Source organism: Podarcis gaigeae, assembly GCF_964106915.1.
Source record: "Podarcis gaigeae genome assembly, chromosome: 16".
NCBI lineage: Eukaryota > Metazoa > Chordata > Lepidosauria > Squamata > Lacertidae > Podarcis > Podarcis gaigeae.
Window position 1 is genome coordinate 18253453 of NC_139693.1, and position 140347 is coordinate 18393799.

The following is a 140347-nucleotide window of genomic DNA, read 5'->3' on the forward strand; positions in this document are numbered from 1 at the left end:
AGGAAGAACCAGAGATCTGTTCAAGAAAATTGGAGATATGAAAGGAACATTTCGTACAAAGATTTCCATAATAAAGGACAAAAGTGGAAAGGACCTAACAGAAGCAGAAGACATCAAGAAGAGGTGGCAAGAATACACAGAGGAATTATACCAGAAAGAAATGGATGTCTCGTATACCCCAGGTAGTGTAGTTGCTGACCTTGAGCCAGACATCCTGGAGAGTGAAGTCAAATGGGCCTTAGAAAGCACTGCAAATAACAAGGCCAGTGGAAGTAATGGTATTCCAGCTGAACTATTTAAAATTTTAAAAGATGATGCTGTTAAGGTGCTACACTCAATATGCCAGCAAGTTTGGAAAACTCAGCAGTGGCCAGAAGATTGGAGAAGATCAGTCTACATCCCAATCCCAAAGAAGGGCAGTGCCAAAGAATGCTCCAACTACCGCACAATTGCACTCATTTCACACGCTAGCAAGGTTATGCGTAAAATTCTACAAGGAAGGCTCAAGCAGTATGTGGACCGAGAACTGCCAGAAGTGCAAGCTGGATTTAGAAGAGGCAGAGGAACCAGAGACCAAATTGCAAACATGCGCTGGATTATGGAGAAAGCTAGAGAGTTCCAGAAAGACATCTACTTCTGCTTCATTGACTATGCAAAAGCCTTTGACTGTGTCGACCACGGCAAACTATGGCAAGTTCTTAAAGAAATGGGAGTGCCAGATCACCTCATCTGTCTCCTGAGAAATCTCTATGTGGGACAAGAAGCTACAGTTAGAACTGGATATGGAACAACTGATTGGTTCAAAATTGGGAAAGGAGTATGACAAGGCTGTATTTTGTCTCCCTGCTTATTTAACTTATATGCAGAATTCATCATGCGAAAGGCTGGGCTGGATGAATCCCTAGCCGGAATTAAGATTACCGGAATATCAACAACCTCAGATATGCAGATGACAACCTTGATGGCAGAAAGTGAGGAGGAATTAAAGAACCTTTTAATGAGGGTGAAAGAGGAGAGCGCAAAATATGGTCTGAAGCTCAACATCAAAAAAACGAAGATCATGGCCACTGGTCCCATCACCTCCTGGCAAATAGAAGGGGAAGAAATGGAGGTAGTGCGAGATTTTACTTTCTTGGGCTCAATGATCACTGCAGATGGTGACAGCAGCCACGATATTAAGACGCCTGCTTCTTGGGAGAAGGGCAATGACAGGCCTAGACAGCATCCTGAGAAGTAGAAAGGTTCGTATAGTTAAAGCTATGGTTTTCCCAGTAGTGATGTATGGAAGTGAGAGCTGGACCATAAAGAAGGCTGATCGCCGAAGAATTGATGCTTTTGTATTATGGTGCTGGAGGAGACTCTTGAGAGTCCCATGGACTGCAAGAAGATCAAACCTCTCCATACTGAAGGAAATCAACCCTGAGTGCTCACTGGAAGGACAGATTGTAAAGCTGAGGCTCCAGTACTTTGGCCACCTCATGAGAAGACTCCCTGGAGAAGACCCTGATGCTGGGAAAGATGGAGGGCACAAGGAGAAGGGGGCGACAGAGGACGAGATGGTTGGATAGTGTTTTCGAGGTTACCAGCATGAGTTTGACCAAACTGCGGGAGGCAGTGGAGGACAGAGGTGCCTGACGTTCTCTGGTCCATGGGGTCATGAAGAGTCGGACACGACTAAACAACTAAACAACAACAACAACAGGTTCTCCTGAATCAGCTTTAGTAGTTGAACCTGATCCAATATCTCTTTGAGAACTTTTAAGAGTAGAGGCTTTGGCTGCAATTGCCCCCCCCCCCCAAGGAGGCATCTCATTAAGGCAAGGCAAAATAAGCTAAGAACTCCTTTACCCATATATTATGATCAAAAAATGAAGTGTTCCAGAAATTATCCCACACCATGCTACTGCCACGGTAAGCTTGATAAGTAAGCTTCCTGTTTTTTTCAATGGATTTCTTTTGGGGGGAGATTAACACAGGTAGCTCTCTTGTTGATTAAATTAAGCTATGCCTTGGAATTGCAGCGAATTCACAGCTGCACTTCATCTTGTTTCCAGAGCCACCATGGGCATTTCTGGCACCCAGTTGCCATTGAAAGAATACAGCACGCAATGGCTGTTCGCAGTTGCGTGCCTGTGGAGGTGGAATGCAAAATGCGAAGACGTTCCAATCTCTGGCACTTCCAATTAGACCTCCTCACTAGAGACCTGCCCCTTTCCAACTCCTCACGCAGAATCACTTCCAGTGATTTTGCAACTCCCACTCACCCCGAAACAAAGCAGACCTTAGGATCTGTGAGCAGGATACAGTCCAGTAGTTCAGCACCATCCTCCTCCTTCATCTCCATACACTTAGCCAATTCTTCTTTTGGCTTGGCAACAAATGCTGTAAAATTAATTACCATATTTTTTGCTCTATAAGACACTTTTTCTCTTCTAAAAAGTAAGGAGAAATGTGTGTGCATCTTATGGAGCGAATGCAGGCTGCGCAGCTATCCCAGAAGCCAGAACAGTAAGAGGGGTTGCTGCTTTCACTGCGCAGCGATCCCTCTTGCTGTCCTGGCTTCTGAGATTCAAAATGTTTTTTTTCTTGTTTTCCTCCTCCAAAAACTAGGTGCGTCTTATAGAGCGAAAAATATGGTATCTGGTCTGTTAAACTCCAAATCCCTTTTGCCTGCCGTGAATAATTGAGTAACCTGTTTTAGCATGATGAAAGAAGCATTTCTATCCCCATTAAACCTCTTGCCGTATCAGTCCTCAGCTACCTTTTGTTCTAAACTAAAAAGCCACCTGGTAGTTTCGTTGGTTAGTGTGTGGTGCTGATAATGCCACGGTTGCAGGTTCAGTCCCCATATGGGACAGTGGCATATTCCTGCGCTGCAGGGGGTTGGACGAGATGGTCCTCAGGGTCCCTTCCAGCTCTACAATTCAACATGTTCTATTGTATCACCCCTATAGAAATGCAGCAAATGGGCCTGTGGTGCAAATCACAAGAGAATCCTACCCACCCACCAAATGTGGTCTGCCATATATGATAGAATCATAGAAGTGTAGAATTGGAAGGGACCTCGAGGGTCCTAAATTGTGGACTAAAGCTTCAGCATCCAAGCTCTGCTTTAAAACCTGCAGTGCTTTAAAACCTGCAGGGAGACTGTTCCACTGTCAAACAGTTTCTACTGTTCTTCCTAATGTTCAGTTGGAATCTCCTTTCTTGTAACTTGAATCCATTGGAATGAGCTCTACCTTCCAGCGCGGGAGGAAAACAAGCTTGCTCCATCTTCCATGTGATATCCCTTTCGGTATCTGAGGATGGCCATCATTATCTCCCCCCAGTCTCCTCTTCGCTGAACATACTCAACTCCCCCCCCCCCAATAGTTCCTCTTCTTGACCCTTGGTCATCGTGACTGCCCTCCTCTGCACACATTCCATCTTATCAATATCCTTCTTAAATAGCAGTGCCCAGAACTGGACAGAGTTTTTCAGGTGCGGTCTGAGCACAGCAGAATAGAGTAGGACTATTACTTCCCTTGACCAGGACACTATAATTCTCTTGATGCAGCCTAGAACAGCATTAGCTATTAGCTAGTGGGAAAGGGATTAAAAATAAAAAAGGGAACCCATACGAAGTCACTGTGGCACAGTACTCTGATCTTTTAAACAATACGCTGGACAGGCACAAAGGCAGGAAAGCGATAGGTAGGTCTTGCCTCGAAGCAGAGTGAGATTATCCACATCATCCGCTGATCTCCCTGCCAAGCACAAGGGAGAACTGGCTCTGTTCAGCCAAGTGGGGAATGCCATGGCAGGCTGCATGCCTACAGAGAATAAATGAACTCCCCACACATACACAAAGAGAAAGGGGGTGGGGAGAAAAGACAGATGCTTTGTGCATTTTATTCCTGGATAAGAACTTGTAATTTCTGTTGCAGATTACACTGCCCTCAAGAGCCTCTTTAGCAACCAGATTTTTAAACACTCTGAACTAAAACGGGGGGAGGGGGGGAGAAAGGGAATAAAAAGGGGGGGAGAACTATCAATAGCATCCCACAGATGTGAAGGGATTCCCCAACCTCCCTTCTTTGCCCTTGTTCTTTCAAAAAGCATGCAACACAGAGACCACTCCACCAAAGTCTGCTGCATCAAAGCACCTTTGACTGGAGGACCAATGGCAAGTACTGGGAGTTGTGGCCGGGGAGAAGAGGGTGGAGAAAAATAGCAAGACATGTTTTTGGATGCATCAAGGAGGCAGCTCACATTCCAAAGGAGGGAGGCTGATAACAAAACATTATTCCAACCCAAGAGCCACCACACCTTATGAGCAGGACAGCTCAGCACCTCTTTTCAATGGCAAATGCTCTCAGGTAATCTCAGCCGCCCACCCCAACTCCACATCTTGACATCCCATAACCACTAAAGATAAAAGCAGGAAGGCAGCGTGATGCTCAAGTCCATCCAGGTTTGAGGCGCTGGAGTCACTGTGCAAAAGGACCACTCCTTTTTTTCTGCCTACTGGAATTTCCAAATCGTGTGCCTTTCTTATTGATGAGAAAAAGTCTTTTGAGTTGGCGGGAGCAGATATTCCCTTCATATTTTGCTTTTGGTCGGAAGGCAGGTGGGCGGGGGAGAAAAGAAATAAAGCTTTTATATGATTTTAAAAGCGAGCTAATCCAACACAATTATTTGGGTTATCTAGAAGTTACACTTTGACCAGTTAGAGTAGGAGCCTCATTTTGGGGGGAACAGGGTGTGGGTGGAGAGGGAAGCAGGGGAGAAACATGTCTCAAAATGGCCGTTTTTCAAGAACTGGAATCATCCATGCACAAGGCAGTTTTTGAAGCATTTCAGAGGAAAACATAGAACGGGATGCACTGAACTGAAGGGGGGAGTTATTGTTCCAGTTTTTAAATTCATGGACAGCTGTCGGAGGGCCTGACAATGACAATCCTCGAGAGGTCTGTGTTTTGATATGTCGCAGACTGGAGGGGCCTACGATGTTAGGAAGGCTGGGAGCCCAAGAGTCTCTCGATGGCGGCATTGATGTCTCCCCCAGTGGCAATGAGCGCCTGAAGGTTTGCCTCACGGTTGATGAAGCCCATTGCATTGAGCTGCTCAAGCTGCTGCTGGAACCGGACCTCTGGACTCTGCGCCTGCCATGAGGGGGGGGAGGAGAGAGAGAGAGAGAGAGAGAGAGAGAGAGAGAGAGAGAGAGAGTGTGTGTGAGCTGTACAGCAAGCATGGCTCAAGGCAGGTAATCTGGCACAGACCAAGCGGCCTACCCAAACCCCTCATGCACCCATGGCTTCCAGCAGCCCTTTCACACCCAGAAGATCACTGTAGTGTGTGAGATGCTCTCTTCTGCAACTAAGACAGTATGGTCATTCCTGGATTGCGATAGCTTGACTAGTGGTCCATGCATTGGTAACCTCATGGTTAGATTACTGCAACATGATCTATGGAGGGGCTACCCTTGGGGTTTATCCAGAGGCTGCAGCTGGTGTAAACTCAGCAACTTGGTTCCATGTGGGGACCAACTAACACCAGCAAATAACACCTCACTTGTGGGCTTTGCCCTGGCTGCCCATTTGCTACCTGGCTAAGTTCAAGGTGCTGGTACTAACATGCAAGTCCCTATACAGCTTGGGACCACGGCCCTTGAGATGGCACTTTGTTTTTTATACACCCAGTAGCAGAGTTGAGAAAGGCTGTGCCAGACAGGAATAGAAAGTGCTGGGCTGTACAATGAAACATCAGATTCATATGTCTGCCTGAGACTGCACTGCACCCCAACCAAAAGGGGTCAAGGGGAGAAGAGACAAAGATTCAGGAGAGAAATGCACCACTACCTACTTGAGAATTTGCACCGGCCAGTAGCTGGATCATGTGCTGCATGAGCTGCTGGTGGGGGTTGCTGTCCCCAGCTGGAGAGGCACTAGCAGGTGTAGAAGCTGAGGAGATGGGGGTCTCAGGGATTGTGCTTCCTCCGGCAGAGGGTGGAGGGACGCGAGGGGCTCCAAAAGTCCCAAGGCTGCAAGATGAGACAGGGGGAAGCTACTTAGCGCAAGGCAGCAAATCCCTGAGGGAAGGCGGCCGACTTTAGGGACCTGAATCAAGTCTTAATAAGTAACGTAACAAAAAGCCAGAAACAGTATTGTCTTTACCCTGTCGTATTACACAGAATTTCTAGGAACAGACTTGCCACATATATTGTTGACGCAAACAATATGCATCGTGTTGTTCCCAGGACGCCCACAGAAAGGACTTCTATGTTGATCTTAGTAGTTGAAAGCGGGAGGAGCAAGAACCTCCTGCTGCTTTGCTGCCCTTCTTCAGAGGCTGAAACCTGCTGTAGTGCCCCCAAGGCCTGAGTCAGCTCCTATGTTACCTGGAAACCAGTCCCGGGGCCTCCGTTTGCAGCGTTTGGAGTCCCTGCTGGATCTGCAGCAGGGCCTGCATGGCACGAGGGTTGGTCAGGATCGAGAGAGAATCAGGGTTCTGCATCTGGGGTGGGGGCGACAAAAAGCACAAGTGAGCCACCCACCAGTTTCAAGGGAACATCTCTTGGATGTCTTCTACTCTGGTCCTTTAGTCATAAAGAAAGCTTAAGATTTGGGATACAATTCAATCACATCTTTAACGCATTTAACTAGTGCAATTCCAACCTTGCACGGTTGAAGGCCAGCTGGTTGAAACTGCACAAATGAAATGCACACCAGTTTTTTCCGGTGTGAAAAAGCTCTCTGCCTTGTACACCAGGCAAGAAGGTCCTCTTGGCACACCAGCTCTGAAAGCCTGGAAATGGTCACATGAGATCTCTGATAGGCCTGTGCTATCTTGCATCCCAGAGCCGGCGTGCTGAGCAGGCCTTGCTCAGTAAGCAAAGCAGAGAGCTCAAAAGTTCTAAGCTTTTGCTTACAGCTCAAGGCCCACTCAGCTCACTGACTCCTGAAGGCGAGGTATGCTTCTGTGGGGGACGTTCCAAGGGTTTGAGTAGATGCATTTTACCCCTGTGTAAAATTTGCCGGTACTGTATTGGCTACCGGAAGGGTTTGATACTACTGCCAGTACTGTGAAACTGCTAGATTGTCACTGAACGGCCATCACTGTGTTTCTCTAGCAGGGGTGCTTAGCCCACAGCCCAAATCTGGCCTTCTTTCACACGTCCCCACACAATTTGTCTTGTTACTATTGCTTTAACAGTTTTACTAACGGCTACCGCTGTGATTTGATTATGCCAAAAGGCTTTTATGCCCCCTCCACCATGGGTCAAATGCAGCCCTCAGCCTGAAAAAGGTCAGCTGTCGACCTCTAATCCTATAGATTACCATTGTTCACTTATAACGTAGCTCTTGGTAAAATTCAAAACAAGCAGTTTTTCAATGTTAACTGAGCTTTCAGATGAGAGCTTAGGGATTCTGTCTCATAGCTATTCTAAACAATCCTATACCTAAAATATGACTATTTTATTAAAATACGATGGTTTCCATCCTGCATTTTATTCAAATACTCAATTGCATTTTTTTGCCATCTGGTGATATTCAACCTTTGGGGGGTTTTCACTGGCACTGGGCAACCTCCTTTTTCATTTTTGTCCAGTCACTGGATACACTAGATTTTAGTATCAGTTCAACTGCCACCAAGGCATGCCGCTCCCTGTGTCTGTCAACTGCAGTTACTGCAGACCCACTCACAGCGGTAGAGCACACTATTTGAATACAAAAGGTCCCAGATTCAATCTCTGGTATCTAAAATTAACAACAGAGTATTATAATTATCAATATGAGGCACCCAAAGTGGCTCACGATAGGATCAATTTTTTAAAAAACAACAACCACAAATCAATAAATCTACAAATAAAATGGCAGCAGCAATAAACTCAAACAGAGAATGTAAACTAAATAATAGCAAGGGAACCAGACAAAAAGTCAGGAATGGAAAGGCTGCCTTCAAACAAGTTTTGCTTTGCTTTTCAACTAACCACAGTTTCTTTTTATACTTGAGCCCAACTGAACTGTGGTTAGCCTTAAGTATGGCATGTTGAAAACTGAAGCAAAAGCTTCCAATATCTAACACGCGTGGCTGCGTCAAGAGTCGGAGTGGGGACCACACCAGCCCAATGCGGATGAACGTAATACTGAGTTTAGCATTCCATCCAAACCCCAACATCCAACTGGCCAAAGGGGTGCCTAGAAGGAAAAAAGATATTATGATCCATCAGCAGGTAATGAGAAAGACTTTTCTCCACCCAAAACAATGGTGAACCAGTCCCAGTCAGAGTAGACAATACTGATAGATCTCTGCGGCTTCATAGGGCTGCCACAAATAAATACGTTGAACAAGGACTCCCCAAATCCCCACAGCAGGGAGACTGCAGACCTGAAAATTATTATTGTGACATGATCACTAAAAGGGCCTGGCCAGTCCATTATGGATTTTTGTTCCTCAGCCTCTACACAAAGCTTCTTTGAAGTCCAGCCCTGAGTAAACTATTACTCCCGAAATCAAGGACAACACTGTTTATGCCGCACCTGCTGTAGAAAGGCAGGTAGCTGGAGTCGCAGGTGCTCCTGAAGCGGGGGGTTGCCGGCGAAGAGGGGAACATTCACCATCATCTGCAAAGAAGAGCAAAGGCAGCTCAGGAAGGCGGAAGTTGCTATTCCTAGCACATGTCCCAGGCAGCTAGGCAACAGCCGCATATTCTGATGCCACCAAAAGCACACAAATATAGGACCTTTTTAGTCTATTCCTGCTCCCTTTTTGGAAGATTCAGGACAGATGACAGAAAGTCTTTCTTCATGCAGGACATAGTTAATGTATGGAACTCATTCCCCCAAGAGGCAGCAATTGCCACCAATTTACATGGCTTGAAAGGAGGATCAGACCATCTCATAGGAGGCTACTGATCCACAGGTGGAGGCAGCAATGCTTCTGGATACCAGCTGCTGGAAACCAAAGGAGGGGAGAGGGCTCCTGTACTCAGGTCCCGCTTGCTGCTTTCCACAGGCATCTAGTTGGCCACTTTGAGGGCCAGGATGCGGGCCACTGGACTGATCCAGCTGCAGGGCTCTTCTTCTGGTAGTTTTTAATTCCACATCTAGTAATCAATTCACATCAAGGGGCCCATTCTGCAAACAGCACACACTGCAACTTGACTTATAAAAAGCAAACATGAGAGTGCAGGAGTCATGAGAGTCTGCTGCAGCTTTGTCAGTTACAGATAAGAAATCGCTTTTGCTAAGGTAAGAGTGCTGCACTGCTCAACATCACACCAAAAGGAGGCTTCCTGGCTAACAGACCCCCCCCCCTTCACGTATTGGGCCCTATGAAGGCAGATTGGGCTGTACTCACCTGTGCTGCAATGTCAGGGTACTGGCCTAGCGTCTGCAACATTGTACGCATGTAAGGGGCAGAGATCACGTTCTGCATGAGCTGGGGATTCTCTGAGATCTGCTGCAGAAGACCTTGCATCTCAGGGCTGCTGAACATTCCTGTAACAAAGGGGAGAGAGTTGAAAAATTAACAGCCAACAAACATATAGCTCTGCCAACCTAGATGGGGCGAGATGCCTGAAGCTGCTTCCTGATCACACTCCAGCAACAAAACCAGGGATCTCAAAACAAAGTCCCAAAATTGGGTTAAGTTCATTGAATTAAAAGGTCACTGGAAGCCCAGCCAACCCCCTTTCTGATTTTAACCCTTTGGCAGAATCCTGTTGGCTTTTGGTTTTTTACTGCAGTCACATGGATGTATTTTTAAAAACTTTAATTTCAAAAAGGTATCTTTTTTTTACTGTAGCAATGAACAATATAATGAGATCCCTGCTCTTTCCCCAACGGATACAAACCACTAAAACCCCCACAAAGCCTTTCCTAATTCAAAAAGTGTCATGACAGAGATAAACAGTTGTTTTGTGGGAATGATGGGCCAAATCAATGTACATTTTTTCACTTAATGCACATGCATGAAATACACAGAACGTGATTAACAAAACCTGATTTTCCCCTCCCTGTTGAGCCACCTATTGGATCCTTCCAGAAAAAAGGACCACCACAAGCTCAGAGAATGCATCCATAACAGGTTAAGTATGTTAAAGAGTTGACTTTACCTATGTGAGTTACTTAATACCAGTATGCCATTGCATTAGCTGGTAGAAAACAGTAACGAGACTTTTTTACTTACTGTTTCTTTATCCCACCTTTGTCTCCAAGGCGCTCAATGTGGCGTACATGGTTCTCCTCCTCACTTCATCCCCACAACAGCCTTGTGAGGTAGGTTAGGTTGAGCAGCACTGACTCCCCATAGCCAAGTGGGGATTTGAACCCTGATCTCTCAGGTCCTAGTCCAACACTCCAACCACTATGCCAAACTGGCTCTCACTGGCTCAGCAACCAGATTGTGAGGTTGGGGGTGACAATGTTTTTTCCTTGTCACCCATGAGAGCCTCACACTAAAGTAAAAGGGTTTTTCCATTCAATTGAGCAATAATCCCGGTTCTTAAACTGTCACTGTGGCAGAGTGTAAATGTCAACCGATTCTCATCTCTCCGGAACAGTCAAAAATCTTCAGGTTAAACAACCACAGAACTACCACACTTCGAAATGAAGAGCAGTTCTGTGATCTAGAAAGGCCAGCTCTGAGTGCAAACGCGCAGCTGCCAGGATCACCTACCGCCCCTCGGACACCACGCTAGTTATGTACGTACCAGATCCTAGGTTAGTTGCGTTGATCCCCAAAGGGTTGGAGACGGTGGGTGTGCTTTGGCTTGTCACCGAGACGGTGCTCCCTTCGCCGCTTGGCGCCTGGCCTTGAGAGGCAGGCGTGGGGCTCCAAGGGTTGGGCAGCGGTTCTCGGTTTTCCGTCCGCAGGGGCTGCGAGTTCGAGGTGTCGGAACTCCCGGCCAAGGCAGAGAAGGGATTATTGCCAAACTAGACAGAGAAGATTTGGCTCAATGAGTGACTCTGCAAACTCTCAGACGAATTGTGCTTCACGGGATTAGCAAGAAAATGAAATGAAGGTGTGCTGGGATTACAAAACAGAGCTTTGATTTAAACTGCAGGTTTCACCAAATACGTGTTTACCATCTGCTACATTATTTACTGTAAGCAGCCCTGAGTCTCTGACTCTATTCAGACAGCACACAAACCACACGTAAGGAGCATACCTATGATTTGGTGTGATGCCTGAACTGACAGACCATGGTTAAACCCGTCAAACAACATGGTTTAAACAAACTCTGGTTTGCAGACCAGCAACAGCTTGATGTGATCTTTGGAACTGACAAACTATAGCTTTTGCCCTGTCACCACAGAAACAAAGAGAGAAAATGAAAACAACCATCACTAAAACTTGGATGCTTGCACACTTGTAACCACAGGGCTGTATCTTATCCTAGTCCTACTCAAAGCAGACTCATTGAAGTTTATGAATGTGACTAACTTAATTTTGAGGACTTGATTTGCATACTAATCTTTGAAAAGTACAAACAGTTTTTGCCATTCACCTCCTAAACTGATCTTTGTACAAAAATTCCAGAGTGAATTACCTAATAAAACTCTTAACCAATTTGGCAGGATTCATATCAAAACCACAGAACATTAAAGTACTGCTGTGCTCATGAAGGCTAGGGAGGTAACCAGTCACAGACATTTATCAACGTGTCTGAGGAATTTGCAATAAACCTGGTGAATCTTGTGAAATCTTAATTAAATGAGTGTTATGTTCTGCTTAGAGGATACAGTCAGACCTAGCCTACCTGTTCCCTGGCAGCACTGAACATGGGCTCCTGAATATCTGTGTACATCCGCCGCAGGGCATTGTACCCTCCAGGGATGCTCTCCAAATTGCTCAGGGCTCGGTCCTGGTTGCGCATCATCTCTTGCATCATGGCAGGGTTACGTGCCAACTCCATGGTCTGAGAAGAGAAGGGCAAACAGAAAACCATGAGCGGAAATATGACAAAAGCAAACAATAATGGTTTGGGCTCTGAACTATGGTTAGTGCAAACCCTGGTTTGGTGCGATGCCTGAAACAAAGTTCAAAGACTGCCTCAAGCCACAAGCAGGGAAACAACAGCCCACCTGGCGCATAAGCTCAGGGTTGTTCAGCATGTGGCTAATCTCTGGGTTGCGCTCCATCAGCTGTTGCATCTGGGGGTTGGCCATGATCATCTGCCGCATGAAGTCTGGGTTGGACATCATGTTCTGGACCAGAGGGTTCTCCATGATCTGGGAGAGCATCTCTGGGTTGGACATCAGCTGCCGTTGCATCTGCTGCTGAAGCTCCATGAAGTTTGCAGAGCCCATCCCCAGGTGACCGAGTCCAGCAATGCCGCCAAAGCCAGCTGACAGAAGACAGAAAGAAAGGAAGCATGAATGAGAAAGGTCTGCCTGGGGCTGAATGGCTAAAACCTAAGGCCCATCTCCCTTTTGCTCCTTCTACTACCAACACAGAGCCATTGGTGTAGCCAAATCAATCAAAATCAGAGGTTCTCCCTCCCCCCCAATAAAAGCCAACAAAAATCCTGGCTACACTCATGCACAGAGCTTACTGAAGAGGCAGGATGAGATATAACAACCACAGCTCTTGCTCTCTGGGATCTTGCTGTGCATCAGACCCAGCAGCTCAACAACCCTTAGAGGCAGGCTCAAAAGACCCATAAGGATTAGAGCATGGGTAGGCAAACTAAGGCCCGGGGGCTGGATCCGGCCCAATCGCCTTCTAAATCTGGCCCGTGGACGGTCCGGGAATCAGCGTGTTTTTACATGAGTAGAATGTGTCCTTTTATTTAAAATGCATCTCTGGGTTATTTTTGGGGCATAGGAATTTGTTCATTCCCCCCCGGAAAATATAGTCCGGCCCCCTACAAAGACTGAGGGACAAAGCTACTGAAAAGGTTTGCTGACCCCTGGATACAAGTGTGAAAAGACAAAGCTGGGGCTCCTGCAAGTGGCCAATTTTCACATGAATCATGTGATTAGGAAGGTTTTCCCTTCAGTATTTCTCTTAAGCTTTTAAAACTAAAGAGTCCATTTATAAACCAACTAATCCATCTGGTCACACAAGCCACCCCATTTTTTTTATTCTTCAATTTTCTTTCTGACATGTTCGCACTTTTGTTTGTTTTGTTAACAAATCAATAAAGCAGAACTGCCTGCCTTGAGATCCTCAGACCCTGGAACTCTGCTCTCACGCCTGCTGGGGTGGGAGCAAAGACCCCAAAATGTCCCACTGGTGCCCAAGAAGACAGGAAAGCCAAAGGCTAACCCGAGCAGAAGAAACTCAGCAACGCTCACACAAGATGGAGGTGGCTCCGCCAGGAGTCCCATCTGCTGCCGGGCCTGGCGTGGCTCCCAATCCGCTGCTCCTCCGGCTGCTGCTCCCTGCATCAGAGAGCGTGTTGCTGGATGTTGAAGGCTGAGGTGGGGCTGCAGGGGAAGCAGGGGCTGCCGAGGGAGTAGCAGCAGCAACAGAAGTAGCAGTAGCAGCAGCAGGAGGAGGGGAAGCAGCAGGCGCCACTGAAGGGTCTTGAGTCCTGCAAATAAAGGAAAGTGACAGGTGATGACACAACTGTTATGTGAACATATAGCACTCCAGTAGCCACCCAGCTAACCACCAAATGCAGGGGCACCCAGAGGAATCCAGATCTTATTCAGTGGTCAGCTTCACAGAGGAGACAGCAGCCCTTTAGGATACCTAGGCCCTAGGAGAACATGTTATTTACTTTTGAAAGTATTTCTTGCTGACACCACCATAGCATTCCAGGTTTTCCCCTGGATATTTATGCTTGTTATTTAAATCTGCTTGTCACCTACTAAAGCCATACTGCATTGTTCTCTTTTACTATGAATTCAATATGGTGTTTTTATCTATGTTTTGCATGTTTCACTTTGTATATGAACAAAGAGGCAAAGAGGAGCTACTTAAAGTAATTCTTATTCAGAAGGATTTGAGCCAGTCTTTTGAGGAGGGGAAGCTGTCACTTACTAAGTTACATATCTGCAATATAAACTAAAGCTGACTGAATGGGCCTGCTTTTCAGAGGGAAGCTCTTACTTCTGTGGAGTTTTGATCACCAGATGCACCGTCAGTCCATCCTTGATCCCGTGCTGATTCAAGGTATCCCCATCTTTCAGAATTTTCCCGGCAAAGATCAGAACCAGCTGATCCTGTTTGGCTTTAAACCGACGGGAAATCTCTTCTTTAAACTGGAAAAAAGACATTTTAGAAGGTTAGGCTTTCCACAAACATTCTTGGAGTGATCAAGAAGGCAAAGCGGTGGCAACCCTCATCCCCCACAGGTCCATTTAGTCTTCCTGCCTCCTGGCTTCACCTTACCAAACACTGTTTCTTCATCCACACAGCACTCTGTCTGCTTTCTCCGCCCTTTCCCTTTTCATCCTAACCTGACCTCCACCTACATCCAGGCAGATTCCTGTGATGCAGAAGCTCCACAGGTCAAGTCTCACCCCTGCTATGAACACATAAGCTCCTCTAGTTACTCGGTCTCTTAGTCTCCCTCCCACCCTGCAATATGGGGAAACTAATACTGCCCTTCCCATCATGATTATGTGAAGAACTTCAAACATTCAGCGAAGTTATTACATAAATCAGCATTGTCCAACCAGGTATCCTGTGGATGTCTGCAGTATAAAACATTCGGAGGGCACCAGAATATCTTTATTACTCTCTGCCACCACCCCTCCAAGCCCCAGGCTTCAACCCAACCAAATTTCCCCCCTCTTTCAATGCATCATACACCCCAGAAAGATGTGCAACAAACTCCTGGATCCACTCAGCTGTTGTCTATCTTCCCCACAAGGTGGCACTCTCATCTTCATTTCTTCTCTTTCTGCCCTCATTATCCCGCCTCAACCACTCCAGATTGTTCACATTCTCTTCTCCAGGCTTTACCCATTCTTCCTTTCCCCATTCTCTCCCCTCTCAGACAAATCCTCAAGCCTGATCTGCTTCATCGCTATTTCTCCCTCTATGTTGCAGGAAAGAAAAGCCTGCTTGCTTCCTTGCCCAACCACTTTGCCTTGCCCAACCCACCCTCCTTTTCTTTCACTCTGATCGACCCCATTCACCACCACCCATAACCTGGGTGCTTATGTTTTATCTCTGCTCCTCTTCCACCTGCTTCTCTTCAGGAACCCATCCGACCGCCTTGTCCTGAGACCAGCATGTCTTGGCGGAGGAAGCGGGGAGGAAACGGGAGCCTCTAGCTTCCCTTGCCCGGCGAGGCCAGGGGGCCTCCTGAACCCACTCCTCCCCTTTTGCGGGGAGGCTCGGGCGGGGGGTGTCTTGCTGCCTCCCCGCGACCCTCGTGCCCTGGAGATGGTGCAGCTGAGGATGCTGTTCCGCGCGCGAAGCATCCTTGTATATAGGCAGCCCCAAGCGGCTCCTTCCCCAAATCCCACCCATCGGCGCCTTTTCTGTTGCGCGGGGCGACCGCGGACCCTCCCCCAAAACAGCCCACCCCTCACTTCAGCTCCGGAAGGGGTGGGTGGGCGCTCCACCACGTGACTCCGTGCCGCGCGGGCTGAGAGGTGGGGGTCCCCTCCCCCCCAATCCTTCCAGCGCCTCAGAGCCCGCCTCGCCCCTTTGTTCCTCGCCGCCGCCGGACAGTAACGAAAAGGGGAAGGAGGGAGGGCAGACAAGCGACACTCCCCGCCGCCTCCCGCCCCTTCCCTGGCCTCCGCCCGCAGAGGCTGAGGGGTCCCGGCGAGAGCTTCCCCGGCCCCGGCTGACCTCCTTGACGGAGACGCGCTCGCCGGTGAGGATCTCCTCCTTGTCTTTCGGGGTCTTCACCGTCACGCGGATGAGGAGCCCCCCCGGGCCCGACTCGGGGCCGCCGCCACCGCCTTCTCCGCTGTCGCCGCCGCCTCCGCCGCCACCGGCCGAGCCGGGCCCGCCGCCGCTCAGCTCCGCCATCTTGGCCGACCGCCCACCTGCCACCGAGCAGGTAGGGCCAGAGAGGCGCCGCTGCCTGCTGCTACCATAGAGACGCGGGAACTATCATTTCCGGTTACTTGAAGAACACTTCCGGCGAAGCAAATTTTTCCCCCAAACTCGACTCAGGATTAGGATTGAAGAGCCGTACAAAATACGGGTAGGAACTCGGCGCCTCCGTGGGAAAGGCCGCCGCCGCAGCCGCCATTCTGCGGTTCTCTCACAGATTTCGTGGACGTTCGGACGCGGCGCCGCATTTGCCATCTTCGTGGTGCAAACAGCCCTCCCTAGTGTCACCGGAAGTGCGTGTTGGGAAACCGATTTTCACGTTCGTGGGCTAACAGAGATAGGAAAAGTTGAGAGTCACACACAGGCTGCCACTTTTGGGTTTTTAAAGGGATCTCTGGCCTTGGCTGTTATTCTCCGCTCATAGCGAAGAGAGAATTCAGCAGGAGGAGACCAGAGAGGGCGGATAGAGCGGCCCTCCGCAACGTACCTCCTAGCGACAAGTTGGTGAAGCCTCTCCACGGGGGACAGGGGAAAACCGGAAGTGATGTTGAGATGGGGAAGACTACAATTCCCAACATGCCCCGGAGTTATTTCCTTGTTGGGTCAGCTGATGCGAGGCTTCGCCCTGCTTTGCGAGGGGAGCGTCTGGCTGGAAGGTTGTGATGCTGCGCCCCAAGGCCCTCACGCAGGTGCTGAGCCAGGCGAACACGGGAGGAGTCCAGAGCACCCTGTGAGTACTTGGGCAAGCAGAGCTGGTGGGGCTTACTCGCGAGTCGCAATGCAGAGGGTTGCACTGCAACTTATGGAACTCACTGCCTTAAGGTGTATTTGGCTAGCTTTAATGATAATAACCACTTAGAGGGAATCTAGGAGGGGAGCTTTATTTTGCTGCACATAATGAAGCATTTGAAAAGGCTAGCAAAAGCAGAATAAAGGTAAAGGGACCCCTGACCATTAGGTCCAGTTGTGACCGACTCAGGGGTTGCATGCTCATCTCGCTCTATAAGCTGAGGGAGCAGGTGTTTGTCCGCAGACAGCTTCTGGGTCATGTGACCAGCATGACTAAGCCGCTTCTGGCGAACCAGAGCAGCACACGGAAACGCCGTTTACCTTCCCGCTGGAGTGGTACCTATTTATCTACTTCCACTTTGACGTGCTTTTGAACTACTAGGTTGGCAGGAGCAGGGACCGAACAACGGGAGCTCACCCCATTGCGGGGATTTGACCTGCCAACCTTCTGATCAGCAAGTCCTAGGCTCTGTGGTTTAACCCACAGCGCCACCCGCCTCCCTTACAAAAGCAGTACTCTAAAATGCATGAAGCTTTTAACATGCCATTTGAGGGTATCGTTTATCCCAAACGAAGATTGAGACTGATCCATGCAAACACCAGTACAATTCCAGCTGCCGTATTCATTTCAGCCTTGTAGTCTTTTCTTCAGTAGCATAAATGTTGTAAATCATGGTTTAACTACTCTAGAACTTCAGGCTTGAATTGGTCAAGAGAGTGTGTTTTCTGTCTCTTTCTGTGTGTGCAGCTGTGCGTATATAATTTTATATAGCATTTCGTTTCTTTTTTAGCAATTCATACTAGCAGTGTGTTTATGTGTGTGTACTGGACTGCTACACCTCAGGCTGCAGAGGCTCAATTAAAGCAGTACGTTGCAAATAGTTAGGTGCAGGTCTGTAAACATGACTGTGCAAAATGTCAGTTGCGCATGCTGTTTTAATTTGCTGCATGGACATTACCCTCCTATGAGCGCCCATGAGGTTACAAATAAAAGTATCTGTTAATCTCTTTCAAAATCACTTTTAGACATAGACACAATTCTCTAGGACTATTTAATCCTCTTTGCTGTTCCTCTTTAGCCTTCTGAACAATGAGGGCTCTCTCCTTGCATATTCTGGTTACGGAGACACAGATGCCAGAGTCACAGCTGCCATCGCCAGCAATATCTGGGTGGCTTATGACAAGAATGGGCACCAAGCGTTCAACGAGGATAACCTGAAGTTCATCCTAATGGACTGTATGGTACGTATCATGAGGTGTTGAATATCCTGGCAACCTCTGCTGCTGCTGGTTCACTGGGATGCCTTGGTCACCGGGAACATCCATTTCAGGGATAGGACAAAACCTCAAATCCCCAGGTGTGGCTGGAGGCACACCTTTGTGGCAGCATGTTTTTCCATGCACGATGAAATGGCACATCTGGAAATCTTTGAGGAGTGATATTGGAAGGATGGAACATAGTGGTTGTGGGATACCCTATATGCAGCCTGGCCTCTGTTAGCTTTGGGCTGGAGATCGACAAGAGGCTAGAAGATACAGCTAGAGTCAGCACGTGGCTTCATAACCACATTTGCTGGCTTAAGAGTGGCTCCACTACAAGGGAGCACTTGCCTGAAGAGGTTTCCAGCAGCTTCTCCACCAGCCTGCAGAGAAAAGCTTGGGGGGTGAAGGTGGGAAAGTCGGCCCATGCTGTGCACTGAAGCCCTGGCAATCTGCTGATTTAATGGCGCATGCAAAGCTCTCTGCACAGAGTTTTGCCCAGGGATTTGCAGGTGTTGCTGATCAGCCCCTGTGGGGTTTGCCCTTCTGGATGTCATGGCAACAAGGAGGCAAACTTGCCAGCCACTGTTTTGCATGGTGACTTAATTCATGGAATTGTAGAGTTGGAAGGGACCCAATGGTCCTGGAGTCCAACCTCCTGTAATACAGGGAATTGAGTCTGCATGTCTGTTGAGGGGGCCACTTGAGGTCCTCAGCTGCCCAAATTGCTACCTGGTGAGTGCGACATGTAGTTGGGCTGTGCATCAGCCAACAGCCACAATAGGTTGGATGTATTCATCTCATGGTGGTGAAACAAGCCCTGTAGGCATCATGCAGCCTGGAGCTGCTCCAGCAGGCACCAGAGGAGACCTGTGATGGGGACACACAAGCTTCTGCTTTAAGGAATTCATTTATTACACTGATATCCCAGCTTTCTTGCAAGGAGCTCAAAGCGGCATACATACATCTCCCTCTCCCCTTTTTATCCTCACAACAGATCAAGGAGGTAGATTAGGCTGAGAGGCAGTGACTGGTCCAAGGTCACCCAGGAGCTTCATGGTGGAGTGGTGGCAAGAGCCCCAGTCCACTACAACCTCACTGGTAGAGGAAGGTAGGGGGTCCAGAATCTCCCTTCATTGTGGGACACTTTCTTCAGAGCTCTTAAGGGGGGGGGCTTGCCCATAGGCTATATCTAGCATTCCCAAATGGCTTTGTGGCCCCAGGTCCACCTTTTTAAAAATATTATTATTTCAGAGGATTACCAATGAACGACTATTACTATTTCAATAGCGTAGAAGAGCTGGTGGGCAAGCCTTCTGGAAAGCAACCTTCCTTGAGAGGAGTGGTTTTCGCCACTCCCATTTTTCTGCACATTGGCCACGACCAGTTTGCCACACAGCCCTCAGAGGATGAACATGGCCCTTGGCCCAGAAAAGGTGTGCTGTCCCCGTATTAAAAGTGGCAGAAAGCTTGTCTGAATTTGAATAGGGCAACACCACTGTAGGGTGAGAAACCTGAATGCCCTGCAGTCTGTGAATATTGTGCACTCATATTCTCTGTCCTCTCTACCCTGCCCTCTACAATGCATAAAACGACCCAAGGAGGGCCGTGTTGCCATCACCCGCGTTGCCAATCTGCTCCTGTGCATGTACGCGAAAGAGACGGTGGGATTTGGCATGCTGAAAGCCAAGGTAAGGGGTCAACCTGCTCCTGGTTTTATTGCTTTTATTCTTGTGAGGCAGCCCATCTTGAAAGGTGACACAAGTAAAATAACTACTTCCAGAGAGTGTCTCCCTGTAAGAGATGCAGCAACACATCCAGCCACAACCTTTGGTGCTTCCTCAAGGCAGCTTATTGGGGACTCTTCTCTTCCTCCATCCCACTCATAGCATTTTATTGCAGGCATTAAGGTCTCTGGGGTCTAATTCATACACATACACCATTTGACGGTTTTACATTTGATTTCTATACACTTAGGTATGGTCCATACGTGTCTGTACATCATTCGGTTACTATACTGTTCATAGAATTGTAGAGTGGGAAGGGACCACGAGAGCCATCTAGTCCAACCCCCTGCAATGCAGGAATCTTTTGTCCAACGTGGGGCTTGAACCCACAGCCCTGAGATTGAGTCTCATGCTCTACCGACTTGAGCTACAATTAGCAACTGAGTCACCTCAGCTCCACATTTCATGTCATGGCCTTGTTTTTACGTACCCCAAACTGGTGTTACAAGTATGTGAAGCGGTGAGATTTGGGCTTGTGGATGCTTTCTGCCTCCTCCCCAGCCAGCACATGGCCACAAGGAGTTAGGAAGCTTCTGCTTTTCAACAACTACAGTGGTACCTCTAGTTACAAACTTAATTCGTTTCGGAGGTCCTTTCTTAACCTGAAACTGTTCTTAACTAGAGGCGTGCTTTTGCTGCTGCTGGCACACGATTTCCGTTCTCATCCTGGGGCAAAGTTCTCAATTCGAGGTAACTCTTCCAGGTTAGCGGAGTTTCTAACCTGAAGCGTTTGTAACCTGAGGTGTTTGTAACTCGCGGTACCACTGTACTCTTGTTGAGGGCGATGCCTGAGCCAGTGCCCAAGTTTGCTTTACCTGAATTTTGCAGAGGAGGTGGGCACACAGCCAACCAATTCTTTCAACCCTATGGGGAGGGCTATAGCTCAGTGATCCCCAGCATCTGCAGATAGTGCTGGGAGAGAACCCTGCCGAGCCTTTGTCAATCAGTGTAGGTAATACTGAGCTCGGTGCACCATTGGGCTGACTCTGTATATAAGGCAGATTCCCAAGTTCCTAAACCGCCTGTCCTTGTGTTTTCCCAGGCTCAAGCTCTGGTCCAGTACCTCGAAGACCCGCTCACCCAGGTGGCTGCCTCCTGAGCAGGTGATGGAGCCCAAAGGCGAGGCCGACCTGCTGCACCCGTCTCCTGTCGGGAGCGAGTTTCAGAACAAGCTCTTGCACCGAGGTGACCCTGTGGACTCTTACTTCTCTGCAGCCTTGATGAGCACTGGGCGCAGGCACTTGAGTGTGTTTCAGGAAAAGGGAAATGGCAGTGGGAGGGGGAAATAAAAAAGCGTGTTCTTAGCCATTTGAGTCCGGTCTCTCTTTTGAGGAAAGAGGGGGAAGTTGCTCCTCTGCATTGGCAGAAACATCCGCCTACCATCCTGTACATATTTGACCTGGAAATAAATCCCGTAGAACGCAGTGGGGCTCGCTTACAAATTAACCCACACAGCTGCTCAAGTGTTCCAGACTCTGAACCTGAAAAGTTTGGAGAAGAACTGATCTGGACCCAGGCTTTCTGGAAGCATTTTCCTGCTGTTAAGCAAGGGGATTCAGTACTGAAGGGGAACCACCTGGTGGCAGCAGAGGAGCAAAAGACATTTCCATTCCTTTCATATTTTACTTTTAATTGGCCAATTCCAGTAATCCCTTTCCACAGCTGGTGCTGGGTTAGTTTCAAGGCCAGTGACACCTTCCTATGTCTGCCTTTGCTGTGCTAATGCTGTTGAGAGGAGACAGGTGGTGTTGAAAGACTTGGTAGCTGGGTGGGGTGCGTGCCTTCATTGAACTCTTCCTAGAAGTGCCAGTTCTCTTCTTAAAACAGAAAGGTGGACTCATTTCTTGCTTAGGGCTAAGTTGACAGATGGGGGAAATCATTCAGTAGGGGTTGTAACCAATGCAGCACTAATGACTTTGCAAAAAATAAATAAATTCCTCACTCTTTCCTTCCCACCCTGTACACCCCTAAGTCTGTCCTGGGGTTTCCCCCAACCCTCCAAAGTGGATGCAGGGGCGCACCAGGGAAGAAGGTCCATTGCACAAGCGTAAATTCTTGCACTGATGGGACATATTAGTTGGATACAGCGCTGTGTGTGTGTAAAAGTAACCTCACACACACTCCCCAAAACTATATTTTCTGTCTCCTCCTGTCCACCCTTTCACATCAACATTTTGGTCATAATTGTACACTAAAGTGATACTTGTCTGTGCAGATCTCCTGGGAACATGCATCCTGCCTGCCTGTCTGGGCAGGGTGCCAAATGAGCCTGTCCTTTGTCAACTCTGTCTCTTACATGTGCACCAGGAGAAGCCGATTTGTCTTTCGGATGCTTAGTGTGCCAAAGATGCTTTCAGCCTAACACGGCTGGCTGGCGTGCTTGCTTCTGCAGCCTCTTCCATTTTGTCATCTTGTACATCAGGATTGCAATGGTGCATACTTGGGAAGGAGCCCCCTTGCATCTGTGGGGCTGACCCAAGTGGCCAGGTTGGTGAAGACTGCTTTATGGAATTCCTTCTGCAGATGGAACTATCAGAGATGAACTGGTCTGGTCAGTCTTCCATCAAAAGGTTAAGAGGTGCCCTTGTTTCTGGCAGCTGTATGCTGCAAGTTTCTTGCCCCAAAGCTTAGTTAACATTTGAACAAGAGCAATTTTCAGCCTTGCTGGGTGTTTCCCCCGCAGATTGCAGCAGCCTGCGTGTGTGGTTTTGTGCTAATCTCCTAGTTGTTTCATTTTGCATCTTCTCATCCTGTCCAGAATGAATCTTTTTAACTGCGTGGAAAGAGGGATTTGGGTGTCTACCTTCCCAAACGCCAGGAGAATTTCTGGAACAATTGATTCCTGAGCTGGTGTCTCCTTCCTGTCCGTTTGGTTATCAACTTAAGCTTTACGACACTGTTTCATTTCACAATGCAGAATAATCTGCTTTCCCCCCATTCGTGCTGCTGCTTGTCGCCTGAACCTAAAGCAGATCTGGAGGTGGCTATTACATGGCTAGATGAGAGTTCAGGGACCCAGCCAAAGGGGATCCAAGCTTGATGTGATACAAATAACCAAAGCAATGCATTTTTGATGTGCAAAGCTGGAACCTTCAGTGATTTCAAAATGCTGCTTTGTCACATTTTTTGGCCTTTCTGGTAACTTGTCACTCAAAATCCTGATTCTGGACTAGGGGATTAAAATGTATATCTATTAAAACAATAGAAACTTATGGGACTCCCTTGTGAGGAAATTTGACACTGGTTGGGAGTTTTTAGTTTAAATAAGAGGTGACATAAAATAATTTTATAAAACTTTCAGGACAGAAAAAAAGAAGGCACTTCTTCATACAGTGCATAGGTGAACTATGGAACTCTCTGCCACAGGAGACATTGATGGTCACCAACCTGGATGGCTTTAAAAGAGGATTGGGCATATTCATGGAGGAGAAGGCTATCAAAGGCTACTAACCATGATGGCTATGCTCTGTCTCCACAGTCAGAGGCAATTAATGCTTCTGAATCCCAGTTGCTGGAAAACACAGGGAAGAAGAAGAAGAAGAATTTATTATTTATACCCCGCCCTTCTGGCTGGGTTTCCCCAGCCACTCTGGGCAGCTTACAACAAAACACTAAAATACAATAAGAAGAATGCTCTTGTGAACAGGTCCTACTTGCCAGTTTCCCACGGGCATCTGGTTGGTCCCTGTGAGAACAGGACGCTAGACTTGATGTGCCATTGGCCAGATCTAGCAGGTTCTTCTTGTGTTCTTAACTTAAATTTCACTGACATCCTTAGGCTCTTGAATCCACAGTTCAGAGGGGCCACATCTGAAGCATGGTTTGAACCTGGTTTGGCCCTCATGCTTTCCCCAAAACTATTTGGCAAAGTGGGCTTTTGCAAAGGCGTCCCTCTGCTCCCCACCTTTTTCATGCTGCTCCAAGGTCAGCTGAGGCTGTGAAAAAAAACGGTTTCTGCTGGGGCATTAGAAAGCAGTGTGGGGTCACTCTCCAGGTAGGATGGAGAAACACCTGCCTAGAGAGCTCCTGCCTTTAACTTCAGTAACTACAAACCCTGAAATTTGGGGTCTCCTCCAAACCTGTGTCAAAAGTTTTGCAGTGTTCAGTGTTGAGTTTGATGTGTCAATTACTCAGATTGGGAGAGGGGCACTGCAAAAAGCAGGGTTATCACTGCAACATGCTGCAAGAGTTTGACACAGGTTTGGAGAGAATCCTACACTTTGGAGTTCATAGCTAATGAAGTTCCTGTTCATCGCTGTAGACCAGGCTTGGGCTCCATGATCTGACTCTTGTTTGCATGTGGTTCAGTCCGGAATGGTCAATTATGGTTCTTGAAATGTTGCTGCCAGGAGCTTTTAACATTCACCATCACCAAGAAAGCCAATTACTCCGCCTGTGACCATTCTGTTTTTTCTGGTTTGGATGTGGTTTATTTTTCACTTGCAAATAACGTTACCTTGAAACTTTTTGAAATCGTAGATTCTCTGAAGTGGAGGCTTCTCTCCCCCACCCCCACCCCCACCCCTGCCCCACCCCACCCCACCCCAGAAGCCTGCAAACACGAAGTATTGAGCCTTCTGGACCTTCTCAGTTTTACCACTCCTCACCTCCCCTCAGGTCATAATTCCAACTCCTTATATCTCTTAGGCTTCTCCCTCTTCAACATTCCACCCTTCTGGTCTGGTCTAACAGGATTAGTTTTTCAGGTTTATGGTGGAGAGCCTAGGAATGAAGCCCGACTACAGCTGCATGGCTGACAACAACAGATATACTGGTGTATCTGAAGAAGTGTGCAAACTTAGTTGGTCTATAAGGTGCTACTGGACATTTTATTATTTTATTTTTATTTCAACTGCATCAGACCAACACGGCTACCTACTGAATCTGACAACAACATGCAGGCTTCTCATCCCCAGCCGTTGCTACTTCCCTATTACAGTATTGGAATGAGGAACCAAGTTGCTAGCTCTCAAGATTGTGAGGAAATGCCTGAAGGCACATCAGCAGTTTTTGTTAATTCTGACCCTCAATGAAACTATTAAGTGTTAGCATGATGTACAGTGTTAATCATACTTGAAGTAAGCCATTGAAGTCTTGCGGCAAGTCCATTAGAGTCGCAGAGTTTTTGAATACAGCGATCTGTATTAAATCACGTAGGCCAGAGACACACGTACACGGTTAAGCATTATAATTCTGTGGTTTTTAAGTTGTATCGGTGTGTGTTTTTCATTAATGTTACTGTCAATTGTTATAAAATGTTTAAATGGTCTGTTGACAGCAAATGAGAGCCCCTCCCTTTATTTGCAATATATGTCAGTCATAAACAGTGATTCATAAATGCTTCTTTGAAACGTATGTTTTTACTGTGTCCCACACTCACTAAGTTTTGGGAGAAAGTGCTGGACTATATAAACAAGACACTATAAGGAAAAAATTAAGATTTTCAGAGGGGAATTTGCTCTTGAACTATATACCCACTGTATGGAAATTGACAACAAGACAGCAAAAATGGATTCTACGTGCTCTAATGGTGACCAAGAGACTGATAAACTGGAAGAATTCCTCTTAATCAATGGCTTGACAATATTGGCAACATAAGAACAGACAGCTTATAGACACAGACTTTATTCGGATAAAAACAACAATATTTGGAATGAGTTTACACAGACTATATTAGGTTATTGACAAGTTTTTGTGTATTAGGATAATAAGAATATGCACTCCTGAATATTAATGTATGGTAATATAACAGTATTTTTTCTTTTTTTTCATTCTCACTCACTTTTTTTACTTTTTTCCTCAGTCGTATCTTTTTATAAATGAAATTCTTCTAATAAAATATTAATAATAAAAAACAGTGATTCATAAACAACTACTTTTTTTACAGTCACTGCCCCCCAGCACCAAATGCCTATTTAATGAGTCATTTCATTCCACAAGTTGTCATGTTTTCTGAGAGCCCTATAACCACATTGCACATGTAATAAACCTATGCCAGGCTGATAGAAAAGCAGTTAATTTCCTGGTCTGTTCGACTCTCTCGGGCATGGGTTGCCAAGTGATAGTAAGTCCCAACTGTTTGATAAACAAACATGCAGAATAAAAAAAAATACATATCTGGGTCATTTGCCTAAGCAAAGCTTTTTCTTTTGGCAGGCATCAAACCCAGGTTGATCACTGCGCTTGATTTCAGAAACCAGTAAATAAGTGTCAGTTTGGAAGCTGCCTCGCCATCGTTTTCCTCAACTGGAAGAGAAAATACGGTCTATGGATGGATGTCTCGGCTAAAGGCCCAAGCTGCTGTCTGGGGAAACGGGCAGTGGCCCCTCCTAACCCCTCCCCCTCCCCTCCCCCTGACCTTACCACGAGCCCAGGTGAAGCGGGCGAGGAGTCCCTCCGCTCAGGTGACACCCGCCCAGGTGAGGTGCCGCGGAGGGGCTGGGCTCAGCCCTTACCTGTTCAACCTGCGCGGCGGCAGAGTCCACGCCCCACTGAGTCAGGCAAAGCTGCACCTTTAACCTGCCCTGACTGGGTGGCACGGTTTCTCCCTCCTCCTCCCGCCCTGCCACCCCCTTGTTCAAAGGGTCCCCCACCCATCCGCCCTCATTCCAAACAAGAGCCTCTCTTTGCACAGGTGATCTCGCTCCTCTCCGCCCCTCCCTCCCTCCTTCCCTCTACGCTCTTTCTGCTTTAAACTTGGGGTTTCTCTGCAAAAGAAAACAAAAACCCCAGCAGCCTAGCCTTTCCCTCCTTCCTGGTTTGTTGGAGAAGGGCAGAGAAGGGACCCCTTTGCTCCAGCTGAAGTGGGCCCTGGAGGGCAGCAAGCCATGGGGACCTCAGAGGAAGATTATAACTTCGTCTTTAAAGGTAAGTGTCTTGTTTTTGCCTCATTCTCTCTCCCCACCTCCCAATTCCTTTTCTTCAAAACTGTTGGCTGGGTTTTCTGGACTGCCCTGAAAGCTGTGTGTTGACCCAAGATGCCCCCCCCTTTTTTAAAAAGCCATGGGAGGATTTATAGAATTGTGCAATTGTAACACTGGAAGGGATCCCAACGGTCATCTAGTCCAACCCCTCTGCATTGCAGGGATCCCAGTGAAGTCCGTCCCACAGCTTTCACCGTGGGAGAGTTCTTCCTGAAATTGGGTCCGAATGTGCTTTCTTTTAAATGGAATCTACCGGTTAATACACTAGAATACCTCAGCTGGCAGATCATGAGGCTCTTAATTTCAGGGTTGCGGGTTCGAGCCCCACACTGAGCAAAAGATTCCTCCATTGCAGGGGGGTTGGACTAGATGACCCACGTGGTCCTATGATTCGGGTCCTACCCTCTGGAGCAGCAGCAAAACACGCTTGCTCCATCTTCCATGTGACACCCCTTCAGGTATTTGAAGTCCACTCTAAATTCCTAAGGTGGGGCAATGACTTGAAGGGGCTGTCGCTCTGCGGTCAAGCCCTTTCTTTGCTCTCTTCTTCCAGCCTTGCCACCCGCAGCTAGGAAAGGATCAGGGGTGATGGTGAGAAACCACTGGTCCAGCTCAGTACTGCAGACACTGGCTGGCAGCAGCTCTCCAGGGTTTCAGACGGGATATTTTCAATCCTACCTGGGGATCCCAGCAGGGATTGAACTTGGGACTTTTTGCATGCAAACAGGTGCCTGCCTCTCCCGCTGAGCCACAGTCCCTCCCCCAGTCAGTGCAGACAATAGTGAACAAATAGGCTCACACCTTTGGGCTGCAGCTGAGTATCCTTTGTCAAGCACCCATATGGCGCTTGAAGAGTGCCTGTCTTAAAGAATCAAGGCTGATTAAGTCTGTTTGCGTTAGTTGATTAAACTTTGCACACATTTAAAGCTTAATAAACTGAAAGACAAAATGTGCAGTTGTGTACACACTGTACCTTTTATGCTTTTTAAAATTTCGATTCAACATCTGTAAAATGATACTCATAATGTTACAACAGGTTGAAGGCAGCGTAAATTTGAACATTTTCATTAGAGTAAATGTACCAAAACTTTACAAAAATTACGAATTTTTCCAGAAATCTGTTAGGCTGATTTGTATGTATTCTTTTATAATAAGTTACGGTAACTTAATTTTTTGTTACTATGATTTTTCGCCCAATATATTTGCGTGTACCCCCCCCCCCATTTTTTAGCTGTCACAATCGTAGCAGCAGTTATAAGATGGAACACTATCTCTTGATGCTTTAGACCAAGTAGAAATATTTTAGGTTCTAAGGGTATATGAGATCCTAACATATCAGACAGATTATCCTGAACAGATTTGCAAAATATTTGTATTTGAAAGCAGTTCCGAAGGATGGTGCACATTACAGTATATAGCTCTAAAGCACACCATACAGTGCCTCAAAGAATTCTGGGCACTGTAGTTTGTTAAACGTTGCTGGGAATTGTAACTCCATGAGGGATAAACTAAAGTGCCCATAATGCTTTGAGGAAAATAATGTGCTTTGAAGGTATAGCATGTATGCAACTACCTCATTGCGTAAGAGAAGCAGGAATGCGTCTTCTAAGATAGCAGTCGCTGCACACCCTAACCCTAAATAATTTAAGCATGTAAAATTGCCAGGAGGTTGGGCCACCAACTTGAGGTTTGTATTCATTTTAATGCAACTCATCAGCTGGCCAAACTTTGCGTTCCTAGTGACTATTGTTGGTAGTGATAGGATCAGTTTCCTCCCTGCAGCTTGATTATTTGCTTTTCTCTTTCCTTGTTTCCTGGTACTTCAAAGCATGTGACTCTTTGCTTTCCCCATCAACCACAGGAGGAGAGCTGAGTTAGTTGCAAAGCCATGCACCTCTACCCCTTTCAATAGAAACCTTGTCATATCTCGCCTGCTCAGTGAGGCAGGAGCATCTTGCAAGAGTTCAGCCGCTTTGCAAGCTGAGCTTTGCAAGAGTTCATCTGCAGGTTGTGTGCAGTGCCATTTTTCTAGAAAATTAGGTGCTGAAGTTAGCATGAATGTGCATGAATGTACGAATGTGCTGGAACTGAATTCCTGCTGGGAAAAGAAGCCCTGAAACTAGCCTACTTTGCAAAGGTAGAATTTGCATTTGTTGCCACATCCACTTTTGCCTCTGGCCCTGCCCACCATTGGCATGTGGTCATCATAAGGTTGACAAGAAGAGAACGTTGCCTTCAAGGCTAAAAAGTATTCCTTGTCCCTGTTATAACAGTTCCCACTAACTACCTAGCTTCCTCGTGCCAGATGTTTTCCCCTAGTGCCTGGAGCGTTTTTGAGGGACAACAACACACCGATTTGGTGTTCTGGGTATCCAGAAGCCAGAAACCAGCCTTGATCTGATCACTGTTTGTGCTAATCTGGACTCTGAAGCACCAGAGCTGCAGGCATTAGGAAAAACAAGCAGAGTGAAGCCAACTGTCAAGTTTCTAGCTCTCTAACAACTCCCATCTAGGCAGTAAAAACATACAGACAACAGCATATGGGATGGCGGCTTTCTCAGAAACCAAAACAAATATTTGGCCTTCATAAACCTACACCTCTCGGTAAAGGAGCAAACATGATCCCTGAGACGGTGGCGTTCAAATTCCAGCTTGGAGGACACAGATTCAGTGGTACTTGGCAGATAAATAACTCGCCCCCTTTTCTCCAGCCTCAGACCCCATCTCTGTCTGCAGAAGGCTCAATTCACACCATGCATTTTAAGCGTTATTATACCACTTTAAACAGTCATGGCTTCCCCTCCAAAGAATCCTGTTTAACAGACTGTCCCTCTTCCCAGGAAACTCTGAAAACCCAGGGCTTTTTTCCAGCAAGAACTCACCAGAACTCAATTTGGGCACCTCTCAGGTGGGCGCCGTTGCCATTATAAAGAGAGGCATTCATGGTGACTTCTGGTACCTCTTTTTCTAGAAAAATAGCACTGGCAAGTTTCCTCACACTCACCCACCCTTCTCCGTCCTCCACACAGGCAAATGAGTCATTATCACAGTTCAAGGACACATTCCAGCCAGAAGAAAGCAGTCTAGGAGGGTGTGAAGCAAGACCAGTGAGGCATGTGGTCTGGAGGAGAGTTCAGAGGGCCAGGCGGAGAGAGTTAGGGGGCCACATTCAGGCCTGAGTTCCTGTCCCCTGCCAGTGATAGGCTCTGAGGTGCAGAGGAATCCACGTGAAAAACTACAGTATTTTTCCGTGTATAAGACTATATTTTTTCCTAAATTTTTGAAGTTTAAAATAAGGGGTCATCTTGTACACAGATAGTGCATAGTGCATTTTCTTAATTTTGAGCCCCCCAAAATAGGGGGCGTCTTATACACGGGGGCGTCTTATAGATGGAAAAATATGGTAAATGCAAAAGTAGAAAAGGGACCTCTGTAGTATTGCCTTGGTTGGGGAGAGTTGATTTGGGATTCTTGCTCGTAGGAGTTGTGATTTGAGGTTTCCGAAGAGCTGACACGGACACAAAGTGTTAAATGGGAATCATAGAACTGTATAGTTGGAGGGAGCCCGAGGGTCATCTAGTCCAAGCCCCTGCAATGCAGGAATCCTGCCCACAGCTGCTCCTCAGAGGGCTCAAGACACCAACCTTCTGGTTAACAGCTGGACGCTCTGATCCATCCCATGCAACTGGCGGAAGAGTCACTGAGGCCCAGCTGTTTAGCAACACGGAAAAATAATTCCATAGTAAAGATACCGGCTGGCTTTTCTAGCACATATTATGGCTGCCACAGTACATGTTAGCCTGTCTGATAAGCCTGATAAATTGAGAGGCAGTGCGGTGTAGCGGTTAGAGGGTTGGATTAGGACCTGGGAGACCAGGGTTCAAATCCCCATTCAGCCTTGGGTGACCTTGGGCTCTTAGCCGAACCAACCTCATAGGGTTGTTGAAAGGATAAAATAAAATGGGGAGAAGGAGGAACTAGGTACACCACCTTGAGCTCGAATATAAATGTAATGAATAAATAAATAATTTGGGCCCTGATCGGGAGGATCTCAATCCCCGTCATCATCCTAACAAACAAATGAACAGCACAGGGACAAGTGCAGGTAGTCCGGCAACCTTTCCACATCCCTCTGAATGGAGGTTTCAGGCCACCAGCAGCCCTCAGATCATTCTGAGAAGCCAAACATAGTTATTCTACAATTGTCGAAGCTAGCTTTCCCCAGCCTTCAAAGGCAGCGACACCTACCAGGTTTGGGTTTCCTGGTGGAGCTGCAGGACCCTGTACCTTGCGTGAATTATGGCCTGTTGTATTTGCCCTTGCTGTAGCAATCGGAAATGTGTTGTGTTAATTGTTGCAAAGTCTTCGGGGCGTGAAATCACAGCTATAAATACAGTAAAGGGATTCAGGAGCACTTGGCAGGGGGAGGAAGGAACAGACACACTGGTGTTCCTGGCAGCAGCCTTCAAAATAATGCAAGCGAATTGGGTGAGTGGCCAGTGGCCAGGAGAGCATCACATCACTAGCGAAGGGCAAGGCATGGGACCCTCTCAGGCAAAGAAGGGCACCTTTACAGAGCCCCAGTTCTTGTCCCAAGGAGGGCTGCCAGAGCCACTCCATCCCATGATGCATTGCAAAAGGCTCAGCTCTATGGTCACATTCACACCATACATCTAAGCACTGTGGTACCATCTTAAACAGTCATGGCTTCCGCCAAAGAATCCTGGGAGCTGTAGTTCACTAAGGGTGCTAAGAGTTGTTTGAAGACTCTCCTCCATTCACCTCACAGAACTAAAATTCCCAGAGTTCCCTGTGAAGAGGCATTGTAGCTGTGTGAGGGGAACAGGGGGTCTCCAAACAACTCTCAGAACCCTTAACAAACTACAGCTCCCAGGATTCTTTGGGGGAAGAAGCTATGGCTGTTTAAAGTGGTATAGCATAGTGCTTTGAATGTATGGTGTGGATACCGGTTGTTGGAAACCGCAGGAGTGAAGAGTCCTCTTGCGATTGAATCCTGCTTGCCGTTTTCCCTCAGGCACCTGGTTAGCCACTGTGAGAATAGGATGCTGGGCTAGATCATGGACCAGCCCACACATGAGGCAAGGTGAGGCGGTTGCCTCAGATGGCAGGATCCACAGGGGCAGCGCATTGCACTGTAGATTTTTATTCCCCACTTGTTTGGGGTAGATCTTCCTCACTCTTCCTTCCCTAGTGGGGGGGGGAGCGGTGTGCTATTTTGTGTTTTACCTCTGGTGCCAAACTGCCTTGGGCCAGCTGTTTACGTCAAGATTTTAATCCTGTTCTGTGTCCATACTGGCTTTGAATTTATTATATATGAAATAGCTTTTCTTCTAGAAAAAAGGGTGCTGGTACTGCGTACTCTTGAGCACCACCAGAAGAAAAGCACTGGCTTCATATATGTTTTTTTGTTGGTGATGCTTATTGCTACATCGATTCAATTGTGTGTTGTTGTTTTTAATAGGAAGCGATTCATAAGGTGAATAAATGCATTTGTACCTAGACTTTTTAATGAATGCAATGCATTCACTCCTTCCTTCCCTCTCTCTTAGTGGTCCTGATTGGAGAATCAGGAGTCGGGAAGACCAACCTGCTCTCCCGGTTTACCCGCAATGAGTTCAACCACGACAGCCGCACTACAATTGGGGTGGAGTTCTCCACTCGTACCATCCTGGTGGGAGATGCCTTGGTGAAAGCACAGATCTGGGACACGGCTGGCCTGGAGCGCTACCGGGCCATTACTTCGGCGTAAGTACAGGTGGGGCAGAAGTTATTGGGAGGGATTTGGCTGCAGACTGGGAAGCACCCCCTTCTCCCTTAGTGTTAACTTGTGGGTGAACATAGCAGACGACACAGCGATTCTTCAAACAGCTCTTCTTTATTCAGATGTCAGAACAGAACTAAGCTGAGGGGCTCAGTCAGCCTGCTTATATAGAGCTCCAGAACAATTGTAACTGTTGCCATTTTCTAAAACTATCCAATCACTGAACGTCACTTTTCGATCCTTCATTTGCATACAAAACTATCCAATCACTGAACTTCACTTTTCGATCCTTCATTTGCATAACTATCTACAGTATCCCCCGCTGGCCCAGGGTGAGAACTTCAGTACATAACACTTAGCATCTCGCCACATCCACACTGACCTGATCCGCAGCCTTAGAATCATAGAATAGAATCATAGAATCATAGAGTTGGAAGAGACCACAAGGGCCATCGAGTCCAACCCCCTGCCAAGCAGGAAACACCATCAGAGCACTCCTGACATATGGTTGTCAAGCCTCTGCTTAAAGACCTCCAAAGAAGGAGACTCCACCACACTCCTTGGCAGCAAATTCCACTGTTTAACAGCTCTTACTGTCAGGAAGTTCTTCCTAATGTTTAGGTGGAATCTTCTTTCTTGTAGTTTGGATGCATTGCTCCGTGTCCGCTTCTCTGGAGCAGCAGAAAACAACCTTTCTCCCTCCTCTATGTGACATCCTTTTATATATTTGAACATGGCTATCATATCACCCCTTAACCTCCTCTTCTCCAGGCTAAACATGCCCAGCTCCCTTAGCCATTCCTCATAAGGCATCGTTTCCAGACCTTTGACCATTTTGGTTGCCCTCCTCTGGACACGTTCCAGTTTGTCAGTGTCCTTCTTAAACTGTGGTGCCCGGAACTGGACACAGTACTCCAGGTGAGGTCTGACCAGAGCAGAATACAGTGGCACTATTACTTCCCTTGATCTAGATGCTATACTCCTATTGATGCAGCCCTATTGAACAAGCCTCAGCTCTCCCGTCTGCAGTATTGGGATAACAACATCGGGTCATCTTGCAGGACCGTTGTAAAGGGAAATGCTTTGCATGCTCATTCAGCCCCCGATCCTGTGCATGTTTATGCTAAAGCAGGGGTTGATGTTGTTAGTTGCTTTTTACACCAAAGCATCTCCAATATTTTCCAGAATAAAAATATAAATTAATTCTATTAATTTTATTAAGTGGCTACACCTCATAATTGTAAAATCAAAAACAAAACTTCAGAGAAGTTTAATCAATAATATTATCAATAAGAAAAATGAACAACCTTTTAAAACCTTCAAAAAGTTAAAATGACAACAGGCTAAAAACAGGTTAAGAAACAAGAAGCATTAAAACGGCAATGAAAGAAGACCTAGTGCTCATCTAAAAATATATAAAAGTATCCCCAAATGATGTTCCTCTTGAGATAACATATAATTTGTAAAAAAATACTTGTGAACATAACACAGGTACCACAGGAGCAACAGTTCCTAAACACACAAGCACAGCACCGTATTAAAACACCCAAGAGGAAACCTCTTGAGATTTGTCTGCTATAATAGCAGAGTTGAGGTCCTGGTGGATGCAAGTGTTTTATCCTCAAAATGCTCTCAGACATGTCTCACTGGGCTCCACCACGTCCTCTGAGCCAACCCTCCAGGGGCCACATGGCTGTAGTGAGTTTTGCCATCTCTCTCTCTCTCTCTCTCTCTCTCTCTCTCTCTCTCTCTCTCTCACACACACACACACACACACACACACACACACAAACACACACACCTAAAAAGAGGGGAAAGGACTGGGAGGGAGGAGGACAAAGCAAGCTTAAGTTACACGTGACATCAGTGGCATTTTCTGTGTTTTTTACCATCACTGGAAGCGCTCTTCTTTCCACCCACTCCCCAGTTCAGGGCTGGTGACCGTGTCCAGACCAGAAGGACAGGGCAGCTCCTGACACACCCCAAATATTATCTATATTGTTGCACCCCGCCCTGCAACCTGTTTTGATGAAGGGCAAGCACAGAAGCTTTTAAAATAAATGAATATGAATGCAGTCCAATGCCACTGTATTAAAATGCTAAAAACCACAGAAAGGACTTGTGCCACCCTGAAGATAATAAGATCAATGTGAGCCAACCGGTCACGGACCCAGCCCTGTGTCATCAGATGCACCTGACGAAAGTGTGCTCTGGAAGAGCAACTCTTAAAAGTGATCAGCCTCTTAAGATGCCAAGGTAATACAGGATTAGTGTGTTGTAATGAAGACAATGAACATGGCTACACCCTTGGAAGTTATAATTGCTAAGCATTATTACTTATTTGAAATTTGCATGTTTTGTTTTTTTCTTTTTAATTAGTAGACTGCAGAGATTCTCTAATCGGGTTAGAAAGCTAAGCTCATGACTTTGCAGCATTGAGTGAGGCCGCTTAAGTTTCTAGATCCTATGGCCTCCTCCTGTTGTGCTATGGATGTCCGCCTCCCTTTGTCAACAGCAATCTGTTGCTGCGGTAAACTGAGAATAATGCTTGGAGGACGTCCAAACTACTTCTAGGTAGCAAACAAAATCTGAGTGCAGACAGCAGTGAACAGGAGCCTTCCTGCCTGCATGAGAGTCTGTTCTTACCTCTGTGGAGGAAGGGTAGGGTGTGCATGTCAATGCAACTCTGAAGTAAAGACATTTCAATAGGACTTGTGAACAAGGCCTTTCTGATGATTCCTGCATTGCAGTGGGTTGGACTAGATGATCCTTGTAGTCCCTTCGAGCTCTGTGAGTCTATGGGCCTCACGGTCCCTTCAAACTCTGTGATTCTGAGTTTCTATGTGGCCCTCCAGGCACCTCTGTTCGGCCCTTGGTACCCTCACCAGCCCTGCTCATCACCTTCCTCATGTTCTTGCCTGGCTGTCCAGTCCAAGGCTGGCTTAAAAAATAAGGGACCATAAAAAAAGGATGCAGGAGCTTTGAATTACTTTTCAGTGGTTAGCAGACTAGGCAAACCCACCACTCACCCTCCATCCTCTCCACTATAGGGAGGTGTTCTGTATCTCTGTTTAAAGTATAGCAATTATTTGTAAGCTTTCATCCATAGATATAAATGCCCACATACAGTTTTTATGCAAATTGTTGACTTCTTTCATCTTATTTCTTTTCCTTTTTTGGGGGGGGGGCAATGCATAACTGGTCACCTTATGTTGGGTGCAAATTAATTAATACTGTGATTTGAAAAGTGAGATCTAAGGTGGAAGATCTGGAAGGTGGAAGATCCGCAAAGAAGAACCAACATAGGCCACCTTCACACCATTTAAAGCACTGTGATACCCCTTTAAACCGTCATGGCTTCCCCCAAAGAATTCTGGGAGTTGTAGTTTGCACAGGGCACTGTGCGTTGGTAGGAGGCCCCATTCACAGACCTACAATTCTCAAAGTGGTTCAGTAGTCCAGTGTTTCCCAACCTTGTGCCTCCAGATGTTTTTGGCCTACAACTCCCATCATCCCTAGCTAGCAAGACCAGTGGTCAGGGATGATGGGAGTTGTAGGCCAAAAACATCTGGAGGCACAAGGTTGGGAAACACTGCGAGTAGTCGATCCCTCTTCCCAGGGAACTCTGGGAGTTGTAGTCACAACACTCAGTACCCTTAGCAAACTGCAGCTCCCAGGATTCATTGGGGCAGAAGAAGCCACGGCTGTTTAAAGTGACACTGTACCGCTTTAAATGTATGTTGTAATCAAAGGCCTCGTTTAAGAAATAATGTGGAGACTTCCAAAGAAAAGAGAAGGAATCGTGGGACACCCATGCTTCCTTGTTGTTGTTGTTGTTGCTGCTGCTAGTTCTTCATATGCCCTTCTCTTAACCCTTGTCCTGATCTCTCAGTTATTACAGAGGCGCAGTGGGAGCCCTCTTGGTTTTTGACATCACCAAGCACCAGACGTACGACGTGGTGGAGCGCTGGCTGAAGGAGCTGTATGACCACGCAGAGGCCACCATCATTGTGATGCTGGTGGGCAACAAAACAGATCTGACCCAAGCCCGGGAGGTCCCAATGGAGGAGGCCAAGATGTATGCAGGTAGGGGACAGCTCTGTGGCTTCGTACATCGGGCTCCGAGAAGTATCTGTGCTCCACCGCAGGGAAGGACTGTGGCTCAGTGGTAGAGCATCTGCCTTGCATGCATAATGTCCCAGGTTCAACCCCACAGTTTCTCCAGCTGGGGCTGGGAGTGTCTCCTGCCTTAAACCCTGGAGAGCTTCTGCAAATCTCTACAAACGGTAACTGAGCTAGATGGGCCAATGGTCTGACTCAGTGTAAGGCAACATCCCATATACCTTCTCGGCACTTGTGTGAAGAGTTAGAAGCTTTAAGACGGAGTGCCTCTTTTAAAATAGTTCCTGCCATCTGTACTGGCATACTTTTATAATGTGTTTTATTACTAAACAAGCAATGCCACTATATAAAAATGAAATCTACAGCCTGATCGATCACAGACACTTTTAACAATTGATTAATCCACTGGATTAAATTGGCTACACACTGTGTTATTGTCTGTACAGTGGTACCTTGGTTCTTGAACTCAATCCATTCTGGAAGTCCGTTCAGCTTCCAAAACGTTTGCAAGCCAAGGTGTGTTTTCTAGTTGGCTGATTGGCCCCAGAAACAATGCCGACAGCCAAAACGGACTTTCGGCTTCTGAAAAACGTTCACAAACTGGCACACTTCCTTCCAGGTTTGAGGCATTAGGGAGCCAATTTGTTCATCAGCCAAGCCATTCAGGAACCAAGATACCACTGTGTTATATTCTCTTTCTGTCCACTGTTTCAGTATTCTCTGAATGCATTTTATAAATTATGAAATAAAAAAAGACAGCATGACTACCAATCCCAGTTTTAAATTGGTGATCTTATCTTCTCTATTAATGGAGGTCTGATAGGGTCTCACTGCTTCTCTCTTCTTGCAGAAAACAACGGTCTGCTCTTTATGGAAACCTCTGCGCTGGACTCCACAAATGTTGAATTGGCTTTTGAAACTATCTTGAGAGGTGAGTCATCAGTTGGTGGTACCAGTGGCAAAGCTGCATGCTCCACTACCAGGGGCAGAGAGCAATCGGGGGCGTGGCTAGCACTCCCCAGAGGGCATGATGGCATCCGGGGACATGACACGCCGCCTGGCACGCAGCGTGTGTCCAGGGGGGCCCACCTCAATGGCATCCTACCGGAATAGTGGTGCCGGGGGTGGTCCACTCCCTTTGCACCCCCGTTCCTCCGCCAGCGGTTGGTACCCAAACTCACAGTGGCCTAGCCAGGGCTGAGAAGGAGGGTGGTCTTCCTTGCTGTCACTTGTTCTTTACTCCAGTAAGGGGCTGCAGCCTATGGAGAAGGGTTTGTTTTAAGCCCCCACTCCCCGTGTGTGTGTGTGTACCCAGAAACCTTTATCCTTTTTACGCATGGAGATAAAAAGTAAATCATGCAGTCTGAAAAAACAAAAAATTCAGGTTTTCCCCAGATGGTAGCTTATTGGTGCTGATGATGCACACAAGTTAGCACTATGGTGCAATGGTGGGTGGGATTGGCAAAGGTTTTTTCCTGGACATCCTCCCCATTTTTGCCCCCTTTAATATATTGCACAAGCTAAATGTGCATACATTGTGAGTTACCTGTACAAATAAAACCATCTGTCCTAAAGACACATTCATTCCAAGGAAAGTGAGCCCCTGGGGCACTCCTGGAATTTATCGCTGCTCAGAGATTGGGGTGGGTTCGTAACCATCTTTATTTATTCCTTCCTGTCTCCTAGACATTTTCAACAAAGTGCAGAAACAGAAGCAGAAAAGCCCCCTGGACAACACCGTTTCGCTCTCTGCTGAACACACTGATGCAGCCTCCACCTCTCAAGCTGTGGAAGGGAAGCGAGCTTGTTGCTTGAACCTCTGAAGCGAGGGTTGCACATGAGGAACATCAGCCGTGTTGAGGAAGCCAACGTTTGGTGGGTGGGAGAGGATTCCACACTCTGGATGATGATTTATGGCCGAGATGTCCGCCTCACTGTAGCCTCTGTGGTCTGGGGGTTAGTTATGGAAACTTTTTGGATCAGGCTTGCCTACCTAAATCTAGGGAGCACAATAGTGTGTTTGGGGGTGACAAAGCATCTTGAATCAAGAATTCTGTGTTTGTGGGTCAGTACTTGTACAAAAAAACTACCCGCAACCCTGCAATGTCCCAGCCTTGTCTTCCAATACAGATACGAATCTATAGTGAATGCAACAGTAGCCACAATCCTGCCAAAGTTAATCACAACTAGCCGTCCTGTACCCTCTTAGCTGGGAGTGAAGTGCTTTGAACTCTGGTAGGGCTTCTTCATCCAAATAGGCCTAGGATTGCAGTGCAAGTTCCATTGCAGGTTATTGTGACTAAGGCCACAATCGCACTGTACATTTGATAGCACTTTAAACCGTCACAGCTTCCCCAAAAGGATTCTTATTAAGCTTGCTGACAGTTGTTAGGAGGTCCCTATTCCCCTCACAGAGCTACAATTCCCTTCACAAGGAACTTTGGGAATTGTAGCTCTGGGAGGGAAATAGGTGCATCCTGACAAATCTCAACGCCTTTAACAAACTACAGCTCCCAGAATTCTTTGGAGAGGGAAAGTCACAACCATTTAAAGTGGTGCCATTGCACTTTAAATGTATGGTGTTAACATGTGCTAACTTAAATCCTGTTGGCTTTCTGTGAGGCTTACCATGTGTACGCAGGAGTAATCCCTGTTGAATTCAGTGGCTTTTACTTCATGGTAACAGGGCTTCGCTGCATGTGATATCTGCTGCTTCAAACTTTAAAAAAATTATACTTCTATCCCCACAACCTCCCTCTAAGGAGACGAGGTCAGTGCAAATTTGTGGATGATCTTGAGTCTCCCTCATCCAAGTCCAACTCTCTGTCCCAGCCATTGCCAACATGGTGCCCTCCAGATGTTTTGGGCTATGGCCATAACTGGGAGTTGTAGTCTAAAACTCCCAGAGGGTGCCAGGTTGAGAGAGGCTGCTAGAGAGCTCAGCTTTCCTCATACACTGGCTGGGGCTGATGGGAATGGTAGCCCAAAACAGCCAGAGGGTGCGCAATTGACAAGGCTTGCTGCTGCTCTTGTAGGGCCAATAAATCTGCGCCAGAATTTCCACACAGTGCCCTGGGCATGGTGCCAATGTGGCTGAATGACTAGGTAGGTAAGAAGAAGGGCATTTTGCAGGGCAGGAAATTCGGGTATTATGAAGACTCCCCTGACACTTCCTAGACTCAATACCGGAAATCCCCCAACAAAATGATTAACTGACAGAACTGGAAGCCAAAAGGAGGAGGTGATGGGTGATGGCTTGAAAAGGGGATTATACAACTTCATGGAGGAGAACTCCATCAGTGGCTATTATCAGTGGCTAAATTGAGCCTCCATAGGCAGAGGCAATCCACCTGTCAATACAGGTTGCTGGGGGGAAGAAGCAGGAGGAAGACCTGATTGGGGGGGGGGGGGCTTCCAGCTTGGCTAGTGTGTCAAGGAGTCTGCAAGGATCCCTGATGGGGGTCTTTTAAAATTCTTTTGTTATATTCCAAAGTCCCTGTCAGCTCAATGTCTTTATTAGGCAAACCAAAATATCATGGAATAGTTTGCAAGCTTTTTGAGTTCTCCTTATCTCTTCATCTGGCTCAATGAAGAGTTCTGTGAAACTTAAAAACTTGCACATTAATTTGTGACATTTTGGTTGGCCTAATAAGGGCACTGCCCTAGTAGGGAATTCAGATCCCACCCCACCCCCTATACTTGTTATTTCTTTTGTTACACGTTCACAATGCACTTGGACTCCCTGCTTAGACTTCTTTCTGTGGCTGTGACTCCTTTTGTGTTCAGCCTCCATACCAAAACTTGAATGTCTGGATCACCAAGCTGAGATCCTTCGAAATTTACCCCAGCCAAAAGACACAGCCAGGCCTTTGTGGAAATGGAAATTCGTCAGTATATTGTGTGTGTACATTTATACATATATATATTGTGTGTATATATAGCAAGAGACACAAAGAATATATTTTGTAAATAAATCGCTATGGACTGGGCATTTTTTAATTTATTACTGTGCTTAATGTAGCGAAACAAGTAGGGGTGTATGCACTGGGAAACATGACATAAATAAAAGAAACAAAGTGCTTATTTCAGAGACACCTAAGATTCCTGTTGTGCATCGTGAACAAACTCCAGTTTCCAGAATTCTTTGGGGGAAGCCATGATGGTTTAAAGTGGTATCATAGCAGATTAATGTTGTGAATGCAGCCCTATTAAACTAAAAGAGGAGGGATTTGACACCAAGCATAATTCTTTTTCATAGGGGAAGGGCTGTAGCTCAAGGGAGGGGAGCACCACCTTTGCATGCAGAAGGTCACAGGTTCAATCCCTGCCGGCATCTCTAGTTAGGGCTGGACTAAGACTCCATGTCTCGAACCCTGGGTAGCCACTGCCAGTCACCGTCAACAGTACTGGATTAGATGGGTCAGCGGTCTGGATTCTTAGTCAACAGGAAGCAGTTGCTCGCAACCTCAAATCTCTTAACTGCAGATCTCTTCCTGTTAGAAATTTGCTCAGGGTTGGGCTTTGGTGAGTCTCCAACAGATCTCTGTGATTGGAATGGAGTACGGGAGAGGAGAGATGGTCTCTCGAGTGGGTCTAAATCATTTAGAATCAGAACTGTAGAGTTGGAAGGGATCCCAAGGGCCATTAGTCTCAACCCCCTGCAATGCAGGAATCTCAACTAGAGTCACTGACTGACAGCCATCCAAGCTTTGCTTAAAAACATCCCAAGAAAGAGTCCACAACCTCCCGAGGAGCACCCTGTGCTAACATGCACAGCAGCATATAGCAACATATCCTATGCACACAGCAACATCTGTGCTCTACCATGATATGGCATGGTTTTTTATTTATACACCACCCAAAGCCCCCCAAAGTGTGAGCCACATTAATACATGTGAATATGAAATAAATACACAATAAAGGTACCATGCATACAATAAATAAATAATATAAAATGAGTACCGGTATGTCGTATCCAAGCATGCACAGGAATGCATAACCTACCGCACAGGGTGGTTGTGAGGATAAAATGGGGAGGAGGAGAGCCACATATGTCACTTGAGCTCCTTGCTTCATGCAACTTGGGCTGTTCATGGTAGAGCAGAGATTTGAACCACGGCTTTCCTAATTCCTCCCCCACATCTCTTAATCTTGTCACACTTATTTAGCAAGCACCTTGCAGGCAGAGATCTGTTGTTTTCCGATCTGGTATAGCCAAGTGATTTAAAATAAAAGTGTTAAGGAAGTTTCTCCTTCAAATGCAGCTTCAGCCATGACATAGGGGGCATCCTTGCCTCGTCCCCTTCTATATCTTACATCTTACATTTTTGCTGCAATGGCATTATTTACAATCAGGTTTGCAGTTTGATCTGTATAAATTGCCTTAATCCCTTTTATGAATATGACTCCTAATTCCATTTTTTTCTAATAACAATCATAAATGACCAAAAACAAAAATAAATTCAATAGGGACTAATCTTAGGTTTTGCAGTTCGGCAGAAAGAACCAGCTGCACCAATATAACATGAGGGATACCTGGTTTGCTAGTAGTACATGGGAAAAGGATCAAGGGGTCTTAGTGGACCACAAGCTTAACATGAGTCTACCTGAGAGTGATGCAGCAGCAAAAAATGCTAATGCTATTTTAGGCTTCAACAACAGAAGTGTCCAGATCAATGGAAGACAATAACACAATGAAATTCAAAACAGTAACAATTTATTGCACATTTATTCAAAATCCATTAAAAAATATTTAGTTTAAGTAATGCAAGAAAATCGACCAGCTTGAGCCAGTGACACCAGAGAGGGCCATTTTCAAATACAGTGGTACCTTGTGTTGTGTAACCTTCAGGTTACGGAATCTTCAGGTTACGGCTGCAGCAAACCCAGAAGTGTATATTTCCAGGTTTCGCCACATGCATGTGCAGAAACGCTCTATGACGCTGCGCATGTGCACAAAAGTGGCGCCTCTAGTTATGGATTTTTCAGGGTGCACACAGCACCCCGAAACAAATTAAATCCATAACCAGAGGTACCACTGTAACTCAATGGCTGTCACATGGAAGATGCAGCAAGCTTTTTTCTCCTGCTCTGGACGGTAGGACTCGAACCAATGGCTTCAGAAACAACAAAAGAGATTCCGACTAAACATTGTTCAACAGAGGAATGGAACTCCCCTGGAAGGTGATGGACTCTCCTTCCTTGCAGGTTTTAAAGCTGATATTAGATGACCATCTGTCATGGATCCTTCCTTCCTTCCTTGTTCTGCCCAATTTCAGTCCATATTTCATGGCTGGTTAAATCATCTATCCCCCTCCTGATTCTCAGCGCCTCTTCTTCTGCCAGTCTTTGGCCAATTGGGATGTCCAAATAGAGCCAGCAATTCCTTCAGGGAGGAAAATCATAACTCTTCAATGATGTCATCATCTGGATGGTAGATGTTATGTATTGGGTTTAACACAAGGTGCGTTCTAACCAATCACGTAAGTGCTGGTAGACGAACGTTCTAATGGCAAGTAAGCGCATGGACTTTCAACTGTCAACGGTCAGTTCATGCTCAGCATTATTATTGTGTTGTCCAGTCAGTTTGGTTCTTGTTTTCCTATGAGTGAGCTGTTGTCACTAACAAATGTTGTATAAACGTAGGGCTTCTGACTTTTTCTGAACACTGGTGACAAGGATGGGGTTGATGAACTACCGCTGCCTGCCGCCTCGCAGTAAGCGCGACCTCACCGCCACGCTAGACTTAGCAAATAGTCCCAGAAACGAGACTGCGCCTGCCACATCTTCGCAACCACCCACAATCGCACAAGCAACTGCTGCAGGTTCAAGGATGGCCACCAGTCATAGTTGGCCACCACCGGACTTGGATATGAGCCATCCTGCAGAATAGCCGCAGTGGCTCCGCCGAATAAGGAGCTATGTCCAACTACAAGGCTTCACAAGGGAGGCAGACAAGGTGGATGTGCTACTGACGGTGCTGGGAAGTTCCGCCATCACTCTGCTGGAAGGTCTGATGGCACCCAGGGACATAGAGGCATGCACTTTTGATGAGCTGACACAGGCTATGACAAGATAGGAAAGGCCTGCCAGGCAGGGAGCAGGTCCTGCAGGACTCCCAGCAGGAAGACCTGGGAGGTGTGTCTTGGGCAAACAAGGGACAAGGGAATTTGCTGTCCTCAAGGTGTGGGGCTTACCTTCTTTCAGATTTTTCCAGAAACAAGCCAGCTCTGGGCGAATTACTGTGTTCTGCAGAGGAAAGAAAAATCTGGGTCAGATGACACTACGAACCCCACCCTGGATGGGTGCAAAAGAGCACAGAAGCAGCCCCACGCCAGGAAGGATGGGTCTCCCTATGGCTTGGGCCCAATCCCTTGCCCCAGAGGACCTCCTTGGACCCCGCAGCCTCCTAGGCAGAGGTGGAAGGGCAGCACCAGGAAAGGGGGCAGAAATACCCTCTGGCCTCATCCTGGCACCCAGGGACACACACCACATCTTCTGCATTAAAGGTTGCTGGGGGATGTCTCTTGGGGGGATGGAAGCAACCAAAGAAATGAATACAGGAAGGCAAGATACTTACTCTGAGGTGGGGGAATCTTCGTGAAATGGCCAGCAGCAGAGAAATGCTGCTGGCCGCTAGTTTCCTTTCCGCCTCACTTCCCCAAAGGGCGTAAAATTGGAGGTCCTGCGGGAGGAAAGAGCGTCTCAGAGTCAGGGGCCAGTCTGGGCCAAAGTGGCCCTCCGCTGCCCCCATCACGGAGTCTCTGGCACTCCTGAACCATGAGGGTTGCCACTTTTGGTCTTGGGCCAAATTGGGGGACAACCGGGACAGGGGACTCTGTGCCCCAGAAATGGGACAGTCTGTTGGGCAAGGGACAGGGGGCAACCCAAAACCCACTCCTGATGCCATCAGGACACTTACAGTGAGCAGCTGGAGGAGGGTGCCAGCATTGGGGGCCTCCAGAAGGAGACCCCCCAGTAGGCTCAGGAAGTGCCTCTTCCGTTCCTGCGGGAAAAGAGAGAAGAGAGGTTGAGTGCTGGGTTAAATCTTGCAAGGGTGTGAGAAGAAGAGAGAGATGTGCAAAGGGAAGTCAAAGCAGAGGACATACCTCTTTATCCTCCTCCTTTTCTGCGCCCCCAAGAACAGCCTCCATTGTCCTATGCAGGATAGCACTGACCATATCACAGCTGAAATGGGGTCTCATGAAGGTGGAGAGATAAAGGAGAGGGGTTAGACGCTGCCTCCTTCCTTGCCCCCTTCTGCCTGCTCTTGCCCACCTGGCGCTCCCCCTGGAGTTCTGCCCCCCACCCCACAACCCCACCCACCCCAGCTGGAGGTGATCCCTGAAGTGCTCCAAGTGGCCAAAGATGTGCTGGAAGAGAGCAGAGGAGGAAAATAGGCTCCTTCCAGGGGGTCACCGGAGGACGGCTCTGACCCCAATGCCAGGCTTGTCTTTCCAGGGGATTGGCAGCCCCATGCCCTAAGCCAGAAAGGTCCTCCTCTCCGGCAAATGCACAAGCCCCTCCCCAAAGCCCCTCTCTGCCCCTCCCTCCCCATGGGGGTCCCTCATGCCACCCCTCACTCACCATAATGGCTTTGGCCGTCTCCTGCTTGGAGCACTTCAGGGTTCAGAGCCCCCTGAGCCAAGCTGCCTGGCAGTTCTGGAAGGTGGTATAGCTGATCTTCCTCAAGCAGCTGAAATGTCCTCCAGCAGCTGAAAAGTCATGCTGTGAGTTCCTTGCAGGGGTTCCTCTGCATCTGAGAATGCAGAGTGGGGGGCAAAGAGCCCAGGCAGCATGGGCAGGGCCGGATTTAGATGAACAGAGGCTCTAGGCTACTCCACTTGTGAGGCCCCGGCCAATCCCCCACCCTCACTAGAAGAAAAAATGCAAAGTGAACTGTACAAAATTGCACAAGAACTCAATAAAGGTCTGATTTCTAAAGGGCTTTGTTGACCTTGTGAAAATGACCTTGTGCACGGGTCCAAAAATGCAGCATAAACACAAATTCCAGTTCTTCCATTTTCTGCAAAAGATTGTTAGCTTGGAGCCTGGTTTCCCTTTCCCATTAACATCAGAGTACAAATGACTGAGGGTATCAGTGACAGCACTATAACTTTCCAAAATAGCTTCTGTGACTTTTGCATGTGCAGTGCGTCCCACCTAGTGTCTGACAAATATTTAGGCACTTTAGACTGAGGTGGCAAAAATGATTTTAGAACTGCCCATCTCTTTGTGGAAGATGAAAAGAAGGAATAAATTTCATTGATAATGCCAAAACAGTTCACTGCATCAAGGCAGCAATCCACAGCTGAATGACCCATCAGGTTTATAGTGACCTGCTGGCTCTTGTTGCTTCAATGAGTGGTTGATGCATGAAAGCAGTGACTGGTCTTAACTTCATTATCATAGCATTTTTGAGACTCCGTCTCTTGTGCTTGCTAGCACCACTTTCAAATCTTTTATTCATGCTTAGATTATAATCTAAAAACAAAAATAAAAATTACTCTTCAACTGGATAAACTTGGGCTTCTGTCACTCTTCAGTAGCTGCCACCACTTGCTGACTTCCCTATGTCTTTCTTGAGGGGCCGAGAGACCCCTCTGGCTGACTCCTGGGGTTTGGAGATGAAAACCCCTAACTTTGGGTTTCTCCTGGAGGGTTGACACCTGCACATTTTGGGGCTTTTTCCTTCCCAGGACCCTTCTTAAGGCACTGGTAGTGGGCAGAGCGGGGAGACTCTGTGGTCAGAGCACTAGACTGGGCTTTTAAACAAAGAACAAATATTTTCTTGACTATCTGCAAGTAGCAGGATTTTAAACACAAAAGGCCCTTTAAATTAAACATAGAAAAGGAAAACACCACCGGGCACAAATAAAATAGGACAAAACGCAGTTCCTCCAACCCTATACTTATTTTCCCTCAGGATGAGGTCCAGTTACCAACCTGCAGCCTAGCCTCCTGCCTTCTACAGGTAGTTCTGGATCCCTCTGAGGATCCCTTCCCACTGCTGGCTTCCCTGATCCCCAAGGCCTCTCTCTGCCTGTGGGCAATCTGCAGTGCATGCTGCAGGTACCAACAGGGCTCTGTGAAGTGTGAAAGATAGAGCTTGCTTGCCTGGTCTATCTGCCTCAGCTGGCCCCCCACTTGTACTCTCCCACTGATTAAAGTGCAGCACGTATCACTACTGACCTGACCCTTGAGCTGGGGAAGGTTGTTGACTCTGGGCCTACGGGCTCTGGATTCTGAGATGGAAAATTCTGGGAGGCGAGGACACTCAACAGCCCAGCTCGTCGGGGTGCAAGTCCCTGCAGGTCTCTGCGGTTAGCAGAAGAAGAGAGTTCCAGCCAAATACAGTACAGGAGCAAAACAGGGGTCAATAGACCACAATCTTTATTGTTGTGCAACAGGTCCCCACACAGAGTAAGAACCCCGAACATGGGTTACAAGCTCTTTGAAAACCTTCCCTCCCTACCAGAATACATGTCCAGAACCATCATTGAGACATCACTGATACATCATCATCATGTCACCAGGAAGGAGGGGAGTCGTGAGGTTACCCAAGTTCATCAACTTGCCCCGTGTCATGAATGAGCCAGCCGCCAGGGAAGGTTTGCAGGCAGCTCCCAGTGAAGGAAGTAGCCAGGAAGCAAGAGAGTTAACTGCCAGACAAGATGAGCATAGCCCAGTGCCAACTCTCCCACCCTTAGGACTGGCAGTTGATAAGAGAAGGACGTAGGCCTGGCCAGGATGAAGAAGGCCTGGTCTGGATGCTGAAGGCCTGGCCAAGATGAAGAAGGCCTGGCCAGGATGTAGAAGGCCTGGTCTGGACACCGAAAGCCTGGTCAGGACAAAGAAGTCCTGGCCAGGACAAAGAAGGCCTGGTCTGGATGCTGAAGGCCTGGCCAAGATGAAGAAGGCCTGGCCAGGACGTAGAAGGCCTGGTCAGGACACTGAAAGCCTGGTCAGGACGAAGAAGGCCTGCTCTGGATGTAGAAGGCCTGATCTGGACGTAGAAGGCCTGGTCTGGACACCGAAAGCCTGGTCAGGACAAAGAGGTCCTGGCCAGGACGAAGAAGGCCTGGTCTGGATGCTGAAGGCCTGGCCAGGACGTAGAAGGCCTGGTCAGGACGAAGAAGGCCTGGTCTGGATGCTGAAGGCCTGGCCAGGATGAAGGCCTGGTGAGGCCCCCTAGATTTAGAGGCCCTAAGCTTCAGACTACTTAGCCTATACATAAATCCAGCACTGAGCAGGGAGGCAAGTCTGAGGGATCCACTCCCTGCTCTCGTTTTATCCAATACTCACCGCCAGCACATCTGCAAAGAGAAGGACATGGGGACAGGTGAGTTCGTCCCTGAGCCCCTGGCAAGGCTATTCCAAGAGTTTTCTCCTGGATTCCAAGTTCTACTACAGGGGAGGGACACCCCAGGCCTTGGGGGCCAATCCTGGCCTCCTGCCCCCAGAACATGGCTCCCCAGGGAAGGCGTCCCTCTCGCTGACAACTGCCCCCCCCTGCCTTGCCCCGCAGCCCAGCCCCCTGCTTCCTCCATTGGACCCCACAAAATGGGGTGGTCGCTGGCAGGGTTGGGTTTCCAGACACTGGCTCAGATGGACCTTGGGTTGGATCCAGCCATCTGGCTCTGTGTATCTTTTGACTAGCTGCCCCCCTAGCCCATTCCTGCCCACCTCTGTCCCAAAAAGGAGGGACTCTTGCTCACCTGACGCCATGGGCTGCTTCGGGCCTTGCAGGGCTGTTGCTGCGGCTGATCAGGCATCTTAAGCACCTTAACTTAGAAGAGAGGAGCAGAGAGAGCGACTCAGAAGCTGGCAGCCCCAATTCTTGGGGGGTGTTTGTGTGTGAGGAGGGGGCATCTGGCCCAATTCCTTCCATCTCTCTGCAGTTCAGTGACCTGAAAGGGCATCGCCAGAGCTGGAAAGAGGCAGCCCAGAGCATGAAGGGCTGGCAGAGAGACAAAGGAGGCCCCAAGTGCTATGGGTTCAAGAGCTCCAGCCCAATGGAAAGACAAGCATTGCCAACTGTTAAAAGGGCTGCTCTGCCTCGTCTTAGGACAGCCCTGCCCTTCCTGGAGAGGGAGGAGACCCCTAGGAGGATCCTCCAAGCATCAAGGTGTCCCAGAAGAGGAGCAGAACATGAGGAAGTCGGTGGAATCTTCCATGGAGCCAGAGAGACCCCCAGGAAGGGGGAGAAGTCCGATGTCGTAGGGCAGTTGGAGAGATGCAAAATGGAGCCAGGCAGAGGTGTAGCGATTGGAGGGCTGGACTAGGAGGACCTGGGAGAGCAGGGTTCGAATCCCCACTCAGCCATGAAGCTCCCTGGTGGACCTTGGGCCAGCCTAGCCTACTTTGCAGGGCTGCTGTGAAGATAACAATTGGTGGCAGGGAGAACCATGAAGGCCACCTTGAGCTCCTGGGAGGAAAGTGGGCTATGAATGTCCTAGTAAATGTAAATGATGAGAGGGGAGAGAAAAGGGGAAGGCAGGGAAAGAGTGTGGAGGAGCTGAAAACCAGGCCTGATGAGGAACAGTTGAGGCAGCTGGGTATGTTTAGCCTGGAGAAGAGGAGACTGAGAGGAGAGAGGAGAGCCATCTTTCAATATCTGTGGGCTGCAAGAGGGAGCAAGCTTGTTTTCTGCTGCTCCAGAGAGGAGGGCAGGAGAGGAGATTCGGACTAAACTTTCTGATGGTAAGACTCTCTGGGCGGTGGTGGACTCTCTTTCCTTGGAGGCTTTGAAGCAGAGGTTGGATGCCAATCTGTGAGGGATTCAGCTGCAATTTGGGGAGTGAATAGCACTTTACAGGGTTGTTGTAACCACACAGGGTTGCTGAGCACCCAAAAGTTCCTGACAAATGTTGAGCCTTCCATTTCATTGTAGGGAACGGCTGCAGCGCATCAGGAGGCGTCCCTCAACTTCCGTTTCTTCTCTCTCCTGCAGCCTAAGGGGCCGGGCTGGATTACCAAATAGGCAAAGTAGGCACTGGCCTATGGGCCCCACACTTTTTAGGGGTCCCACAACAATGGATCAAAATAATATTGATCTGATCTTGAAAGAAAACGACAATCAAGCTTTCTTAGTTCAATATTATTCCAGCGTGCGCACAAAGCCTGCCACCGCCCAGATTTTGACTGCCAAGGGGCCTCCACAGGGTTTAATCCATCACTCCCCCCCCCCCCAAGATGTTGCTGGACTCTCAAGTCCCACCAGCTAAAAACAGCAAGGTTGGGAATAATGGAAGATGTGGATCAATAACATAGAGGGCTGTAGATATAGAGTGCAGGGTTCTCAAGCTCCCTCAGTGGAATCTAGAGACTACCTGGAATCCAGGGCAAGAGGAATGTTTGGCTGATCAGGGAGCAAACAGGTCCAGCTAGTCCTGGACATCTTAAATTAGTGGACAGAAGATATACCGTATGCTAGGTCAGGGTGTTGTTACATTGATCCCACCTGATAAGAGACTTGGGACAGGCCAGAGAGATCTTGAAAGCAGATCTTCTCTGCAAGAGCTTCCAAAAGTGTGTATGTTAAACTTTATTTAAAATATGTCTTCTGCCTTTCCCTGTAAGTGTTCTTATAAATAAGAACTGCGAAATACAATACAATCAACTCCCCTCTCACAACAAAAATAGCAAACCATACAAGTATCCCTCCCCAACCTGGTGCCCTTCAGGCGTGTTGGGATTACAACTCCCACCAGTCACAGCCAGCAAGACTATACAGTGGTACCTTGGTTTAAGAACAGCTTAGTTTATGAACAACTTGGATTAAGAACGCTGCAAACCTGGAAGTAGGTGTTTTGGTTCGTGAACTTTGCCTTGGAAGCAGAACATGTTTCGCTTCCTTTTGAGGGTAATTTGAGTCCCTCACTGCTATGGGAAAGCACGCCTTGGTTTAAGAACGCTTGGGTTTAAGAATGGACTTCCAGAATTAAGTTCGTAAACCAAGGTACCACTGTATTAAAGTGACTGATACATATCCCACATGTATGATGCCTGGGCTGATGGAACCTGCAGTCTCAAATGGCCACGCTAGCTGGAGATGATGCCAGTTACAGTCCAAAACATCCAGAGGGCACCAGGTTGGAAAAGACTGCATACAAAGTTCTTCCCAAGACAGGCATTCTCCAGTCCCCTTTCCCCACTGTGCAAATAAATAGGTTGTGTGTGTGCATTTTTGTGCATCACAGATTGCAATGCACAAGTGTGGAGTTGGCCTTGGGGAAGGAATCCAGCAGGTTGGCCTGCCTTTGATAAAAATAAGAGAGGTGATAATAGGGTCACTAAATTGTATGTCTTTGGTGGGGAATAAGCAAATCTTGTGAGGATGGTCTCCAAATTGTGATGAGCCATGAGAGCTGTGTGTAGAGCCTAATTGTTCAGGAGCAGTCTACCCCCTGGTTAGCAGATGCTGGAGACAAACAACAAAGAATGGCTACTGTCTCCAAGCCTTGTCAATTGGGCTTGCCAAAAACATCTAGCTGGTTGGGGAGAGAGTTCAAGGTTAGCTGGATCTTTGGTCTAATCCAGCAATACCAATTTTAAAGTTTCTATGGCTGCGGAGATAAGGCTATCAATGGCTGCTGACCTACAGCTGTAGGCAGTAATGCTTCTAGATATCACCTGCTGGGATGCGCAGGTAGTGAGAGCATTGTCACACTCAGGTTCTGTTTTAGGTAAAGTTGCCAGATTTTTTTCAATGAATCCGGGGACACTTTTCAACTTCAATGGATTGTGTATGGGGATTGATCTGTAAATCCAGGGATTGTCCCCAGGAAACTGGGACGTCTGGTAACCTTAGTTTTAGGGCTTCCCAAAGGCATTTGGTTGTCCTCTGTAAGAAATGGGTAAGAAAGGATGTTTAGAATAGTCTTCTCCCAAAAGCCTAAAGCGTTTCTTTTGGAAATAAAAGGGACAGGGGTCCCTCCAAAGAGTTGGTTAAAACTGTTTATGTTCGCTACCACTGCAGACAGAATTATGTACGCACAGAAATTGAAGGAAAAAGAAGTTCCAACAGAAGAGGAGTGGACTTTGAAATTATTGGACTATGGCAAAGAATCCAAAAATATTGGACTACGGCAAAAATGACAGCAAAATAAGAGACCAAAATGAAGAAACGCTTGTAGAAGAATGGAGATCCTTTTCGGATTATCTGAGAAAATATTAAAGTCAAATGAAATAGCAGGCAGGACTTGAAAGGAATGAAAACGATAAAGCAATGTGTGTTTTAATGAAATATTACATTAATGGCAATAGATGAATTATTTGAATAGAAGCATTGTGGAAGCAAGGATGGAAAGTCAAAATTTTAAGGGAATATTGTATTAAAATTGAGTTGAATTGGTTAAATGGCTTGAAAACTAATAAAAATGTATGGGGGGGGGGGAGAGAATGTAAGAAAAGCCCTACAGGATCAAACCAATAGTGTATCTCAGAGGTTTTTGACCTCAGCCGCCTCCCCTCTCCTTGCAAATCCTCAGGCAGCCGCAGCCCCTGGTCTCTGAACTGCCCCATCCACCCCATAGAGCGTGCATCCTTACATTGCCCCACAGGGGCCTGGGAAGCATCCCCTGGCCAGCCCCAAAGGCACCATTCGCCTGCAGAGCTTGTAGCCAGGGCTCCTGCAACAAACAGCTGTGAAAGCTTTTGGGAGGAAGACGCAAGAGGGGATCAGAGGAGGGAGGGGAGGAAAGAGGGACAGAGGCCAGTGTTGCCCGCAGCACCCCTGGCTATCATTTAATGCACCCGAGGGTCCCACAGCACACTAGTTGAAAACCACTGGCCTATCTAGTTCAGCCTTTACTGGGAAGCCCATAAGCAGAACCTGAACACAACTCTCACTGCTTGCAAATTTCAGCACATGCAGGCACTGGTGGCCAGTGGTGTGATCCAGCCAGCTCTTTCTGCTCTTATGGAAGGGCGTGGAGGGGAAAGCAGGGAGAGAAGCTGATTTATGGCATTAGTGTTTCAAATAAGTCCTTCCCTTCACCTTTCACAACTCCCATTTAACAGAAGTAGGTTTGCAAATAAGTGCTTTTCATTTGCATGATTCAGCCAGTTTATAGAATCTGGGTTTTGAGGCAGCATAGTTTGGGTTAAAAAAAAAAAAAAAAAACTTTTCCTCCTGATGCCTGTGCAATATATTCAAATTAAGATGAATCATCCTGTTTGTTGAAAACCACCAACACACACTCCCTTGCTCACCTTGCCTGGGTGGGGTCAGCCAGGAAGCAGAGCATTCAGGTTACAAATTGGCAGAAATTAACGTTTTAAGCTCCACCCGTGGTTTTTGGCTTTTCTAAATTGGAAATGTGTTCTAGCCCTTTAAATTTTTTTCTGGTTAAAGATATATGCCCCACCCACCTACCTGGGCCAGGTGTACTCCTTGACAGCCAGTCCATAGTGAGTACATATCCAAACCCCAAACTGGGCCAATCAGAACGAAGAGAGAGAGCAGCAGAGCAACCAATGGCAGAGTGGGAATGGCTTCCTAAGGCTGTGCTACCTGACTGCTGTACCTGAAGCTGGTTAAACCCAGGAAATCGCAGAGTAGTGAGATCACCTGCTTCTTTTGGACCCAGAGGAAAGAGGCACAGGTGTGTCCTCACCTGCTTTCTTGTGGGGTACCTGAACTCCTCAGGAGCTTGAAGTCACTATGCGGGCCAAGGATGATGAATATGATTACCTCTTCAAAAGTAAGTTTTTTTCTCTTTTTTAAATTTCCTGGCCTTCCTAAGAGTTGCTCTTATTCTTTTGTTTTTTAGGGCATGGGGGGTGTTAACAGGAGAAAAGCTTCTGTCCAAACACCATCATTACTTAGCTGCTGATGTGTGCTGTTTTAAAACTCTTATATTGCTCCACTCTTCTTTTAAAAAGTGTATTTTGTATTCAAAAGGCAGATTTTATGTATTTGCTTCTACCCTAAGAGAGAGCAGACCCTACAACTTGCCTATGGAATGTCTCACATACAGTAATGTAGAACCTATGTAAAACTCTGCCCCATGCATGAAAAGTTGTTGGGTAACTCCAGCCACCTCTGATTCTCCCCCCCCCCCCCCCATAGGCCCTGTGCTGCGGCCCCACAAACATCCAATGTTTCCTCATTTTTTTATTTACACCCATCTAAACTTAGGTGTCTAAGAGAGACATCAAGTTTAAATGGACCTCAGTAAAAATGGGAAAAGATTGGGCTTTTGTGGGTCTACCCTGCAGGGCTGTGGGGAAGAAACAAAGGTGGCTGTTCCATATTTCAGCCCAGTTTCTTTCCTCCCCTCCCTGCAACCAGGATTCATACAACAGCTGACAATTCTTTGCCCCAACTGTGGGTCTCTCTGCTGCTCCCTGTTCTAAATTTTATTATTTAACTTACTTTAGGAATAATGTCCCAAGGTGTTAATGGGACTCTGTTTTGGGGCCAGGTGTTCTCTGCTGATAATTTAGGCCCTCCAGATGTTTTAAGTAATCATTTGTGGTACATTTTGTTTGAAGAAATTACGGAGAACTTTGCTTTTGGTTTTTCACCTTCCTATTCTGCCCTTCCTCCTAAAGGAGCCCAGGGTGGCAGCTTAGCCAAATATTGGGGAAATGTGACACTGGGGGGAACTAAGGGCCTGAGTTACATTCTGCTCCACGCCCTTTAAAATTGATGCTAAAACTGTAGCTTAAGTGTTCTCTTTTTTTTAATGATGCAAAAGGGACCTGACACACGTCTGGGGAAATGGCAGGACGTGGTGAAATTCAGGTTTGGCAAGGCTTGTGCTGTGTCCATGAATCTCAACAAAACACCTGAGATCTCTCTTCCCTGGGTTTTAAAAACCCAGGAATTTGAACTGAGGGTTGCAGAGGTGTCTAATGAAACTGAAAAACCAAATTGGCCCATAGAACTGTACTTTATTGGTTTGTTTAAGTCTTATTTTTCGAAACAAGTTTGGAAAGTTTCTCTGGCCCTGCTGCTAGATAGCCCTGTCTGGCTTTGAAAGCTGGTTTGTTTAATTTTTGGTGGGACGCAGGTGGCGCTGTGGGTTAAAGCCTCAGCGCCTAGGACTTGCCGATCAAAAGGTCGGCGGTTCGAATCCCTGCGGCGGGGTGCGCTCCCGCTGCTCGGTCCCAGCGCCTGCCAACCTAGCAGTTCGAAAGCACCTCCGGGTGCAAGTAGATAAATAGGGACCGCTTACCAGCGGGAAGGTAAACGGCGTTTCCGTGTGCGGCTCTGGCTCGCCAGATGCAGCGATGTCACGCTGGCCACGTGACCCGGAAGTGTCTCCGGACAGCGCTGGCCCCTGGCCTCTTAAGTGAGATGGGCGCACAACCCCAGAGTCTGTCAAGACTGGCCCGTACGGGCAGGGGTACCTTTACCTTTACCTTACCTTGTTTAATTTTACATTGTCTTGACCTTCAACTCTCCCTCTTCCTCCCAGGGGCCAGCTCTACCATTAGGCAAAATCAGGCAAGGTGTCTCAGGCAAGAGATGCAGAGAGCAGGGAGGGGCCTGGCAGAAGCCCCTCATCCCGTGCTCCCATTCCTCCTGAGTCTCCTAAGTTAACAAGCTCTGTGGCCCCTGCTGCCCTGAGGTATAGCACAGGACCATCGCTGAAATAAGATTGAACCTCAGTCCAGTCAGATTCTGTACATCAAGTGTGTGTGTGTGTGTGTGTGTGTGTGTGTGTGTGTGTGTGTGGTGTGAGCATCCTATAGTTTCTGTACTGGCCTACTTTATAGGGCTGTTGTAAAGATTAGGGAGGGACCAAAGATGAAACACTTCCAGCCCCCTCTGCTGCACAAGCCCAAGCATCATCATGATCTACCTTGGGAATATTAAACCCAGAAGCTCAGAAATGCCACTTTCCAGATGTCTGAATAACAATACATGTCTCTTTGCTTGGTATTATGAAAGCCATTCTTCCAGAGGCAGGTTCCTTAGTAACTCTTGAGCGTTGGAAATGAGGTTATCCGAAGAGGGAGGGAGAGAGAGTGACGGATGTTCCTGGTGTTTGGGCTGACTCGAGTTGTTATCTGCCACAGAGGACAATATGGTGTCTGTTCATTTGGTTCTTACTTCAACACTGAAGTCTTCTAGAGCAGTGGTTCCCAATTTGGGGGTCCATGGCACCATTCACATAACCAAAACTAGCATAGAGATATCATATTTTTTTCAAAAGTCAATGGCTTGGCTTTTGAAAAACAGGAGGTCTGCAGCACTTAGCTAATTGGCAATGACTGATCTAGCTCACCTGGAGTCAGCAAGCTATTTTAGCAGCTGTGGCACTATGGCTTTGATCTCCAACAAAGGGGAATAGCAAGAGGTTCAGGAAGAATGGCATGGGTTTTGTTTGTGTTTGTTTTTGCTACCACTGCCTCCCCTGGATCTACCGCCTGAGGCAATTGTCCCTCCCTGTCTAATGGTAGGGCCAGCCCTGAATGGAGCTACACAAGGAATATGGGGGAAGGAGGTTGCCTGGACCCTTGACCAGCCCTACTTTGTTTTTTTTAGTGTTTTTTAAATTAAATTTGGTTCAAATGGTTGCCGTCTAAAGCGACCTCCATTGGTTTTACTTAGTTTCCCACTTTTAATATCCTCCCTTTCTCCCAAGCAGGATATTGCTGTTCGCCTCTCTTTGTCGTCCTCACAACAACCCTTTGAGGTTGGTTAAGCTGAAAGACATGACTGGCCCAAGGTCAGCCAGAGATCTTTGCAGACTAGCCACAGACAGGCTGGCACTTTGACTTGTGTGTGTAAATTGGTTTGTTCTTTGAAAACATCAGTATATCACTCTGAGCCATCAAGTTTACAGGAGAAATTCCTGCGTCGCTTGATTATGTTCACCTCAAATGCAGTGCTCTAAAACCAGCTTTTGCCAGCCAAATGTTTTGGACTTTAAGACTCATATTAGACCTGGGGCTGGTGGATGATGTATTCAAAATGGGGGTTGATGAGTAAGGCTTTCTTAGCCAATGTCATTCTGTTAGGATGCTTTTAGTTCCAAATACTGATAGCCCATCTAGATATCCATCCAGATATCCATTTTATTGTGCATTCACATGCAGTCCTTGCTTCTAATACTGTTTTGGAGCAGACTAAGGCCCCATCTGTACTATACATTTAAAGCACTATAATTCTAGGAGGTGTAGTTTGTTAAGGGTGCTGAGAGTTGTTAGGGGACCCCCGATTCTCCTCCCAATGATTGAAATTCCCCAGATGCCTAGCTCGTTTTGCAGCCTGGGCGGGTTCCACTGCGACCAAGTGAAGATGTAATGCCACAAGGTTTGGTGGCTGACATCTCCAACATCTGGCTGTTCTGCAGCAATGTTTTCTGCAGTTGCACGCACCCCTGCGGGCCCCAGCATCAAAAGACGCTGCTATGCGCCAGCTGGCTGACCTTGTCACTATTTTATTCTGGATTGTTTTATTTGATGTTTTAATGTGTTGTAGACTGCTTTGAGATTTTTTCTCTGAAATGTAAAGCAATATAGAAATGAAATGAAAAAATAAATAAATAAATATGAAACATGGGGGGGGGGGTGACCGTAACCTAGGTCTAAGGTGCCATTTGGTAATTGGCTAATACCGTGGTACCTCAGGTTAAGTACTTAATTCGTTCCGGAGGTCCGTACTTAACCTGAAACTGTTCTTAACCTGAAGCACCACTTTAGATAATGGGCCCTCCTGCTGCCGCTGCGCCGCTGGAGCACGATTTCTGTTCTCACCCTGAAGCAAAGTTCTTAACCCGAAGCACTATTTCTGGGTTAGCGGAGTCTTTAACCTGAAGCGTATGTAACCTGAAGCGTATGTAACCTGAGGTTACCACTGTATATCTAACACTGCCCCCTCCCAGAGCTACAATTCCCAGAATAGTTCACAATGATGTGTGGATGATCCAGGATAAATAGACCACCAGCATTCTATTATTGCATCAATGACATGTTGCAGAATGTAAGCACCCAGGGGTAGCGGGGTACCCCAGTTCTGGAGGGTCTCTGTGGGTGAAGCCAGACCCAAGACCACTTGTAGGCTGAGCAGCTGAGGCACTCCCTGCTTACATCTTGCTGCTAGCCTTGAAGCTCTTGTGGGAAGAGGAATTTCATCCAAATGAGTCAACGATTGCTCATGGACTGAAGTCACTGGATTTCGCTTCTGATGACTGCTTCCTTTTCTTTGAAAAAGCCGGAATGACGGCTTGTGTTGCTACACACCTCTTTTTAAAAAAATAATTAAAAAAACCCTTTCACCTTCACTTGCTCATGTTCCACACCCAGAGATGGGTTCACAAACAGTCCTTTTGTAGTTACAGATAGGTAGCCGTGTTGGTCTGCCATAGTCAAAACAAAAAAAATTCCTTCCAGTAGCACCTTACTTAGTTGGTCTTTAAGGTGCTACTGGAAGGAATTTTTTTTGTTTAGTCCTTTTGTATTCTGAGGAACAGGGATAGGTAGCTGGTGGTTGGCAGTGGGACAGGAAGGACTTCCAGATCAGGCATGTGAAGGGGAGGCATTGACTGCCTGGTTTCTCCCTGGGTTGGCTCACTTTGCGTGGAGGGCGGGTGGGGTGGGGGGGACAGGAATCCAGTCATTCCTGTTTCGTAGCATTTTTACCTGGATGGGCTTGTGAAGCAGCATTTCAACTCAGGGGAAAGCAGGTGTGCTTCATTCTCCGCCAAGGTAGGCCTTGGTTCTCTGGGCCTAAAGAATGATGTCCATTTTATCCTGCTTGTGCTTATTGGGGTTGTTATATAGGCCATCCCACTACTAACACGGTTTGCACTTGCAAACGTTTTGAGGCAGACACGAACTGTTTTATTTCCAGTCGCTACATGTCCTGCTGAAATCATAAGAAGAGCCTGCTGGATCAGGCCAGTGGCCCATCTAGTCCAACACCCTGTTCTCACAGTGGCCAACTAGATGCCTGTGGGAATCCAGCAAGCCAGACCCAAGCACAAGAGCCCTCTCCCCTCCTGTCCTTTCCAGCAACTGGTATTCAGAAGCATCATTGCCTCCAGCTGTGGAGACACTCAGCACAGCCATCATGGAGCTCTCTCTTCCATGAATTTGCTCAATCCTCTTTTAAAGCCATCTCAGGTTGGTGGCCACCACTCCCTCCAGTGGGAGGGAATTCCATAGTTTAACAACATGCTACATAAAAACAGGCGCGAAGCTACCTGGAGTGGTGCGGGGGCGGGGCTAGCCGCCCGCACGACAAGTGGGGGGGCCGCTTTCCGCCCGCACAGCAAACGTTGGGAGGGGCGCTGCTAGCCACGCAACAAGCGTTGAGAGGTGCCACTAGCCGCCCGTGGCAACATCATCCCTAGCGGTCCGCCGCCCGCACAGCAAGGGGGAGGTGGCGCGGCAATGTCACCTGCCCTCATGGCTGACACCCAGTGCACACTGCACACCCCCCCCGCACCCGCCTTCCTCCGCCAGTGCATAAAGAGCTTTATCTGCCCTGAATCTTCCAACATACAGCTTCATGTACAGTGGTACGGTTACATACGCTTCAGGTTACAGACTCCGCTAACCCAGAAATAATACCTCAGGTTAAGAACTTTGCTTCAGGATGAGAACAGAAATCGTGCTTTGGCGGCGTGGCGGCAGCAGGAGGCCCCATTAGGTAATGTGGTGCTTCAGATTAAGAACAGTTTCAGGTTAAGTTAAGGTGCTTCAGATTAAGAACAGTTTCAGGACCTCCGGAACAAATTAAGTTCTTAACCCAAGGTACCACTGTATATGAGAGAAGGAGAAAAACTTCATCCACTTTGTCCATGCAATGAGGAATTGTTTACAATTCTGTTAGGCCGCCTCTTAACTCACCTTTTCCCTAAACCAAGAAGTCCCAAATTTTGCAGCTTTTCTTCAGAAGGAAGTCATAACTTTTCTAAGCACAAATGTGCTGGGGGGGTTTTGGTCCTACTTCTGTTGTGCACTACAGCACCAGAGTGCCTCTCCAGACAACAATAATGCGGCATCATTCAGGAAGCATCACAGAACAACAAATAAACTGGGGGATGTGTGGACGTTCCGTGGGAAGAGGGAATTATTGTTACAATCATTCTGGAAACTGTAGCTCCGTGAGGGGGATAGGGGTTTCCTAACAACCCTCAGCAGCCTAACAAACTACAGCTTCCATAATTCTTTGGGGGAAAGCCGTGAGTGTTTAAAGTGGTATCACAGTGCTTCAAATGTATGGTGTGGATGTGGCCACCGTTGGGTTTGCAACCTCACTGAGAACTAGGACCCTCTTGAGTCCATCTTCTTCCTGGTGTTGTAGTGCTGCTAGGGTTGCCATATTTCAAAAGGTAAAAATTCTGACACCCACAAAGTTGTTGATAGTGATTTTAAGCTTTTGGAGCTGTTTCCACTGCTTTTTCCATTGCGTTGCCATACATTCGGGTTTTTCCTGACATTTTGCCGATTTGGCAAAATCCCCGACACAATTTTTACACCATTTTTTAAAAATAGGATATGTCAGGAATTTTCCTGACGTATAGCAAGCCTAGGTGCTGCCAACTTTGAGGACAGGAAGCCTTAATCAGAAACTCTTTCCAGTGCATCACTGCCTAATTATGTTGGTGATTAGGAAGAAGTCTGTGGTTAGGAGATTTGGGGTTGTGTGCTACCATTTCCTGTTGACTGACAATCCTGGGGTTCCTGTGGGTTGGACTTAAAAGAGGCTTTAAGTTACAATTTGTGATTCTGTTTTGCATGTTTGTTTGTTGACAAAGTACGGTAATAATCATAAATAAATAAGAATAAAAATGTGCACCCTACCCACTGTTCTAGCTATCCAACCTCCCAAAATTTCAACACCTCTTGCGATGGTTTGACCCCTTTCTGTTTTAACAGCACAAATTTTACAAACACCCTCCATATCTCCTCAAAATCATTACTCCTGCATATTCCCCGTCTTACTTTAATGGCACATGTTAGTTTATTAGTAATAGCTATATCTCACACCTCTTTGTACCATGCGTCCATTTTATATTCTGCTTGCCCCTTCCACTTCCTAGCTATCATAATTTGTGCAGCTGTCAATAAATTTATGAGCAAGTCCTTCCTAGCCTGTGAACCTTCCACCCCATCGTAAATTGATAATAACAGTTCTGCATGTTTGAGAGAAAGAGTTCTGCAAAATATGCTGGTTGCTTCCCCCACCCCACAAATGTTCAAAGCAGTATGTTAGATGTGGGAGCATCCAAACATGTAACACACCCCCTCCCCAGTAACCCAAAATAGTACAGTCCAGGAAAGACTTCTACACATTCTGCAGAACCGAGTGTCAAACCTTTTGCCTTATCCTTCCGTTTCTAGCCTTGAACCTTTGGAACAACATTTTGCCATTTCCCTTCCCTCTGCCATTAGCATTCTGATGCTTAATTGTCTTCTCCCTATTTGTTACCTTGTTGCTTCTTTGCAGTTGTCCTCATCGGAGACTCGGGAGTAGGGAAAAGCAACCTCCTTTCTCGGTTCACCCGAAATGAGTTCAACCTGGAGAGCAAAAGCACCATTGGGGTGGAATTTGCCACACGAAGCATCCAAGTGGATAACAAGACAGTGAAGGCCCAGATCTGGGATACCGCCGGGCAGGAGCGTTACCGTGCCATTACTTCTGCGTAAGTACTGCCTTGCCTTCTCATGTTGCAGTGGGAAACCCCAAAGTGCAGTCTTCTTGGCAAAATCCCATAGCCACGCTTCTCAGGCTATTCAGTAAAAATGCAGTTTGGACCAATGCAGACATTTGGGGTCCTAGTCAGACCACTGTTAAAGAGATTCCAATGCTGCTGTTCTTTGCTTTGTAAATACAGTTGTGGACTAGGAACATTCTGATAATGGGCAGGCGAAAGTAGGCCAGGAAAAGCTAAACTGTACTTACTTTACTGATGTCTAAATTTCTGTCCTGCTTTAAGGCTGACACCTCAAGGTAGCTAAATGGAAAAACCCAATTTCTCTAAAAAAAAACACCCCCGACTAAAAATGGCTTTGAAGATTAAATAACTAATTTGGCAAGGGAAATCAGAAGTCATAAAAGCAATGAATTGTGCCACTAAAAGCTCATGAGAATAAGGTGGATTTCACCAGGAGCCTAAAAGACAGCAGTGAGCATGCCTGGTGAGCAGGAAGGAGTTCACTGAGTGCAGCTCCCCCTCCAAAAAATGCCCCCCCCCGACAGTAGACCCCTGATAAACTATGGGTGGCACCCAGAGCATCCCCTAATAAGCAGGCAGGGTCATGTGGCAGAAAGGGGTCCTTTTGTTACCTCTGCAGCCAGGCAAAGACCTTAAACTGGCCCTTGGATGTAGATTAGTGTGGCTCTTAATATACTAGCAGTGAGACAGCTAAAAAGGTTGTTGCTGCTGCTGCTGCTGCTGTTGTTTACCCGCCCTTAACCCTAAGGTCCCAGGGCAGGGTATGACAATTACAACATTGGAAACAGTCTAAATTTAACAACTTAGAATCACAGAAATAGGAACGGTCCTTAAAATGCACATCTCTGGTGCCAAAGGCCAGGGTGAAGAGTTGCATCTTCACCGCATAGCTTCCGGCGAATGCTGAAGGTGTCAGGCCTTTTCCCCTCGTGGAGGGAGTTCCACAGCTTAAGCTCTGCCACAGAGAGGACTCTGTCCCGGACCTCCACCATCCCAAGCTTCTGAGGTGGAACTACAGTGAAACTACAAGAAGACCTCGTCTAGTGGTCTTAACACTCTGGAGGGATGGAGACTATCTCAGTTATTTGGGGCCTGAACATCTTGAATTGGGCCTGGAAATGAACTGGCAACCAGTGAAGCTGTTTTAAGGCAGCTGGGATCTAAATGGAACCCCAGCAGCTAATCTGGCTGCTGCATTTTGGACCACAAGCTGTCTTCAAGGGCAGCCCCACATAGACCACTTTGTAGCAATCTAACTTGAAAGTTACCAGAGCATGGAGTACAGTGGCTAAGTCATCTCTGTCCAGAAGACATTCCCGAAGGGCCACCCAGATAATATCTATATCTATATCCATATCCATATCTATATCTATATCCATATCCATATCTATATCTATATCCATATCCATATCCATACTGTATCCATATCCATATCCATCCACCTAGGGGCTAAATTTACTTAGCTGCCCCATGTCTGAGGAGGCCAGTTCCAGTTGGCAATCTAGTCACCACCAAGTTTGGAACTACTTGCAATTTCTTGGTTGTTTTCAAGGGCAGTCAGCTGGCATCCAGTCAGAAAGGAATTGTGGGGTGGGGGTTGTGTGCAGACAATACTGTTGTCCAGTCGGAATGGGAGTGGGAAATGGAGTCGTGTGTTGCGGACATAGCGTGTGATCAAGGGTGAACTTCCACAGACGGGTGTGGGACCCTTGTGCACACCGTGTGAGATCTCTGAAGGTGCTGTGAACTTAGTTCTTAAGGTAGATAAAAAGTAGATTAAAAAAGATTCCAACCCCATGCAGTAAAGGTTGGATGCAAGACTCCCTATCCCGCAATTGATCAACAGTTTGGCAAATGCTCCTTAGTTTTGTCAGGACAAAGCTTCAATTTATTAGCCCTTTTTAAACTCCAGACACCTGTTCCAAGGAATCCAAAGCCACCATCAGGGTCTGATAGAAAGGAAAGTCAGAGCTAGATATTCTCAGTGTATTCTCAACCCTGTGACTCCTCCCAGTGGTTTCATGTGGGTATTAGACAGCATGGATGAACTTTATTCATTGCTAACCTCCCAGGAGCAGAGCAGAGTGTTTCTCCACCATCACGAGATTGTCAGTTGCCAAGACAATTCTAAGTTAGGAATAGGTTTTTCAAGATCACCTTCCTTGCTCTGAAAAGATTTCTCTTTGGCTTCCGTGACTGTGAGAAGGGCAGAAGTTTTGCAGGGACAAAAAGGCAATCCTCATTTACTTAAGGAAGGTGTTTTATTACAAGTAGGCAAAAGCTTCCGAGCTTCAAACAACTGTCAGCTGCACAGTTTCTGGTGCCAGCTGTTAGTGGACATTAAATCAAGCACTAAAAGTCTTGGGCTTGGCGAAAAGGTGCTAGAACAGCCTTTGCCAATGTGGTTCCCTCTGGATGTTTGAGAACAACTCCCATCATGACTTGGCTGGCTGGAGCTGATGTGAGTTGTAGTCCAAAACATAAAACTCATTCCACATTTGTAAGAAATCTCACTTTGAAACTCACTGCAACCACCTTTGCTTTCTCTTTTCTGCACCTGCCAAAAACATTTTTGTTTAGGCCAGCCTATCCAGAAATGCAGAAGACATGCGTTTTAATCTGTTTTCAGGATGTCACTGGCTTTAATTGTTCTTTGAATAGCTGCTTTTAACTGTTCGTATTGACACTGTCCTGTTCTTTTTGTAAACTGCTTGGAGGTTTTCTTTCCTACAGTCAAGCGCTATATAAATGTTATGAAATAAAGAAATAAAATGTATTTAATGGGCTATGCAGCTATTTGGAGAGTGAAAATGGTAATGGATGGTTATTTTTTACGACGGTGGGTGGGTGGCATTCAGTGTTGTGCAGCAAGCTTAGTTTTTACCTCCCCCTTCCCCTTCCACCTTCTGATCCCACTGCAGTTACTACCGGGGGGCAGTTGGGGCACTTCTTGTTTACGACATCGCCAAGTACCTGACCTATGAGAACGCAGAGCGCTGGCTCAAGGAGCTGCAGGACCACGCTGACGCCAACATCGTCATCATGCTGGTGGGCAACAAGAGTGACTTGCGGCATCTGCGGGCAGTGCCCACCGATGAGGCCAAGAGCTTTGCAGGTACCCCTCTGCCCCATTCCTCCTGCCGCCTCCTTTTACTTGCCTTGGTGGGGGAGGGTCTCCAGGGCCACCTCCCTAGACTCTGCACAAGGCACTGTGTATATCTGTGTTTTTATTCATTTCTGTTTTGTACATGGCTTTCAGCAACCTGGTGCCCTCCAGGGGTTGTTGGACTCAAGCTCCCACCAGCCCCAGAGTTGTTTCCAAAAAATATCTGGAGGGTTACATGGTCTCCACTCACTGTGTTACAACTGCAGGGACTAGAACCTTGAATTTAATTTTTCTTAAGAAAAACAAAACAAGGCTGGCTTTCTTGGGATGCCACTTCTGAACCAGATTCTAAATTTCAAACTTTTGCTGTGCCCGTGTGGCATTGTGGAACCCAAGTAGCCCTCATTATAAAGAAATGAAGGGTAGATATGGGTTGTTGCAGTTACGCGTTGTCAACAGAGCAACAGTCTTGATTTCCTCAAGAGGCAGCTGCTATAGTTACCATCCCTCTGTCTTTGTACATCTGGATATTCTGGGGAGTTGAGCCCCGAACCTGCTTGCTAATGTGAAGACTCAAAATGTCTATCGTTGGGATGTGCAGAATGCATTTCCATCCTAGTTGGCCAACCCCAACAATGCACCTTGGCTAGTGGGAAAGGAATTCCAACTCATAGCTTCAAACTGGTTTGGCTCTTGGCACCTCTGCTTCTGACAAGGCTTTCAGAGTCAGAGGTCTGTTCATCTTTGCACCTGGAAGATTCAGGACAGAAAAAAAGGAAGTCCTTCTTCACACGACTGTGGAACTTTCTCCCGCAGGAGGCAGTGATGGTCACCAACTTGGATGGCTTTAAAAGAGGATTGGACAAATTCATGGAGGACAGTATGACTATTGGTGGCTACTAGCCACAATGACTATGCTCTGCCTCCATGGTTGGAGGCAGCAATGCTTTTAAATGCTGTTTGCCGGAAACGACAGAAGGGGAGAATGCTCTTATGCTCGGATCCTGCTTGTGGGCTTCCCACAGGTATCTGGTTGGCCACTGTGAGTACAGGATGCTGGACTAGATAGGCCATTGGCCTGATCCAGCAGGCCTTTCTCATGTTCTTATGTTCCCACAGAAAAGAATGGCTTGTCATTCATAGAGACATCAGCTCTGGATTCCACCAATGTGGAGACTGCCTTTCACAACATCCTAACAGGTAAGCCGTTATGTGGGGTAGGGTGAACTCGCAGATAAACTGGCTTTGTGCAACTGCTTGTCTGGTGGAGAATTCTGGAGCACTTGAAAACTTCACATACTTCTGTGACATTTGGGCTGGTCCCAGCAAAGGTATTACACCAACTGGGGATATTTGCAGGTTATTGTTTTTTTAAATGGACCTGCAACAGCGACCTATTGCTTCTTACCTAAGAAATAAGCTGTTCTTCTGCTCCAAAACACACCGACCCCCATCACTGCTCTAGCCTCATCTGTCTGCAAGACTTCATCTTCTCCGCTTTTTCCTTTCCAGAAATCTACCGGATCGTATCCCAGAGGCAGATTGCTGGTGGGCAGCCGGAGACAGAGTTCAGCGCCAGCAGCACCATCGAGCCGATCAAGGTCCTGCCTACCCACCAGGAGGGCCGGCAAACCCCTTGCTGCCAGAACATCTAACCTGCAAAGACTGCAACGAGGAAGTGAAAGGGGAACAAGGAAGGCCAAATAGTCCCCGGTACCTCCAAGGGGGAAAGTGATGCTCCAGGCAAACTCCTCTTTTTCTTCTTCTGGTACCCAACATCCACCGTGCTACTCTGCTTCATGTAGGTCAGAAACACATAACGGATCGTGTTCGTCTCTAGATGTGGGGAAACGTTAGTGTCAATGGGTGCTTTTCGGACCACCTGAGAGACACCCCATCCCAATTCCACAACCTTCTTCCCTGAGAGGTGGCTGCTGGCATGAGGAAGTTGGTGGGTGGCAGGGATGGCGCTTCCCACACCAATGGCCCTTTGAATTTCTTGCCGAAACTATTTTCCTGACTAGCATATATTACACGGTTTAAGTAGAGCCTTTTGCTAACATAGGGGGTCATGGCATTCAACGCTATATGTCTGGAATGAAATTGATTGAGCTGGTTGGGCAGCCCACTTCTAAACCAAAGATAGAGTGGACTCACTATCATGGCTTCATGGGCTGTGGTTTTCAGGGGTTTTTTAAGTTGCTGAATGTTAAATAAAAACAACAACTCCTTTGCTCCCTCCTAATTACAACTCCTCTTTGAGGGAAGTCATGGTGAATTAAGCCTGGTTCCCCCCCCCCCCCAGTTGGTTCTGTCATACAGACATGCCCTCCCCACCCAAAAAATTTGGAGGGCTCCGCTGAGGTACAAAAGCCAGGCTGTTGAGTAAGCCTCAACCTGTGTAAAGGCCTGAGGCCTGCCTTGCTTAGAAGACAGCGAACCGTCCTGTGGCTTGGCAGCAAAATGGCTTTGTATCAACAAGCAAAATAGGAGTTGCTTCTGAGTGGTGACTGTTCTGGGCATGCCAGATGGCTTTAAAGCACAACTCGCCAGTCAGGTTGCATTTGTGAGGGCGTCTGTCACCTCCACCTTCACCATAGCAGCAGAAAAGCCTCCTGGCCTGGTATGATCACACCCTATGTTGGCTCAGTGCATTGGGTGACAGCTTCCTGCAGATTTTAATCCAGCAAATTGGTATATTTCCCTGCTGCCCCTTGTGCTGTTTTAAAGACGCAGGTTCCCATTAGCTTCGTGTCTCAAGAGCAAGTTTGGGAAATGGGAAGCCCAAAGCAGCAATAAGTAGCCTTTTGAGGACCATGAATGGAGCTGGAATTTGCATTCTTGCTCAGCCTTGGAGAAAATGGCTGACCCTCAGGATGGAGAAGGAAGAAGTTGGTCGGAGTTGTTTTTCCCCTCCCCTCCCTGTTTTGACTTTGCTACCTTTTCTGGAGTAATCAACTGGTAAGAATGAGAGTATGCTGATGGTTAGATTCTCGTGGCTTTCTCTTCGTTTTGCTCCCAACTGCAACTTTTGTGTAAATAGTAGGCTATTGGGAGGGGGGTATTTTAATGTGTGAAATTGCCTTCCTTTCATTTGCTTTGAAACTTGTGTTGTTGTTGTTTTGTGGGGTCTTGACTTCTGTGTGTGCTACGTGTTTAAATAAAAGCTATTTGTTTTATTGTATTGTGCTCATTTACTTTTATCCTACCCTTTTCTCTCCAAGGAGATTGAGGTTCTCTCTCTCTCTCTCCACCCATCCATTTTACCCTCACAACAACCCTGTGAGGTGGGCTAGGTTCAGATATGCTGAGATTCATGGCTGATTTGGGTATTGCACTCTGGTCTCCCAGGCCCTAGTATTGCACTCTGAAGTGTGACATCATACTGGTTCTAATAATGACATTTTGGCAGTAGGAGTGGTATTTGAACCTGCAGCACTTTCGCTCAAAACAGTTTCCTGACGTTATTATCGCACACACCGGCTCACGAGGGAAGCAGCGGCTCAGGGTCCTCCACCGCGAGAGAGAGAGAGAGAGAGAGAGAGGAGGAAGAGGAGGGGATCCCTTATTTTGGCTGCTGATTCCTTATTTTTGAGGCTGCTGGTCCCTTATTTTCAAATCTGTAAGTTGACAGGTATGACCCCTGCTATCTCATTGGCTGCTACTGTACAACTTGCTCCACAATCCACAGCGGCGGAGAGTGGTAGCAAAGCAAGAATGGAGAGCAGTTGCTGAGAAGCTGCTCTGTCCCGAGTGTTCCTCCATAGCTCATCTGGAATGATGCTTCCTCATGCTTTGCCATTGCGGGTCCTTTTCTTGGTGGGGAGAGCTATTGCCATGCTGTAGTTCACAGTGCCACCTGTCTGTGCCCAAGCAAACTGCAGTGTGATGGCACCCTTAAGAACAGGAGAAAACATTTGATTTGCACTTCGCCTTACCCTGGAAAATCAGATAACTCAAAACAGCCTGTTACACACCTGCAGTCACTGTTGATATAGAAGCTCATTAGTGTAGATCCTTTTTGGTGGGTGTTTTGTTACATGTGTGGTGGTGTTTCGGTGGCTGTTCTCTAGTGCCACATCCACTGCTTCTGTCTGCTCCTTACCTGGGCATAGCTTAGCCATTTTGTTCCCAGTTGCCCAGATGATACAAGTGTGCCTTTTCCCAGTAATTGTCACACATTGGAGGTGCATTTGGATTTCAGAAACATGATTTGGAGGAGCTGTTCTCTCAATATCGCCACATAGCATAGACCTGAATTGCAGAACATACTTTGGCTTGTCTATTTTAAACACACAGAACTTGCACAAACAAACAAACAAACAAATAAAAAGATTTTGTCTATTGTGAAACATGATAACTGGCTAGAAAACACTGGTTGTGTTCGCTGTTGTGCACTTCCTGGGATCATTTACTTATTTGCTTTAAAAGGTGTGTGCACCCAGGTGCAGAAAAAGTTGTGCACATGCCGGGAATGGGAAAAGCGGTGGGGAAGGTGGAGAAGGAGTGACTAAGGCAGCAGCGCAAAAAAACCCAACCAACCACCAGGCTAGATGAAGGATGTTTACACACCATACCCTTTAAAGCGCATTCAAACATCATAGCATAATGTAATGGTTGGAATGTCAGACCAGGATCTGGGAGACCAGGGTTCAAATCCCCCCATGACCATTAAGCTCAATGGGTGACTTTGGGCCACTCATTGACTCTCAGCCTAATCTACCACCTAGGGTTGTTTGGGGGGTTAAATGAACACTACCTTGAGAAATCCTGCCAACCTAGCAGTTCGAAAGCACGTCAAAGTGCAAGTAGATAAATAGGTACCGCTCCGGCGGGAAGGTAAACAGCGTTTCCATGTGCTGCTCTGATTGACCAGAAGCGGCTTCGTCATGCTGCCCACATGACCCAGAAGCTGTCTGCAGACAAACGCCGGCTCCCTTGGCCAATGAAGCGAGATGAGCACGCAACCCCAGAGTCGGTCACAACTGGATCTAATGGTCAGGGGTCCCTTTACCTTTACCTTGGGGGGGGGGGAAGTTGAGCTATAAATGCAATAAGTAAAGCAGATTCCCCCCTCCACAAAGAATCCTGGGAACTGTAGTTTAACCCTCACTCCGCTAAAACTCCCAGCACCCTAAACGGGCTACAGTTCCCAGGATTCTTTGAGGGGCTGGGGTGTGCTTCAAAGGAATGGTGTTTGTACGCGGCCTGACATTCTCTCTCTGTGCACTGCTGCAAGCAGCAAGTGGACGAATGACAACAAATATCCGTGGAAAGCTAGTATGTCAGAGATGCACATACAGGGGCGGGGGGAACGGGATCATTTGTTGTCTGTTCTGAACGGATCTAGCCTGGTTGTGATATAATGCTGTGTCCATTAGGTGGAGCCATTTTGTAGCTTTTTAAAAAGAGACAAAGGGAAGGAGAACTTGGGGCACCAGCAGCTAATGTTACCTTCCAGATGTTACTGAACTACTAACCCAGGGGTCAGAAAACTTTTTCAGCAGGGGGCTGGTCCACTGTCCCTCAGACCTTGTGGGGGGCCGGACTAATTTTTTTTGGGGGGGGGGGAATGAACGAATTTCCATGCCCCACAAATAACCCAGAGATGCATTTTAAATAAAAGCACACATTCTACTCATGTAAAAAAATGCTGATTCCCATATCGTCTGCATGCCGGATTTAGAAGGCGATTGGGCTGGATCCGGCCCTTGGGCCTTAGTTTGCATACCCATGTGCTAACCCTTGTCTGGGACAAACGGATTGATAAAAATATTTATATACCACTATTCATTAAATATATATATATTTCAGAGCAGGTTGCAACAATTGTACACGATACCATACAATAAAATGGAATATAGAATCGTTAAAATCAGAAATCAGTCAGCCGCTATTATGGAAAAATGTATTGTCAACTGCCTGCATAAGCCTGGCAAAACAGAAAAGTTTCCAGCAGTTGAAACAGAAGGTGCCTGCTGAATCTCTAGTGGCAGGGTATCCCACGGTACAGCACTGGGCCAACAACATGAAATGCTGCAAACACTGGTCCGTGGTGGATATCTCCCCTCCTGAGCCCCAATTATGATTTGAAAGGGAGGCATTGTGCTAGCTTTGTGAGCCCCTGGGCAAGAAACCCTAAGATAAGAGCCCCTGCTGGATTTGCCAAGAAACCCAGCATTGGCCAGCCTGGTTCCTTGGAGAAAAGCAAGCTATGAACCCAGCAACAGGTGTCCAGAAGTAGATCGCCTTAGAGCCTGGAGGCTTCTTATAGTCACTGTGACATCTTCCTCCTCCAGGAAAGTATCTAAACCCCATGTAAAGCGGTCTAACCTCTTGGCCATGACCTCTTGGGGCAATGAGTTCCACAGGTTAATTGCACAATTGGTCAATGAGAACTTGCTTCAGCGGTGCCCTATGGGGGTCTTTCAATTGTCTCCAAAACTTTTACATTAGTTGCCTCCTCAGCTGAGAGACAGCATTTGCCAAGATGGGGAGGTGCCAGTTTTTGGACTACAGTCCCATGAGCTCCAGCCAGCCAGCAAGCCATCTGATGCCATGGCTGGTGGGAGTGCAGATGTGCTGACTGGGGCTGATGGGAGTTGTAGTCCAAAATGTATGGGGAGCAAGAGGTTGGGGAAGGCTATTCAACACCCGCTCAGGCTGCCTTCATCAGCCAGGATGGGCAAGGATCAAGCAAACAAATTGGTGGTCTTGCATCCCTGAGAACGGCCCGACATCCGCCAGTTCTTGAGCAGCCCACATCCTTAGGCTGCTCAAGAACTGAGAAGTAAGCATCAAAACAGGAGGAGCAGCTACCAAAGCTTCATCTTGCTCCTTTGCACCAAGAGGACTCAGAAAGTCCCACGTGTGAAGGATTGTGGCCAGGACTTCCAAGCAATGCATTTATGGGTTTTTGTAAATTAAGCCCTTCTAACACCAGCTACTGTTGCTGGCCTCGTAAAAGAGATCAATTTACCTCTCTCTTTTTGCACCATGCTCACTGTCCTTTGTTCTTCCTCCCTTTATTTACTGTATTTGTTTTTATTATTATTATGCTGCCTTTCTGGGTAAGCCGTCCCCTCCGGCTCAGATGATGACTTTGAGTTTTTGTTTAGCAAGCCCTTAACCTTTTCACATTCCTGGAACTCTCCCTGCTTTGAGTCAGTGTTTCGTCAGCTCAACTGGGTTCTGTTACTATCATCACCCATCTATATTTACAAGGTGAGGTCAGAGAAGGACCAGGAAGAGAGAGAGAGAGAGAGAGAGAGAGAGAGAGAGAGAGAGAGAGAGAGAGAGAGAGAGATTAGGTGTGTGTATGTCTGAGAGTGAATTTGGCATTTCAATAAGTTGTGGCCATGTGGAAGTGGGGGGATGATGAAGACTTGATAGATGGGAGGTTGGCTATGAAGCTTTGACCTTGTGATGCTTCCCCTAAAGGTAAAGGTAAAGGGACCCCTGACCACTAGGTCCAGTCGTGGCCGACTCTGGGGTTGCGGCGCTCATCTCGCTTTATTGGCCGAGGGAGCCAGCGTACAGCTTCCGGGTCATGTGGCCAGCATGACTAAGCCACCTCTGGCGAACCAGAGCAGTGCGCAGAAATGCCGTTTACCTTCCCACTGGAGCAGTACCTATTTATCTACTTGCACTTTGACATGCTTTCAAACTGCTAGGTTGTCAGGAGCAGGGATCGAGCAACGGGAGCTCACCCTGTCACGGGGATTCGAACCGCGACCTTCCGATCGGCAAGTCCTAGGCTCTGTGGTTTAACCCACAGCACCACATGTGTCCCGGATGCTTTCCCTAGAAGTCCACTCTATGTGTTCCTTGCATCTAGCAATGTCTGGAGATTCTTGAGGCTTGCGTAAACTGTACAAACCCAATTTAGTTTAAATAGCTTTGAGGTGTACTCAATGCTCATCCTACCCAATTCAAAGTGCTCACCTTAAAGCCCTACATGACTCAGGCTCCAAATAACCAAAAGACCATCTCCTTCACTATAGACCCACTTGGGTGCTTACATCCTTAGAGGGGGCCCTCTTGTTCGTTCCATGGCCCACAGATGCTCAGGGGGTTGGCAGCTTGGGAGAGGGCATCCTCTGTGACAACCCCTAAGTTGTAAAACTCCCCACAGAGATGTGTCTGCCTTCTTCACTAGACAGGTTTCAGCAAATTCAGCGGAGGTGTTTCACCCTGGTCTGAGACACAACATTTTAGGACCCATCTTATTTCTGTGATTGCAAGTTGTTTTAAATTGTTTTGAATGTTGAGTCTTAATGTTGTTAGCTGCCCTGAGACCTTAGGGTGGGTAAGTAGTAATAACAGTGACTGTCAAGCCACTAGCAGAAGCTTGCCACTCTGCCCACAGGGCAGTTGTTTTGGACAAGTTTTAATACCAGTATTGTGTTTTAATTGTTGTAAACCACCCTGGGATTTTAGGGTGAAGGGAGGTAATTAATAACGATGGTGATGATAGTAACACTCCAGGCCCCACCAGGGTCCGAGCCTCAGCAGAATGGAAAGTGCTTCTCCCCACCGTAGCCACACAAGCCAGGCCCTCCCCCCCCCCCACTGTGCAGAGAAGCAGCCCTAGGGTCCTTCTGCCAAGCAGCTTCAATCGGACAGCTCTGGTCCCTCGGGCATGATGCTGTCCGTAAGCAGCCAGGCACCCATGCCATGCCCATCATCTGCCCTAGCTGTGCCTTGAGCCAAGCGGCGATGTCAACACACCCAACGAACTCTCCACAGGAAGGATGGGGGAGGGCAGGGAGGGATGAACTCATATTCTAAAAATCTTCAAAATATGTCATCATCTATTCCTGTGGAGGAGAAGGGGCAGCTGGGCTGGGCCCAGCCCCTTTCCCCCACCCTTAACCTTGGGCAATGTAGAAGTTTCTGCTTGGAGTAACTGGAAGTTGTTTTCCCAAAAGAGCAGAGCAGCTCTGGTTGCCTGGCCCCCTCCAGCCAGTCAAGACATTTTGTGGCCTGAGGTGAAGGACAAAGTGGTGCCTGCTCCCCAAGCGTTCCACTGGCAGCTGTGGAAGAAGCTCAAAAACACTTGACATTGGAAAGTGAGGAAAGAGCTTCTTAAGCAAGAGCAGTCTACCTCAAGAGTGAGAGCTCGGGATCTCAGCAATCGGAGCTGTTGGGAAGGGATGGGCAAAGGATGTTGCACAGTGGTAGAACACATGCATTGTGAGCAGAAGAGTCAATTACTGGCATCGTGTGGCAGGGCTGGAGGAAGCAGCTTTTCTGAAACCTTGTTCTTTAACCTTTGGTCCAGCAGAGGCTGGTCCATTGGGGTAAATGGGGCACTGGCTCACCAGCTGCAGTCTGTACTCAGCCAGCCTCCACCTCCGTATTTACAACAAGTGCAGGTTTATTTCCATATTATGGAAGACCAATGATATTGGGTGGCATGGAACAGTGCTCCTTACATGCCCAGAAATCCTGTGGACCCGGGCCTTTAAGTGGTTGTTGATCTTGTTTATTTCAAAAACAGTTTCTCATAGTCAGTTATATGTTGTGAGGCATCTCACCGCTGGCACCTGGTTGGCAAAATGTAAGAATTTTAGATGTTAAGATAGAAAGGAGTATCTGTTAGCCTAAACCAGCCTTGAGCCCCCAGATGTTGTTGGACTACAACTCCCATCACCCCTGACCACTGGTCCTGCTAGCTAGGAATGATGGGCGTTGTAGTACAAGAACATCTGGATACCTAAGGCTGAGAAAGGCTGGCCTAGGCAGTTCTTTCATTTTGGTGGGAGCCTGATGTACAACCCAAATACCAGGTGTGGCTTGTGTAATAACCCCAACCAGTGTAGAAGTCCAAGGCCATCTCTCTTGGCCAGATCTTCAGAGCTGGAGAGCTTCAGAACTTGAGGACTTTGATGTAGGCTAGGTTTGGAAAGTGCTGTGGGCTGGCCACGGCTGCAGGAACCACATCCACTGCTAACAGGAGATCCCAGCAAGCAGAGAACGGAGACTTAAGGTTATGACAATACCATGTAGCTTTCTTTGGGCTATTTAATAAAATACCCAGTCTTCACCCCATTTGTGTGTTTATTGTTCCAGATCCTAGGAGAACCTCTGCCCCTTGACAGAACAGCAGTGGGCGGCCCAGGCTGTTGACTTCCTCCTCCTTGGGCCACATTTACACCAGGCATTTAAAGCACTAGGATACCACTTTTAATAGTCATGGCCTTTCCCAAAGAATTCTGGGAGGGTCCTGAGAGTTTTGAGGACACACCTACACTTACTCTCCTCCCAGAGCTACAGTTTTCAGAGTGGTTTTACCATTGATCCTTCTGCACAGGGAACTCTGGAAACTGCTGGAAGGGGAATAGGGGTCTCCTAGCAACTCTCAGCACCCTTAACAAACTACACTTCCCAGGATCCTCTGGGGGAAGCCATGACTGTTTAAAGTGGTATCATAGTGCTTTAAATGTATGGCGTGGATGTGGTCTTAGTCTCAAGTGTTCCCTTTGTGGAACTCTGAGGACAAAGCTATAATTGGTTGCTTGGCTTTGCATGTCATTGGCTCTGGCTCCATCTGCTCTTGTGGGCATCAGCTACCATTGCTTGGGTCCCCCATACAACGTCCACCACACCTGAACATTGGCTAAACTGACTGGGGCTGATGGCAGTTGTCCTCCATCATCATCAGGTGGTGATGCCCCCACCCACCCAAAGTTGAAGAACATTGGCTTAGATCAGGCAGAGGCAAACTCGGCCCTCCAGATGTTTTGTGACTCCAACTCCCATCATCCCTAGCTGACCGGACCAGTGGTCAGGGATGATGGGAGTTGTAGTCACAAAACATCTGGAGGGCCGAGTTTGCCTATGCCTGGCTTAGATGGACCAGCAACCTGACTCAGTATAAGACAGCATCCTCCATTTCCCAAATGTCTGCACACAATTCCCAAGCCACCAAGTGCAAGCTTACAATGTGTGCTTAGCACTGGGGATCTCACCTGAGTATCAAAATAACTGGTTAGGACAGCCTCTGCCAACCTGCTGCTTTGACTACAGCTCCCAACAGCCTCTGTGCCACACAAGCCATGTTGGCTGATGGGAGTTGTAGTCCAGAGATATCTGCAGGGGTAACAGCTGTTACACCATCATTGCATTGCAAAGCGGGGCAGGGGGAGCAAAAAGAGAATGGAAAAACCAAAGCAATGAAGACCAAGACCCTGCATTTCTTAAGTAATAATACTTTAATAAAATTAAGTTCTTAATGTAATTTAGCACATTTAATACAATAACCCTTTCCCTTCTTTGTTTTCCTACAAGTTGTGCAACATCATTATTTTCTTTTCTTTTTTTTAACTTTTAAAAAATCTTCTCTTTACTATATGCCTCCGAACTCAAGACACTGAGTCTAACTAGTAATCATCTTCTTCTCTTTATGGATGGGTTAACATTTCTTAGCTTCTCTCTCTTCCTCTCTCGGGTTTTTACAGAGCGAGAGAGAGGAAGAAAGAAAGAAAGGGGTTGGGGGAAACCAGGTAACAACTGATAAAATAAAACCCAAACCCTGGATGGAATGCATGACCTGCTTCCAAGGACTGATTTCCTATGACAAAAAAGCAACACCAGAAACTGAGACAAGAATGGTCCAAGGTAAGACAGAACTGTTTACAAGTGGAGAATATATATCCTGCACCATGCTGAAAAAGAAAATCGAAGTCCACAACAGCCCTCCAATACGTGCCTGAATATATGATGGAATAAATTGCTGGATTCAGCTAAGCTAAAGAGTTTGCATTCTCCATTGTACATCTGGAGGAGGCACCTTCACTGCAAACTTATGCCAATTTAGCTGCCATAACTGTTCTCCCATCCCCAGCTTTATTCTGCAGTATAGTGAAGGTGCTGAGAGAGTTCCTACTTGTAGAATAGCCCCATTATTCCCTAGGAAAAGGGTACGACAAGCACCTTCTCCCTAGGGAATCTGGGAACTGCATTAAAAATGTTTTTTTAAAGTCTGTAGCCATCTTCGCCAACCTTTTGCCCTCCTGCTGCTCTGGGAGTCTTGGTCCAAAACAGTGGGAGGGCACCAGGTTGGCAAAAGCTGCTCAGCAGCAGAGAGCTGTTTGACCCTTGAAGTGGTGCTGAAATGGAACCAAGGTTCAGGATGGGGTGGAAAGGAATAGCAGAGTTCAGATGGGGAAGGAAAAATTCATTTGCAACTCCATGCAGAAAACGTCATTCTATAAGCACCGAAACAGTTAAAATGAATGTTTCCCCCCCAAAGAAGTACAGATCCATTTTGACAGAAGGCAAACAACCTCACATTTCTTTTTAAGCCCAGACAGCTGCAGACTTGTCAAATGAAAGGCCAAAACAATTTGGGATGCAAAAATCCCATGGCTGGAGGTAAAAGCAGCTCCGATTTGGACCAGGCCTGTGGTGCAGGGGGTATTTAACCCTTTGCTCCCTGCACAGATTCCTTGAGACAAATTCGAACCCTCCCTCCCAAAGCTGCTATTAGCCACTGATGAAATGCACAACTCAGTGCAGCTTTGGGAAGGGGGTTGTTTGCATCACAGACTTGGTATAGGGGCCAAAAGATTAACTCCCCCAATCTAAACTCGGATGCCCTCCTGAAGAGAATACCTTCTCACCCAGTGAGGCTCTCAGCAAATCCTTCTTAGTTGGTCGTGTTCTGGAGTTGTTTAGAAATGTGGAAGAACTTTAGAAATATTGATTTTTTCACTTGCAAGGATAAATCTGTTCCCATTGCAACAGTTCCAGAATATGCCCCAATGGATATATTCCTATTTGTGTCAACATTACTAGATTGGACTCTTGGATTGTATCCAATGCTAGCCCGACTCAGAATAAACCCACTGAAATTAATAGATATGATTAACTTAGGTCCTTTAATTTCAAAGGGTTACTCTTGAGTAGAGCTTAGTAGAATACAACTCCTTGGTGATTATGGTGGAACTCCAGTTTTCTCTACTGATTTTCTATTGGAATTCTCTTACTTGGTAACAAGGGGAAATATTATAGGTTTCATCAAACTCAGTACATGAATTCCACACTAATTTAAAAGGCAAAAGCAGTTCCTCCTAAATTGAAATTACTCTGGACCAATTCCTTAATGACATGAGTGAAATAATGGCTGCTATATCCAGTTCATCAATAACTGATTCCCCCGCTCCCCTGATGTCAGTGGCACCTATATTATACCCTAAATCAGATTCAGTTTACACTGAACAGACAACAAATCTGAATTCTCTCACGTGACTCGCAAGGTGAAATTCTGGTTCCAAATGCTGTACTTGACTTCCCTTCTACTTCAATAGCAACTGGAAAAAAATCGGATCTTACACGCCAGACGTTTCACCGATGCTAATGAGATGTCTTAACAGTGTATACAAGTACTAACAAAAGTGGACCCTGGCTTTTAGTTATGACTAAAAAGAATAAAGAAAAAGGAATAGTAAAAATCAGAGCACAAATCGTTCCCAAGAACTGTGAAATGCTAGCATCCGCTAGATCAACTCCTGCAAGTCACAGAAACCAACAAAGAAATACGTTGGCCGTTTGTTTGACTGAAGCAAGGATGGCATCTGCTGACTAGTATACAAATATTAGAAACTATCTACTCTACAAATTTAAACCGGATTATCATCATGGCTTTGTCCCACATGAAATTCTGGGGGAAAGGCCTTTAAGAAGGTTCTCAGCACCTTTGCAAAAATTGCAATTCTTGAGGTTCTTTGAAAATTTCCGGCAATTAAGCTGGTTTGCAACCGGTTTAAATTTGCTGTATAGACGTAATGCAGTCCTTGCCAACTTAGTGCCCTCCAGAGGTTTGGGATGGCAACTGGGGAGTTGCAGTCCAAAACCTCTGGAGGGCACCAGGTTGGCGAAGAGTGGTGTGATCTATAAAGTGCATCTGAGTTTCAGTCCAGGGCATTATCTGTATCACCATTCAAGTATCAAACCAAAAGAACAAATTGAGGTAAAATAAAAGAGCAAGTAAACAAAAGAATGAAATAAAAACAAGGAGCTGGCCTGTCTCCTTTCTTGGTCTGCTAGTACAAATGCCAGCTGCCCAAACAAATCAAAGGAGATTCAGTAACCTAATCCTGTTCCAAACTGGATTCTGATAATAGGAAATGGTTTCTAAGATTGGATTCACAAATTAAAGGTTCCAGGGGATACAGCAGGGGTTTGTCAAACTGTTACCTCGCAAGTAATTGTTAAAAGAGATCAGGTGTACCCTCAGGTAAGAGAAAGCACTGCAAGAATCCCAACCAACTTAAGCAGGACTAGCCTATTCAGAAAGAGGTTTGTAGAACATGATGCCATTATCTGTACCAGTTTATAAGTCAATTTGATATGGAGGAATTGCTCAAGGTTCATACTGGCCTACTTGGAAATGAGAGAAGATGGGGTAACAAACATGCTAATTGAAACAAGGGGTGGGCAAAGGGTTGGTAAGGACCTACTGGTAGACTACTGGGTGCTTTGCAGGAAATTGGCAAGGGACCTTGATTCCCAAAACTATGGCAACCACAAAAGGGCTCTTCAATTAGACTGCTGAAACAAGGGAATTCTGGGAAACCAGGAATTAACCTTTATCCAAAAAGGAATTGTGAGTGCAGTTCAAATTCCTGGGCTCGGTATCTGCTCAGGGGCACCCAGTTCTTGAATTCTGTCTATGCATCTTTTGTACCTGGGACCTGGTGCATGGATCTTGGGTTTCTAAGGGGGGAAAGCAAAAGAAGACAATCTGATAAGAATGAGGTCTGAACCTGCACAAGGAGGAAAGATTTGAGAATGGGCAAGACACTCCAGAGCTGCCCAACCTGTGCTGGTTAATCCCTGGCCCAAATAGCGACACGACACTTGTATGCTCTGTGAAAAATGAGTCCAGTTTTGCTCCAGAAGTATCAACATCATGGAGCACAGCAGCTCTTGAGGCTTGCCAAACCAAAGGCACCACCCACCTTGAGACTCTGCAGGTGCATCCCTCAATATCTGACTTCCCTTATTGCAGAACAAGAAAATGACTTGACCTAAAAGAAGCCACTCCTAAACTTCTCAGAGACTTAGTTCAAAACCACTCTAATAATAGTACCTATATACTTTAAAACTATGTTATTATTTATTATAATAATGTCATATAATGTTGAAATATTTTGGAGCAGCAAAAGCTGCTGATCCCAGCTACCCCGGGAGATGATACTCGGCGCAATATGTTCTTCAGGTAAGAAGGCTCAGAATGTCTAGAAGGGAAGGAAGAGGCTGGCCGCTGACCACTTGGCATGGGCATAGGTGACCTGGGGGCTCTTAAGCCCCTTGAAATCTTAACAGACACAAAGAATTCAATGTACACATTTGGGACCTTCACCGAGTATTGCTCAGTCTGTTCTAAGTGGTATACTCATCTCATTCCTAAAAATATCCAAATTCCATATTTGCCCATTCTCTGTCTGCTGGGCATAATTTTTCCTACAACTATGGGTTTGGCTTGTCAAAAGCACTGGGTTTTGTTGGGGAGCACAAAACTGGAGGGATCAGGGCTTGGGAGTGGGGAGGTCAAACTCTTATACACGAACACCCCAGATTTTCTTTTATACAAATGCTATACATGCCAGTTAATTAAATTGAAAAATGTTGCTAGGGAAAATGATCAAATCTGAAGGCACTCAAATGTGAGATCAGTGCCTAGGTTATATATATTTTTGTAGCCCTGGCAGATAAGCTTGGCAGAGAGGCAATTGGGGAAGGAGAGGCAGGGGCAGAATGGCTGTTGGCTTAACAGGACTGTCATCTGTTCAAATAAACCTTAGCTGATTGGAAGATGTAGGAGTTTTAGGGCTTAGCCACACTAACCTTTTGCCCCACTATTTTCAGGCATAGGCCTGTGTATTAAAGCTCCATGTTTGACCATACTCCCCCCCCCCCATTTGCTCTGGAGCTTTCCCCGTGAAAATCCACTCTTTAAAGCTGAATCAGAGCAAATGACAATTCGGGTTTTCCATGGATTGGCACTTGCTCTGACTGAGCTTTAAAGAGTGGGTTTTCACGGTGAAAGCTCTGGAGCAAAACAAAAGGGCACTTGGACATAGTTTTAAAGCATGGACCGAAGCATGGAGGAACGGTAAATGTGGATAAGCCCTTAATTGAGCCAATTACCCAAATTAAACCCCACAGCTTCTGGAAAGAGGCACTGAAGTCCCGCCTCCTGAAGTTTACTTAACAAAGCTGTTTTCCCACATGGTTCCACCTTCTACGCAGATAAACAGTGGGCACGCCCATTTTAATCCAGGGTTGCCCTTAAAATTCCAGGGAAGTAATCTGTTGTTGTTGATGCTGCTGCTATATATTCATCAAGAATGGAAATGGACAGGGCCAAACAGGTAAGGAATATCAGCTAAAGATTTCATCCACATTGATCACTAAGCCCCAGTGCTCTGATATCAACCATGTTCATCACCTAATTTAGATGTAGAATATAGCTATTTCAACCAGCGTGTTGCAAAGGCCTTCCAAAACTCTTTTGATATTTTTAAGAAATTTTCTTTCTTTTTCTCTGAAGGAAAACACCAGCTTTTCCTTTAAAGAAAAACAAAACCTCATCCTCTCAAATGTTCCAATTTCTGTTCAAAACTCAAACCCTTCCTAGCACAGTGCTGGAAGTCAGAATTAAAAAGGATAAGTCTAATCTTTGTTTCCTTTCTAATGTATTGGATGGATATTCTTTAAAAGAGCAACATAAAAAACCACCAAAACTTAATTCTTTTTTTTAAAAAATACATATTATTAGATCCCACAATTTCCCCCCTATAAAAAAATAACATTGCAGCTTTGATTGACACAAAGTTACTAAACTGTGGTTCAAATTTCAGCTAAGGAATGTAGTACTGGGTGGGTGGGGGGACATAGCATTAGCAGGAAAATTAATAAAACGAAAACAAACCTGACCTTGGTAAAGAGTTTATTTTACATTCTGCTCAGTCTGGGATCGTCAGGTTTCTTATATTTTATATTGATATCTACTATTTATTTTTATTATTTTCTATAGGATTATAAGAAATACATTAGAAAGTTTTATACTTTTAGAAAGATTTTTTTTTTTAATATACTTAGTGATTCCTCTTCCCTCCCTTTCTCCCTCTCTCTCTTTTTGGTTAAAAATTACAAAATGATTCTGTGAGCAAAGGCCAACAGAGCTGGGGTGTGTGTAGCTTTACCTTAAGGATATTTTGTTGAAAGACAGAAGACTCATAAATGTCCCTGTCCTCTAAGAAAAGTAGATTCTGGATAATCTTGGCTTTTTTAAAAAAACAAAAAAAAGTTTGCAAGCTCTAAGGGATTGCCAAGATGGTGCCATTCAGTTGTTGGACTCCAGCTCCCATTAGGCCTATTCAGCATGGTCAGTGGTCAGGATGATGGGAATTGTGGTCTAGCAACATCTGGAGGGCATTATGTTTGCCACCAGGAGGCATACATCTAAAACAAATGTCAGTTTCATACCAGTTTGTCATGGCTCCTGCCCCAGAGAATTGTGGGGGTTGCAGCGTGGTGAGGGTTTCTTGCAATCCTGTAAATACAATTCCTAGCTCCCTGACACAAATAATATACAGTCTCCCGGGAAGAGTGAATGAAGGCTAATCTCACTTAAGTCTGTTGTGTACAGATACACTTGGAGGGCTTTATCCTGCACAGTGCTGGGTACTCAATCACCAACAAAGTACCTTGAATCTCTAGCAAAACAAGGCAACTGTCCAGCAACATGTGGGAAGAAACTGTTACCTGGATCATTACCCCTATGCTTTTAAGATTGTAAAAAATATATATTTAAAAATAAAAAATCAATGCACAAGCTTAAGAATTTTGTGATAGGAAATTGCTTGTTGTCTTTCTAACACTCTCCACAGGGGCAGAGAAGGTCCTCTTTGGATGACCCAAAATACTTAGCCCACCAGTAAAGATGGAGGATAGATACAGTCAACCATTTACAAAGTAGTAATTTACCATGGTGTGGGTGTTATTAGACAGCTAAGGGACTGGCAGAATTGTTTCATTTCCCGGATTCCCTGGATTTGTAAAAGGAAATTGTGGGGAAATTCTCCTTGTTGCTTGACATGGCACAACAGATCACCAGGTGACCAGCAACAGAGACAGTGGCTGGCTGCCATTTTTTATGTCTATTTGCCCAGAGTCATATTCTGTTCACCATTTCCCAGCTTCTGTGGTCATACGCACCCTGCATCTATCTCCATGTTTAAAGGGAAAGGGTTGTGGTCCCTGGACCAAAACTGTCCTGATAAAGACTGCATAGGAAGAGGCAGCAGCTGAGGAGAGTGGTGACAGGATCCTAAACTAGCTTAAAAACATATGGTCCTGCTCTGCTAAGCCAGGGCTGGACCCAAAAGGATGTCCTGAGTATTCATGCAAACTAGCCCATCTCGAATCCGACACCTGCCTGCTCATCAAAGAGGATGTATTGAGGGAAGGTTTCTGGTACCCCAATGGGCCTGAAGAGAGCTCAGAGACAAGGACCTGCTTAGTGTTGGTCTGACAATTTGCCCAGAAAAGCCCTTGATTCTAACTCTGCAAACATGGACTCTATGAGTCCACACCAGCCCTTGCCGACCTGGAGTCCTCCAGGGACTGTAATTCCTATGGAATTTGTAGTCCAGGAACATTTGAAGGACACTAGGATGGCATAGGCTCATCTAAGCAGATCCACTCAGAGGCAAGTATGCCAACCCAGCTTCACCCAAATTTGTTCTATGCAGTTAAATTCTTAAGAGTGTGCTTATTTTTTAAACATCCAATAATAATGAAAATTGCATACCCAAGTGTTGGTGAGCTGAGGATGATTTTAAACCAAAGGCAAACATTTACAGTTTTAAAAGTGGCATTTCTTTTGTCCGATTTGTAATGTTCATCACTTTTAATCATTTTTAAATACAACTTTGTGATAACTATTTTTTTTTCTGGGAAGGGCTATTCTTACTGTAACTACCCACTGATACATACACGCACGCACACACGAAAAAGAGGAAGGGGGAAAGAAAGAAACATATATTAAAAACACTTTTTAAGCAATACTCTGGATACAAATGTATTTTCAACCTACATATATTCTAAACATTCTAATCTTTTTAAGGATCACTTTATCATAAAATAAAATATCCTTTGTTCCTTATAATAAATTACCTAATAAAAAGTATTTTATTTAGCCCAGTTCCTTACTACATTTACATGTAATAAATGCATTTATTAAAATAGAAATATTAAATTATAAAGAAATGTTCTAATTTTTTTTGTCTTCCCCCCTCTCCATTAAAAAAAACAACAACAACCAAAAACCTCAAACAACCAGGCATGTAAATGCATCATCATCATCAAGGCAAAAACAAATGAAAGGATTAAAAGATTGAAATGTTCGTTGCTGTTGACTTGATTCAGGAGGGTTTTGAGATTTAACAGTCATAGCCTTTGCTTGTTGGAGATTTTTAAAAAGTGTGTGAGAGAGTGAGTGTGTGTGAGAGAGCATGTGTGTGTGAATGAGGGAGTGGGGAAGGGGGCGGGGAGAAGTCAACTTCCCACCAGCTAAAAATACTTCTGCAACTAGTCTGGCTAGGAGAGCCACTTGGATAATGTCTCCTCATTTAAATATAAATCCAAATTCATTTCATCATTTTAAATGCATTATAGTAATACTATTCTCTATATAATTTATATCCATGAAGCTGTTATCAGAGTATGATACTTGGAAATTCCCACCCCAACCCCAATTACATTTCCTACCACCTTTTTACACACACTGATACCTCAAACAATGGCTTTGAATCGGACCACAGATGTTGGACCACAGATGTTGGCGATTAACCCCATTTGGGGAGAGCTGAAAGGAATGATCTGCTACTATGTCTCACACTGCTGAGAGATGGCATTCAAATTTGAACTTCCCGGAATTTATTTATTTTTATATTTTTGCTAAAGGTTGAAATCCAAAAGGAAAAGATTCCATGTCAAATATAGCAAATTCTGATGCTGACAAAGTTTCAAACATGTCAGCAATTTTAGGGCATCCTTTAGGTTGATTAATTGGGTTGAAAAAATTAATCAACTAAAAAGGTGCCCTGATTATCTAGTTAAATTACTTTAGCGTTACCTTTAATACTAGTAACCTCTGAAAACTGCAAGCACCATCTAAGAAGAGGAAGGGCTATTGTGGTCCAGTGGGAGAGCATCCGCTCTGCATGCGAAGGGTCCTGCGTTCAATTCCTGGCATCTCCACGTCCAGCTAGAAAAGACGCCCCACCTGAAACCCTGGAGTGTCGCTGCCAATCCTTAGCTAGATAGACCAATGGTTTGACACAGTATAAGGCAGCTTTGTATTTAAACCAGCCCTTTATTCAGAACCATTGGGGCTAGGCTAGAACATTAATCCATTTTGAGGGGAAGGATAATATCACAGTGGTAGAGCGCTTGCTTTGGCATGCAAGGGGTCCCAGGTTCAATCCCCAGCATCTCTGAAGGGGGCTGGAAAAACTCCGTTTGAAACCCCAAGAGAGCTGTTGTCAAGCTGTGAAGATAGTTAGCTAGTATAAGATCTAGCTCATTATAAGGCCGCCGCATATGTTCCTAAGAGCTATTCCCTCTTGTGTGAAAGAGAAGAGGGACTGCCTCTTCTACTGCCATGACATGTATGTGTGTATAAGTAAAAACACAGAAACCATTTTAAAGTTTTTTAAAGTTTCAAATCTATGCAGATTGAAACACATATGATTAATCAACCAAGATTTCCTTAATCCGGTGACTGTGCTTTTTTATTTGTTTTAGTTGTAATATCTTTGCAACTTAAGATTTTGGAGCAAAGCTGATACCTTCAAAATGCTGCCTTTTGTTGCCAATAAACTGGTGCATTTGTTCTGAAAAGTCTGATGTTCCAAAATCCACTTTTTTAATTTTCTCAAGATTACGATTGGTTCCAGAAGTTCAAATACCTCCCCCCCCCGCCCCCACCTACCTGACTAACGGCATGCCATGGAAACGCTTGGAAATTTTAATTTTGCCAAGAAATCAAGGAAGTTTCTTCTCAAAATCTCAGAATCTTCCATTGGGACCCTGAATATTAAAATGGTGACAATCTTCTATTCTCATCTTAAAACTTTTACAAAGACAAGTAGGAGAGGTGCCTTTGCAGATAAATCACATCGCCCAATTACCACCCTGATGGGGTCCAAATGGCATGTCACTAGTTTGGGATTGTAGCTAGCTAAGCTGGGCAAAATCAAATTAGGGCTGGTATAGGTGCTGCGGGTGCCTTTTCCAACAAAGGGCATTTTGAAATGGTATGCCCGCACTATCCATCTCTTGATCCACCTCTTTACTCTCAATACTGGCTTTATGTCACAACCCACCCACCCCCGCCCCAGATTTGTAGAAACTGGGGTGTTGCTATCCAGGCCTAACTCCAGTTCTGGTACACTGCAGGTGCAAACGTCTTAATTCCCAAATGCCCAGTTTTTGTTCTCTAGGCTAAAAAAGAAAGGTAGGTGAAAACAGAGCTGACTGTTGCATTTATGCATTTGGCAAGACAAAAAGTGGGAAGGCGGAGATCCCCTTCAAATGAGCAGCCTAACCTGTGGCTGGTGTTAATTTTCAAGACACAGGTGCCCCCGCCCCCCAATGCTACAAGGTAGTGGTGATTATGAGTGGTGGAGCTTCATTCTTCCTCAGTGCAGCTCCATCTTATACTGGGATGCCTTCTACCGACCATTGGTCCATCTAGCCTAGTACTGTACTGATTGGCAGCAACACTCCAGGGGCTCAGGCAAAGATTCCAGGGATTGAATTGGGGACCTTCTGTGTAGAGAGCACACCCTTCAGCACTTAGTTCTGGCCCCTGTGGACAACTTTACTTTGGGGGGGGGAGGGTGGTGTTTTCTTGACAATATCAGTGCAGATTTGGGGGTTGGCACAGATTGGAATTTAAAAGCTCCCAAATGATCCAAGAGCTCATCTGATCATACTGGAAGAGTTGACTTAAAAAAAAAAAATTTTTTTGTAAAAAAAGCTATCGTAAGTTTTTGTCTATTGCTGGTGAATCAGACCAACAAGCCATCCCTACATACCTATCAAGGAAGATACATGTCAGAGGAGAAAATTAAGGTCATGGGCATTTTTCTTTTTTGATTTATATATATACATATATTAAAAAAAAAGAAAAAGGAATCACACAAATGTATTCCCACCCAATTCCTGTAAGGGGTCCTGGGAATTTCAATGTGTGAGGCCCCATACAGGGCCCTCCCCCCCCCCCTGCAACAACAGTATGCAGCCCCCCTCTCAGACCGGAGGTAGCCGTTGGGTTTGCAACTGAGGTTCTGCAATTTGGGGTTCTCTTCGAGCACGCTCTCTCTCTCTCTCTTTTTTTCTGGCTACATTAAAAAATAACAGGGAGGGCAAGTGGGCGGAAATATATATATATATATATTTATTTATATTTATATATATTTTTTTAAAAGATGGGAGTTAAAATACTGCTATTAAACTAGAGTTGCTACATCAGGCTTTCTTTTAATATATATGTATATGTATATATAGATTAGATAGATAGATAAAAGGTTATTGGAACTAAGAAAAAGGGTCTTTTTTCTCTTTTAAAAAAATTAACTGGAAAGAGGCAAGACCTGCCTGGTTCATGAAGAACATTTGTTCTAAGACAGGATGCATACCCCTTCCATTTCTAATTAGCAAGTGTGGATGTTGGTTTGGGTTTTATACTCTTATTTTCATCTTATTTTTTTAAGGGGGAATATCCATTGATTTTCACCATGCGTGCATGTGTGTTGGTAGGGGTGGGGAAGAGTGTTTCAAATGTTTGTTTTAATAAGAAAGACAATGGGGGGGAAAGAGGGTAGGAACAGATCCACATGCACCTCCCCTGCTCCCGGTCGCCATTCTTCCACCCTTTTACTACTCACCCCATAGGGCCAGAGCTAAAATCTGCCCCAACCTCCCAATAAGTATTTCCCCACGTTGGGAGACCTCTCCTCTTCCTCAGTTATCCTTTCTCCATTGCCTGGCATTAAAAGAATAAAAAAAAACATTGACCGAAAACTTTCTCACATTAACTACGAAACAGACTTCACTCCGCCAAGAACAACTAAATCCAAAGAATATATCCAGCCCCTAATGGGGCGCAACGTTGTCAGAGGGAGCACCATCAGACGGGGGGGCCATCCTTCTGACCCCACCTTTTATTCCTTTGCCACAAAGTCTGGGACACCCTCTTGCTCATCCTCCTCCTCCTCCTCCTCCTCCTCCCCCTATCCCCTTTTATCTACATGAGTGGGAGACGGCCAGGCAGCCCCCTCCCACACCAGGAACAAATGGAATCACGTCAGTATCCGTTCGTTTCCTTTTGCATTCTTTCTTTCTTTCTATTCCAAAAAAAGAAAAATGTATTTTTCTCTCCCCCCTCCTCCCCCCAGCCCCCATTTCCTTTCCCCATTTCTCATACCAGGAGTCATACAGTCCTATTTGACAAAACAGGCACCAGAACTTTTCATTATTATTTTTTAAAGAAAAGGGGAAACTGTCAGAATTTGTGGTGTCCATGAAGGGACTTGTTTTTAAGAAGAAGGGGGTTGGAAAGCTGGTGAGGCCAGTTACCAAGTATTTCAAAAGCCTTTGCAGGCTTTCAAAAGGAATGCATAGAAAGTTGTTTTGCTGGCATGCCAAGGGATGTGCCAAGGACGGAAGAGGGCAAGCCGCACACTTCACTTCCCACGTGGTGTGGAGATCAAGCTGCTTTGAAGGCAACTCCAGATGAATCTTGATGGCAAGGCCAGCCTTTGCCATCTGGAGGTACTGGGTTGGCCAAGGCTGACAAGGACACTTTTGCCAGATTTGGAAACTGAGAGGCTGAAGGCCACCTGAATCAGCTCCATCTCATCCACTTGCAACCATCCACATTTGCTTTCATAGAGAAAAAATCACCCAGGTTTGTCATGAATGGATCTGGCATGCTTAAGTTCTAATTTTCCACGGTGGTTGACCCAATCCAGTTCAGGTTGTGGAACTGCCATCAATCCAGCACCATTTAGAGGCAGTTATGTATTGGAATTTGAAAGGAGAGCAGGCAATTCATGTTGCCAAGCTCACCTGAATGTAAAAAAAATGCAAATAATTTTGATTAGGGTGGTTTTTGTTTTTTGAAAAACACCCAGATGCCTGCACAAAACTGCAATGCAGAATGAAGCCACTTCAGCTTCAAGAGTAGGTGGGAAAGTCCCAAGTAAAACTGACAGTGTCCCCTTTAGCAGAGCATTGTCTTTTGAATGTTAAGTTAAGAACCTAGGAGGTGATCGCCCTTCATCTTAACCCCTTCTTCTTCCAATTCCAGGACAATACACATTTTGCCATCATTTAAAGCAACACCTTCACCCCCAGCTCCCTCCCTTCAGACATGGATCATAGTCACTTGTTACATTCAGCAGAATGCAGTTTGGGCCTTCAGACATGGATCATAGTCACTTGTTACATTCAGCAGAATGCAGTTTGGGTTTTCGCCAAAATAAAAAAATGGTAGAGCTGCAGGGCTGTGTGTACTCTCTGAAAGTAGGGATAAAGTATAAGGGGTGGAATTTGGCATCATGAGAAATTAGGATCCAAGGAGGCTTCCCAATGGGACAACATGGGAGGGAGTATAGGTAGCCACAGCCCAACCTCCTCTGGCCAAGGGATGAAGCTTTGGTGTTGCGCATAGATAGCCCTGTGATCCCCAAGGCTAACAGCTATGTCAAATAATTTTTGCAAAATCTGGGGTGGAATCTGAAGGGATTCTGTTTAGCACAAGAGCACACCCAGCCCTGTCAGTGGATGACTTGAGGGCCATGTAGGACAAATCAATAGGACAGTATTTGGGGGGAAGAAAAAGAGGGGATGGCTTCCATCAGGAAGCATGTTATGTGATGACGAAAGTCATGTTTCCTGCAACGTATCATACAAGGATAAAAATTGAGAAGCTCTCATCTTCTAGAACCATCTATAAGAAGCTGCAAAGTTTCTTGTTTCCAACGTTTCCTTCTAAATAAGGGTCCAAGAAGTGTAAGCATATGTAAAAACGGGAATGGGAAGGAGAACATATACCGTGTGTGTATGTGTGTGTACATACACACACACACACACACTTAATGCATATAATTCTGTTATTTTTAATCCACCCCTCTGAATCTTGGCAATTTGGCATCCATGTAGCAACTTGAAAAAAACTGACTACATTACGTTGCTGGGGGCGTTGAAATTGGCAGGGAAGCGAGTTTGAGCGCTTGTCTCTCCAATTCCCAACAGTTTGATAAAGTATCCTATGTAACAAAAGCAGGAGTCAAATGTCTTGAAATGATTAAGGATGTTTAACAAGGCAATTCAATATTATTTTTTCTTTCTTTTTTTTTTTTTGAGCATGTGTCTGTTTGCTTCATTGTGAAAAAAATATAATATATAAAACTAGGGCAACCTCAGGAAGATCCAGATGAGGACAGCAAAAAGAGGTTTTGGTCCATAAGGATATACTCTTATTTTATCTCTTTATTTGATTTTGTGTAACAAAAGTTTTGGTCCATTTTAAAAAGACGACAAAATTATATATAAACATGTTAATTCGTATATATATATTTTTTGCTTTCTGTCGGGTTGTGGGTTTGTTTTAAGTGGGCTTCGCTGCCAGTATTGCATGATCATCTTCTTAGGTTTTGGTGCGAAATTGTCGTTGTTGAAATGTAGAGAAACAAAGGAAGGAAAAAACAAGGCTTGTCTTTTTGAATGAATGTTTGAAATTGCATCGCTTGGCAAGTGCGGGGAGCGAAATGCAGAAACCTGGATGTCAACCCTCACCAAATCCCCCTTGAGTGGGAATACGGAAGCGTTGATTTGTGGTGTGGGGGGTTTGTTTTTGGAAAATACCCTGTTAGTGACTCCTGATTCTTATTAGATGAATCCCTGCTCAAATAGGAAAAAGAAAAATCAAAGTTCAAAAGAGTTTTGTGGTGGCTCAGAAGATTCAGAATGGAAAAATAAAATGGTGGCCAGGAGGATTTTATCTTGGGGCTCTTCTAACACCCCCATTTCCCCATTTCACTGGCTCTAATATTATTTTTCATTTTAATTTTTTTTCTTAGGAAAAAAATAGAGGAAAAAGAATATAAAGATCTTTAGCTGCTTCTTTTTCTTTTTAAGTGTTTTGAGGTAATACAGTTGTGCCCTCGTTTGATCAGGTTCCCAGAGGCTGATGGTTTCTCTCATTATTCTTTCTTGTTTCCCTTCCTGATTTACTTCTTTCTGAGCTTTTCATCCACCAGGCAGGTTGAAGGGCCCAGCAACTTCATACCACGTTCAGACCAAGACCGGGTTTGCGGGATGAGAAGACGACCCCTGACCTGTCCAGTAATGACTTCTCTCTGTTGCCGGCAGAAACCACAGGCCCTGCCCCAAAATGCCACCACATCGTACCTCCCACGTTGCTTGAGAATCACTTGCGTGCGTGTTAAAGAGTTTCTCGATTTAAAAATGACACTACAAGGCTTTATAGTGTAGTGCTTACCTTCCCAAATATTCCTGGCTTCTCCATTTTAACTTTATCATCATCTTTATTATTTTCTTTAAAAATAACCCTACATTGCTCCTAAAATAATTTCTTTCTTCACCTTTAAATTAATTTCATTTTGTTTTTTCCCCTAATTCGTTCATTCTTCAAATGATTTCATATCTGTATTTTTCTCTCGCTCTCTGCTGTCCCCTCCCTCCCGTCCTGTCACCCACTCCAGTTCCCCCTATGTTGTCTTTTCCCCCCTCTCTCAATCTCTCTCTCTCTCTCTTAAGAAAATATTCTAATGGCCTGAGTGGCTGCTGCATGGCACACGGGGCATTCTGGGTCAGTCCGTTCACAGATCCGCACGGCACACTCCATGCAGAAGAGGTTGTGGCCACAGGGGACCAATGCTGCCGTCACCTCACTCTCAAAGCACACCATGCACTCCCGGCTGCTGGAGATGGACGTCCGGGTGGCAGCAGAAGCACCCAGTTTGGAAAACCCTTGCAAAGGCTCCCCCTGAGACCTTCTAGGAAGCCCAGAGAGGGTAGGCTCTTGTATAGATGAGGATGGGGAGCGGTGCGAGTTGGGATGGATGGTGCCCGTATTGCTAGATCGCTGCTGCTTGGAGAAGAGGACCGAGACAGGGTTGGTGTTCTCCTGCCCAGCCCACAAAGGAGCACCAGACTCTGGCACGCCGTAATACAGATCTTGTTTGTTGACACCATAGTTGGGGAAGAGGTAACTGTAATTGAAATCGTTTTGGTCATTCAGCCGGGGTGTCTCATAGGCAGGGTCCACAGAGCAGTCGCCAATGCACCCGAGGCTGTTCTGACGGAAGGTGGAGAGAGGCTTGCATCCAGGGGCTGGAGTGTGAACCCGCCAGGCCTCTGAGTATCGGTTCTCCATGCCTGAGTCAGGACTGCTGGACAGGAAGTCATTCTCGTTGTTGTATTCTAGGATCTTGCCTGTCCGGACGGCTATATGAGTTTCAATCTCCTCTCGGGCCCTCTCCACGTTGCCTGGGGCTCCCGTGATTTCGAAGACAGGGTCCCGGTCCCGGCTGGGTGTGATGATGTAGGTGTTGGTCTGCTGCTGGATTCGCTTGATGGTAGCTCCTTTAGGCCCCACCACTAAGCCTACCACGCGGTATGGGACCCGGACTCGGATGGTGACTTGCCCCGGCAAGGTTGGAGCACTGCCGAAGGTGGTGCCAGCCTTGTTACGAGAAGCGCGGATCATGGAGAAGTGTTCGGCTGCAGAAATAATTTCCCTCCTTGCCATGGCGACGTCCTCCCTCCGCCCAGTCACCATGAAGACAGGCTCTTCCCCACGTACTGGAGTCTTGATGTAGGTGTTAGTCTTTGCCCTGAGAGCTTTGATTTTGCAACCTTTAAAGACAGAAAAGAAACAAAGCATATACGAGTTAGTTCTGAAAGGCACTGAGGATGTGTGCAATGTACAGTTCTGGCCACCACAAAGTCCTTAAAGATGACATTGAAGAATTGGAGAAGGGACAGAAAAGAGTAACCAAAACGATCAGTGCGCTGGAGCAACTACCCTAGAAGGAAAGGTTATAAACAATGTTTTGGGCTTTTTAGTTTAGCAAAAAGACAACTAACGGGCTTATGAAATGATGCACCATGTGGAAAAATGGGAAAGAACATACTTGTGGTAGCCCCTAAATTGTGGAACTCCCTCCCCACAGAGGTGAGTCTGGCACCTTCAATATTCCAGAGAATACTGAAGACACATCTCTTTACCCTGGCTTTTGACACGAAGTGTATATTTTCAGGAGCCACCTTATTTTTATGATTGAAACTAGTTTTAAAGTGTTTTTAATAGGCCCCAGAGAAGATTATTTCTTCAGACAACAACTAAGGGGATTTGTTGGAGAAATGTGTGCTGATAACCACTATTCTATGTGGCTTTAGGAATGTAAGAAGAGCCTGTGCTGGATCAGACCAAAGATCCATCTATTCCAGTCTATGGGAAGGAGGGCATGAAGGCAGGAGCCCCCTCCCCAGCAACTAGTTTTCAATGGCAGACTGCCTCTCATGTTGAATGTTATACAGAATCCTTATTGGGATCGGACAAAGTTATGGAAAAGAGATTTTCAATCTCCATTTGCCAGGATAACAAAATCAAGTCTCCATGTTCAAAGGTAGTTTGCCCCCAAATACCAGTGGCTGGGGTAGGTCACTGTGGGGAACTGGACTAGCTGATGCTTTGGTCTGATCCAGCAAGACAGTCTCTTAGAATGCTGTAAGGTAGCATTTCCCCCCTCTAGGGCTGGATCCAGACACATCAAAGAAGCGTTTCAGTTAAACGTGTTGTAAATTTAAACAGGGAAAACAGGTAGAGAAAAATCGGAGTCCACATCACCATCTGGTGGCACAATGTTATATCGCATATACAACACATGTAAATTGCTTTTTCTTTACCAATCTAGCCGAGTCCTAGGTTACATTTCTTCTTTCCAGTGCTAATATTCCATGATTTGTTCCCCACAAGCAAAATGCACCCATATGATGTCATCATCAAAATGCTGCCCCATATTACTTTCTTACTAAATCTCTAGTTTCTTTTCCTATGGAAAATCTTATAATTCCCTCCCCCCCCATAGTAAATCTGATTTAAACTGGAATGGGGAGGGGGTAGATATTGGATTTTGATTAGGATGATGTCATGTGGATGCTGTAAAAAGCACTGACTCCACAAGAAACTACTGGGTGTAAGTGCCCTAAGTCCTTACTTTTGACTAACCCATGGAGGATCAGTGGCTACCAAGCATGTTAGCTATGTACTACCTCCAGTATTGGAACCAGTGCACCTCTGAATACCAGCAACTGGGAATCACAAGTTTGGAGAGATCACCTGGATGCAATTCTTTGCCCCACGAATGAGACCATTTCAAGCACAACTGCATTTTATAAAAGGTCTGATGAATGCTAGTGAAGGTGGCAGTAAAAAGAAAATCCCACTGAACAAGGATGGGAAATCTGTGGCTCTCCAGGTGTTGCTGGACCCTCATCATACCTCATCATTAGCCATGTTGGCTGGCGATATATGGGAGCTGGAGAACAAGAACATTGTTAAACTACAACTCCCACAATCCCTGACCAGTGGCCCTGCTGGCAGTGGCTGATGGAAGCTGTAGTCCAGCAACTCCCAGAGGGCCAAAAGTTCCCCATCCCTGCCCTTACGGCATAACATCATTAAACTAAGAAACGAAAAGTAGGATGTTCCAAGATGAAATATCCTAGAGACAAAAACTTATTTCTTCCCTCCTCTGTATTCATGGAACTGGGATAAATAATTTAACTCAAGAAAGACTTGAGGTAAGGTATGTATTCAGAAATCCCAGTCTAGATGGCAAGCACTGGCAGAAAGCCAGAGAGCCCCACTCACTGCTGCTTTGCGCCTTGGGAGGATACAAATGCAGTGCAGTTGGGGGGAGGGGGGAATGCTGCCCCTAATGGACTGATCTCTCTCTCTCTCTCTCACTGCACCGAAAGGATCAATTTCATTGGGGCCGGGAATCTGCATTGTGAAAATCTGCCGCCGTCCAGGGCCTGTTTAGGAGACAAAACAGCGGCGACCCGATTCTTCTTCCCAGATGTGTTCAGCTAAGATAGACGCGGAGGCCCTCCCTGATTTAATGGGTAGTAGTGGTGGTAGTGGCTGAGCAGAGCTAGAGGGAGGAAGAGCAATGAAAGAGCCCTCGTGTAATAGGAAAGGTGAAACAAAGGGGTGATGGAGACGGAGAGACAAAGGATGGGGAAGCCCATGCTGGGCGCAGATGGGAAGGAAACCAAGGCAGAGATGTAATTGGGGACAAATGTTGCTGCACAAGGCTCTCTGGGAAGGGGGGAGAAAGGGATGCAGGCAGGGTAAAAAATAAAAAAGAGGAGGGGGGACGCTGCAGACCAAAAGGCAAAAGGGACCCTGACAAGGAGAGCGTAGAGGAGGAAAGGGGGAGGGGGAATCAAGGAACAGACAAAAGGAGGCAGGCAGGCAACCATGGGTGGGGGAGGCTGTGACTGGCCCAGAAACAGGACAAAGGGTGCCGCAGAGTCAGACAGATGGAGGGAACCCTTCCTCTTGAAACAGAGTTGGAGGGAGGGGAGACCCCCCCCCTACATGAAGGAAACAAGAAGTACACATCCCTGCAGATTCTGCCCCATTCTCCCAGCCCAAGCAGGCACACTACTGAGTAGTAGGTGAGCTGAAGACAATATCAATGCCAACCTCTTTGCACGTGGAAGTGATCTAGAGAAATTGTTAACTTTTCTTGCTAGGTTTTGCCTGGCAGGGCTGGACTCGTGAATGCTTGCCACCCTGTCATGTATGTTGTTTCTGCCATGTCCCAGGAAATTGCCTCAAAGTGGAATGAATAGGGTGCGGAGCTGCAAACATGACTTGATGGAGGAATGCTTGCAAGAACAGGTTTGCTGTGTTGAAAGTCCCCCAAACTCCAAAGAAGCCTTAAAAATGGAATCCCTTTCCAAGTAATTGCACACCTGCAATGTGGCCCGAGTTACTAATTCAACTGGATTTTTGTAACATAACCGTTTCAGAGCTTGTTTTCCTCTGCTGTGAATTTGGACTGAATTGTTGGGGTAGGTTTTCCCACCCATTATATCCATACTCAGAACATATCGGCAGTACAGTCTTGAACGGATTTTATAGTCATTTCCATGCTCTGGGCATCTGTAGTTCTGATATAGGGGTTTGAGACTCTCTCGCCAAACTACAATTCCCAGGATACTCTACTTTGTGCTTTTGTGGGGAGGGATACATGACAACCAAATTGGTATAAAACCAATATACGTTGGTGAAGTAGATGTTCTCTCAACCTCAGGTGGAGCTGTGGGATCTTCCCCCACTTCTAAACAAGAACTCGTTAATTAAGGGCCTTGTTAATTAAGGAAACCAAGCCATATAGCAAAGCTTTTTGAGTTCCAGCGTGCCAAAAAGCAAAGAAAAAAACATTCATAGAATCATAAAGTTGGAAGGGACCTTGAGGGTCATCTAGTCCAACCCCTTACAATGTAGAAATCTCAGCACAGGGTCCCTCATCTAGCCTGAAACCATACCAGAGCCTGCTTAGCTAGCAGTTTTATTACTACACCACTAGGAGCATGAAAGTGAGAGAAATTGTGTGCACATCTGAATTGTTTGTTTCTCTGGACATCTCAAATGACCATGAAGACCTGTATGATTAGGCCTTGTTCCTGGGGCCAATATAGATGTAATGGGAAGAGCATGATATATTTAAACACTAAACTACCCCTGTTATGTATCAAGTGAGTGTGTCTGTGCAAGTTTAAAAGCAAAAGGAGGTGAGGCATGCTGAACTCTCTCTACTTGGAGCTGAGAGAGAGGCTGTAGAGAAGCACACCATAAGATGGGGGCTCACATGTTTGCCCTGACCCATTTTAAGAACAGGACCCCTTAGTGCACTTAAATGCACTAATAAATGTATGCACATGGACACAAGCAATCTGTCACAGTCAGTTCGTACCTACAGCCAGAACAATTGCTAGGTTATACATTCTGATGCACATTTTGAAGTCTTTAAAAAATAAAGACTTAAGATCAGTTTAATCATGTTCAGCAGGTGGAAATGTGATATGACAAGGGGGGGGGCTGTCCTCCTGTAGTTGGAGAGCAAAAGTGTTGCAGTTATGCAGGTACTTCCCTGTTTTCCTGCACAATGTTGTCTATTGAAGTACACTATGAAACCTAATGTAAACACAAACACCAGTCAAAATCAGGATAAACAAACTCAGCATCAATAACAATAGTCTGGGAAAGGTTTTGTGTGTATGAAGGTTGGTGGAAGAACAAAGGAAATAGCTTGGTGGATTTTCCCAGGCAGTGAATTCCGAAGGATGGATGCTATAATGGGAAAGGCCCTGTGTCAGATCCCAGCCTCTTGCTCCTTATAAATTTGGAGTTGCAAGGGGGTGGGGAGAGAGAGAGTGAGTTTGAGATACAAAGATAGAGAGAAGGATGAAATCAAACAGGAGACAAACAGAGGGGTCGATACCAGCTTGTCAGGGGCCCAGTTCAAGGGTAAAGCACCAGCATTGCATGCAGAAGATCCCAGCTCAACTCCTTAACATCTCTATTTAAACAAACCTTAGGTGGCTAAGAAAGGAAATGCCTTTTCCTGCGACCTTGGGACAGCCACTGTCAATTAGAGGCAGCACTGGGCTAGTGACCTGGTTCTGCATTAGGCAGCTTCTTCTGTTCATAGAAATAAACAGGAAGGTGAAAATCAGCAGTGCGATCCTACATGGCATGTTACAGGCTTGTCTCCAGCCTGGAAAGGCTAAAGATCACTCTTTTAAGGATCTAATTGTTCATAGGTTCGAAGCGGTTACTTGCAAATACTTATAATTTAGCCAGTGCTGTTTGGACTTCCATTTTTCCTTTGGTGAGTGAGGGAATGTATGTCTTGATTTATACTGTGGGCTGCTTGACACTGCAACAAAGCCAGATAGATAGGGAGCCTGAGGTGATCCTAGGGAGGTTGCAGCACCCCGATATTACCATGATGTTTTCAAACACCTGTTTGTCATATTCACGCTTCATTTTTCTCAGTGTTCAGAATATGTCTCAGGTGTGCATCCATTCTACAAAGTATAATCAAAATCCCTTTACTTGGCCAGACAGAGGCGGGCATCTTGAAAATCTTAACCCTGGCTTGCAGCACAGGCTGAATAATAATTAGAACGATTCCTTTATGAAATAAACATATCTAGGCAAAGGGGGGGGGGAAATCCTATTATGCTCCTACAGACTTTGTAAAAATAAATAAAGGTTATATATATCTGCTGTACAGTTAACACATTTGGGGGGGGAGGGGTTAAGCTAAACAAAACCTGGAGATGATGAAGATTATTATTATCATTAAAGCATGTGCTACAGATCGCCAGCCAACCATTGGAATATCTGTGCCTCACTGCATTGCCAGTGTAAACTGTTGTTGCATGAAAAAACGGCACTGCCAGCAGCAGCAGCAGCAGCCAGGCGCGGATCTTGAATGTATCGCAGTACAGTAGAAAGTGGGTGTGTCGCTGTCGGGATGGTCATCTTGGACACATGTTTTCCATGCCCGACCAGGAAGGGGAGGGGGTGACAACAGGAAAGGAAGCATGGGCAGGTGCAAAGTATAGGGGGAGGGGACCTGAGGCAAAGGCGTTGGGTTGTTTGGGGGGGGGGGGGGAGGAAATTGAATTAAGCTGAGCTTCAGGAGACAATTTCCTACTGTCCTAGATTCTCAGCCAGGCTGATCTGCAGAACCAAGGTTTGCTTGAATTTACTAGAAATTTCACATGCTCATTCAAGGACTTTTCTTCCTCCTCAGTGCACACTCCCCACTCTGGTCTGCCCCTGCGTGGTTTTGTTCACATTACTAAGAGGCACTCAGGTTGGCAATCTATTTTGGCTCTAGATCTACTGTATTGCAATGGAAAACATTGAATGAGTTGGGCCTGCCTCAGTGGGGCATCCGTTATTTCACTGGTCACAGTGGGAGTTCTGGACCTGATTACCTGATGGAGGTATTGGGGCTGCTTGTGCACTGTGATTCTTCAAAAGCGCAGCATACAGTATTAGATGCAAATTAACATTCCTAAGAATCTGAGCGCTCTCTCTCTCTTTTAAAGAAAGTATCTGGCTGTTAGGGTTATGAGTATTTGCTTCATAGTGAAACTCAGAGGGCTGTCAAATTGCTGGTTAAAGTTTTCAGAGGTTGGAAGACTTCAGAGTCCTCCACAGCTCCGTCCCATGACAAGAGGCAGCTGAATGCCCAACAGTAAAATGGTGAAATAAATTGTGTAAAATGAAGCAAGTTTGTCACTCAAATTTGCATTGCCAGGATGCAGAATGCAGCTTCTCTTGGTACAGACCTGCAGTTACTATGGCACAGAATACACACACACTATCCAGAGCAATGGCCTTAATCTCTTCTGGAAATGAAGCCGTAATTTAAAAAGAACCCTCTCCTAGTGGAATAATCTCAGTGACTATCACAAGATCCATTGTTTGTGAAACATTGACTAATTTGTATGTTAAGCGGGGAGAAAAACAAAAACCAGGCCTGCCACTGAGTTGCAGCAGATCTCTGGTGTGTATACCAGTATGGTAGCAGGGCTTTTCAAAACACTGCTTTGTAGCTTTCATGCTTTAACCCAGGACTGTTGATTTCAAATGTGTTTATTCACTCACTGAGCAGATACCTGGAGGTCAGGCCTTTAACCCCCTCCCCCCAGTGTGCACAAATAAATCAATTCCACCAGGATTTGACACCAAATTGATAATCCCACTGTTTAGGGTTGCCAGGTGACTAGCTGCTGTAGCCCAGCTGACAGAAAAGAAATAGGTGAGGCTCCTTTTCCCCACCCCAAAATACTTTTTAAAAAGTGGTGAACTGAATATATAGCTTTTGTTTTCATTTCTATCTTGCAAAAGAACGCATTTGCAGCATATTACACTTCTTCCAATGATCTACTAAAAATCAATGGCCCCTGCTCTGTAGTGCCTGGGTCCTCCTCTGGGCTCTGCCCTAGTTTGATTTCAAGAATGGCGTGCACACACACACACAAACAACACTGAACAATTATTGCATGTCACCTGTTCTTAATAATTTATAGCATCAATCTTCATCTGGTGGGTCAGAGGAACCCTCAAGTGGGTCACATCCTGGCTGCAGGTGGGTCACTGGTCACACCATGACACTGCCACCATTTTCTTTGCACTTATTTTGGTATAAAGGTGTTTTGAGTTTTTTAAAAGAAGACAAAATGCAAAGGAAAAAGACAAGGAAACAAAACATACAGAAAAAAGCTAAGTACACAGGGAAGACAACTTATGGTTACATTTAACTGGGAGTCAATCCCACTTAATACTACTTCCAAGGAAACATGCTTTGCATTGAGCTGCGCGGATAGGTTCGGAGTATGACCATACTAGGTTTTTGGTACGGTTGACCCATGAAATTTTGCTGCCTGAGGCAAATAACAAGATGGTGCCCCTTCCCAATTCAATGTATAGAAAGCCACTGGACTAACATTGAAATCTGACTTCAGCAATGGTGACAGGTTAGCTGGTCAGATTAAGGGGCCTAGAACAGGCTGTGTGGCAACAAAGGGGAATTCAAGAAAAGCAATTGTGAGCTGCTGATACTCAGCAGCTTCTGTCACCTGAGGCAGATGCCTCACTCTGCCTTATAGTAGAGCTGGTCGTGGTTTTAGCCTGTGTCTAAATAAATAAATAAATAAATACTGTCCACTCAGATATTGCTTGACTATTAATACTCATTTAGCATCTACAGTACCATCTACAGTAGTGCATATTGTTTTTAATTCCTTCACTTTGGCGTTGCATGTCTTTTATTGTTTTAGGATGATTGTTTATTGCTTTTGTGAACTGCTTTGGATATTTTTTATTTGTGTTTTCAATAGATGGATAAATTAAATAAAAGGTTGCAGCCAAGGGGTTGAAAGAGGCACAAAATTTTGAAGTTGACTGCCTCAGCCAGCATCAGGAGCTGGTGACCTCTGGCAGAGCCCAAGACTTTCAGGCCCACCTAAAGTGAATGAGTGGTCGCAGTACTGAAGAGCCACTGCAGCTGCCCTCACCCCCTTGCTCTAGCCCTCGAAGTGAGGGCTGAGCCTACCAGGCTCAATTTTGGCCACCATGAAAGAAGGAAGAAACCTGATATGGGGGACCACCACCTGGAAGAAGAACAGGCAAGCACTGACCAAGTGGTGGCTGCTGCTTTTCTTCCTCAATGCTGCTGGGTCATGTGCATGGTGGCTCTTGGGGCAAGTTTGCTGACAAGAAGGTTCCACAACCATTAATGGCATCCTGTTGGGCCCCCTCCAAAAAGATGGGGGCTAGCCCAACCGGTCAATTTATAGAACTGTGCTCTCCAGGGGCTGTTGTTTTTTTTAGGCTGGAGGTTTGCATCTTCTAAGCACAATACAGTGGTAACTCTGGTTACATACGCTTCAGGTTACAGACTTTGCTAACCCAGAAATAGTACCTCGGGTTAAGAACTTTGCTTCAGGATGAGAACAGAAATTATGCAGCGGCGGCGTGGCAGCAGTAGGAGTCCCCATTAGGTCAGGTTAAGAATGGACTTCCGGAACGAATTAAGTATTAACCTGAGGTACCACTGTACCCTTTTTATTAGCTAAGAAAAAAAGAGGGTGGGGCATAAGAAGGTAAAGCAGAAAGACATGGGGAGGGCCTGAAAAATGGTGAGGAGAAAGAGAAGCAGGAAAATACAACCTTAAAATGAAATTAGTATAGTGAAAAGAAAAAAGAAAAATGGATCCCAAGTTGCAGGTTGGAATTAAAGATGGGTCATGGTATGAAAATGCTGCTTTTAGAGTGCATGGCAAGAAAGGGAGGGTGATGAGATGCTCTTTCTATCAGTTTCTGAGCCCCAAATATATTTCAGTCATTTGAGTAGCAGTTGGGGTGGACCCTAAAACATCCCAATAAAGCTTTATGTCTGACATCTCTTTCATAACCCATCTGGAGGAAGACAAGAGCTGTTTTCATAAGGTAGAAGTGTATCACTTGCATGGGGCCTATGCTCTTGCACCCAAACATATACAGTCATGCCTCATGTTGCGTCCGCTTCAGGTTACGTTTTTTCAAGTTGCGTCCTGCGGCAACCCAGAAGTACCAGAACGGTTACTTCTGGGTTTTGCCGCTCACGTATGCGCAGAAGCGCTAAATCGCGCTGTGCGCATACGCAGACACGGCGCTTCTGGATGTGAACGCTTCGAGTTGCGGACGTGCTTTCAGGATGGATTATGTCTGCAACTCGAGGTTCCACTGTACAGCCTCCTAAACATGTGATCTGTGACTCTCCATTTTCCAGAGAGGAGCCTATATGTGTTTGGGTGCACATGCACAGGTTCCTGAAAAGATTACCTCAGAACACGGGGAGCTTGCAGGGTGTAACCAGAGACAGGACATTCTCAATGGTGGCACCCTCGCAATTCCCTCCCAAGGGAAATCAGGAGGTCTCCCTATTTACTTGAATTCAATAAACATCTAAAGACTTTCTTATATGTCCAGACTTTTGGCTGATAATTTTATGAAGTTTTTACTTTTGCCTGTGGTGTGTGCTGCTTTTAATTGTTCTTGTGTAATTTTATTTCTGTGAGATGCCCTGGACTCCCTTTGGAAGGGCAGGCTATGAATTTGATACAAACAAACACACACCCATCCCATGTGCTCATTAGTAAACAAAAAATGTATGAAAAGGACCACGCCCTCTGGGAAAGCTGGTTTCACTCAGGTTCTCTTATACAGGAATGCAAGAAAGCCATTAAAACCCAGCTACCATGTTCTGTGGGCAATTTTGAGGGACTGGTTTGGCCCTTCAGAACCTTCTGGAAGGGAATTGTGATCCAGCCTCCGATGTTGTGGTGCCTCCACATGAGGTAAACATGAGGTAAAAATGAAAATATAAGAGGGTCCCAGGACTCTTATGTTCTCAAACCCTCTCAGGACACAACTTCTATAGAGAATTGGGAGAGGGCTGAATAAATGGGAGCTGAGGAAAAGACTCAGAAAGAGCCAGAGACACGTATAGAGGTTTGAGAAAACCAAATTAAAGTTGCAAGGTGAAGGAAATAACAGCCCCACCCTGCTGAAGCTAGTCCACCCTCAGAATTCTCTGTCAGGACCTCTTTTCAGAATTGATTCATACTTGACAACCCTATGCTCTTTTCTTTCTTTCTTTTGATATGCTGCCTTGCTGCCAAGTCAGTTCACAATTTTGAAATACTAAAACAAATAAATGGTATAAAATACAAAGCAACAGGCTTCTCTCAGGCAGACTGAGGACGAATCCACCCATACATTTAAAGTGCTATGATATCATTATAAACCAGGAGAACCTGGGAGCTGTAGCCTGTTAAGGGTGCTGAGAGTTTTTAGGAGGCCACAAATTCCCCTCACAGAGCTACAACTCTCAGAGTGAAGAGGAATTGATTGCTGGGTGGAGTTTTGCCTGCTTTTTTTTGCTAATTCTACTTATTTTGCAGTGTGTGTAGATGTTTCGCTTTGCTGTAGGTGTTCTGAGTATCAGCAGTTTTTCTTCCATTAAATGAATATTTTGTGGTGTCCATGAATTTCTGAGATTTCCCAGGGTGTCTCCAGGCCCATAAGTGTTGGGGGCCTGTTTTAAACAACAACAACCACCCCAAAACACATACATTTAACAAATGTGAATTATCCATGTGACAAACCCAGGTTTGCAAACCTAAGTGTCAAACACATGGTTTTGCTTCACACATACACGTATAGTACATACACTTCATTAGTGAACACTTGAAGTTTGGCAGCTGAAATGTATAAACTGACAAGTATTGTTTAAAGATAGTGTGAGGTGAAATGCAGGTTCTGCCTGTGACGACCCAGTTACACATGCATTTCCTCACTTGATTTGTTATCATGTGTGAACCAGGAGCTAGTACTGGCAGCTTTCTGGTGAATATACTTTCAATGGCAAGTTGGGAATTGCTATGTTACAATATGAATCCAGAATTCTCCTCAAGATGTGGAGAATGTGCAACTGGCTCTCAGGTGTGACTCAGAGGCTCTGGTAAAAATCAGCTTTTTGGGACTTACTATCGTCAAAAAAGTTACATTTCTTGAAATACATGTGATAAAATTTGGCATGTATACCTAATAATAATAAGGTGTGAAGCAGGCAATAGTACTGTACTGTTATCTTTTCCTTGCTGTGACACATGGGATCTGATATACCAGGGGTGAGAAACAAATGCAAATGTTACTTTTGTACATTAGGGTATTTTCTTCACATGTTCACACACCCCTTGCTATCTTTCATTGAAGCAAGGAGGAGACATTATTAGAGTTCAAGGACACATTCCAGCAAGGCATTAAAACACTTAGGGTACAAAACAAAGCCAGTGAGAGTTTGGCTCCTGTGGAAAAAGTCCCAGAAATAGAGGCTTAGGGGCCACATTTGTCCTCCAGGCTGGAGATTCCTCACTTCTACCTTACACGTATAGAAACCTGAAATAAGATTTGCCTATCTTTTTCTCATGAGCACCACTTAAATTTATAGAAAAATAGGTCTCAGGATTCAAATTTGCTGGAAATGCCACTTGCCGATTTGGAATACACCCTTCACCAATCCCTAATGTCCAAGGACAACGTAACTATTCACTGTCAAAGGAAATGCATTTTACATATGTGAAGGAAATGCTCCCTGCACCTTCTCAACAGCACTTTCATCCATTTTTACCACATGCATTCTAGAGCTGAGTCTTGGCACTAGAAAAAAAAAGCCAGGTCTAAGTAAGCCAAGTACAAAATTACACCAATTTTGTCTAGAACTGGTGACTTTTTTCCCTTTTCCACTCTCTATACTAGATTTCACCAACATGGTGCCCTCCAGGTGTTTTTGGACTGCAACTTCCACCAGCACATGCCAGCATAGTATTGGTGCAACTCCCTTTCCCTCAAATAGCACTAGGGGAGTCCCACTCTAGTTGTGAGGGTTGCTGTAAAGATTACCAAGATAACATAACTGAAACACTTTATAAATCCTAAGTATTATTGTTAAAGAAGAAAGCATTATTTTGTTGCAATCTTGAGGTCTAGAAACATTTTTTAAAATGTCCCACACCCTGCTATTTGTGCCGTTCAATCCACTTTGTGTTGCACAGGAGTAAGCTCTAGGATTCTCCTGGGAAGTTTTCTGGTTTTGTGCTAGAGGAGAACAACCACAGTTAAACTTAGCAATTTATTTGCCATACTACACAACTGCAGAAGAGGTGGCTCCTGTTAAACTTAGGTCATGGTATATAAATCACTGGTGAAGGTATGTGCAAAAGTGAGTGTGGGGAAAAGCTAAGACCAAACCATGGTGACTTTGGCTGGCTGAAGTATCATTCACAGCCTGGCATGCTCCACCCATTATGCTGTGCAGAGAAAACAGGGTTTTGACTTGCAGTGGGCGGGGGTATAGTGCTACCACCTTCAGCCACAATGCCAAGGAGGATAATTTCACCAATAGTATGGTTTCTGCTAAAAGTCAATGAAGTTACAGCTTTCCACATAACTCCACCACTTTGACTGAAATGTTCTATCTATATACTGTATTACATGACACTATCACCACATCATTAATCCACTGGGCTGAACAAAGGCCTCCTGCACTCAAAGTCATGCATCTCATGATGGCTCCAGCAGTCCCTATTAAAAAAATAGCGAGGTCCTTCTTTGGCTGTTCTTGACGCACCTGAATATTCAAGATGATCTATGTGATCAGAGCAGCGATGTCACGCTGGCCACGTGACCCGGAAGTGTCTTCGGACAGCGCTGGCCCCTGGCCTCTTGAGTGAGATGGGCGCACAACCCCAGAGTCTGTCAAGACTGGCCCGTACGGGCAGGGGTACCTTTACCTTTACTTTATGTGATCAGATAAAGAGCTATACTGCTTCAAAATGCTCACTAAATGGATGCAATGCAAAGACAAAGAGTTGTATTCAACGCTAGTTCTACTCAGAGTAGCCATGTTTATGTTACTAGACATGACTAACTTAGGGTCATTAATTTTAGTGGGTCTACTGAGTAGGACTTAGTTGACTACAACCCATAGCATGCCAGCAAGAAGGCAAGGACAGAACCCTTCTCCTTTACATACTAGATTTCCACAGGGAGGGCTTTTACGTGTTATCAAGCTCAAGATTCACACAACCTTCATTCTGAAGGGACAGAGGGTTGCACTGCATGATTCTCCTAACGTTTAGCTCAGCCCATAAGATAACACATTCAGTCTCATGTTCCATCACCAGTTTTAAGACCAACCCAGAGCCTCTGCCCACTGTCTATGCACCAAGTCCATGCAGAAAGGCTACGTGGAGGGTTGCCTCACAGCAATGGAACTGTTTTTCTATAAAATGTCTCTAAAATGTATTTTCCCCCAAAGGCTTGAAACTCCTCAATGGCTGTTAACTAGGTATTTGGTAAATTGAACCTGTTTCCACAAACATTTGCTTTTTGTGCATTTGTATATCTTTAACACCTTGTTTTTCCTTATGTACTATTTCCCTGCCCAGGAGCTGCTGAGCTGGAGCAGGGTGGAGATCCGGATGGATAATTAAAGAATTAATAATTAAATAAAGTGCCCTTGGCAGATGCCTGCACTCAGAGTATGAACTTATCTTGCATCCTTTATAAATCCCGTAACTTGAAGGGCCGCGTTGTTTTGCTCCATGATTAAGTTGAGAGCATACAAGCAGCTCTTTTAAAAACACAGTTTCCATGGAGCGTGCATATGCTCCAAGCAGAACTTTGCCTCTCATGGTGCCTTTTGCACAAAACAGATCCATGCTTGGGTACCTTTCCCAAAAACCTAGATGGGGGGGGGGGATCACAGTTTTTGCTCATCAAAAATAGCTACACCTGAATTTCATTTTTACATTTAGGAATGGAGGACTCCTGGACTCTTTATTCCAGAAGCCCAGGATGTGGGAATGGAAATCAACCCCATTGTCAATGTACTTTCAAGGGCAACAGGGAGGCAAATCAGTGGGTATTTATGCTGCTAATTAAAAATGCTGTTTAGCAATGTCATTGAATGGCCCCCTTTAACATAGATGGTAAGCCATCCCAACACTGGATATGTTAACAATCTATGCTTTGATTTATGAAGAAAGCTACTTAAGCAAAGGAAAACCATGATTGTATTTAACCTGGGAGTAGATTAATGAAGGCCAAACATTTTTTTGAGCAAGCTGAATATTTGCATTTTTATACCCCTGTAGGTTTTTTTTAATAGCCCCCATCTTCTGCTTCAACTAGCCATGCCTAAATTTGTTTACTCACTCACTCACTCACTCACTCACTCACTCACTCACTCACTCACTCAAAGACTTCAAGCCAGTAGATATTCTAGTAATTCTCTGTTCTGTGGCAAAATCTAAAATGGAAGGGTTTCGTGGTAGCAAAACAAGATGCTGCTATTGTGCTCTCTGGGGTAACCCTGTTGACCCACACTCGATAGGCGGAGGGTGTGTGTGTTATTGGCACAGTATAGAGCAGTGTGCTTAGAAAAGGCTGGAAGCCATGGTGTCTGCCTTTGGCAAAATGGATTGGTTAGATTTTCCAAAGATACCCAATGGCAGGCCCCATGAAGAACAATGGGGCTGAGAACCCTTTCTTTGTTGAGGTGAAGGGGGATGTGGTGGAGCCCTTTTCAGAGCCAGCCTTCAGGAACCTAGCCTTTCCTGAGCGATGCAGACACCGCGACTTCCATCCCAGGCCTTGTTAGTTTATCTGCTTTTGAGTTTAAGGTTTGGGGCAGTGCAAAAGCAGTCCCACTCCATGGGAAATAAAAGAAACAAAAAGATTTTGAGCAGTGCTGGTGCACGTGAACTGAGGAGCTGTCTCATACCTGTTTATTAGGGTTCTAAAACTGTGGGAGGAAGCCCACCTCTCCTCTTGAGGAAAAGCCATTAGTTTCCGCCAGCCCTCTCTAAGCGCACTGCCGTATGCCATGCACACACCCCCTTCGCCTGCTGAGTGTGGGTCAGCAGGGTTACCCCAGAGAACACAACAGCAGCATCGTATTTTGCAGCTATGCAACCCTTCCATTTTGGATTTGGCTTAAAAGGCAATTTTAAAAACAACACACACACACACACCTTTCCACACACCCCCTCTAAGAACCCAGCATAATTAAACAAAGAGAGGCCCATCTTTCGCTGCAATGCACCTCACACCAGTTCTTCGCCTGCGCCACCAGTGTTGAGCACCTGGGCAAAACAGGATTTGTGGTAGTGTGTCAATGTGGACAATGAACAAGATAAGGAAGAGGTGGGCACCTTCGGTGGGTGCACACCCACCCACCCACCCTTTCATGTGTTGCTCCATGCGACCTTGCTCTCTCTCCCCCCCCCCATTTTTCTTTGCAGAGGTTTTGAATGAACTCTAACTGACTTTGGGAATGGAGGAAAGGTTTGGTTTGGTTTATTCCCTGGGGAAGGTTGGAGATAGTGGCTTTACAACCAGGTCAGTGCCGATACACAGTCTCAGAAAGGTGTTGCTCCCATGGATATGGGGGTGAAGGCTCATCTCTATGCTGCAGGGGCCCAGCTGCTAAGCCCCAAAGTCTCTAACAGTTTGTTTTGTTTGTAGGAGGAAGACCTGCCATTGCCAGCTCCATTGTTCTAATAACATGGCTCTGGTTTTTTCGGTGAATCATCCTTTCACTCCTCTGCCCCATAATCCTGCCCCCCTCTGCCACACAATTCACAGCTGAAACCCCATTTCCTTTCTTCCCTCCCAAGAGGCCCTATAAAACTTCCCCACTCATTGTGGTACATACAACTGGGAGTTGCGACCACATCTCCAGGGCTGACAACACTCACACACACATGAGTATTAACAACAACAACTCAATGTGAAGACCCCCCCCCCTTTTGAAACAAGGCAACTTTAGCAGACTCTGGCACCTTTGTGTTGACGAAGATGAGGGGGATGGTAGACAATTTATTGGCCATCTTCCTCCTGGGGTATGGATAGGACATAACACACACATGGGGTGTAATTTTGTTTTTTTAGGGCTCTCAGCTATTGTCTATCATGCACCACTTAAAAAAAGCCACAGAATAGAAAAGTGTGCATAAATGAAGACAAAAGGAGGGCTTCTAAAACATAAACTGTCGTCTCTACACAAGCACGCACACAAACACAGGCCACATATTTCTATAACAAGTTCAACTTTCATTAATCTGTTTTTCAATCCTTTATTAGGCTCCAAGCATTCGCCTCCTTTCTGCACACACACACAGCCCTGCGCACCAGCCACTATTACAGCCCAGAAGAGAACCACACCCCCTTTTGCTTCCAGAAATGCACTCAACAAAAGGGGGGATTTTCTCAGCCTTCCCCACCGAGTCCCTAGCACCAGCCCATTGAAAATGGCAAGTGCACCAAATCTTCAAGACGGAGACTGTATTATTTGTAAGACCAGAGAGATACAATACAGATCTGGATGCAATTAAAAGTAACAGGCGTGTTTTCACAGTGTCTTGGGGGCACTTCAGATTTTGCATTTCCATTTTTGAAAAACAGAGCAAGAGACAAGACAAGACAGAAAGCACACACAGAGAGAGGAACTTTCTGCCATTTTCCCCTCCTATAAATTTAATGCATTTTATTTATTATCTAGCTTAGAGCTATAGAATCCCCAGTGCTTTTTATTTCTACAGTGCACCGTACGGCTAGTAAAACGTATGGATTTGTGACCCTTTTTCAAAAGACATCCATTGCCTTTCCCCCCATGCCTGATGGAGAAGGACCCCACCCCCATTTCCACCCCCTGCAGTGGTCATTATTCATCTTAAGTGTGAGATGAGAAAATCTAGCAAGTGGCCCTGGAAATGATTTATACAAAGCAAAGGCAGCTACGAAGTGGGCGTGGGGGTGTGGTGTGTGAAACACTAACTTTGCATCCACTGATGTCCCCTTCTTCTAAGGCAGGTCAACATTAAGTGTCTCAGTGGGAACAAGAGTAGTGGGTTTTTTGCGAGGCTAGAGGAAAGGGCAAGTTGAACTTTTTTGAGAAGGGGGGGGGGAGAGAAGAGAGAGAGAGAGAGATGGCGGGTGGAGGAAAAGAAGAGGGATAAAGGAAAGTATGAAAGAAACAGGAGCGACGGGGAAGAAGGGGGTGCAGCAGGGAGAGAGCTGGAAAGGCCGGATAAAAGAAAGGAGCAGAAAACGAAAGATAGGCGAGAAGGGCAACATCACCAGCGCAGGAAAGACGTGAGGTGGGGTGTGGGAGACAGGACAGAAGTGGGGTGCTGGGATGAAGGTTCTCAGACAAACCTGGGAAAGACGTGGCGGGGGGGGGGAGCGAAGAGGCCAGAAAAACAAGTGCAGCGACGGTAGCAACAGCAGCAGGAGGAAAAGACTTACTGGAGGCACAAAGAAAGGAAGGAGGGAGGGAGGGCGAGGAGGCGAACATCAGTGGAGGGGGAGAACGGTGGGACTCGGGACAAAGGAGGGGCGGGAGGAAGAAAGAAGAAAGAAAGATGGAAGGAAGGAACGAAGAAGAAAGATAAAGAGGGGGGAACCGGTGGGGAGAGAGAGAGAGAGAGAAAGTGAGAACTGGGAGGAAAAAGAGCGGAGGGGGGAGTGGCACTTGACAAAGAAGACTGGAGAGCAGAAAGAGAGGGAGAAAGCGGAGGGGGTGCACAAGAAGAAATAAGGACCCCCGTCCGGCGCAACGCCTGCCCAGCCAGCTAGCCAGCCGGGAGGCGGTGTGGGCGCGCTGCTGGCGGGCGGGCTGGGGTTGCGCAGACAATGGGCAACGCGGAGGAGCGCGGCCCCCTCCCCACTGCAGTCCCGTCCGGCGAGCCTCTCTCGCGCGCGGAGCGCTCACCTTGCCTGCCCACGATCTCGGCCACGTGCTCGGAGCTGGGCACCGGGACGCACTCGGTGGTGTTGGAGCTGCTCTTGAGGCGCAGCTCGGCTTCTTTGTACAGGACGCAGAGCTTGCCGGCCTCGGCGGCGGCGCCGGTCGGGGGCGCGGGTGGCGGCGGCGGCGGAGGTGGGATCACGGCCACCGCCGCCGCCGAGGAGCCTTTGGGAGCCGCCTGCGACGGGGGCTGCTGCTGCTGCGCTGCTGAAGCTGGCGGAGGAGGAGGAGGCGGCGGCGGCGGCGGCTGTGGCAGGGGCGCTTGAGGCGGCTGGGGCTGCTGCTGCGGCGGGGGCGGCGCCGGGGGCTGCGCCGGCTGGTTGCTGCTGCCGTCCTCCACTGCCCCGCCACCGACCCCCAGGGCCGAGGCGGAGGGCGCGGCGGCGGCCGAAGGCTCCCCCAAGCCCAGTAGGCAGAGCTGGTCCAGGGCCAGCTGCAGCGCCCGGTCATCCTCCAGCAGCGCCCTGTCCTTGCTGCTCCCTGGGAAGCAGCCCAGATCCCCGAAGCCCCCGTTCCTTTCCATTATCCCTGACACTACCAGGCTAGGCATGGCTAACAAAGGCTGGGGAGAGAGGGGGGTGGGGGGGCGCGGCGGCGGCGGGATGGTGATGATGAGGATGGGGCTCGCTGCTGCTGCTGCCTTTGCTGCTGCTGCTGCTGCCGCTTGGATGGGGAGGGGGCGGGTGGGTGGGAGAGGAGGAGGAGGAGGGGGGGAAACAAAGAGCCTGCTAGAGAGGAGGGGGGAGAGGCACAAAGAGGTAGTGGGGAGGCGAGAGAAAGAGGGAGAGACCCCCGCCCACCTCCCCTCTTTTCCCTGCTGGCCAAGCCCCCTTTCTCCCTCCCCCCTCCCCTTCACCCCGACCCCTCTCTTTTTCTTTCTTGCCGATTCTCTCTCTCTCTCTCGGTTCCTTTGCTGTAACCTGATCCCTTCTGCCCAGTGTGGCTCTTGGGCGCACAAAGATCCCCCTCTCTTTCCCCTTTTTCTTTTTAAAATGCTCTTGCTGTGCTGTCGCGCAGACCCCGCCTGGCCGCCGAAGTGGGTGTGGAGATGGAGAGAAAGAAAGAGAGAGCTAGTCGGGGTGGGGGGGGGCGACGGCAAAAAAAAAAAAGCAGGAGCGGGGGGGGGGAATCCGACGGGATGGAAAAGCCCCCAAGTCACCCCCGAGCGCGCGCGTGCGAAGGAGCCAGCAAAAGGCACGGTGAAGGGAGCGCCTGAGTCCCGGCGAAGAGCAGGACGAGTCGATCGCGGCACCAGCAACAGCAGGAGAGGGGCGGAGGGAGAGCGAGAGAAGTCTCTTTTGTTTTAAATTCCCTGGCTGCAGCGTGAAACTGACACTCAGGAAGAGGGAGGCCCGGGGGCTGATGGGGGATGTAGTTCCGCGCGGCGGGGAAGGCGCACACACCCCCTTTTCTCGCTCTGGCGGCGGCCTGAGTGCGCTGCCGGGAGGGAAGGACGGGAGCGGGAAGAGGGGGGGAAATCGAGAAGGAAACAAAGAGAAGTTAAAGAGACTGAGGTGGAAGGGAGATCGGGAAAGGGCCACTGCTCAGTGCATGGAGAGCAAACGGCTTTGTATGCCGAAGGTGCCAGGTTCAATCTCCGGCTAGGGCCGGGAACGAGCCCCGCTTGAAACTCCCGGAGAGCAGTGCAGATGACACTGATCTCGGTGTGACGTAGTATAAAGGAGCTTCCTGTTTAAATCAGCCCCTTGCTCAGAGCCATGCGGACTAGAAGCTTACTCTTTATTTTGCGGGGAAGGGCCATAGCTCAGTAGCCGGGCGTCTGCTTTGCAGGCAGAAAGTCTCAGCTTCGGACCCCAACATCTCAAGGACAGGTAGGGCTGGCCAAAATATAATAAAAATAAAAATTATAATAAATACTTTATTATTATTATTATTCCTGGAGAGCCACTAACAATAGTGTCAACGATCTTGAGCTAAATGGAGTAACGGCCCGGCTTGGCCGCATAAGGCAGCTTCCTGGGTTCCTGTAATGTAGAAATTTGGCCGACAGAAGCCAGGAGGCGGCACAAACCCTCTATGGCTCCTTTACTAGGAATCCCCTAGATGAGGACCTGATGGAAGAAGGGGTAGCGAGGGTTAACTAAGCCTGGGTAAAATCTCGCCCTTTGGCATTCCATCGGAATGGAGTCCCGTCTTGCTGGGCCAGAGGGCACGTTTCCCCCCCCCCCGCCCCCCGCAGACCAGGGTTCCTGTTTGCTTGGAGAGACCCACCTGAGCCCAGTGGAAAATGTGAGTGGCATGTGCAACGGGGCGGGGGGCATGGAAACACAGAGCTCCCTCTTTACCTGCGAACCCAACTTTGATGCAGGAAATCTTTGGAATTGTGTAGAAGCAACCTTTCAGTCAGTTGCATTTGAGGGGGGGGGGTGTGCAGGTTATTTCCAAGGGTCCCAGTTGCTTTGCATGACCCTCATTCCGAGAATTGGCTTCAAAGGAAGCACTTTTAAAAATCTTCCCACAAAGACACAGACATCATTTTCTGGCCTGGGTCAGAGCAACCCTTGTTACCTTGATTCCACATTTTTCGTTAAAGATACACCTCCAGTTTGCATGACCGTTGAGAGGAGAGGGGTGGGTGGGTCTGGTGTGGTGAAGCATTTGTGTGAAGACTCAAGAATTACTGGGAAATCTTTTAAGAGATGGTTACTCACGCATGCGTCACTGGGTTCACAAGGGTAGCTTTTGCATCAGAATCACACACAGCAAGCCCAAAACCAGCTTGTCGTGATTTAATGCAGCCTTTGCTGACCTGGTGGCCTCTAGATGCCTTGGACTGCAACAGCCCAGCTTTGCTGATATGGGCTGATGGGAATTGGAGTCCGAAACATCTGGAGGGCATTGAGTTATTAAATGGAACCATCTTTTTAAAAAATAAAATGGCAATTCTGATTCGCCACTGTGATACTTGCCAGGATCAAAATGGGACTACAGACTCTTGGGTCTGTATACTTCTGTATGTGTCACAGACAGAGGCAGTAATGCTTCTAATACCAGTTGCTGGAAACCACAAGGGGGAGAGGGCTCTTGTGCTCGGGTCCTGCTTACAGGTTTCTCACAGGCATCTGGTTGGCCATTTTGAGAACAGGATACTGGACTAGATGGTCCCTCTTTGGCCTGATCCAACAGGGATGATCTTATGTCATTGTGACAATGCACTCCAAGAAAGGACAGTTATTGCCATTCACCAGTGAGGTCCAGCAAGGCTTTGGCTAGACTGCTTGAGTAGCTTCCTTCTGGGTTTCTCTGCTCTCCATTCCCAACCTCCTTTATGGCTTCACTGTACCCATATTCAGACATGGCAATGGAGGTCTCTGGACTGCATTGACTTCCTGCCCCACTACTGTCCCTACTGGCTGGAGGTGGGACTGCAGGCACTTTTATTATTCATTAGTCTTAAGTGAGAATACTAGTTGGGTTTTGTTTTGTTTTAAGTGGATATGTGACATCAGGGCAACAGAGCGCTTCAGTTCACTTTAATTGTGCAAACCTAAATTTCTGGTATGCACCCGAAAAATACTAACAGCCTGGAGGTAATCATGCAAGCAGAATAAAAATACAGTGGTAAAAACACAGCACTCGTGAATACACTAATAAGACAACCATCTCAAGAATCACATCTATGGCTATACATAAAGAAACAATAGCATTGTATGGGTAGTGGTAACACATCACCAAACATGGGGGGGGGGGGGATCTGAAACTGGCTCTGATTATGGAGAGCTCTCCCCAGCAAAGCCCTTCTGACACTGACACTTTTTTGGTGCCAGTCAGAAAAGTTTTATTTTCCTGTGCATTCCCTGCCATCTTCCCCACCCTGCTGCGGCTGTTGGGGGGGGGGGACTGCTGTCTCCCCCACTTGGAGCACGGCTGCTGCTATAGAAGCAAAGAGGACTGCAGAGAATACTGCTAGGACCAGGTCCCTGGGCAGGCAGGCAAAGTGGGAACAGCTGCTGCCCCAGCTGGGCTGGGTCCAGCTGCTGGGGCAGTGTTATAAAGCCTACCTGCATAGGGACAGTGCCACCCCCAGTGGGGGGACACCAAAGGGGGTCATCCCTTGGAGGTGGCCCTTTGGGGGGCGAGACAGGGGTGTGTTAATGTTGTTAGGTAATTATTTAAATGTTTTTAGGCATTTAAAATAGTTTTTAATCTATGGTTTTTTTGAATTTTGGTTTTGTTGGGGGTGGGATGGACATTTGGTTGTGGCTGGAGATTGGTTTAATTTTAGTATGATTGTAAAATATTATTAATTGGGTTTTTTGTTTGTTTGTTTCTACTGTTCTAGTGGTTTGCTGTATGGTTTGTGTTCTATTCTTAAGGGGAGAGAGTCAGGGCTGCCTGGGAGTGGGCCCCAGCCAACAAACTGACTGGGGCAGGTTCCACAAGGAGGGATGCACTGGGACACCCCATCTCAGTGATCACGGGTAGGAGGAGGACCATGTCATTTCTGAGGAGGCAGGTTTAGTCGTTGTTTGAGGACTATCTCTGCTTCCGGGTCTGGTCTTGACCGGAAGGATACTGGAATTAGCAAGGGAGACCCACATGGCCTTAAGGTGCTGCTGTGCAATGCCAGGTCAATGATTCACAAGACGGCTGTCATCCACGACTTGATCATGGGTGGAGGACTTGACCTGGCATGTGTGACCGAGACTTGGTTGGATGAAGCAGGTGGTCCTGTTCTTGCCACTGCTTGTCCACCAGGTTTCTCTTACGCACAGCAACCTAGGTCATGTGGGTGGGGGGGGGTGCAGTGATTTTTATGAAGTCATTATCTTGCACCAGGTATCCTGTTGGTTTTCTGAGTGCATTTTCTGGAACTTGAGCAATAGGGGCAGTGCAGAATTCTTTTTGGTGTCCCAACCTCGCTGCTGCACCAAGGATTCCCTGCCCGAGCTGCTTCAGGTCATGGCAGATATTCTCCTGGAGACACCTAGTTTGGTTGTCCTTGGGGATTTTAACACCCATGCCAACTCGACCTTACAAGGAGCCGCTTGGGACTTCATGGAAAGCATGGCCTACACGGAGTTGTCCCTGAATAACTTTGGCCTAACTCATAATTGCAGGCATGCCCTAGACCTGGTATTCACCTCTATGGATGTGGGTGATCTGACACTAAGTAAAAGCAAAACAAAAGAAGTGCCATTGTTGGATTACTTCCTGGTACAACTGGACTTTTCTGCGACCCTTACCCTCTGCAGGGAGGTGGGACAGATTCGGATGGTCCGCCCCCGCCACTTAATGGATCCAAATGGCTTCCAGAGAGTGGTAGGCCAGGGGATGTTTTATCCCATGTTGTTGGCCTTTCAGCTGATTCCCTGGTGGCCCGCTGGAATGACGAGTTAACCAGGGCTATCAACTGTCTGGCTCCGAAGTTGCATGGACCCCGGACAGCCCTGTGGTTTTCCTCAGAACTGACGGTGACGAAACAATTGCTGAGACGACTAGAGCGCCGGTAGCGGAAAACTCATTCTGAATCGGACCAGACACTGATTAGAGCTCAACGTCGAGCCTACCAAGTGGCAATAGTGACGGCGAAGAGGACCTTCTTCACCACCTCTATTGCATCTGCAGAAAACAGCAGTAGGCTCGCAATCTAATGGAACCACCACCACCATCGGGGCCTGGTAAGGAACCCAAGATTTCTTGCAATGATTTTGCAAAGTTTTTTGCAGATAAAGTTGCTCAGAATTGAAAGAGGTAGACTATACTGTGGGAGCAAGGCCAGGGCAGGAAAGTGCTGGAGTCCTGTGTAGTCAAGTTGCATGGGATCAATTCCAATCTGTTACCTCTGAGGATGTGGACAGGCTGCTTGGATGAGTGAAATCGACCACCTGTCTCCTTGATCCTTGCCCATCCTGGCTCATAAAAGCGAGCTGGGAAGGGCTGTGCGATGTGCTTTCACAAAGGTGAAAGCTGTTTCCTAGTTCTGCTGGATCTCTCAGCGGACTTTAATACCATCGACCATGACGTCCTTCTGAACCGTCTAAAGGAGCTGGGAGCTGGGGGCACTCCTTTAGACGGTTATACAGTGGCACTCCTTTAGACGGTTATACAGTGGCTCCGCTCCTTCCTTCTGGGCCATGTCCAGAAAGTGGTGTTAGGGTATGAGTGTTCAGACTCCTGGGCTCTCACTTGTGGGGTACCTCAGGCTTCATTTATTGCATTTATATCCCACCATTTTCTCCAAGGATCTCAATGTGGAGTACATGGTGTCATTTAATCCCCACAACAACCCTGTGAGGTAGGGTAGGCTGAGAGGCAGTGACTGGCCTAAGGTCACCCTTGTGACTTTCATGGCCAAGTAGATTTGAACTCTGGTCTCCCAGGTCGTAGTCAGATGCTAACCACTATGCCACCGCTGGCCCCAGTTATGTGTTCAACCAGCAAGAGGAAAGGGCTATTGGCTTCGCACCCTACCTCCACTGCTGGAAGCAGTAATGCATTCAAATACCAGCTGCTGGAAGCAGCTCAAAGGGAGAGTGCTGTTGCGCTCAGGTCCTGCTTATAGGCTTCTCATAAGCTTCTAGTTAGTGGCTATGAGAACAGGATGCTGGATTAGAGGAGCCTTTGGCTTGATCCAGCAGAGCTCTTCTTATTCTTAACAGGTCGAGGATAGGTAAAGGGAGAGTAAAAACAGGCCTGGTGCAAGATGTTTTGGTGCTCAAGACAGAGCAGTTGAAAGGACCCACCCACTCACTAACAGAGACCGCCACAGTCCATTGGGAAGCTGCACTCCCATTCATTCAATGTAGCGCTGTGCCATAAATTGATCCTGTGGGGTTTGTTCTTGTTTTTACAATTCTACAATTATTGAGGAGAGAAAAAATCTGTTTGAAAATCCTCATCGATGGGGGTGTGGCCTTTTTGTTGTTGCTGTTACACTTGGCTTACTTTTCAGGTGGCCAAGGGTTGTTTGCCCATGTCCTTTCTTTGATTGTACCATTTTTCTCCCCAGTAGTCTATGCTCTTAAGTTCCTGGGCTTTAAAGAAGACATCCAAAAAACAGACACACAACCAAACCTTTATTGTTATGGCCAATGACCAGCACTAAAGAAACAAAATGAGAAGCACCTATTATCCAAATGTGCATGCTAACATAAGAGAAACAAGTAAAACAAGGTAAATAAAAGATAAGTAAAATAAATAAGTAAAATAAGATGGGCATTGACATTTTGGAAGTTACAATCATGTCACAAACTCCAAAGAGGAAAATTACAAAACATGTATGGTCGGTCTCTGGTGGGTTTTGCTACAGCAACATGAAACTTAGCCACGCTGAAAGTTATAGGTGCACACACAGCACCCTGGGCCACCTTGCAGCAATAAGGTAAGCTCAAATCTCCACCCCTGCCAAAATGCTAAAGAGGAAGGCATAAAAACTGGAATCTTCTTTCATTTATTTAGTTAATTTATATACAATACTGCTTTATATTCCAGTAGAAATGTCTTAAGGGGTTGACAAATCCCCTCAATAAAGAATCAATATTTGAAATGCAATACAAATGCCGCATTCAGAAACATACGTTGCTATTACTAATAACCATCACAATTGCACATATTAAGTAATGCAATTAAGTATCTTTCACAGGAGAAGAAAGCGTCTGAGAAAATTGGAGGGCAGATTTCACCACATTGCTAATTCACAGCATGTGCTCTTCCCATTAGGTTATAGGCCCTCTCATCCACTTGTTTCCACGATCCATCTACTTATCTGTCTGCTGCTATATACTACAGTATATACTTGCAGTATGTGATGATCTGCAAGGGGTGTTGGTTCTAAGAGGGGATTCAGATTCCCTCCCAAGGAAACTGGCTGTTTATGCTGGTGAGTCCTGAAGGCAACTCTCTTACCCCTTCCCTCCCTGAGGCTGTAGGGGCAGTTATGTTCCTCCCTCTAAACCTTTGAAAACTGTGACGACCCTATCGAGATGGGCAACATTCAAAGAGGAGTTGGTCCAGAAATGAGGTGTGTGTAACACCCAAGCATTCTGCCTTATGTAGAACAATGCAAGTATGAAAGAGACCCCCTTTGCAACTCAGGCTGGCATTTCCCCTCTCCCCCAGCTGCCTTTTAAACATAAGTGTTGCTTTTGCACCCTTTCCCGTATGCAGAAGCTTAGGAAGGGCTGGGGGATGGAAAGGAAGCAAATGTATTTTTTCTTTCTTTATTGAAATGAGGGGGTGACTCAGGGATGGGAGGTTTGTTTTGTTGTTGGCAGTGGAAGGCTCCCCCCTTCCACTCCCCTTTGAGTCGAAACAGATGTCTCTCCCATAAAATGAGATTGTATGAGCTCATGGAGGAGGGAGAGAGAAAGAGAGAGAGAGACAGAGAAGCAAGGACCCCCGCATCTCCCATTCAGACTCTGAGTGTGTTGCAGGTCCAGCTGGAGTCATTCTGCCCTGCATCTCCTTCTAGATGGAGAGGGATGGATGGAAGAGAAGTTATTGTTTGACTAAGCTGAAAACCCTGTAAATGCCCCTCTCTTCCTTGGCCTTCAACCGCTTCCCTTCTCACGTTTTCACTCTAGATTCTGCAGCCAAGGGTCTCAACTTACCAAGAGAATTAAGCAGACACTCTTCCATTCTACAAGGTAAGGCACTGCTACAGTTCTGCCTCTGCCTCTCTGGCTTGACAAGGGTAGTGTGGGTGGTTCCCTGGCACAGGGAGCTGAGCTGGGGGGGGGGGGGAGAGCAAAAATGATGATGATGATGATGATAAATATTAATAATACCTATATTTATACAGGTACCTACTCAAAGTACCAAAATGAATTATTGTAAAAATAAGAAATCTTTGAGGGGGCGCGCCGATAATTTTTGTCCTCCCTCTGGGTGCCATATTACCAAAGTCTGTCACTGCTTAGTTTAGGAAAAGAGAAAGTCGTCTACTTTTCCCAGCTGGCCTGGTTACTGATCCTCATGGAAAAGCCACCTTTAAAGGGTGATAAACCTTCAGATCTACTTGGTGGTTTTTTGGTTTTTGTAACAGACTTAAGGCAACTACCCCTCCAGAACAAGAAGCTGGGAATCCACAGGGCAGCATGCGGCAGCTCATTTCTGAATATCCGGAACTAGACATGTGCTCATTTAGACAATAAGGACATAAGATACCATAACACTTGTGAGCGCTACTGGGAGCCAGGGCTATGACATTCCCACAAATATTTCAAAAGGAAGCTTCACACACTATGGTTCTCCCCTCCCCACGCCCAGTTTTGAGAGCCGAGTTGGGAGGTTAAGGTAGAGGTATGCATCAAATATTTCTTGCATGTCATTAGAACCACTAACATGCGTTTCTGGGTCCGTGTGTCATGCATGTGCATGCATGGAAAGCCAGGACTAGCCCCCTGTTCCCTGTCCTGTGTGTACCTGTTTGCAAATCCACAATTGCTGCTAAGCTATGCATGTTTAGGCCTTTGTATTGTAGCTGGATTTTAAGAAGTGCTTTTAAAACAAAACAAAACTAAAGAAAAACATTCTCACCCTCTGGACTTGACTGTGGTCCCCCCCTTTTTTTTTCTTAGCTGCAGTATATAAAAATGTGCAAAGTAGATAAAATGGCCGTGTACAACAGTGGTGAGAGCTTTGGACTTGGATATTGGGAGAATGAGTGCCTTCAGATTTCTGCATGACCCTTGGTGGTCAAACCATGATTTGGACTGTGAGGATCTTCACAATAAAAAGTATTCAAAACTTGCCCCTCCTCAGCTTTCTCACACAAAAAGCCCCTAATGTGCAGGCAAGAAACTTTCAAATTTTGCAACGTGTTTTTAAAACCTTAGAAAAACAAACAAACAAAAGCAGAACCAGCCGGATCAGAATGCAAGATCTGTTCTGAGATGTCCGGTGCTTTCGCAATCAGCAGCACGGAAAGGGGACCTTCCATGGTGCATACTTATGAGAAACAAGGCAAGCAGGCAGGGTGCAGCAATATCTCCCAGCTTCTTGGCCTGATGGACACGGGGCGGGCTGTTCCCTGCCACCTCTGCCGCGGCGGAAGTCAGTTCACAGGCCGTCCAGACAGACAGCAGCTGCCGAGACCACAAGAGAGGAGGGCTGGCATTGAAACAACAAAGACAGCTGGAGAGGCAGTGCCAACTTTGTGATCCTAGCGGATGCCAACCTCTTTGTGTTACAGGTAAGCTCTTGTTTCAAAGCTTAAGGCAGTCTTGCAGTGTCTCTCTGTGTGTGTTCCTTTGACGGGAAGTTCTAAGAACATAGGAAGCTGCCTTATACTGAGTCAGACCATTGGCCTATCTTGCTCAGTATTGCCTACACTGGTTGGCAGTGGCCAGGGCCGGCCCACCCATGAGGCAAGGTGAGGTGACCACAGGGGCAGCAGATCCTGATGTAGATCTTTCTTTCCCCATTGTTCCTGATGTAGATTTTCCCTCACCCCTTCTTCCCTGGCAGGGAGGTGGACGCCATTTTGGAGGCCCATCGCAGGGGCCAAAGTGTCTTGGGTCAGCCTTGGCGGTGGCTCTCCAGAGTTTGAGGCAGGGTTCTCTCTCAGCTCTATCTGGAAATGATGGGGATTGAACTTGGCAGATGCTCTACCACTGAGCTGTGGCCCTTCCCCTAGGAGCAGAATTTCTGTCAAGACACACCAGAAAGTTATGAATGTCATGTGTCTGTGCACCCAGTAATGTATCCCGGAATGTGCTTTGCTTAAACGTTACACGAGTGTACATTCAATGTGTATGTGGGAGAGAGCGAGAACGTTCCTGTCTGCAGTCGCTAGCTTCTTGCATGCCCCCTACATGCGTTCAGCATAACTTGGGCAAGAATGCACATGTAAGACCTGTATGCACATAGAGGATTCCTGGTGCTGCCTGCATATGTACCGTTTGCATGCAGAAAACACAGCTGAACGTGGACAGCAAGAGCCCATGAGTGAGATTCTGCTCGTCCCTCTGCATGTGCTGATATGCATAATGTCCCAAGGTGACTAAATAATGGGTTCTCTTCAACCCCTTCCTTGAACAGTGATTGCAAGAAGATAATATTCCAATGCCCTCAATGTACATGGGCATTGACAACCGCAAGAGGAAAGCAAAATTGCCTTTCTGAAGGTGCTTGTGGTACAGAACCAGACAGCAGGGGGAGAGAATGGAGGGATTAGGAAGTGGGGAAGGAAACCAAGTTGCTTTTTCTCATTCCTGTTTATCATGTTAGCGAGAAGTTAGCTCAGCCTGGTGTGACCTGGTGCCCTCCAGATGTTTGGGGTATGCTCTGCTGGCTGGGGCTGATGGGAGTTGTAGTGCAAAACATCTGGTTGTGGAAGGCTGAGGTGGCTTATTCCTCCACACAGTTGCCTGATGATTCTCACAAGGCCAGAGGTCCCCAGGAGTGTCTTACGTACTCACAGACAGCATCTGACCTCCTGGGAGTCTGGATTGGAGACAGCTTAGTAAGAGGACAACACCGGAGGAGCCCCAGAGGGTTGTGTGGTGCCAGGATGAGAGAGGAGTCGAGGAAACATGTGGCAGGTGCCAGCTTTGTGCAAAAAAGAAGGGGCTTTCGTTTTTGTTCATGGTCTCACCTGTTTATGTCTCACTACTGTTGTAAAAGGGGCAGGAACCAGAGAGCCTTTAATGCTGGAGGTGGCAGACCCTGTGCTAACCTCTGCATTCCGCAAATGAACAAAGGGGGGGGGGGTAGGGATAGGACTGGCTCTTCCAATAGGCAACTTGAAGCAGCTGCCTCAGGCTTCCTCCATCCTCAAGCTAGCCTGCGGCCCTCAGGTACAGTAGTGGACCTGATCCTGTCCCCAGTGCTGAAAGAAGATTCCATGGCCAGGCCAGTCAGCTGTTGACATGGCAGCATTTTGTTCTTTGCCCCAAGCACCAGCTTGTTTGGGGCCAGCCCTGAGGAGGGGCAGCCCACACTCCTCCTCCTCCTCCTCTTCTTCTTTTTCTTCTTCTTCCTCTTCTTCCTCTTCTTCTTCTTCTTCTTCTTCTTCTCAGGATTGCTAGGGTAGCTATATCATTTCTCTGCTCAAAATGGACTAAACGCTTGTCCTGCAACCCTTGTTAGAATTAGTTATGAGCAAGATTGGTTCCTACCAAGCCATGATTTACACTAACTATAGACTCCAAACCATGGTTTGTGTTTTAGATGTTCAGGCAAACTGGTTTCCTCCTTTCTGCACTTCCCTGAAGAACCCAAGGTACTGTCCCAAAGAGCAGCGTCTGAGGGTGAAGCAATGTGCCAGACCATGGTTTGTTGCAGTGGTTATAAAGCCAAGCCACTGTATCCCCCAACCATGGTTTGCAACAGCTTCACACTACAGTTTCAGATCCTGGTTTGGCCATTCACAAACCCCAGCTTGTTAGGTGGCATTGTTTCAAGCATTATGACAAATTCCGTTTATGATATCACAATCCATCCCATTGAATCAATCACAAATAACTAGGCTTGTTTGATTTCAGTGGGACCATCACATCAAACTTCACCTGAATTGGGGCCACCTGCTCTCTCTACACTTGTTTTCCACCCTTTGTGCACCTGATTGTCTTTAGCAGCGAGGTGCTTATTTTCACTCACAAGGGGAAAGAAATGCACACCACAATGCAAATTCTTCTGGGGGTGGGAAGACACAAGAAAACACCTAGGATAAATATCTGCCATCTGGATGGGAAGGGTTGGACTGTGCCTTAATTTACCCTGATACAAGTTTGGTCATTGTGGAGGGGTTTTTAATAGCTTTATTTTATCCATTTGCGCTGTACTTTATGGTGCATAATGGGGCAGGGGTTTGGTGTGGTGGGGCTGGGAAGCTGGGGTGTGTGTGTGTTTCATAGCCATGGCTGGAGAAGAGGTAGAGAAGGCAGGGCCCATTGTTCCAAATTGGCCAAGCTAGCGGTGATGGGAGAGGGAGTGATTAAACCTTCCTGCCCCCATCTCTCCCCGTAGGATTAATCTGATCCCCCTGACATTTCAGGTCCAGCTGCTTAGGAGGGTGGGTGTGCTAAAGACAGGTGTTGAGGAACAAAAATACGCGTGTGCAAACACACACACACTGGGGGGGGGGAGACAAGGAGAAGATTTGTTTCTCGCCCCCCCCCCCCCGTGCTTATGTGCCCCTCCCTCTCTTTGCACAAACAGAAAGGTATATGCAATTATTATTGTCTAGATGGGGCCCATAGGGGAGGCTTGGTGGTGTAATGTTCCCACAAGGGACATGCAATTGCCTCTCTGCAACACCCCAAAGGGAGCCCAGGAGTCTCTGGCATGCCAAGGCCCAAGAAGCACAAAGGAAAGAGATGTCAGAGAGGGGTGGGGGCTCAGAGTGGAGGAGAGAAAGAGAGAGAGAAACTCCCCTTTTCCATCCTGGGCTTGTTCACCAACTAATCTTGGCTCCGTTTGAAGTGTGTGTTTATGTGTGTCGGAGAGAGCTTGAGAGTCACAAACGCAGGCCTAGGTGAGGTTGATTTTGCTAAATGACCACAGCGCTTGCTTGAGCGCCACTGAGCCGTTCTGAGCCTCCTGATGAAAAAAGGGTACATTTTGTCAGCCAGAACCAGGGTTGCCAGACAATTAGTGCTGACCTGAAGTCTCCAGGTCTGCCTGCTCCCCGGTAAAGATGGAGGGCTTGACTCTCCAGGTGGGCAAGGGTGACTTATTATTTGTAACAGTATTTAAATTAAGAAGACTACGTGTGCTGCTTGCGAGCTTCAGCCTGGCAAGGGCTGGCTGTAAATTATTGTATAGACTCTCAGGAGGTGGCAGGGTATGTGTGGGGTTTTGTTTTTGTTTTGGAAGGACATGCTCTCAGAGACTGGTTAATGTGTAATGTATCTTGCTTATTGACATCTCCACTCTGTGACATCATCAATACCCACCATCGCTGGAGGCTGTCCCTCGGTCTCAGGATTTGGCCCTGAAATCTCAGGGTTTGACATGCTCCCTAGCTGGGATGCTGAGGTTGCGACATTCCCCCGCCATTTCGTAGCTGGAATAAGGTGGAGCCTGGTTGTAGTAGTATCATCCTACTCCTCTCATCAAATATCACTGCCACTAGGGTCACCTCCTCCCCTGTTGTGCATTGTTGGGGCCTCTTTGCTGTCTCAAGCCTTTGGCTGATTAGCATTCTATGTAAATCTGTTTGTGGGAGGGGGGTTGTTATGGTAGCTTGTTTTCGTTTTATTATTTTCTGTTCCCATATAGTCTTTTTATATTGTGAACCACCCTGTTATCTTTGGATGAAGGGCAGTACAGTGGTACCTTGGGTTAAGAACTTAATTCATTCTGGAGGTCTGTTCTTAACCTGAAACTGTTCTTAACCTGAAGACCACTTTAGCTAATGGGGCCTCCTGCTACCGCTGCGCCGCTGCTGCACAATTTCTGTTCTCATCCTGAAGCAAAGTTCTTAACCTGAGGTAATATTTCTGGGTTAGCGGAGTCTGTAACCCGAAGCGTATGTAACCTGAAGTGTATGTAACCTGAGGTACCACTGTACACAAATTTTAACAACAAGAACAATAACATTTATATGAATAAATACACATTTATTCTGCAGATAGCCTGTGCGCCATGGATTCAAGCACCAGGAATGTGTTTGTTCTCTGGGGGAAAGACACCCAAAAAGTGCCATCAACAGTTCAAACCATGCCTCGACAGCCTCAGCAGCAGGGTATGTGCTGCATGGTGGGTGCCTTAGTGTTCATGTTTGTGCATTGATGGGTATATGTGCTGGAGGCAAAATTCATCCATTTGGTGTGTAGAGATTTCATTTCCAGAACAGTCTCTCCCGAATTGTGATCCCAGTGTTGCAGGGAGTTGGACCAGATGACCCTTTGGGTACCTTCCAGTTCTGCAGTTCTATGATTTCTAAAGCTATGTACTACCTCAACCTATGCACCACCTACAGGTTCCATTTCCAATGCTGGGGTTGGACTCTAGAACTTGTGAAGCAACTCTAGAGAGCATCTGAGCATAGGCAGAGTCCTATTCCCATAACAATGGCCAGTCCCCACATGCATCTGGGAGTAGAGGGAGAGCACTCCAGGGTAGAGAGTGTGGGCAGCAGGACACTCTTTTTGTGCTTTTAGAAATTATTGCCAACTTCTGAACTGTGTAGTGGCCAACTTTTGAACTTACCCTTTTAGGAGCAGTTTGATCTGCAGTTGAGTTTGGCTTCCATGACAATCTTCACTCTCTACAGATGAAACAACTCCTAGAGGCTGAGGAACAGTTCAATTTTGAGTTGCTCTGGTCACTAGGCAACCTTAGTTTGAAACAAATAGTTGGTTTTAGAAGTAGCTGGAAGGCACTAAGCTGCCTACCCCCAAATTATTATGATCATTTTATTATTTAATGTGTTTATATCCTGTCTTTATCCCAAGTGGGGATTTCTGACAACTTACAGCATTTTTTTTAAAAAAAAAACATTATAAAATACAAATTAAAAACAACAGTTACATCAAAACACATTTAGTACCAGCAATGAACATCTAGTTTGCCCTGGCAGCATCCCAGTGGTGGTCATCATCATCTTCCCCTTCGTTTCCAAATACCTGCCTGCCTGAACAGGAAGGTATTGGCCTGCCAGCAGAAGGATAGCAAAGAGGGGGCCAGTCCAATCTTTCTTGGGAGGGAATTTCACAATCTGGGAGTGGCCACCGAAAAGGCTCTGTCTCAGCTCACTACCATTTGTGCCTCCAATGTTGACGGGAACAAGAGAAGGAGCTTAACAGCTGGGCAGGATTGTAAAGGGAGACATTTTTCAGGTAGACTGGGCCCAAGCTTTAGAGATCATAAATAGCACTTTGAATTGTCCTTGGAAATGCATGTGCACTCTGTAATCAGCCACAGCCAGCATTCCGGCTGCAGCATTCTGGACCAGCTGAAGTTTCCAAACACTTCAAACACAGCCCCGTGTAAAGTGCATTACAGTAGTCCAACTAGGATGTAACCAAAGCATGAATTAAATGTTTAAAAATGATGCCATGTGCATTTTTTAAAAGGATCTCAGTCTTCTCAGGCAGAAGTAAAGGAAGCTTGAGGGCTTCCCCAGACAGCCTGTTGATTGAGCATTAATCCTGATTTGCTCACACAAAGCTCACACAGAGGTTAGACTATATCTGGTCTTTATTGAGCATTCATCCAGATTTGCTGGTGCGATGGTTCTGGGTCCTCCTATCTGCCTTTTGTTCAACTCACATTTTCCCTAACTGCAAAAAGGGTGTTTGAAAAACAACAGTGGATTTGCTGTGCCAGGAAGGCAGAGCCCTCTAATCCACTTTGATTGCGTGGACTTAAGTTTCCAGTACGTCCTTGAATCTCTTCCACAAAATCCTGAGTCTGGAGGTGACCTGTGTGATAACATGATAGGGGAATGGAAGTGGGGGCCAGATTCCTGAAGAAGTGTGCCCAGTAAATGCCAGCCCCATCTCTTGTGAGGGAGGGGGACACAGAGAGCTCTCCTACAGGCTCTGCTTGTTATAAATCACACCCACTTGGCCTTATTGATTTATAAATGGTGGGTGAAAATGGTTCTGTCATCTCACACTTCCTCCCCCTTCCTGGTGTGTCATTCGCTGGGAGATGCAGGTCACTGTGTCTCTCAGCAGCTTTTATGCAACCTATTTTGATTAAAGGACTGCAGGCTTTGATTAGGGATGTTCCAGGGCCTTGAGTAGCTGATCAGCAGGCAGAAATGCAATACCTTGCTACCCTGACTTGCACACAGGAGAAGAGTTTGCCTGTTGGATTCCTGTCTGTTGTACCAGCCTGCTGTTTGGAACAAATCAGGATTTTTTTAAGATTAAATTTTAATAGCTACAAACAGGTTACAGGGAAAAAAAGAGAAAGAGCGAGGAGGGAGGATAAGTTTTTGCAATTGACAATAAAGAAATATAGAATACAGCTTTGCGATAAACTGAGTAACAAAACAGACCAAGAGGGAAAAGATATGCACTCTGTAATTACAAAAGGATCCTGTGGCCGAAATGAAAACAATTACCATTTTTATTTCAGAAAAGAAGGTGAAAAAATAACTCTAAACTGCACTAAATTTAGACAGTCCTGAGCTGTTGTGCTGGTGTTGCCACCTGTTGACAGTCATGTGAACCGCAGAGCGTGATGACAGTCTACATTTATATGTATATAGGAAGATATTGTTTTCACTAGTTGTGAGATTTCCATGCCCCAAACAATTTTTACAATAAGGGAATTCCTTCATTGGGGCGGCTTACCCCTGTTCAGCAACATGCAGCATTCTCCAGGGTGATTTATAGTGGAAAGTTACAGAGCTTTATTGCAGGTTGCTGGTAATTAGTGGAAATTGTCCGTTTTAGCATTTTGGGAGCTTGAAGGTGAGGAAGGGTTTTCCAGTTCGTTGCTAGAGGCAAACCCTCGGGTTGATGAGGGTGGAGCATTCTTTGGCTCCACCTCCAGGCTCATAGAAACGCTGCTTCTTAAAGTTAAAAAGACTTAGCAAGTCATGAGATACAAAGAAGCATTAAAAATGAACATCTGCAACTCATAAGGACGAGTTCAGACCGGTATGTTTCTTTCCTTTCTGCCTAGAGATTTCTAGTCACAAAATCTGAAAACGTACTTATATAGATGTGCCCCCACATAGCAAAAAAAGAATTAACACCCACCCACCCCAACACATACAATTTTACTAGTTGAGCCCTGTGGCAACCCAGCCAGATGGGCAGGGTACAAATCATAACATCATCATCATCATCATCATCATCATTATTATTCCCTTGAGCCAATTTGGTCATAAATCAAGCAACCATTTTCCCACCAACAATGTGGACTTGAAACTTGCTTTAAAGAAAGAAAGCAGAGATCATGCAAATGCCAAAGCCTTTATTATGTATCACAGCTCCATCTGGCACACTTGCCCAACACACACACACACACACACACACACACACACACACACAGAACCCGCACGGTCCTGGTGTCACCGTTGTCGAGCGCTTTACATTTCAGGAGGGTATGTTTCCCCCTTGCAAAATAAGAAACCATCTGGCAGCTTTGGGTGAGCTCAGCTGGCCCAGGGGAAGGCGTAAATTGAACTATTCTTCCCCCACCAGCTTGAGGGTGACTCAGCTTATGAGCTGCATGGGGCGGCGGTGGGGAGGAGAGGGAGAGAGTCGCATTAATGACATTCAAAACCAGACCCTAGCGGCTGCTTTCCCTCTCACTTGGCTGGAGTTACTGGAGCCTCTTTGGCTGAGGCCTGGGCTGGTTGTGGGGCTTGACGCCACCTGCCAGTTGGTGGCCTGGCTGACGGGGCCTCCCTTGCGATCTCGTTTCATTCACCAGGTTGCAACCGGAGAGGCCTGTGAGCGTTCCCAGTTTCCTCTAGGGATGGCTGATGTGAGCGCTCCCACAATGGAGCTGCAGTATGGGAGCACAGGACAGGCTGCCTCTCAAAATGGAGAGTCAGCAACTGGCAAATGTGAAATAAGAAAGCAACAGTCGTAGAATTACGTAGAATTAGAGTTGTAGAAACCCCAAGAGTCATCTGGTCCTACTCCTCCTATGCAGGAATTGTGGATTAAGAATACCTAATAGACAGAGGCCGTCTAACCGCTTTTTATAAACCTCCAATGGAAGAGAGTCCACCACTTGCCGAGGGAGTACTTTCCACTGTCACATGGCTCCTATCCTCATGAAGTTCTTCCTAATTTTTAGTCAGAATCTTTTTTCTTACCGTTTGAAACCATTGGTTTGGGTCCTAACCAGCTTGCAGGTGGCACTGTAAACAAAGGCATCTTCTTCTTTTTGGCACCTTCAAGCATCTTAAAAAGTAGAGACATCACCTTGCCAACAAAGGTCCGTATAGTAAAAGCTATGGTTTTCCCAGTAGTGATGTATGGAAGTGAGAGCTGGACCATAAAGAAGGCTGATCGCCAAAGAATTGATGCTTTTGAATTATGGTGCTGGAGGAGACTCTTGAGAGTCCCATGGACTGCAAGAAGATCAAACCTATCCATTCTGAAGGAAATCAGCCTGAGTGCTCACTGGAAGGACAGATCGTGAAGCTGAGGCTCCAATACTTTGGCCACCTCATGAGAAGAGAAGAGAAGATTCCCTGGAAAATACCCTGATGTTGGGAAAGATGGAGGGCACAAGGAGAAGGGGACGACAGAGGACAAGATGGAATAGTGTTCTCGAAGCTACAAACATGAGTTTGACCAAACTGCGGGAGGCAGTGGAAGACAAGAGTGCCTGGCGTGCTCTGGTCCATGGGGTCACGAAGAGTCGCACACAACTAAACGACTAAACAACAACAAATGTGTATCTTCAGCTCCTCTTCCACCCATGGCACCACACAACCCTCTGGGGCTCCTCTGGTGTTGCCCTCTTATTAAGCTGTCTCCTATCCAGACTCCCAGGAGGGTAAACGCTGTCTGTGAGCACACTCCTGGGGACCTCTGGCCTTGTGAGAAACATCAGGCAACTGTGTGGAGGAATAAGCTGCTTCAGCCTTCCACAGCCAGATGTTTTGCACTAAAGTCCCATCAGCCTCCTTTGAGTTTAGCCTCCTGACCACAGGCGTCTCTTCTCTCTGCCCAATTCCTCTCCTCCTCTCCCTTTTTCTCCTTTTGCTCTCATTCATTTGGACCGGTCAGGGACTGAGTTGTTCCCTGCAGCAGTGAATGCCATGAGGAACCCAGAGTGGCAGAGTGAGAACATCTCCAGTCTATGATGTCCTCACAGGAAGCCCATTCAAACTCTCAAGACCTGGTAGGACTCTACCGAGACATTGGCATAGGCCAATCCAGACTATATTTGACAAGGACAAATTGTCCTGAAAAATTTCCTTACCCTTGATTTTTGAGAGTTTGTATTTTACAACATGCAGCACAACAACGAGCTCTGTGTAACCTGAATGCTCCCATACTATGTTGGAAATTGACTATTGGTCCAAAGAAAAGGCATTAACCTGTGCCAGTAGCATTTTGCTTCCTTTTAAACCCATTACTCACCACTAGATGGTAGTATTCCTCTCTTTTGCAACCAGACATTGAAAGATTTTGACTACCACTGCAGTGTCTGTGATTGTGTGTGTGAGAAGGGGGGGGGTCCCCTATTTGAATCAAAGAACTGTTGAAGGGTATGGAGTTATGCGACCCCTGAGCCCAGGAGATAAGTAACTGTACAACTTTTAGAAGACCTCTGAAGGCAACACTGTATAGGGAAGGTTGTGTGTGTGTGTGTGTGTGTGTGTGTGTGTGTGTGTGTGTGTTGAAAGCTGCCCAGAGTGGCTCAGGCAACCCAGTCAGACGGGCAAGGTATAAATAATGAAATAATGAAATTTTTATTTGGGAATAGGATGTTCCTGTTTTCATTGGAGAAATGCTGAAGGGTATGCAATCATGGCTCCCTCAAAGAATCCTAGGTGCTGCAGTTTGCCCTCATGGAGCTACAATTCCCAGAGTGGCTTAGCAATCAATCCCTCTTCACAAAGAACTCTGGGAATCATAGTGCTGGGAAGGAAACAGGGGCCTCTTACTAACTCTCTACATCCTTTTACAAACTGCAGCTCCCAGAATCCTTTTCAGGAAGCCATTACAGTGGTACCTCAGTGTCAGGGAACTGCCATCGGAGGGACAGGTGGTGGACAGGCTCCAGGAGAATAGGAGAGAATCTGCAGCAGAGGAAGGAACCAGCAGGGGGAGTGCAGGAGTCACAGCGGAGGGGAGGCTCTGGGATACTTCTAGTGAGAATAGCGAAGAGGTAACAAGACCCCCGTTAGGAACTCCCACCCTTCGCCGGAAACTGTCACGCAGAGAGTCACGAAGGCGCATGTCCGTCAAACAGCTTTTATGTTGGCGTAAATTCCGTAGACGCCCACTGTCAGATTCTACCAGCGACTGACGGAGTCATGCTTTGGGGGCTCCGTTAGTGCCTCGGTTTGGATGACCAGCCAAACCCCAGAGGGATCAAGCTTTTACGCACAAGCAGCTCACTATCCCATCACACTCAGGTTACATACGCTTCAGGTTACATACGCTTCAGGTTACAGACTCCGCTAACCCAGAAATAGTGCTTCAGGTTAAGAACTTTGCTTCAGGATGAGAACAGAAATTGTGCTCCAGCGGTGCGGCAGCAGCAGGAGGCCCCATTAGCTAAAGTGGTGCTTCAGGTTAAGAACGGACCTCTGGAACGAATTAAGTACTTAACCCGAGGTACCACTGTACTGTTTAAAAGTGGTATCATAGTGCTTTTAATCTTTGGTGTAAATGTGGCCATTGGGAGCCTTTTCCTTCCTGAGTTTCTTAACCTTCCCAAATAGAGAAGCGTTAGTGGTTAAAGCTGTGTATGACCACCACCTTGATACTCTCAGAAACAGTTTTGCCAAAAAAAAAGCTTAACAGCTTTTTTGTCTGGATTTTCACCAGTTGAAACATGTCAACCCTACAAAGTGGATGGCAGTGGGGAGGAAGCTGCCTTTCAAGTCAGCCAGACACATGGCAGAAGATCTGATATTTTGCCTTTTTTTTTCTTGAGAAAATAGTATGGGCAACTGGCAGCAAAAATCAGCAGGGAAGGGGGACGAATGAAGCACATGTACTGATTTCGCACGCAAGTCTGGGCTTGCAGTACAAAACTTGCCTTTTGGTGTAGTTTGGTGATGGAATCGCCAGATATGGATTGAAAGGGTTGGGTGTGCAGGTGGCTGATGAGAGGGCCAGCCCAAGACCTTTTGGCCCTTGAGGCAAACATACTGCATATATAAAAACAATTAAAAAACACAACAGATATAAAAACAGTAGAATCACAGAACTGTAGATTTGGAAGACACCCCAAGGACCATCCAGTTGAACCCCCTGCAGTTCAGGAATGAAAACTAAAGAATCCCTGCAGGTAGCCACCCAACCTTGGTTTAAAAACCTCCAAGGAAGGAGAGTCTACCACCTTCCAAGGGAGCCTGTTCCACTGTCAAACAGCTCTTGCCATCAGAAAGTTTCTCCTAATGTTGAGTCGGAATCTCCTTTCTTGTCTGTTGGTTCAGGTTCTCCCTTCTGAAGCAGCAGAAGATAAGGCTGCTCCATCTTGAGATATTTGAAGGTGACTATCATATCTCCCCTCACTTTCCTCTTCCCCAGGCTAAACATACCCAGCTCCCTCAACCCTTCCTTATAAGACTTGGTTTCCAGACCCTTGATCATCTTAGTCACCCTCCTCTGCACACCTTCCAGCTTGTCAACATCCTTCTTAAATACACAGTATTCCAGGTGTGTTCTGACCAAGGCAGAATAGAGCGGGACTATTACGCCCCTTGATTAGGACACTATATTTCTTTTGGGGCAGCGTAGAATTGTGTGACTTTTTGTGCTGCTGCATCAAACAGCTGAATCTCTATCTCTATATATTTATATCTATCATCTCAAATCTGGTACGGATAGTGACATCTTCCTGAGCAAATAAGTTCTGGCTTCCTTGCCTTTGCGGAGCACATGATCAAGTCATAGATTTGCTCCTCTGTAGCAAATGAGCAATTTGGGACAGTCAGGGCACTGCCCTGTAAACTAGCATGTGCAAACCACTCACTGCACTGTTCAGACATAGTAGCGCTCTTGCGCTGCTCCAGGGAAGCTCCTTGCAGACTGAGGCTGCTGTCTCCAGCAGCTGTTTTTGGAGAGTCGTGAAAGGGCAGCCAGTTGTTAGTAATAAGAACATATGAAGAGCCTGGTTGCTGGATCCGGCCAAAGGCCCATCCCATCCTGTCCAGCTCTCTATTCTCACAGTGGTGCACTAGGTGCCATTTCTGGGGAGTCTGCAAGCAGGACCTGAGTGCAACAGTCTTCTCTCCACTTATGATCCCACTGCAACTAGTAGTAGTAGTTAATATACCACCCTTCATCCAAAGATCTCAGCACACTACATAAATGCACACTTTCCAAAACAATATGCAGACTGAAGCACAGCCATCCTCTGAAATTCACACTCTGAATTTTGCAGCTTTCTAGACAAGTAATACACTTACCAGGGTAAAGTGTGCATAGAAATAAATAGTGAATAATCACATTTCAAAATGAATTCTGTTAGAACGGATTTGCACAAATGTGTACATTAGGGGGTGAAACACATTCAAAGATATGTACGTTATGGAGAAAACTGCTCTCCAACTCTGGAGAATTTTCACAGGAACTTCATTTCTTTAATTGGAAACTGATGCGGTGGTGTGGAGAAGTGAATTTAAAATTGGAAAGATGGGGAACTGAGAGAACCAAAAACTGACGAGTCCTTCCATCCTTACTGGTGAAAAGTCTTGAATGGAGTTTCGCTGAATGTGCTTGTGTGGCCCCCCTCCCTGTCTTCCCCAAGCACATGACACTGTGCTCCGGAGACATGTGATGTGGTATATCGAAAACCAGATGCTTTGGGGTTTCCCTCTTGTCACTAAGGAAACCACCTCAAAGAGCCAGCAGACCAAAAAGAGAAGCCTCTGAGTCACTCAGCCACCCAGAGGAAGGAGCCGGGGATCAGCTCTTCAGGGCAGGGACTGGGACTGCTTTATTTTTAAACTCACGGCTGATTTCCCCCAAAAAAGAGAAACTGAGGGGGTTTTTTTTTGCAGAGGGAGGGAAGCAGCCATGAACGAAGGCTGCTCACTGCTTACAGAGTGCTCAAAATTACTAGGGCCCCTGAACAAAGCCAAACCCCCTTCTAATATTTCTGGGGTACACCTCTTGGACCACACAGTGCAACACTATCTTGTTTGTTTAATAAAACTTAAAAACTGCTTGATTGTCCTCTTTTGAAGCCATCACTGTCTCCTGCAGCAGAGAGTTCCATAGTTTAACTATGTGCTGCATTAAAAAAAGAACTTTCTTTTATCCATCTACTTCCAGCATTTAGCTTTCTGGGATGTCCACCAGTTCCAACATTGTAAGAGAGGGAAAAAAGCTTTTTTCTCTTCACTTTCTTCATGCCAGGTATAATTTAATAAACTACAGTCATGTTACCTCATATTTATGATGAAAAATAAAACAAATAAAACAATTGGGGAAGTCTAGTGATGGGAAATAGGGGGAGAGGGCATTTCCTCTCACGCCGTTAAGGATCCTAAGATACTTATTCCTTGATCCCTAGCATGCATTTTGCTCTTTTTCACAGCTGCCACATACTGGGTTGAGGATTCCACTGAGTTGTCCACGACAATGAACCCTAGATCCTTTCTCTGGTCTGATCCCCAGCAGTGCAGATGCAGATTCATGCAGGATAAAGCTGTCCGTGGCTACTAGGTGTAATAGCCATGCTCTGCCTTCACAGTCGGAGGCAGCAATGCTCCTGAATACCAGCTTCTGGAAACCACAGGAGGGGGGATTGTTCCTGTACACGGATCCTGCTTGCTGGTTTCCTGCAGGCATCTGGTTGGCCGCTGTGAGAAAAGGATGCTGGACTAGTTGGGCCATTGGCCTGATACCCAGCAGGCTCTGCTTATGTTCTTACATTCATTTGCCATCCCTTCTCCTTTCTAGGATCCCTGTAAAGTTTTGTTTTTTTACAGGATCATGCCATTTCAGCAGCAACAAAGCAAGCAAGGAGCCCCAAAAGATTGGGGCTTCTTCTGTGGTGGATCCAGCCTGTGTTCCAGCTTGCATCGGGCCTCCCCGCCCTTTCCTTGGCAGCTAAGAGGGGTATACTTAGTTTTCGCAGCCATCGGGCAGGAAATGGTGCCAACACAAGCTGTTTTGCTGCTTGCCAGCTCACATCTCCACATTTCTCTGCCTTGTGCAGCGATTAGAGAAGCCTGTGGCTGGGAGGAGAGTGGGGTGAAAAAGAGGGGGGGGAATCTTTTTGCTGGAGGGTGTGATGAATGAAGATCCTTGATCCAAACACTCTGGAACGTTGTGGGGCAGGTTGGAGGAAGCAAATGCAAGATAGCCAACTCTTCACAGCAGCACTTCGCCCGCTTGGTGCCCTCCATAAGTTTTGAACTACAGCTCCTTTCAGGCCTAGCTGGCACTCCCAGATAATACTGAGGCTGATGGTGGGCAGAGGGAGCATTCTGCAACATGTCATGGATGCAATAATAAGAGCCAGTGTGGTGTAGTGGTTAGAGCACCAGACTAGGAACTTGGAGACCACAATTCACATTCCTGCTCAGCCATGAAGCTCACTGGGTGACCTTGGGGGTCAGTCACTGCCTCTCAGCCTAACCCAAATAGAGAGTAGGAGAACGGTGTACACAATCTTGACCTCTTTGGAGAAAAAGTGGGATATAAATGTAATAAAATAATAATAAACTAAGCAAAGAACAAAAATAATACTGTGCTGGTGGTGGATTTGTAATGGACCCATCCACACATATCATTCTGCTTTATTTGTTGTTCTATGATGCTTCCTGGATATTACCACATTATGGCCACAAAAGCAGGACTCGCACACACACCCCACAACCAAACATTTTATTATTATTATACATACAAACATACATACCCCACCCATCTGGCTGGATTTCCCTAACCACTCTAGGCAGCTCCCAACAGAATTTTAAAAACATGATAAAACATCAAACATTAAAAACTTCCTTAAACAGGCCTCCTTCAGATGTCTTCTACAAGTCAGATAGTTGTTTATTTCCTTGACATCTGATGGGAGGGCATTCCACAGGACGGGCGCCACTACCGAAAAGGCCCTCTGCCTGGTTCCCTGTAACCTCACTTCTCGCAGGGAGGGAACCACCAGAAGCCCCTCAGCGCTGGACCTCAGTATCCAGGCTGAGTGATGGGGGTAGAGTCGCTCCTTCAGATATACAGGACCGAGGCCATTTAGGGGTTTAACAATCAGTACAAACACTTTGAATTGTGGTCAGAAATGTACTGGGAGCCAATTTAGGTCTTTCAGGACTGGTATTACAGTGGTACCTCAGGCTACAGACACTTCAGGTTACAGACGCTTCAGATTACAGACTCCGCTAACCCAGAAATAGTAGCTCGGGTTAAGAACTTTGCTGCAGGATGAGAACAGAAATTGTGCGGCGGCAGGAGGCCCCATTAGCTAAAGTGGTACCTCAGGTTAAGAACAGTTTCAGGTTAAGAATGGACCTCCAGAACGAATTAAGTTCTTAACCTGAGGTACCACTGTATATGGTCTTGGCAGCCACTCCCAGTCACCAGTCTAGCTGCCGCATTCTGGATTAGTTGTAGCTTGTGGTATTCAAAGCTCCAGGATTCCTTCAAGAACCTATGGGACATGCACTGACTGGAAATGAAGCCACGTGGCTGACACCAACCTTCTGTATTGAAGGCTGGACCACGTCTAACCTCCCTGATCGTAAATAAACACAATAAATCAAGAAAACATTTAAAAGGGGTGTCTGGAGCTCCTCCCCCCAGGATCTTACAGTGTGCACTGTCGTCACCATACTGAGAATTTCGGCTTCCACTAAAAACAAAACCATAAAACACACACAAAGTGTCTGGTTGTTATGGCTACAAATATAAGCTTGAAAAACAAGGGAGTCCAGAGGGAGGGGCTGAGCAGTTCAACGTCACGGTAGCCTCAGACTCCTCCACAATTTTTCCTGTGGCTTGCAAAAGCTGACTTTGAGAAACTTAAGCAAATATATGCACATAATTACATCATTCGCATAGTGTGTGCAGGTTTTAAAATTCTACTTTTCTTTTCTTTTTTTCGTACTCCCATAGTGGAAGAGGTTGATTATGTTGTGTCCTGCAGTGAACAAAAGTTTCCAGCATACAATTGGAAGGAGAGCCTCCGTTAAATTTTAAACACGGAAGAGTTTCTCCAAACTTGATCTTTTCTAAATCTGAGCAGATACAGCTCTCTCAGGGGTGCTTCCAGATGGGGGCTTAATATTGCAAATGGGTCACTTGGATATTGCAAATGGGTCATTGGGAACCATTTTTTTAACCGATCGGATTTTACCCTGGAAAGAGTAAATCCAGATTAAATAGGGATGGATATGGACTGGCATTTAACAATGTCATATGAATGCATGAGGAGCCCAGAAGAGGCAGAGATTCAGTTAAATATCGGGAAGCTCCTCTGGAAATGTCACAAACTCCAGACTAGAGTCTGTTTATTTAAAGCATTTTACTCTGCTCTTTAGTCCTAAAGACCCTCAAAGTGGTTTACAATAAGACAGTTCCTGCCCATAGGCATGCAAATTTTAAATGGCATAACACAGAAGGAAAAGGGAAGGAGGAGGAAAAAATATGCTCAGTTATTTAAAGTTACAGATTTATAACAGCAAGCTGGGATGGAAACAGATGCGGGAGACTGATGGAATGGCTGCAGCTAGTTGGCATTTGAGGAGGGCAGAAGGCAGCTGGTTTCTGAGCAGAGGTGAGGCAGCACCACCCTCTGAACTGGCTGTGAGAATGTAGGCAGACAGGGGGAGGCTGGCTAAAGGCAGGGGGCGATTGGTGGGGCAGTGCCCCACTCACTGAACAGACGAGCCACTCCTGGCCCTCATGAGAAACACATCTGCTGAGGGCCAATGGCCTGACCATTCCACATAGAGTATAGGTGAGGAATTGTCTGACCCAGTGGGTTGCATCCTCTTAGTCAGGCTTCCTCAACCTCGGCCCTCCAGATGTTTTGAGACTACAGTTCCCATCATCCCTGACCACTGCTCCTGCTAGCTAGGGATCATGGGAGTTGTAGGCCAAAAACATCTGGAGGGCCAAGGTTGAGGAAGCCTGCTCTTAGTTATCTTTCTGCTGGCAGGCTAAGATCTTCCCATTCAGACAGGCCTTTGGAAACTAAGGTGCCGACACTGCTGATCACTGGGCTGCTGCCAGAGCAAAATGGTATTTTAATGGCTAGTCTTAACATGTTCTGATGTATTTTAATTATTGTTTTTAACAAGTTTTTTTCCTTTGTATTTTATAAATGTTGAAGGCCACCTAGAATCCTAGCTTGCAGGAAATACATTAACTAGATAAATAAAACAACAACATTCACTTCTCCCTCCCCACTGCGGGCTGATGCGTTCAGCTTCCAATGCAGGGAGATAGCAACCAAGCAGGATTGAAACCTCGCCCCATTGTGCACCAGCTGACTGAACAGGGAGATCTACTCTGCTTCCTGCAGGGTTTCGGGTGAACAAGTGCACTCCTGCTTCCCTCATGCATTGGCTGTCTAAGAAGCCAATCCAGCTGTGTGTCTGCGTTCCCCATCCCTGACATAGAGAGATGCCGCATTTGGGAGATCTCGTGGATATGTTCTTACTTTAACAGCAAACGTTTCAGGCCATGGCATACGTGTTGGAGGCAAAATGAAGGAGACCCACATGCTGGGAACCACAGCAGGGCAGAGTTGCTGTTGTGTTCAAGTCCTGTTTGCAGGCTTTTCGTAATGGTCATCTGGCTGGCCAGTGTGAAAAGAGGATGCTGGACTAGATGGGCCATCCTCTTGTGTTCTTATTAGATGCAGGGCTAATATAGGTTAGCCCTGACTCCAAACCATTAAAATAAACCACCAACTTGTATTTGAACTTATATCCTTTCCACAGAGAAAAGTGGATATGGTTTTGCAGTTGGTGATACTTTGTTTTTTCTGGTACTTAAAAAGCATATTCCTTAAAAGAGGAGAGGAGAGTTCTCCCATGCCTGGTAATATGTTCTTGTACATGGATCACATTGTTTTAGCTACATAAGCTTGCTTAGGATTGCTAGGTATTTTGTGGAAGCAAGAAGTGTTTTCTAAAAGGAAGCTGGATTTCAACAGAAGAAGATGGTGGAAGATACAGCTGCTCTGGCCTAGCAAGAGGTAGGAAAGGCTCTGGCTTGTTTTGTTTTATTTTATTTTTTGTCTCCCACTTGGCTTGGCATTTTTTTTGGTAAGAATGAGTCACATCCACTGGCTTTGTGAATTGGCCCCCGTCCTGATCCTCTGCACTCTGAATTCACAGGGGAGATCTGGGAAGCAGATGGATGGGAAGGGTCTTGGCTAGGAGGAAAGTGTGGCATTGGGTGGGGTGACTTGAAACCCAGATAAGGAGACAGACAGACAGAATAGACAGACAGACAGACAGACAGCAAGAAGAGAGAGCAATGTTTGCTCTCTTATTTATTGAAAGTTGAATCCATCTTAGAAGGAAACTGAATGAGATGGCCAGAGCAAAAACCTGTTTTCCGTTAAGCACAGTGGAACAGTTTGTATTCCTGTGGCTTTGGCACATGACCTTTCTTTCCTTCTTTCCTTCCCTGTCCTGTCCTGTTTTTTTTTTTTTTTAAAGCATGCATGTCCCATCTAATTCCTAATGACTTTGCTGTCCCATTTTACTGCAAACAGTGTGTGTGTGTGTGTGTGTGTGTGTGTGTGTGTGTGTGTATCCCTTCCAGCTGTGTTCCAAAGAACTGTTCTCTTCATCTGCCAAGGGCAGTTTGCAGAAATCCTCAACCCTCCAGCACGTTGCAAACATATGCATCCATCTCTCCATGTAAACATCATGCTCATTTTCAGCTGTATTTTTAATCAGTATGATCTGCACATATACCAAAAGGGACTGGTAATATTTCTATACAATCAGCCCATGGGGGCACTGTCTTGTGGTCTTCGGCCACTCGAGACAGTCGCCTCACTTTGCCTCCTGAGAGATCTGGCTCTGATACAGTGGTACCTCTGGTTACAAACTTAATTTGTTCCGGAGGTCTGTTCTTAAGCTGAAACCGTTCTTATCCTGAGGCACGCTTTTGCTAATGGGGCCTCCCACTGCACACACGCCTCCGGCGCACGATTTCAGTTCACATCCTGGGGCAAAGTTCACAACCAGGAGCAGCTACTTCCGGGTTAGCGGAGCTCGTAACCTGAAGTGTTCGTAACCAGAGGTACCACTGTATTTATCCATATCTGGGCTGGTTGTAATAGGCAGGCAGGCAAGTGGAGGCAGCTGAGGGCAGACAGGGTGATACTAGGACTGTGTCCCATTTGCCT

General features: G+C 46.4%; 6 protein-coding genes and 2 long non-coding RNA genes across 25 annotated transcripts; 5 read left to right on the plus strand and 3 right to left on the minus strand.

Annotated features, from left to right (window-relative positions):
• Positions 1–3860: 3860 nt before the first annotated feature.
• Positions 3861–16292, minus strand: UBQLN4 (ubiquilin 4). 2 transcript variants are annotated; one of them, XM_083717276.1, is made up of 11 exons: positions 15745–16292; positions 14047–14198; positions 13287–13525; positions 12072–12334; positions 11747–11905; positions 10697–10919; positions 9343–9482; positions 8523–8606; positions 6380–6495; positions 5845–6022; positions 3861–5144 (listed from the first exon to the last, which is right to left on the minus strand). In XM_083717276.1, exons 1-11 carry the CDS (start codon positions 15925–15927, stop codon positions 4992–4994), a joined length of 1890 nt encoding a protein of 629 aa, XP_083573402.1. In that variant the 5' UTR covers positions 15928–16292; the 3' UTR covers positions 3861–4991. The 2 variants fall into 2 exon arrangements, 1 of the variants encoding a protein (XP_083573402.1); XR_014559041.1 differs by lacking the exons at positions 3861–5144; positions 5845–6022 and adding an exon at positions 7973–8180.
• A 145-nt stretch (positions 16293–16437) lies between these two features.
• Positions 16438–21094, plus strand: LAMTOR2 (late endosomal/lysosomal adaptor, MAPK and MTOR activator 2). Its single transcript, XM_083717808.1, has 4 exons — positions 16438–16684; positions 17823–17985; positions 19605–19694; positions 20833–21094. Exons 1-4 carry the CDS (start codon positions 16617–16619, stop codon positions 20887–20889), a joined length of 378 nt encoding a protein of 125 aa, XP_083573934.1. The 5' UTR covers positions 16438–16616; the 3' UTR covers positions 20890–21094.
• A 121-nt stretch (positions 21095–21215) lies between these two features.
• LOC310834221 (uncharacterized protein) lies at positions 21216–49307 on the minus strand. Of its 12 annotated transcripts, XR_014559120.1 has the most exons (8): positions 48335–49307; positions 46809–46934; positions 45204–45312; positions 44726–44816; positions 44539–44622; positions 44197–44301; positions 43814–43865; positions 42312–43002 (listed from the first exon to the last, which is right to left on the minus strand). XR_014559120.1 is itself a non-coding variant. In XM_083717749.1 (7 exons), exons 4-7 carry the CDS (start codon positions 44795–44797, stop codon positions 43536–43538), a joined length of 591 nt encoding a protein of 196 aa, XP_083573875.1. In that variant the 5' UTR covers positions 44798–44816; positions 45204–45312; positions 46809–46934; positions 48335–49307; the 3' UTR covers positions 42312–43535. The 12 variants fall into 12 exon arrangements, 10 of the variants coding, with proteins under 10 accessions (XP_083573880.1, XP_083573873.1, XP_083573875.1 ...); XM_083717749.1 differs by having other exon boundaries at positions 42312–43865; XM_083717746.1 differs by lacking the exon at positions 48335–49307 and having other exon boundaries at positions 46809–46877.
• RAB25 (RAB25, member RAS oncogene family) lies at positions 25987–40606 on the plus strand. Its single transcript, XM_083717738.1, has 5 exons — positions 25987–26657; positions 32284–32479; positions 36388–36581; positions 37468–37548; positions 38304–40606. The coding sequence occupies exons 1-5, from the start codon at positions 26618–26620 to the stop codon at positions 38438–38440; spliced, it is 648 nt and encodes a 215-aa protein (XP_083573864.1). The 5' UTR covers positions 25987–26617; the 3' UTR covers positions 38441–40606.
• On the plus strand, positions 47930–67546 carry LOC310834212 (ras-related protein Rab-11A-like). 2 transcript variants are annotated; one of them, XM_083717736.1, is made up of 5 exons: positions 47930–47958; positions 61033–61228; positions 64183–64376; positions 65487–65567; positions 65880–67546. In XM_083717736.1, the coding sequence occupies exons 1-5, from the start codon at positions 47949–47951 to the stop codon at positions 66020–66022; spliced, it is 624 nt and encodes a 207-aa protein (XP_083573862.1). In that variant the 5' UTR covers positions 47930–47948; the 3' UTR covers positions 66023–67546. The 2 variants fall into 2 exon arrangements, with proteins under 2 accessions (XP_083573862.1, XP_083573861.1); XM_083717735.1 differs by lacking the exon at positions 47930–47958 and adding an exon at positions 52975–53323.
• A 22381-nt stretch (positions 67547–89927) lies between these two features.
• On the minus strand, positions 89928–111072 carry MEX3A (mex-3 RNA binding family member A). Its single transcript, XM_083717352.1, has 2 exons — positions 110405–111072; positions 89928–92336 (listed from the first exon to the last, which is right to left on the minus strand). The coding sequence occupies exons 1-2, from the start codon at positions 110988–110990 to the stop codon at positions 91231–91233; spliced, it is 1692 nt and encodes a 563-aa protein (XP_083573478.1). The 5' UTR covers positions 110991–111072; the 3' UTR covers positions 89928–91230.
• Positions 101869–109928, plus strand: LOC310834331. The gene is made up of 3 exons (XR_014559195.1): positions 101869–102422; positions 106446–106548; positions 108157–109928. It is a non-coding gene; the product is annotated as an uncharacterized lncRNA (long non-coding RNA).
• A 5435-nt stretch (positions 111073–116507) lies between the features above and the next one.
• LOC310834294 lies at positions 116508–124738 on the plus strand. Of its 5 annotated transcripts, none has more exons than XR_014559154.1 (5): positions 116508–117577; positions 118124–118283; positions 118996–119049; positions 119983–120596; positions 121770–124738. It is a non-coding gene; the product is annotated as an uncharacterized lncRNA (long non-coding RNA). The 5 variants fall into 5 exon arrangements; XR_014559157.1 differs by lacking the exon at positions 118124–118283 and having other exon boundaries at positions 119983–120034; positions 120241–120596; XR_014559155.1 differs by lacking the exon at positions 118124–118283 and having other exon boundaries at positions 118837–119049.
• The last annotated feature ends 15609 nt before the right edge of the window (positions 124739–140347 follow it).

What these genes read in the sequence shown, in the direction of transcription:
- LAMTOR2 (XM_083717808.1), top strand. Translation starts at nt 16,617, where the DNA reads ATGCTGCGCCCCAAGGCCCTCACGCAGGTGCTGAGCCAGGCGAACACG. An exon ending in TCATCCTAATGGACTGTATG is followed by an intron (nt 17,986 to 19,604) that starts GTACGTATCATG and finishes AAACGACCCAAG; the next exon opens with GAGGGCCGTGTTGCCATCAC. An exon ending in TTGGCATGCTGAAAGCCAAG is followed by an intron (nt 19,695 to 20,832) that starts GTAAGGGGTCAA and finishes GTGTTTTCCCAG; the next exon opens with GCTCAAGCTCTGGTCCAGTA.
- LOC310834221 (XM_083717745.1), bottom strand. Translation starts at nt 44,821, where the DNA reads ATGAGACCCCATTTCAGCTGTGATATGGTCAGTGCTATCCTGCATAGG. An exon ending in CCCTCCTCCAGCTGCTCACT is followed by an intron (nt 44,302 to 44,538) that starts GTAAGTGTCCTG and finishes TTCCTCCCGCAG; the next exon opens with GACCTCCAATTTTACGCCCT. An exon ending in GAAGATTCCCCCACCTCAGA is followed by an intron (nt 43,866 to 44,196) that starts GTAAGTATCTTG and finishes TTTCCTCTGCAG; the next exon opens with AACACAGTAATTCGCCCAGA.
- RAB25 (XM_083717738.1), top strand. Translation starts at nt 26,618, where the DNA reads ATGGGGACCTCAGAGGAAGATTATAACTTCGTCTTTAAAG. An exon ending in TTATAACTTCGTCTTTAAAG is followed by an intron (nt 26,658 to 32,283) that starts GTAAGTGTCTTG and finishes CCTCTCTCTTAG; the next exon opens with TGGTCCTGATTGGAGAATCA. An exon ending in GGAGGCCAAGATGTATGCAG is followed by an intron (nt 36,582 to 37,467) that starts GTAGGGGACAGC and finishes CTCTTCTTGCAG; the next exon opens with AAAACAACGGTCTGCTCTTT.
- LOC310834212 (XM_083717735.1), top strand. Translation starts at nt 53,284, where the DNA reads ATGCGGGCCAAGGATGATGAATATGATTACCTCTTCAAAA. An exon ending in ATATGATTACCTCTTCAAAA is followed by an intron (nt 53,324 to 61,032) that starts GTAAGTTTTTTT and finishes GCTTCTTTGCAG; the next exon opens with TTGTCCTCATCGGAGACTCG. An exon ending in TGAGGCCAAGAGCTTTGCAG is followed by an intron (nt 64,377 to 65,486) that starts GTACCCCTCTGC and finishes ATGTTCCCACAG; the next exon opens with AAAAGAATGGCTTGTCATTC.
- UBQLN4 (XM_083717276.1), bottom strand. Translation starts at nt 15,927, where the DNA reads ATGGCGGAGCTGAGCGGCGGCGGGCCCGGCTCGGCCGGTGGCGGCGGA. An exon ending in ACCCTGAGCTTATGCGCCAG is followed by an intron (nt 11,906 to 12,071) that starts GTGGGCTGTTGT and finishes TTCTCTTCTCAG; the next exon opens with ACCATGGAGTTGGCACGTAA. An exon ending in TCAGTGCTGCCAGGGAACAG is followed by an intron (nt 10,920 to 11,746) that starts GTAGGCTAGGTC and finishes TTCTCTGTCTAG; the next exon opens with TTTGGCAATAATCCCTTCTC.
- MEX3A (XM_083717352.1), bottom strand. Translation starts at nt 110,990, where the DNA reads ATGCCTAGCCTGGTAGTGTCAGGGATAATGGAAAGGAACGGGGGCTTC. An exon ending in CGAGATCGTGGGCAGGCAAG is followed by an intron (nt 92,337 to 110,404) that starts GTGAGCGCTCCG and finishes CTGTCTTTAAAG; the next exon opens with GTTGCAAAATCAAAGCTCTC.